The following is a 143,783-nucleotide window of genomic DNA, read 5'->3' on the forward strand; positions in this document are numbered from 1 at the left end:
AGTCTTGGCCTCCTGGGCTCAAGTGATCCTCTGGCCTCAGCCTCCCAAGTAGCTGGAAGTACAGGCACATGCTACCAGGCCGGCTAATTAAAAAAATTTTTTTTGTAGAGACATGGTCTCACTATGTTGCCCAAGCTGGTCTCAAACTCCTGGGTTCAAGCAATCCTCCTGCCTCAGCCTCCCAGAATTCTGGGATTACAGGCACGAGCCACTGTGCCCGGCATGACATTTGAGTTTTTGATCCATGCTCATGACATGGCAATGGGAGGCTATTGAAGGTTTTTTTGTTTTGTTTTTCTGTTTTTGAGGCGGAGTCTCTCTGTCTCAGGCTGGAGTGCAGTGGCATGATCTCGGCTCACTGCAACCTCCACCTCCCAGGTTCAAGCGATTATCCCGCCTCAGCCTCCTGGGTAGCTGGGATTATAGGTGCCTGCCACCACGCCCAGTTAATTTTTATATTTTTAGTAGAGATGGGGTTTCACCATGTTGCCCAGGCCGGTCTTGAACTCCTGACCTCAAGTAATCCCCCCACCTCGGCCTCCCAAAGTGCTGGGATTACAGGCGTGAGCCACTGTGCCAGCCCATTGAAGGGTTTTGAGCAAAGAAGGAATGATGAGAGTCGGGCAGTAAGTAATGTATTGGTTGGGGGTGACTCTGGGGCAGGTGTAGTAAAAATCTATTATTCATTCTGCCCCAGACCATGAACTCCATCTTTTGGGAAATGCATCTTTCTCTGACCATATGGTTCCGACGGGGCTGCCATCTCCCTGTACGTCCCACTTCCCTAGTCACAGTATTGGTTAGAGAATGGCACCTGGCTTAAGTTGGGCCAGTCACAGCACCTGGTTTTCCAGCCATAGATGATTGGTCCAGGGACGGGGACTTACCTATGTTGGACCAATCAAAGTTTTTCCCTAAAATTTTGTCCTTCAGACCAGAAGCAGAAATCCTCAGTCTCTCTCTGGTGGAACGTGTGAGAGTTGTGAGTGGTGAGCGCTGCTGCAGCCGGGTGCCTAGCCTTGAGGAGAAAAGCTCGCATACAGAGAGGAGAAGAGATAAAGGACTGGGAGGAGAGTCCTGGCAACATTCAAGCCTCTGTGCTCACCACTTCAGTGCATTTTCTGAGCCTGGTTCTCCAGCCTTTCCATCAGTTCTGGGAGCTCCCCATTCCTTCCTGATAAATTCCTTTGCTGCGTCTGTTACTCTGAGTTTATTTATGTTTTGTAATTTGCAACCGAGAACACTGGTGATAACCGGGGGCTTTGAGGCAATTCCAGGAGGCCTACTTCTCACCCCCGTCAGGGAGGAGCCAAGACAGGGTTTATCCTCAAATGCAGATCCCCTGAGGTCAGGAGTTAGAGCCCAGCTTGGCCAACATGGTGAAACCCCGTATCCACTGAAAATACAAAAATTAGCCGGGCATGGTTGTACACGCCTGTAATCTCAGCTGTTTGGGAGGCTGAGGTACAAGAATCGCTTTGAACCCAGGAGGCAGAGGTTGCAGAGAGCCGAGATCGTGCCACTGCACTCCAGCCTAGGCGACAGAGCGAGACTCCGCCTCAAAAAACACACAAACAATGAACAGACAAATAAATGACAGAACAAGAAGACAAACTAGAGAACATCTTGAGACAAGGTGTTCAGGGAAGAGTTTTTTTGAGGAGGTGATATTAAAGCAGACTTTGGGGAAGAACGTCCCAGGCCTTGCGCTCAGGGTCATCAACTCTTTAATTTGATTTCTTTTCCTTTTGAAGCAGGGCAGGGAGGTCATCAAACAACAGAAGGACAATTATAACTGCTGGTATGGCAAAGCCAGGACTCTGAATTCAAACTCTGCTCCATTCTCAGGAATCCCGTCTGTTAAGCAGGTTCTGGGGAAGCGATGTGAGTCATGAAATACAGGTCGGAGGAGGCATCGAGAATATAGTCAGTTCTCAACTTTCAGGGAAGTCCATAGCTGAGGAATGAAGGACAACGGGCCTCTCATGCTCTCACTAGGAAGACTCTGGTTCACCGGAGGCTGGAACACTGAAAGTGAGAGATCCCGACAGGAGAAATGTGTAGGAGAGAGGACTAGCACCTGGATCAAGTTATAAAACATCTCCTGCATCTTTTTCGGAGATCACCCTTAGCGCGGCCTCTCCGCCCAGTCCCAGATTAGGCAGCGAAGAGCGACACTCACCCTGTCTAGGTGCCACGTTCCTTAAAAGCGAAAGGACCAGGAGTTTCTTCCTGCCTCGTCTCTTCCGGATCCCTCATGCACCGCCCGCAGCCTGCATGTTTGAGCGCCATCTCCAGGCCCCGCCCACCTCAAGCACCACCCCTCAGTCCTTCCTTGGGGCACGCCTCCTTCCGGCACCCGCCCAGAGTAGCCACCCCCGGGACCCCTCCTCCCCTCCCTGCTTCCGGGCCCGCCTCCTTCAGGCCCGCTTCCATCTTCCTCCCACTCTAAGCTTCTCTTCAGCCCCGCCTCCCTCCACCCGTGGCTCCGCCCTCTGGGCGATTCTCCATTTAGCCCCGCCCACAGCATCTCCTTTCAAGCACTGTCCTGGCTTCCGGCTCTCCATCTCCTGCACGGCCTTCCTTACTTGTCCGGCGACCCTCTTCCCTGGGCCTCATCACCATCTTAGCTCCGCCCCTACTTCGGCTCCAAACCTGTGCAAGCGGCTCTCTTCCCGCCCCAGCCCCGCCTCCCCAAGCCGCGTCTCAGTCCCTGCTCCGTTTCAGGCCCCACCCCGGCCCCGCCTTCCTCCTGTCCCCGCCGAAGCTCTGGACCTTTCCAAAGCCAGGCTGAGAGGGTGGGGAGAGCCCATACGCCTGGGAAGCCGGGCTGTTTCTGGGCGAGGCTGCAGACGCCTCGTGCTCGTGTCACCGTGTCCTTCCCGGGAGACAGAGAAGGAGGAGAGCCCGGGACCAGGGCCGGAGCGGCGGGCGGAGCCGAGCTGCGGGGAGCCGCTCCGGGTGCCCCCACCCCCGCGCGCCTCAGTGGTGCCGGCCGAGGGCAGGGCTCGCGGCTGCGGGGCTCGCGCCGCTGTCAGTGCGGCGGGGCGCGCGAGCGGCGCCAGCGCGGGGCAGCGGAACCCAGAGAAGCTGAGGGGGCGGTAGCGGCGGCGGCGGCGACGGCGGCGACGACGACTCCCGCGCTTGTGCCCAGCCTCTTCCCGCCGCAGCCGCCCTTTTCCTCCCTCCCTTACGTCCCCGAGTGCGGCAGTACCGCCTTCTTCCCAGCCGCGCGGCTTCCTCCAGACCTTTCGGCGCGGGTGAGTGGGGGCTGCGGGCGTCTCCTTAGGGGTGCGGGGAGGGTGTGTGCTTTGTGCCTTTCCGTTCACCCACTTCTTCAGGCAGGCCGCTGCCTATTTTTAGAAACTTATTTCTGCCCTTCGGGGAGTCCCGGGAGCCCGAGTAACTCTAGGCCCCCTCCGCCGCTCCTTTCTCCTACTCGGACCCGCCGCCCTGGGTCCCCGGCCCCAGCCCTCCGCGCCCGCTCCCGCCGTTCCCTGCCTGCTCTCTCCGCGGGCCAAGTCTGGGCCAGTAGTTGGCTGGGTGGGCCCGCGCCCGCTCGGAAGTTGGAGTCTTTTGTGCTCGTGCCCCGCCCCGCCCGGCGAGGGGCGGAGGGAGGGGAACGGAGGCTGCTCCGGGGAGGCCGCAGGCGGGCCCGGCCGCGGCTGCTTCCGGCTCTCCTACCCGGGCTGGGTCTACGGGCTCCCGGAGGCTCGCAGAGCTTGTCCTGCCTCGGCTCCCGCCTCTTCTGGGCTCTTTGCACGCCTTGGGCTCGGAGAGAAACAACAACGGGCCCTCGAACTGGGGCCGTATCCGCGTTTCACTCAGCCTCCTTGGCGGCCGAGGCTTAGTTTGCCTCTCGGTGACGTGGGGGGAAAGAAGGAAACTCGCCTCGCGGGGTGTTCGTGGATTCAGGGAGGGAACTAATATGTGAAAGAAGTGTTTAACACCAGCAGGGAACATTTAGTGAGACTTCACCCAGGAACTTCCCAAGCCTTATTTCATTTGATGTTCACAACGGCCTTCTGGTTTATCCTTATTTACAAAAGCAGAAATTAAGGCGCAGAGGGGTCAAGTAATTTTCTCCAAGTCACAGTAGCCATAGAAGTGCAAAGGAGTGGTGCCAGTACCTGTTATTTATTAATATTTCCTGGTGTGAGCATGTATCATCTCTTAGTGCAGAGGGCATTTTTACCTAGCCTTGGGTCACACCATTTAATTAGGGGCATAACTCTGGGTTTTCCCTGACTTCTGGGCCGTTGTCCACTATACTGTGGATGAAATCCCATTCTGGGGTTACCATAGCTCTAAAGGGAAAGGTTTGGATGAATTCCTTGCTAGTGTTGCGGCAGTTAGAAGTTGATGGATGCAGACTCCAGGTCTCGAACACAACTCAAATTCCCTGGGGTTTTGGCTCAAGGAAGCTTTGAGACTGTAAACGGTGGGATCCACCCTTTAGTTTGTGTGTGGCGTGTTCCTCCTCCCAGACCTTTCAGGTTCTCTATGTTTAGATTTATCGATCCTAGTTTGATGGGGGTTAGGGGGAATAGCTCAAGTCATCTGCCTTCAAACAAATATTACTCCTATTTTCAGATAAGGCCCAGAGTGGTTAAAGTGAACTAAAATTAACTTTGGCAAATGTTCCAGTTTTTCAATGTGATCCCGTTTGAGGGAGTGTCTAAAAATCAGGCAACGGAGTTTCTGGGCCAGGTCTTGAGGAGTCTCTTGATGTTCACATTAGTTCTTTGGAGTCTGGTAAGTCTGTGGTGCCTGGCCAGGATTCTGGATTTAGGAGTCCTATGTAGGAGTTGAAAGGGGTCTTACAGACCATCTGGTCCAACTTTTTCGTATCTGTCTTTCCCCGCTTCCCTGTTAACTGAACCTTGGAAAGGGGAAGTAAGTTGTCTGAATTCAGACTGCCTTAGTGTCAGAGTGAGAACTAAAATTCCCAGTCTTCTTCCTCCTAATCCAGTAATATTTTTATTTCTCCCATACCTTGCCACTTCTTAAAAGGGCACGAAACCACTTATTCAGGTCTTAAGGTCAGAAATCCTGAGTAATTGGAAATCCCAAGGAAGTTTTATAGTCCCCACCACTTTCTGTGCCTTATGGTTAGTATTAAGAGGAGGCCAGGTTTAAGCACAGGTGTACTAGTTCTTGTAAGTCACCACTTCGGTTTTATGTGTTTATGGCTTATATACTCTTCCATAACCATTATCTGATTTAATTTCTAATCCATTTCTGTGAGGTAGTTTGCAGAGCTTGGTTTATGTCTCTTTTTTTTTACTGTGAGGGAGTGGAGACACAGGATAGCACTTGCCTTAGATGACAGAATGAGTAAGTAGTGAGGACAAGACACCTCTCTGGAGCAGAGGATTTGATTTGGCATCATAAACTGAGCCACTCATTGTGGCTCTCTGAGCCTCAGTTTACTTATCTGTAAACTCTCATAGGGTTGTTGTGGGGATTGTTAAGAAAATGGCTATGAAAGTGCTTTATAGTGGTAGTAATAATAGCTAAATTTATTAAGTATCTAACATGTACCACCAGTCAATGGACTGAGGACTTTATGGACTATATTACTAGTTCTTAGAGCAACCTATGAATTAAGTACTATTATTACCCCTGTTTTATAGAAGAAACAGGCTTAGAGAGGTTACATTACCTGCCTCAGGGTCATGTAACTGGTAAGTGGCCACGGCAGTATTCAGACTGCAGACAGTATGACCTTAAAGCTGGCATGCTTTTTTTTAAAAAAAATCGTGGTGAAATATATATAACATAAAATTTACCATTTAACCATTTCAAAGTGTACATTTATGTGACATTAAGTACATTCGCATGGTTATGCAACCATCATCACTGTCCGTTATCTTCCCCAACTGAAATTCTGTACCCATTAAACTAACTCCCCATTCCCTCCTCCCTCCAGCCCCTGAAAACTATCATTCTACTTTCTGTGAATTTGACTACTCTAGGAACCTCATGTAAGTGGAATCATGCAATATTTGTCCTTTTGTGACTGCAAAGCTGGCACACTTAGTGTCTTCTTTAGTCTCAGAGTGCATTGTAAATGCAAAATTATTAGTCCTCACCTGCAGCAGAGATGTGGCATGCAGCTCCAGAGCAGGAACCCAGGCCTCTCTGAGTAAGACCTACTTTTCTCCCCCTTAGGTTGATGTTCGTTATCACTGAAGCCTGTTTTGAATCTCTGCTGGCTCCCCAGTATCTGCAGAAGGGACCTTATACCCTGTTTTTTTTGGAGACGGAGTCTCACTGTGTCGCCCAGGCTGGATTGCAGTGGCACTATCTTGGCTCCCTGCAACCTCAACGTCCTGGGTTCAAGGGATCTCTTGCCTCAGCCTCCCGAGTAGCTGGGACTACAGGCATGCACCATCATGCCTGGGTAATTTTTGTATTTTTAGTAGAGATGGGGTTTCACCACGTTGGCCAGGCTGGCTTTGAACTCCTGAACCTCAGGTGATCCCCCTGTCTTGGCCTTCCAAAGTGCTGGGATTACAGGCGTGAGCCACCACGCCAGGCTATTACACCCTTAAAATAGAACCGAGATAACTCCCCACCCTCACCTTGTTTGCACCTGCCCTTCTGACAGTCCAGGGTTTGGGGATATGGGGCTGCAGTTATCAGGAATAACAGTGCAGCGACAGCAGCTTGGATCAAAACTACTCAGGATGATTAAGTAGATCACCTTTATGAAATGTTCCCTCTTTCTTTCCCCTCCTTCCATAGAGGCACACAGGAGGGATTAGCTTTTGGGTTCTTGAAGGATGTTTATGATCCTCACTGCTTGCAGTTGGTTAAGATGGAGTTAGATGCTACATATAGCCTTTCAGAATGCCCTTTGACCATTTTCTGTGTTGGTCCATTTAGGGGAGTGGGCTCTTTATGTTTATGAAGATGGTTGGAATATTGTCCTGATAACAACTGGGGGTTGGGAGAGGCGGTGTCTCAGAGATGGGTAATAGGGTAACAAACACATGATCATGTGTCTGGTCATGTCACACTCTCCTTAAAAATCTGATGGCCCCAACATTGCCTACATATTAAAGTTCAAACAAATATGACCCATGAGGTCAGTGTGTTGAATTTATTGGATAGAATCTTGTAGTTGAGGGACCTTACAGTCATTTAGACCAGCTACCTGGCTGACATTTGAGTTGGTTACTTGTTGAGATGTCTTTCTTTGGATACCTCATTTTTGGAAAGTTTTTCATTCACTGAACAATTAGTAAGCCTCTGTCAGACCTGGTACTACGCTTAGGGATTTGGGTTTGTATAGCCTAGTGGGAAAGATAGGCAAGGAAACAGGCAGCGTGAGAAGTGTTGTCACGGGGACAGACACCAGGAGAGCGCAGAAAAATGATGCCTAACCCAGCATTGGAAGGTCAGGGAAGGCTTTTTAGGAGGAGAAGTTGGTTAAGCCTAGCCCTCAAGAGAAGAACAGACATAAGCCAGGAAAAGAAGAGATCTGGGGAGTCAGGGAGGAGGCAGAGATAAGACTGTTCTAGGTAGAAGGAACAACAAGTTCAGAAATGGTGATAATAGGTTAAGACCATCCTGAAAGTACGTACTGTTATTGTTCCCATTCTGTAGTTGAAGAAATGGGCCAAGAGAGCTAAACAAATTTCTCAGGATTCTTGGGTGGAGCATAATGCTTGAGGTGGGTGGATGTGGCCAGACAGGAGACTTTCAAGGTAGGCAGAGCAGAGGCCAAGTCAGGAAAGGGCCTTCTTGCCTGTGTTGAGGAGTTTGGACTTCATCCCAAGGTGAGGGGGCCATGATTCAATGTGCATTTTGGAAGGATATCTCTGGCTGCCTGTTCAGGAGTGGACTGGAGAGCTAGGACACTATGGGCAGAGAAACCAGTTAGGAGGTTGGCAAGAGGTGATGGTGTTTCAAATGAAGGTTGTGGGAGAGCGTGTGCAAGAGTGTGTAGAAAAAAGATGGAATTGCTGGGCGTGGTGGCTCACGTTTGTAGTCCCAGCACTTTGGGAGGCTGAGGTGGGTGGATCACCTGAGGTCAGGAGTTTGAGACTAGCCTGGCCAACGTGGTGAAACCCCGTCTCTACTAAAAATACAAAAAAAATTAGTCGGGTGTGGTGGCAGGCGCCTGTAATCCCAGCTATGTGGGAGGCTAAGGCAGGAGAATCACTTGAACCTGGGAGGTGGAGGTTGCAGTGAGCTGAGATCGAACCACTGCACTCCAGCCTGGGTGTGAGACACTATCTCAAAAAAAAAAAAAAAAAAAAAAGGAAAGAAAAAAGATGGAATTGAGTGATGAGACAAAGATTATTGGTGTGGAGGGTAAGGAAGGAATCGGGGTGACATCTGGTTTCTACCTGGTGCAGTTTTGTAAATGGGTGCTGTTTATTGAGGTGAGGACACAGGAGAAGGAGCACGTAAGGGAGGGGGTAGGGTTTCTTATGCAGGGTCTCCTTACATATGCTTTCACTTACCTCTGGTTATGGATTCTAGTTCTTTGTGTCAGGTCTGAAAGGGAGAGAGTGAGTATGGCACAACTGGTCATGTTCCTGGCTAAACTGGATGGTGCGAACATTAGTTTAGGAAGAGAGGAGATATTCAATCCTAGACATCCGGGTGTGGCACAGCCTGGAAACTGCTTACGTTAAGCCAAGAAAAGTTTACATTTTATCCAGGCTACGTCCTTTGGCACTGGTCTTTTCGTGTACTAGTGTATTCTTAAGTCCCTCTCTAAGCCGAAGCCACTTCTCTGCTTACTCTCTGCTAGGCACTGGGAAAACAAAGATGAGTAAAACATATCCTAAGGAGCTCATGATCCAGAAGGGCAGAAATCTCAGTAGCTTGAATACAGCGGTGGCCTGGGGAGATGGTGGATGGGGCAGGGCCGGGTAGGACAGGATGGAGAGGGACCTGGAAGGGTTTTTATTAGGAATAGGAGTCAGGAGACCCCACTGTGTGCTCCAGTCTTTTTCTCAGGTGGCAAGTGTCTGGGTTTATTCATCTGAATAATGACTAGATGACCCATAAGGCCTCTTCTAGCAATTACATTTTATGATTCTAGGTGGTAGTTTAGATAATATATCTCTAGGAGAGGTATTTTCTTTCTTCTTCTCCCCCTTCTTAGTTTGGCATTGGTGGGGGATAGTAGGGGTGGAGACAGCAAGGTTTTCACTTGAGTGTCTTGGTCTTATTCAATTTTGGCTTCATGTATATATAGCTGGAAAGGAGAAAATGACAGCCGTAATGTTAACCTGCTTGTCCTACAACTTCCCCCTGAGTACTGTAAGGGAAGTTTCAGACCTGTGCTCAGGGTGCAGCTCACAGACCCTTAGGAAGAGAGACAGAGTGCAGTGGAATAAATAGGAAGTCTTGTCACTAGCCTGAGCATCGTTTGGTCAGTGTCTGGGCTGGACTAAGGCCCTTTCTTTTTATAGCCTTGTTTCCTCATAAAATCGTCTGGGGAGTCCCTGAAATTCTATAAAGGCCCAAAGAGTGGGGCTGGGGAGGTAGGGACTGAAAAAGGGTTGGAGGTCCCTCTCTCTCTCACTTCTCCCCTCTCTTCGAATGAATAAATAGAAGCAGGTATCTGGCCAAGTATTAATGTTGGTCATCTTTTGTTTCCACAGCCTTGCCTTATTTCCTCAGTGTTAGTGTCTTCTGTCATTTCATAATGGCTTTCATGGTAATCAATGTCCTGTACCTCCTGGGAGGAAGGAAGGAAGGAAAGATGGGATATTGTCCCTGGGCTCTAGTCTCCATCTCCAGAAGAGCCATTTAAGACATCCACTGCCCCCTGTTCTCTATTCTGGGGTTGGGGTAGGGGGTTGTGGCTGAATACTTGGGTTTCTTAGAGGGTACATACTTGAGTTTCCTAGGGAGTGCTCTACTAACTAAAGTGCAAATCTGGCTATCTTCCCAACACACCAATGAGTTTGACTGGGGAAAATAGCAGTCAGTGGGCTTTTGATGCTTGCCAAACCCATGTTAATTGTAATTATCTAATACTCTGTGAGATCTCTGTCTTCCTGTCTGTAAAACAAGGGAATTGGACTAGATAATCTTGAGTGATATTTCTACCTTTTTACAGTTTTGTGGAAGTGGCTTGAGAATTTATCTCTGGAAGGAGAAAGGGCTTTGCTAGAGTACTGAGAGTATCTCAGAGGGTTAAATTCTGGGTTCACAAAAAATACCTTTCAGTATATAAACAGATGGATATTGCTTTTTAGAGTGGACAGATTGCTGAAAAATTGCTTGTGAGATGAATTTATCAAATTGTATGCTGAGTTCCATTATAAACTTGGAGCTGTAGCCTCATGGGACAAACTTGGAGTCCAAGACTATAAAAAAATTACATTAAAATATATAGCAAACTGTTTAAAATCACATAATAAAGGAAAAATAAGAAACATTTTAAGATTTTCACACAATGGTAGTAATGGAAAAACACTAGACCAGAAACTTGCATTTCCTAAGAGCTTTAGCTTATGGAGTAGATGTGTCTACTGAGGTTACCTGGCCCTTGAAGTGCCATCTGTAGAGACTGAATACCTCTGTTTGTCAAGGTAAGACTCATTGCTTTATTCCAAGTAAATAGTCTCTTTTAGAATGCCAGGTTTAGAAGCTTAATGTTATTGGCCAGATTTTCTTCATTCCAGAGGCATTTATCTGGTATTTAGCTGTCTCCTGTTTATTTTATTAAGGATTTTAATAAGCTTAGTTAACGGTGCTGTTTACATGGTGTCTCTTGATCTGTTTGTCTAGTTTCCTTTGAAATTCTTTGTGTTAGTGAAAGCAAGCCCAGCAGTAGATTTAAAAGGGTCATTTCCATAACTTCATTTATCTAGATTTGGATTTTCTTTGTAAGAGATGTGACCACACTATACTGAGAAGTCAAATGTTGTTTCCTTTTTTTTTTTTTTTTTTTTGAGACGGAGTCTCGCTCTGTTGCCCAGGCTGGAGTGCAGTGGCGCGATCTCTGCTCACTGCAAGCTCTGCCTCCCGGGTTCATGCCATTCTCCTGCCTCAGCCTCCCGAGTAACGGGGACTACAGGTGCCTATCACCACGCCCAGCTAATTTTTTTGTATTTTTAGTAGAGACGGGGTTTCACAGTGTTCGCCAGGATGGTCTCGATCTCCTGACCTCGTGATCTGCCCACCTCGGCCTCTCAAAGTGCTGGGATTACAGGCGTGAGCCGCCGCGCCTGGCCATGTCGTTTCCTTTTTACCTGAAGCATTAATTTAAGGCTTTGGAATTTTGTTTTTGCGGATACCTGTAAGGTGGTACTGAGGAATGCTGCTGCTGCCAATGTAATAATGAGGGCTGTGCGTGAATCAATTGAACACAAGAATAACTTCTCTTCAGACTTTAAAGATTCACCCTAATTGATTCTTACACCAATTAAAATCAACCCTTACTAAAATTAGGGTTCAGAGGAAGTTACTTAGTTGCCGTGGCATGATTATTTATGCTTGGGAGTCCCAACAGCCTTCCATCCCTAATCTCAACCATTCGTTCCAGGAATTTGGAGTACCTCCTATGTGTTCTCCTTATGGAGAACATAAAAACCAACAAGACATAATTCCTGTCCACAAATTACTTTCAGTCTTGAGAGGAAGACAGATAAGTAAAGCAAATCCAGCCTGCTACCCTGGCTCATATATTTGGATTGAGGGTTCAAACGGAAAATAACATAATTGATGGTTGTATCAGTAGACAAGGAGACCAGTTTGATAATCTGACTTCCAGTGTGTAGACTTTATTTTTTTGGCATTCCCTTCTCTCCCTTCTGTTTTTTACAGATATTTATCCTCTGTTGCTAAGGTGTCCAACACCCAGTGTGTAAAGTCAAGAATATTGGAGTAGGGGACAACATTGCCCTTCAGGTTTGGGTGTCCAGATGCAGATAGCTGGACACCCACACAATTCTCTGGCTGGCTTCAGGAAGATTTGGTATTGTCTCGCTTCTTATGTAGAAATGAAGAAAATTAAGTTTCATATTGAATTATTTTAAGTTTTATTATGCTCTATTTTGAAATAAAATAGCTCTATTTTGTATGCAAGTGGAATTATCTGAGGTGTGGTTTCTGGCATTTGATCAGTCTGTGATTTGATAATTGTGATTATATTGTAGTTCGTGAAGCCCATTGCCACTGCCAGCCACCTTTGAACACTTTGCAGCAAGGAGCCCTAGCAAATGGAAATGGTGGGCACATTGAGGCTCTCCTGGTTTTGAAGGGCTCTTCCCTCTTTCCTACCCTTCAGAGAGAAATATTACTTGAGATGCTGTGTTGTGCTCCCGATTTCTTCCAACAATTTAGCATTGCCTGTGGGGTCTAGAATAATAAGGCCATGTAAACTGGAGATGTCATCTCTCTCTCTTTGAAGTTCCATTTTCTCATCTGTGAAGTGGGGCTAATACTCCATATCTTGCCTTCCTCACAATGGTATTGTGAGGAGCAAATTAGAACGTTGTAAAATCACATGAGACAATTTATATGTGAAGAATCCATCAGTCATTTGTCAGAGGTAATAGGTAAGTGGCAGAATTTTCCATAAGAGAGGAGATCGATCTCTTTGTAGGGAGCAGGGAGAGTGATCTCAGCTGGTCTCTGTGATTGGGAAAAAGTGTGATGAAAGCATCTGGACAGGGGCAATGATGGAGCAAAAGACTGGAGGTGAACTGTTTAGCGGGAACAGTGAGTAAGTGTTCTCTAACCTCATACTGTAAGTCCTAGGTTAGGCATATGTTTACCTTGGGTAAATATGCCAAACAGTTTTAAAAGGTCTACCAGCTTACATGGTTAGCGATGAGAAAATTGCTGTTGTTCTGTGTCATTGTAAATACTTGGCATTGTCTATCTTTTTCATTTGAAGCCATTCTGGCTAGTAGTTATAGATATGAATTTTAAGAACCATACTGTGAATTCTCACATAGCAAGTACTATAAAGGGGTACAATGATTGGGAAGTTCAGAAGGGGAAGAGATTGCTTCCTTTGTACATGGAGGAGGGGCAGAGGGGGAGTTCCCAAGGAACATTTGTGGACCAGTGAGTATTTGTGCTGGACCTTGTAGGATAAGGATAATGACCATCTGTTGTCCAGGACCATTTTAATTTCTAATATTCTGTCTGGTTGTACTTATAGATTATGAAATACCAATATTGCCATGTCTGTACTGTATCTCCCATACTATGCAGAAGCAACACCCAGGTATCTTTTCTCAACCGATGTGCTTCCCTTCCCCCCTTTTCCAGAAAGAATGGTCACAGGTGATTAGGCTGCAGAGATAGAGAACATTCTGTGCAATGGGAACAACTTGAGTAGGGAACAGATGAATGACTAGACTGAGTAGCATCCATATTCCTGCTAATGAGCAGGTGGTGGAAGTGTCCCACACTTTGAAGATGGGTGATATCTTCTCATAGCCTCTCAGAGCAGAGCAAGGTCATGTCGTTATGAAGCCAATTTGTATTTAAACTGGATAAAAGGATGAGAATGATCTCTTTGCTTATACTTACATCATTTCAGGAAAGAAATTAATCCAGTAAACAATCATACTTGAAGTATATCAAAAGAGAGTTTTTCTTCTTAAAATGGTTGGGGAGGGAATACTAAAACCTAAAGAACTTAGTCTCTCAGAGCTCATCTATTAGTTGTATATTTACTCAGGGAAAACTTGCCATTTCTTTGTCAGCTTTTATCCTGCCGGTGGACCCTAGCTGGGTATTTATTTTGTGTAGTTTTACCAAATCACTTTGAAGGTTGGCATGAACATTGATCATGTCTTAGAGCCTTTCCTCTTTGTTCTGTCAGCAAATATTAGAAAATGTACCTTAAATTACCTGGTTCGGGAAAATAGGGTGGCCCTGCCTGCTTCCAGAGAGCAGCACTTTCATGTTAAACATTAGTCAGCTTCTGATCCTGTGTCAGGTCGTGGGGTGTTTGTCAAGATAGACAGGGTGCTAGAGATGCCGCTAGGGACATTCACTAGAGAATTTCTAGGCCCCCTCTCGAGGAGACTAGTCAAGTAGTTGATTTAAAAATCTGATGGGCTGGGTGCAGTGGCTCACGGCCTGTAATCCTAACACTTTGGGAGGCCGAGGCAGGCAGATCATGAGGTCAGGAGATCGAGACCATCCTGACGGAGTAGTGAAACCCCGTCTCTACTAAAAATACCAAAATTAGCTGGGCATGGTGGCGCGTGCCTGTAATCCCAGCTACTGGGGAGGCTGAGGCAGGAGAATCACTTGAACCAGGGATTTGGAGGTTGTAGTGAGCCAAGATTGCGCCACCGTGCTCCAGCCTGGCAACAGAGTGAGATTCTTTTTTTTTTTTTTTTTTTTTTGAGAAAATCTGACCTGGGTTTTAAATGTTAACACAGCCTTGCATATTAGTGGTATTAATTGAGTGTCCACTGTGTTGAGATATCATACTTGGTACCTTGTGTTTATACTAATAGAGCTAATATTTACTGAAGGTTACTATGTGCGAAACCTTTTATACATATAAAATATTATTTCATTCTCACCTCAACCCTAAGAAGTAGGTTGTGTTGATCGTAATCATACAGGTTGGAAACTGAGACAAAGGGAGGTTAAGAGATATGCCGTGGGCAACCACTGGTCTTTTTATAGTCTTCACAGATATGTCTTTCCAGAACGTCATATAGTTGGAATCATACAGTATATATAGCCTTTTCAGATTTGCTTCTTTCACTTAGTAATATCCATTTAAGTTTCTTCCATGTCTTTTTATGTTTTGATAGCTCATTTTTGTTTAATGCTGAATAATATTTCATTGTCTGGATGTGCCACAGTTTATCTATCTGTTCACCTATTGAAGGAGTCATTGGTTGCTTCCAAATTTTGTCAATTTTGAATAAAGATGCTATAAACAAAACAAAACAAAAAAGATATACCATGGTCACGCTGCCGATATGATAGATGGAGTTGCTAGGATCGAAACCTAACCAATTCCTCTTTATTTTTAATATGGAAAATTTCAAACATACACAAAGTTGAATAGGTTAATGAAATATGATTTACCCATCACTTGGCTTCAACAGTTAGCAATTCATCGTCAGTCTTGTTTCATTTATACCTCTACCTACTTTTCTTCATTTTGTGCTTTGAAGAAAATCTCAGCTATCGTATTTTGTCCTTAAATATTTCACAGTGTGTCTCTAAAAGATGACTTCTAAAAATTATAGTGCCATTACCATCTTTATAAAGTGTAACAGTTCCTTAATAAAATCAAAATCCAGATGATTGTGTTCAAATGTTCGATTGTTTTGTAAATGTCACAACCTTATTTTGATAGTTTGATTCAGGATTCATATAAAGTCCACACATGGTTCTTAAGTCTTTTAAGTCTCATTTAATTTGTATGGTCCTTCCTACAGTCACATGCTGCATAGAGATGTTTCAGCCAGTGATGGGCCACAGATATGACAGTGGTCTAATATGATTGTAATACCATTTTTTTTTACTGTACCCATTGTATGTTTAGGTGCACAAATCCTTACCATTGTGTTACAGTTGCCTACAGTATTCAACACAGTAACATGCTGTATAGGTTTGTAGCCTAGGAGCAACTATACAGCCTATGCTATGTAGTCTAGGTGTGTAGCAGGCTATACCACCCAGGACTGTGTAAGTGCACACTGGTGTTTGCACAGGGATGAAATCGCCTGATGATGCACTTCTCAGAATGTATCCCCGTTGCTAAGTGATGCATGACTGTAGTTATCCCCCCATTATTTGTTGAAGAAGCTGGATTTTTTTTCTGTAGATTTTTCCATGTTCTGGAATTTGCTCATTGCATTCCTATGGTGTGTTTTCTGTGTCTCTTTGTCCTCTGTATTTTCTGTAAATTGTTGGTTAAGGACAATTTCTCTTAACCCTCATGACAACCCTACAAAAATAGGTATTGTTCTTATTTTGTAGGTAAGAAAACAGACTGAGAGAGGTTGGATGGCTTGTCCAAGGCCACACCTGGATTTGAACACAGGCCTACTTGTCTGCAAAGCTTTTGTTCCTTCATCACTAAACCACTCTGTGAGCTTAGGCAAATCATTTTAAGTTCTCTGAGTCAGCCAGGCACACCTGTAATCCCAGACTTTGGGAGGCCAAGGCAGGCAGATCACGAGGTCAAGAGATCAAGACCATCCTGGCCAACATGGTGAAAGTCCGTCTCTACTAAAAATACAAAAAATTAGCTGGGCATGGTGATGGGCGCCTGTAGTCCCAGCTACTCAGGAGGCTGAGGCAGGAGAATCGCTTGAACCCGGGAGGCAGAGGTTGCAGTGAGCCGAGATCATGCCACTGCACTCCAGCCTCGGTGACAGAGCGAGACTCCATCCCAAACAAAACAAAACAAAACAAAAGCCAGGTGCAGTGGCTCACGCCTGTAATCCCAGCACTTTGGGAGGCCAAGGAGGGTGGATCACCTGAGGTCCGGAGTTCGAGACCAGCCTGACCAATATGGTGAAACCCCATCTCTACTAAAATACAAAAAATTAGCTGGGCGTGGTGGTGGGCGCCTGTAGCTACTTGGGAGGCTGAGGCAGGAGAATCGCTTGAACCCAGGAGGCAGAGGTTGCAGTGAGCCAAGATCGCACCATTGCACTCCAACCTGGGCAATAAGAGCGAAACTCCGTCTCAAAAAAAAAAAACAAAAGTTCCCTGGGCCTTAGCTTCTTTGTGACCATTTGAATGCCTACCATGTTATGGTGTGGTACTAGATGGTGTGGATAATACCCATATGAGTAAAACTGTCTTCAAGGAGCATATAGTCAATCAGGGACTGCAAGACCATATGCTATTTCAGACAAAGTCATTGTGGGGCTATGGGATCCTTAATCTCCCTTAAGAGTTTCCTGCCTCCCTGTCATCCTGTCTTGCTGTTTTCTGTGCCATGCTATTCACTGCTGCCTGGTACCTTTTCCTACAAACCATTTTCGTTGTATTCTCCCTGCTGTAAGTCTAGTATGGAAGTTTTGGTAAATAAACAAAAGTTTTTCCGGCAATAAACTTTTCTTTGGATTGAGTTACTATTTCAAGGGCAGCTACTCTTTTTTTTCTCTTGTGTTTGGCAGAGGTGTTATTGCTTTTATGGAGATGCTGAAGGAATCTGGGGAAGATAGAATAATGATGGAATGAAGCATGGGGAATGCCATCCTGCATCAGGGGAGAACGTATATTTAGCGTTGTACTGTTCACTCCCAAGGGCATCTGACTGTAATGGGGTAATTTTGCTCTTTTGCAAAGACAAGGAACTTTTAGTTGTGATGTTCAGGGAGCAGAATTTTAAAGGTATTCCATTTAGGGGAACCAAGCTGCTGAACTTTCATCCTCATTGGGGAGTCCTTGGGGCACTCTTAAATCCTTTCTGTTCCACATCTGTTCAGTCTTATCCTCTTGATCAGAGGTCACATACTGGTAGCCCCTTGGGCTGTGTCTGGCCTGTGTACATATTTTGTTTGGCCTGCAGTGGTGGTGTCATTGTTTTTTAAATTGAGACAGGGTCTTGCTCTGTTACCCAGGCTGGAGTGCAGTGGCGCAATCATAGCTCACTGCAGCCTCGAACTCTTAGGCTTAAGCTGTCCTCACGCCTCAGTCTCCTGAGTAGCTGGAATGACAGAGACATGCCACTACACCCAAGTGTTTCTTAAATTTTTTTGTAGGGATGAGATATTACTTTGTTACCCAGGCTGGTCTCACACTCCTGGCTCAAGCAGTTCTGCTACCTTGGCCTCCCAAAGTGCTGGGATTATGTGTGAGCCATTGGCACCTAGCCTCTATTTTTATTTTGAGTGGAATAAAAGCCTGGGGAGATTGGGACTGCCTTTCATTGGAGATAGTATGTATGTGTGAGATGAGAGGTCCTGGCATGGGGTTATGAAGGTGACTGATTTCTCATGAAAAAGGAGGAAGATTTTTGAGAAAGTAGCAGAGGCTAGAGCCTGACGCTGACCATGAGCAATTTTTCCATTTATAAGAGTGGGGGTAGGCCTGTCTTCACTCCTTGAGTCCTCTACCAGGGATTTGTTTTGTTTTGTTTTGGTGTGTGTGTGTGTGTGTTTTGTTTTGTTTTTTGATTTTGTTTTGTTTTTGAGATGGAGTCTCGCTCTGTCACCCAGGCTGGAGTCAGTGGCATGATCTCAGCTCACTGCAACCTCTGCCTCCCGGGTTCAAGCAATTCTTCTGTCTTAGTCTCCCAACTAGCTGGGACTACAGGTGCGTGCCACCATGCCTGGCTAATTTTGTATTTTTGGTAGAGACAGGGTTTCACCAATTTGGCCAGGCTGATCTCGAACTCCTGACCTTGTGATCTGCCCACCTCAGCCTCCCAAAGTGCCAGGATTACAGGTGTGAGCCACCACGCCCCAGCCTCTACCAGGGTTGTTATATTGTGACTCCTTGTACACTGGCTAGTCCATGCTTTAGAAGCTTGTAACCTGAAGCAGAGAGACCTGGCTTGGATCTTTGGGCAACCCTTTGGAGCATCGGCCAAATTTGGCAGAAGCTTTGAGTTTACAACTTCATGCTTTTCATTTCTCTACTTTTTTTCACATTCTGCTTCCTTATTGACTGGCTTCTTTAGACAACATATTTGTTCCAAGTTTGTCAAAGCCACACCATTTCCTGTTGTTTCTTTGATACTCAAGCCCAGTGTCAGTTGCCATTTATCACCAGAGTAGCACTTTTTTTGGGAAACACTTGGTCAACTCATTTTTGCTACCTGCTTGCCACCAAGGTCCAACCCAGCTCTAGAAGGAACTCTAATACTGAAGAGACTTTACCCAGTTAAGGTGCTGGTGAATCCCCTGCAACTAAGTGAATTATCTTCATTTTACTGGGAACTTTTGGTGCCCTTATTGGCTGGTAAATCTGTCTCCTGGCCTGTCTTAGTACTTCATATGGACAGCAAACTAGTCAAGGCTCAGTGGATCATGTCCTTGTCAAGTTGGCATTTTTTGCAATCCCTATTATATATTTGTAAGGTAGAGTGGAAGTGAGTCTGATGCATCATGAAGGAAACCATGGACATTAATTCAAAACCAAAACCGTTTTACTTATGAGTTGGTACCTGGTCTTTTTTTCTTCCAGTGGCACTCTGTTGCCCAAACTGGAATGCAGTGACGTAATCTCAGCTCACTGCACCCTCTACCTCCCGGGCTCAAGTGGTTCTCCCACCTCAGTCTCCTGAGTAGCTGGGACTACAGGCACGCACCACCATGTCCTGTTGTTTTTATTTTTTTATTTTGTAGAGATAGGGTTTTGCTCTTTTACAAACCAGGCTGGTCTTGAACTGCTGGGCTCAAGCCATCCTCCCGCCTTGGCCTCCCAAAGTGCTGGGATTACAGGCCTGAGCCACTGCACCAGGCCTGAAAGTAGGCAGAAGAATCACCCAGAAAGTCACCTGCTGGTTCCCTTTGACTTCTTGTGATTACTGAAACATCATCCAGTATGTGGAGTACCGTGGTAATTTCCATGACAACTGATCCTGATTTTCCAGATAAAGAGAGGAAGCTAGTAAGTGTTAGGAACTCAAAAAGGGTAGTAGGCTAAGTTCTTGTGATGCTAAGTAGAATTTTTAGCTGAAAGGACCTGCTTCAGCAGCAACTGCCTGATTAAACCTCTTCCTCTTATAGGTCTGGAGAGGTTAAGCAACTTGCCTAAGGGATTGCTATGTTTGTGGAATAAACTCTGGATCCTCAGCTTAGTATCTCTCTGTGCCTCCTATTCTGCATGACTTTTTTCATTATATCTCGGCTGAACTGCAAGCTCTATGAAGGCAGAAACCATGTCTGTCTTGTTGATGAGTGTTTTCCCAGAGCCTGGCATAGGATCTAAGTATTTTTTGAGTGAATGAATAAACTGGCGGTGGTGGGGGGGTGGTGGTTCTCAAACTGGAACACATGGCTGCATAGTAGATGATACATGAAATCACAGGATAAAACATACGTCTTCCTGAAGTGTCAGTATACTTAGATTTTTTCGGAGTTGGATTAAATATTATAACTGGTAATTTAAAGTTTGCTTTTAACTTTAAATATTTTTATGGAATGAATGATAAATTAGCATGAATTCTTGAGATAAAGTGAGAAAGCATCAAATAAGTTACAGGATTATAGCAGGCCCTTTGACTTCTACCCCAGGGTGGGTCTGGCATCGCCAGACCTCTGACATTTTTAAGAGCAGCTAGAAATCTAATTTTTTTAAAAGTGAGATCTGATTTTGAATGTTGGCAATTAACTCAGAGGTTTTTAAGTAAATTTTACATATCAGACAAAAACATATCCTTGGGCCTAAACATCTGCTTGTGATCTATGAGATAAAATACAGGTCTGAGCAGTAACTAGACTTTGGATGGGGCCAAGATAGGTGGTGGTGTCAGGGATAGCTCCTATTCTGAGTCTGGCTCCTTCAGACTTCAAACTAACCATAAGCAGGAGTGGAAAGAATAAAGCTAGAGACTTGATTAGAACAAATTCCCACATTAAACATCCTCTGTAGGAAACAGCTTCTATAACTCACAGACTACCATATCCCTTCTCGTTGACTCCCCTTGTTTTGCAGATGAAACTAAGGTCCAGAGAAGGAACCAGAGCTTTCTTGTAGGACCCTTAAGAAGCAGCCATGGGGCCAGACACAGTGGTTCACGCCTGTAATCCCAGCACTTTGGGAGGCCGAGGCAGGCAGATCGCTTGAGGTCAGGAGTTCAAGACTGGCCTTGCCAACATGATGAAACCCCATCTCTACCAAAAATACAAAAATTAGCCGGGTGTATTGGCGCATGCCTGTAGTCCCAGCTACTTGGGAGGCTTAGGCACGAGAATTGTTTGAACCCAGGAGGTGGAGGCTGCAGTGAGCCGAGCTTGAGCCACTGCACTTCAGCCTGGACGACAGAGTGAGACCCTGTCTCAAAAAAAAAAGAAAAAGAAAAAGAAAAGAAGCAGCCATGGGTCCTGGGCAGGCCCTACTTCAAACTCCTGACCTTTGTTTGGTTTTCCTGCCTCACACACTCTTGGGCCATGGGGCAGTGGCTTCTGCCATAACCTGAGGTGGTTGGGAGAGCTGGGCTAAGGTTTTTTGGTGCAGCCCTATCATCATGAGGTGGCGGAAGGTTGAGGTGGCGGGTAGTAATGTGCTGAGCCTCTTCTTGGTGCAAAGGGTCTATTTCTGTCACTAGCATCAGATTGACCTTATTTTATTTTTTTGCCTAGAAAGATGTAGAAGACAGGCTCAGCAAAAAGAAGCCTCAGGGCCGAGATAGATTTATCCCTCCTTGTGCCTTCCTTGCCTCTTCTCTTCCTCTTCTTTTTCCTTTCCTCCACGTTTCTTTTTGAGCCCTACTTACCCTTTCTTCTGCATCCTCCCCCACCCGCCATCCTTTGTTTTTTTCCTCACTGTTGCCCTTCTTGAGAAATTCTTGTAATGCTACTGCAGTGCGCAGAGCTTGGGATTGGACCTGTTTTCTTTGTTTTTAAAGGGGACTTGCAGTAAAAAGTAGGGCATCTAAAATAGGGAGACTAGACATCTTGAAACTGTCCCCTCTTCTTCTCCATTCCCACCCCAAGTAATAAAGGATAAAATCTAAACTCTGGCCTTGGCCACAAGGCTCATGCAGTCTGGTGCCATATCACTTTGTTGCCTTTTGTCAGCAGCATAGTGCTTAATACCCACTGTTTCCCTGTGTTTCTGCCCAGTAGAAGGTTCCCTGGATGTGCCAGGCTGTATCATGACTTTGTTTTGACTACAGATAGTCCCTGGTTTACAGTTTGACTTACTGATTTTTTTATTTATGTTGGTTACGAAAGTGATATGCATTCAGTAGAAACCGTACTTGGACTACTCATACAACTAGTCTGTTTTCACTTTCAGTATTCAATAAATTATGTGAGATATTCAACACTGTATTATAAAATAGGCTTTGTGTTAGTTGATTTTGCTCACTTGAAGGCTAGTGTTAATGTTCTGCGCGTATTCAAGGTAGGCTAAACTGAACTAGGGTGTTTGGTAAGTTAGGTGTATTAAATGCATTTTCCCAGCCTGGGCAACATAGACTTCATCTCTTTTAAAAAAAAAAAAAAAAAAAAAAAAGCAATTAGCTCGCGTAATGGGGCATTCCTGTAGTCTCAGCAGCTACTTGGGAGGCTGGGGTGGGAAGATCACTTGAGCCTGGGAGGTTGAGGCTGTAGTAAGCCTTGATTGTGTCACTATACTCCAGCCTAGGCATCAGAACGAGACCTTGTCTCAAAAAAATAAAAATAAAAAAAAGGCATTTTGACTTAACAATATTTTCAGCTTACAATGGGCTTATTGGGACGTAACCCTGTTGTAAATTGAGCAGCATCTGTATTTCCCCTAAGTAGAAATCCCCTTACCTTCTTATCCCCTTTACCTGACAGACTCCTATTTATCTTTCATATCAATTCCAATGCCACTTCCTCAGGGAAGCTTTCCCTGATCGCTACAGAGCAGAATTAATTTTGATCTAATAAAATACAGGATTTATAGCAGGCCCTTTGACTTCTAGGACTGCTGTAGTTGTACTCTAGTGCTGTGTCCCACCCAAATCTCTCTCATTCATTGGATCAAGACAGTATAGGCCAGGGGATAGTGTGCTACTTATCTCTGTTTCCCTTGTGTCTCTGAAATAGGCTTGGCACAAATACTACTTGCAAAATGAATGATGGAAATGTGTATGCATTGATACTTATAGTTTGGTGTTAAGTGCTACAGATGAAATATGACTGTGCTTTAAAGAAGAGGCTTAATTTGGGGGTGACTAAAATAAAAAATTACTGACTTGAGGGTCTCTGTTTTGCAAGAATACATAATTAGCTTAAATAAGCAGCAAAAGGTTAGTTTTAATTATGTAGCTTCTGTTAAGTGTTTTTTGTCTGTTTTACCTCAATTTGAACAGATTAAGTTTGCGTGCATGCTGGACATCCCTCAGAACACATGAATAGCCCCTACTAGATCTTGGGAACGTGGATCTTAGAGTCACTTTGGAATAAGTTCTTATATAAATACCCCCAGCCTTTTGAGAACAGGGCTTGTTAAAGGACGCGTATGTAGGGCCAGTACCTACTGGCAGTTGGTTTCAGGGAAATGGGATTGACTTGGCCTTTGGTCATTTGGTCATAATTTTAAAATATGGGAGTAGAAAACAACAAAGAATGGAATGGACTCTTAAAACAATGAAAGAGCATTTATCATTTGTCTCTTGAATGTAGAGTTTGTTTTTGATTTCATAATTCTGGTAAACGTGACAGTTAAAATGGTGGATTATGTATATGTATTATAATTTAGAAATTCCATTTTATAATTTTACTATTCCAAGGTGAAATAATGCATTTAAATTTGGGATTTGGGTGGAGTATTATGTTTAACTGAAGTTGTTGTCAAGTATGAATCCCTCAGGGAAAAAAAATTCTGTTTTAAAAAGCAATCTGATTCTTAGCTCTTGAAACTATTGTTACTTAAATTTCCAATAATTAAAAACTAAAAATTTTTAAATTAGAGTTGCCAATACTTTGACCTTTGAGAAGGGTTTCTTAGAAATACATTTAGTAATGTCCCCAAGACATTAGTCTTACATTTAAACTTTTTTCTTTAAAACATGGTATTGGTTGTTAACTTTTACACAGTTCTGAGTACTGTTAATATCTGGAAAGTATCTTGAGATATCAGTGGAAAGCTAAACAGTCTAAATTTAACATGAAATACTTCTTTATGATTCAGAAAATAAAATCAGATTTTTTCAAAGTCAAAAAAAGAAATGTGACAAAGTGCTCTGGAAATTTACTGGAATTCTTGAGAGAGAACTAACTGGAAGAAATCTTGGAAGCTTCTAGAAGCTGGTAGCATTTGAGCTTGTCCTTAAAGATTCAGAAGTTCAGTTGGCAGAGATGGTGGGAAGAACATTCTAGATGGAAGGAATGGTAGGAGTAAAAGTAAGGAGGAAGTACGGAAGTCAGGCCTTACCTACTAATCCACCTGTCCCCCTTATTCAGAATTTCTGCCAAATGTGTGCTAAATCTCTGTGGGCCAGCCTAAAGGATATTTACTTTTCTTCCTATTCTTTCCTTCCCTTCTTCCTACCTCTTTTATCCTTTTTGCCTTTTATTTTTTGTTTCTTTTCAATATTTCCCCCCCTTTTTTAATCTCCCCATTTCTCCAGTCCTTTAAAAAAAAAAAAAAAAAAGCAAAAAACTTTATTTACCTTTCTCTACCTACTTCTTTTTTGCACTTTTCCTAGGTAACCCAAGAAATCCAAGTCTTTGGGTGGAGATATGGATCAGCCATACAATGTTTAACTCCAAATAACACCTCCCCTTGTGAAGCTGAGAAGTAATTGAGGCATAATTGCTTCTCATCTGTCTCTTGTGTTTTATTGGCATAGACTTTTTTTTTTTTAACCTCCCACAATGCTGGGGGTGTCATTATCATTTTATTTTTCGTAGTTGTCAAAATGTCAATTTTAATGAGAAATTTCTGCAGATACGTTTGCCCTTGAGTGGTAGGAGCCTTCAGGCAAAGCCAGGGCTAGATGAGTCAGGAATGTTCATGGATCTGGTTTCTCATGCATACAGGTGTATAGGCCACACAGAGACAGACACCCAGTTTTCCCCATCCCTACAGGCTCAATGCTTTGCAACGTGCACACACACACACACACACACACACAATTGAGTCATGATGGCGCATATATGTCCTCTCTTCTATACACATTCAAAGTATCTCCCTTACACTTTCAAGCCATCTATTCCTCCTCCTTCCGTATGTGCACACATTTACCCTCTTACACCCCTGTCCCACTGCCTTCTACCCAGATACCCAGAATTGTGTGTGCTACCAGAGTATCTGTAAGCCTAACTCAGACACCACACTGTTCACTCCCTTACATCTGCACACAAGTCCTCCCCTCCACACATGCCCACATATACTCAGACATCTCTGCCCATGCCAGATGCCACACACCGAGTACCACAGCATCCTCCACATTTCTTTATACCTAGGTGCTATTACCACCACCCGTTAGGTTTCTATATCTTCATAACAGACATTTTAGTCTCAGACTAGTTTGGAAAGGAGATGTTTGCTGACAGCCAAGCTAGCAGACCGTTAGGAAGTTGGAACCATTTATGATAGATCCTTTGGATTCAGGCCCCTAGTATAATGATGGGGGTAGGGGAGGACTGGATCAGACAATAGTGGGCTACCTCTGAATGTTACTATTTATGACCCAAGGTGAGTTTGAACCTGAGTTCACTACTATTGGAAGGTGATCCCCATACTTAGCACAAGAGAGCCAAAGCTACTGCATGTGTTCCAAATCAGAATCTCTCGGGTCAGGCATAGAAACTGATGTTTTTAATGAATTCCCTGAGTCCTTCTGTTGTGTAGCCAGGTTGGGAAACACTTACCTAGAGAAAGAACTAGAAGTAAAAAGATATGCATTATCTTCTGATACCACCTTGGACAAGTTTCTTTTCTGGACGTCAGCTTTCTCCACTGAAATATTAAAAACCTATACTCATAAAGGACCTTTTCAGTTCTAAAATTTCATGCTGCTTTATGATGAGTTTAGTCTGGGATCTTTTTCTACCTCATAGTGTCCGTTCTCTGGGTCTGCCTGGGGCGGGGCATTTTGGGGCATTTGGCCAGAGGCCAGCGAGGCAGCCCAGGCCCTGACCTTCTGCCAGAAGCACTGACACAGCTCCTAATTAGAAATGGATCAATATGGGCCTGCAGCCAGGCCTGGGGAGCCTGGGAGGAGGCTGGAGCAGTGCTCCTAGGTAGGGAGAATGATTACGTTGAAATGGATCTGGTTACACTTGTCAATACAACAGTTCTGCTGGTGTAGCCCACCTCTCCTGGGGACCAGCAGGCAGGGCTACCCTGAACAAACGGGGAAATGGTTAACTTGTATCCCTATTTGATGTGTTTTCCTCACCTTTATAAACTCTAGTTTATAATGTGATGCTAGGTACATAGTATAGGCCCCCTCTTAGATGGAAAAATCACTTATTGAATACCTACTAAGTGTTAAATACTGAGCCTCATTGTGTTTATTTCTCCTTGCAACCTACTGGCATAGGAAGGAAAGGAAACTGAAGCTCAGAAAAGTCAAAGTGAAGTGACTTGGCCGCCCACTGTCATATAGCATAATCTCTATTGTACTATGCTATTAATACATTTCTGAGCATTTGCAACACCGATTGCAATCTGATGAACTGTTTTCTACCAGGGCCCTCCCTTACTTACCCTTCTACAGACTGAACTGGAGCTCAGGCTGTCTCCCTGGAGCTGTTCAAAGACTGGAGGAAATTCTTTAAAACCTGTGGTAAGGCAGGTGCAGGGGGTGGGGAGGGATGCCGTGCTTGCTTTTGCTTTCTCATCTCCTTTCCAAGGTCCCTAAGGAGTGAGCAGGCTCTAATGGGAGAGATCAATCATCATTTGGGAACAATGGGAAGGTTTTCTCCTCTACGGAGTGCAGAGTCAGGTTTCTGAACTGGCCTTGTGCAAGGAGGGGGAAGGGATTCGTAACTGGATGCATTGGAGAACCTGCAGGCTTAACATGCTCAGCAGCCAGTGTGGTCAGACCAAATTCCTCCTATAGTTGGTCATTCAACAGATACTTGTTGAGTGTCTCCTGTGTGTCAGGGCTTGTGCTAGTGCTAGGGATTCTTAGATGACCTCACAATCTAGCATCAGAGTCAGACAAAGATACAAACCACAGTATAATGTATGTTCCTTAATAGAAGAGTTTATAAGGGATTCTGAGATTCCAAAGGCATGAATGGGGGTTCTCCTAGGGGATGTAATTATGATTTGTGTTTTGAAGGAAGAATGAAGAGTAAGAGTTAAGCCAGGAAGGGCACTCCAGACCAGGGAACCAGCACAAACAAAAGCATAAAGATGTGTCCAGGAATTACTGATAAAGGGGTGGGCATTAGAGCAGTACCTAACGTGTAGCAAAACAGATGGACTGCTCTGAGCCCACATCCTTTGCCAGATTTAAGGTCGTAGTAGTAGCCACTGGATGGCAGTAATGCAGGTGCAGCAGGTAGGGAGGAGGAGATCGATTTATTAGCAAGTGCCAACTGAAACTTATTTCTAGACTTCTGTGGGGGAGAAGGGAGGAAGCCTGAAGAGCAGCAGTCCTCTGTCCTCTGGGCCAGACCTGCAGAGGTGTTGTGGTTCTTGGCATTGGTTTGAAAGTTCGTCTGGCCCAGGCGAATAACTTTGCTTCTCTCATGGCAAAATCCTCTGCTTCACACAGCCTGCCCCTCCTTTCTGTGTTCTTTTAAAGAAAGAAATTAATGGAATCTGTTCAAAATACCCCTGAAATTAAATTACATTTTTAACTCTAATTACCCTAATTAAAACTTGACAGCCGTAATCCTGGAATGGAAGATATGCTAAGTACCCCTTGCCTGTGACAAGCTCACTTACCCAGATGGAATGTTGTTCTGTTCTGGGTTTAGAAGAAAATTTCTTTTGGTGTTTGTTTTGTTTTTTCCATTAGCAATTTAGTCTTCGACCCCACAAATTCCCCAAGGTAGGATAGCTGTACTTGTGGACTACAGGCTTGCCCAGGACCCCTAATCTCAATAGACGTTCCTTTGCATCTGGAGGTGGAGCTCCTAATGATTCTTACTACATACCTTTGAGTTTTTTCTTTATTTGAGGTTGAACTGCAGCCTTTCCCTCAGTGAAATCACCTGCCTTGGGGAACCAAGGATCTGTACTTGTTAGAAGGCTGTCTTCTGGTCTAGGGCTAAATACGGATTGGGGGTCAGTTTAGGGCTGGTACTTAGGATACAGTTTGAGCCCAGGGACAAGGAGGTCTGAAAATAGGATCCCTCGGCCGGGCGCAGTGGCTCACGCCTGTAATCCCACCACTTTGGGAGGCCGAGGTGGGCAGATCACTTGAGGTCAGGAGTTCAAGAGCAGCCTGGCCAAGTTGGTGAAACCGTGTCTCTACTAAAAATATTTTAAAAAATTAGCCAGGCATGGTGGCGGGCACCTGTAATCCTGACTACTCGGGAGACTGAGGCAGGAGAATCGCTTGAACCCGAGAGGTGGAGGTTGCAGTGAGTCGAGATGATGCCTCTTCCACTCCAGCCTGGGCGACACAGCGAGACTCTGTCTCAAAAAAAAAAAAAAAAAAAGGATCCTTCTGCTCTTCACATAGCTCCAGTTCCTTTAACTCAGCAGAGGTGAGAGCAACCTAGTGAGATGCCTGGTCTTGGCCTCTGCTTTAAGTGGTTACCTGGCCAGACCCAAAAACATGATGGGATGGGAGGTAGGGGCAAGCCCATAAAGCAGGCTGAAGAATTCTTTGATGCTGTGGGTTGTCTCATGTTTCTGCTAGAACCGAAGATCCCCATGTTCTAGTAATCTACTCAGCCTAGAAGCCTGTTCAGTAGGCAGATACTGGGTGCTCTGTTAGGTACTGCAAGGGACACAGAGTTGAGTAAGTCACAGTCCCTGCCCTTGAGAAACTTAGAATTCTGGGGGAGTGGGGAGGTAGTGGTGGGTGAGCGACAACCATATACATACAAATTATGTAAGACAGAGCAAGCTTTATTCGGTAGATAGGAAGCTTGAGTGCCCACTGTGTACCAGGTTCTGAAAATAGTGTATAGACATATGAAACACAGTTCCTGTTTTTTAAGAACTCCCAGTAAATTAGATAGGCATGTGAAGGTTCACCATAACACATATAAGTGGAGGATGTGCTGGACAGATTACCTGGGAAGGAGGCTAGTCAGGGAATGTGAGGAAGGATTAACTCCCATGGGGGTGAGGGGAGGAATCACTGGCAAAGACTTCTCCCAGGCGTTGGCATTTGTACTTGTCTCTGAGTAGATAATATTGGCAAAGGGATGGAGAAAGTCATTGAGGATGATAGGGAACAGCATGAGGAATGGTAGAAGCTGCCAGATTACAACTCAGTGTGATTGGAGTGCAGTGTGCAGGAAAAGGATGTGGTAGAGGATGAATAAGGGTAGAGTTTAAACCATCCTGTAGGCAAAGGGGATCCACTGAGGTTGCAGGACTGTGATAGGAATAATGGATTAGGCAACAGGTGATTGGAGACAGATTAGTTAGAACATGTCAGCAAACTAGTGGGCCAAATCTAGCCCATTGCCTCTTTTGTAAAGTTTTACTGGAACACAGCCATGCTCATTTGTTCATCCATGATTGCTTTTGCACTACAATGGCAGAGTTGAATACCACGCAGACTATGGTAGCCCACAAAGCCTAATTACTATCTGATCCTATACAGAAAAAGTTTGCTGACCTGTAAGAAAGAAGGTAGTTATGCACGTTCTGTAAGAGAAGATAAATGTCAGAACTAGGCCTGAAATGGATTGTAGGTGTTTGAAGAAGGGACATGATTTAGCAGAGAACACCTGTCCTACCTACCGCTCAAAACTATAAAAATCAAATTTGCTGAAAGTCACTTTTTCTTTTTCTTTTTTTAATTAGTTTATTTATTTTTTTTTTTTGAGGCAGAGTCTCACTCTGTCACCCAGGCTGGAGTGCAGTGGTGCAATCTTGGCTCACTGCAACCTCCGCCTCCTGGGTTCAAGCGATTCTTGTGCCTCAGCTTCCCAAGTAGCTGGGATTACAGGTGTACACCACCACACCTGGCTAATTTTTGTATTGTTAGTAGAGATGGGGTTTTGCCATGTTGGCCAGGCTGGTCTTGAACTCCTGACCTCAAGTGATCTACCTGCCTGGACCTCCCAAAGTGCTGGGATTTACAGGCATGAGCCACTGTGCCAGGCCAAAAGTCACCGTCTTAGTCCATTTTGTGCTGCTGTAACAGAATACCATAGACTGAGTAATTTACAAACAATAGAAGTTTGTTTGGCTCATGCTTCTGGAGGCTGGGAAGTCCAAGATCAAGGGGCCGCATTTGGTGAGGGCCACCTTGCTGCATAAAAACCTGGCAGAAGGTATCACATGGTGAAAGAGAGCGGGAGGGCTGAACTCACTTTTATAATAAACCCACTCTCAAGATAGCAGACGCTTTCCTGCAGTAATGACATCAGTCTATTCATGAAGGCAGAGCCCTCATGCACTAATTTTGCCTCTCAGAGTCCCCTGTCTCAACATTGTTGCTTTGGGGATTAAGTTTCCAACACATGAGCTTTAGGAGACATATTCATACCATAGCAGTCATGGCCATAAAAGGATACTTGATACACAGGCAAGTCCTGATTTGCCTTTATTAGCTGCGTGACCTTGGGCCAGTCCCTTAACTCAGAAGTTCGGGTGAATATAATGAGTAGAATATGGTGAGTAGAATAAAGAAAAGACTCATCAGTCAGATCTTCCTCAGGAGACGGAACTCTTTTTAAAAAATTTGTTCTTTTAATTTGTTTTATTATTAAAAAAAAATTTTTTTTATTATTAAAAAAAAATTTTTTTTAAATAGAAATGGGTCTTGCTCTGTTGCCCAGGCTGGTCCTCAACTCCTGGCCTCCCAAAGTGATCCTTCCACCTTGGCCTCCCAAAGTGCTGGGATTACAGGCGTGAGCCACCACACTCAGCCTTCTCTTTCTTTTGTTTTTTCTTTCTTTCTTTTCTTTTTTTTTTTTTTTAAATAAAGACAATGTCTCACTTGGCTGCCCATGCTGGTCTCGAACTCGGCTCAAGTGATCTCCTGTCTCGGCCTCCCAAACTGCTGGGATTATAGACGGGAGCTGCCACGCACAGCCTGGACAAAGCTCTTATTCTCTTCTCTATACCTTATACCTCACCCCTAGTTTTTAAGTTTGAGGGCCCTCCAGTGGAAAAGACAGATACCATAGAAAATCTAGAACATAGTATGAGTTGAGAAGTTGGGGATGGGTAGGCAGAAGGTTTTGATCACTCAAAGCAGTTGATGTTTTGGGTTGGGGGTGCTTATGATACTTTGAGACACCCTATACCTTTTCCCTCCATAACTGTTGACACTTGTTCTGGCCAGTTTGAACTTGTTTCTGCCCCTCAACTGCCAGAGCACATAAGGCCCCTACGAAACTAAAGGCTGGCTTTGTCCCTCATTCACCTTTACCAAACAAACTGTGTAAGTGCCACTTGACGTCCCTATGTGCCTCTCCCTGCCACTCTACTGAGCCTCCTATGCCTCACTTCCTTTTTCCTTCAGCACTGTGCATCTGCCCTGAAGGATGGAAAAAGTACCATCTAGGGAGACCACAGTGGTGGGTTTTAAGCCATTTCTGCCTTCAGCTTCCTATGTGACCTAAGGCGATTCACTTAATGTCTCTGGCCCTTCTGCAGGCTCCAGTACAGATTATCTTCAGCCACTTTTTGGGACTTGGGATTTCTTCTCTAAGGCTCCAGCTTCATAACATAGCATTTTTTTCCCCAAAGTTCCCCTCTCTTTTCAATCTAGAATATTAGTATATGCTCAAAGATCATTTGCTTGAAATTCACTGCCTTCACCTGTGAGGAGAGTAGTCATATCTGTTTTTATTGGTAGGGTTCCAGGAACTGGCAGTCAGTCTGACTGCTAGAGTGGAACAGACCCTGTCAGCAAGGCATGATGTCTCCAGGATGGGTGGTGTAGTTCAGTACAGACAAACTTTTGGCCCTGGGAATCCAAGATACAGTAGAGGAAGAAGGGCCAGGCACTAGTCTAGGCAATTTACATAATTTTTTTCCCTCATTTATCTTCACTATTCTGAGGTAGGTGATTTAATCACCATTTTACAAATGTGAGGACTTAAGTTTCAGAGAGTATCATTTGGTAGACAATGACTGACTCATTGCGGATACAGGAAAACAACTGAATATTTCTTGTTCCCAAGTAGGGAAGAGTGGTAGAAGAGACAGGCAAGTGAACGGTGGTCAAAGCACCAAGGATACCCAGTTTTGGTGGCAGAGCCATGGTTTAAACCTAGGTCTGTCTGCTAGTTGTTTCTACTCTATGCTGCCTTCCTTACAGAGGGGTGGAGAGAGCAGCAAACCCAAGTGGACATCCAGGCTGGCAAGCAGTCTCTGGGCAATGGCCATTGGTGGAGAGGCCTGTCCTTGGATTTCGAGTTGGGCTTTAGTTCGAGGGGGGTGGGCGTCTGAAGTCTTAGGTGGGTGACTAAGGCAGGGGCTCTCATGTGGAGCTAACCCCATTTATAGAATAAAGCACCTAATTTTGTGCACTCTAGAAAGTGAAGCCTTATGGTCAGCACTGATCATATGCTGGAGTATCACAAGAGCCCCACAGTCAGTCTATGGTATGATAGGGCCAGAATCAGTCTCCTTATTCCCAATCAGGCCACCTCTCACCTCACTCAGACTTAACACAGTATAGAATAACTTCAGAGGGGACCTCAGTGTGGAGGCTGGAACTGCAAATTTCAAGCTTACATATCAGTTTTTGAATAGGTATTCAAAAACCAATGACAGGCTGGGTGTGGTGGCTCATGCTTGTAATCCCAGCACTTTGGGAGGCCAAGGCGGGTGGATCACCTGAGATTATCAGGAGTTCGAGACCAGCCTGGCCAACATGGTCTGAGTGAGGTGAGAGGTGGCCTGATTGGGAATAAGGAGACTGGTTCTGGCCCTGCCACTGACTTCCCTCTGTGACTTTGGACAGATTCCCCTCCCTGCTCTGGTCTTACCTCCCTTTTCGTAAAATGGTTGAGCCCTTCCAGCTCTGGTCTCATCAGGGGCATGAAAGCCATTTTCTACACAGTCTCAGTTGCACAGAGCAGTGTCTGGTTGGAGCTTTGGTGTGTTGGTTACTGATTATAAAGCTTTAGATTCTCACTTCCAGCTCAAGAGGGGGAAGGGGAACCATCCAACTGTCTCATTAGCATGGAGAAAAGAAAACAGTAATTACTTGTGCCTCCCTTGATAATTCCTGCAGGGTTGGATCTTCTAGGGAAGGAGGAGGGGAAAACTAGAGATAGCTTCAGCTGAGAAAGGAGAAATGCTGTTAGCTGCCCAGAAAATGCAGAGGCAAGAATGATTGTCTTGCACATCTGTTGTATTCTGTGGATGTTCCTCCAGGCAGCTTGGAGACTGCCTAGATTGAGTTTCATCTATTCATGGCATGCATTATGTTCTCATACATGAACATGGGTTGGGCTCAAGACCCCTAATGTCACCTGTCATTAAGAAACCAGCTGTCCTCTAGGGCCTACTTTTTGATACACTGGGCATCCTGACACCTGTCTTTGTTTGGGAGTATGGGAGGGTTTTACTGAGCCATTTTGTGTCCTGGCTGCATTTTTTATTATGTTGTGAGGTCATTTTTTTTGCCCCCACAGCAGCACAGCCAGTAGTTTTATTATGCCTGGGCATAGGCAGCCGTACAGTAGAGCCAGTCACAAGAGTCAAGGTCAGGTATCCTTGTGAGGGGAGGAGTCAGGGAGAACTGCAAGACCACGGGGTTTAGTAAAGGCTGGGATAAGCAAGCCTTACAGAAGGGTTGAGGCAGTTTTGAGGCTGAGAGGTTAGGGGGAGCTGGAACCCAACTGTCAAATAGATTGGCAAGTTGGCTTGTGGGACGAGGGCTGTTTGCCCTGTGCCTTTGCCCTGTGCCAGTCTTTTTTACTCCCTGTGTGTGGTCAGTTGTGAGCCCTGGAGTGCTGACTGTAGCAGAAATGCGTTGGAGGCTGCCTTCAGGGGAACCCTGCCTGAGGGAGCCTGGAGCCATTAGGCTGAGATTATCTCCTGTGGCTGCTCACTCGTGCCTTGGTTGCCACCCCAGAGGCCTAGAAAACCCAGCTTCCCTTTCTCTTCGTCTCTCCTGAGGAAGATAACCCTTCAGCAACACGTCTCTCTCTCTTTTTTTTTAAAGACATTCTCACTGTTGCCCAGGCTGGAGTGCAGTAGTGCGAACACAACTCACTGCATTCTCCGCCGCCCGGGTTCAAGCTTTTCTGCCTCAGCCTCTGGAGTAGCTGGGACTACAGGCATGCGCCACCACACCACACCCAGCTAATTTTTGTATTTTTAGTAGAGACGGAGTTTCGCCGTGTTAGCTAGGCTGGTGTCGAACTCCTGACCTCAGGTGATCCGCCCACCTCAGCTTCCCAAAGTGCTAGGATAACAGGCGTGAGCCACCTCACCTGGCCCAACACCTTTCAGTCAGTCTTCCTGCAGGCCCTGGAGCTTGCTTATTCTAAACAGCAAGAGTTCTGTAGGGACATGCTATTTAAAAAAAAAAAAAAATTGTTTTTACAAATGTAGGAGATTATTTCCTCTGTCAAAAATCGTCTTCGGTCCCCAGGGAATGCTCCCTTTCTCTTGTCCCAGACCTTTTGCTTGATTCCCCACCCTTTGATGTCCAGACCCAGGCTTCCCATAATTTTCACTCTTCATTCACTTCCTGGCTCCTTTCCCTAGCCTCCAGCAGTAGATTCCTGGGTTTTGTTTTTTTTTTTTGGGGAGGGGGGAGGGGTGGGGAGGTGGGGATAAGGAAGGTTTTTCAACAAAGCTTTCATGATGGGGAGCTATTGGGGAAAGGTCCAGAGGATGTCAGTAACCCCTTAGCCACAAGGAACGATATACTCCCAAGGCTTGTTAGCCTGGAGTAATGCTGGTAGAGGAGGAAGCTGTGACAAGAGGAAGAACCTGCTTCTCTTCTGACCTCTGCAGGATTCAGCTTAAACCAGGCAGAGGTTGGGCTGGGGCAGGGCAATAGTGAGGACTGAGGGTTGGAGCCCTGAGCAACTTGTTGATAAGTGTTTCACTTTACCTCCTGTTGACAGATTTACTTTGGAGTTTGGACAAGCAAACTCCCTTCATTTAACATTTACAAAGAGGAATTCCTGCTGCTTCTCTTTTAAATAAAAGTCCTTGGTTCTGGTACCGGAAGGAAAAAGATCTTTTCCAAAGTCTAGACCTCAGACATTTTATTGATTGATTGATTGATTGATTGATTGATTGAGACGGAGTCTCACTCTGTCGCCCATGCTGGAGTGCATTGGCGTGTTCTCGGCTCACTGCGAGCTCCGCCTCCCGGGTTCACGCCATTCTCCTGCCTCAGCCTCCCGAGTAGCTGGGACTACAGGCATCCGCCAGCCATGCCCGGCTAATTTTTTTTTTTTTTTGTATTTTTAGTAGAGACGGGGTTTCACCGTGTTAGCCAGGATGGTCTCTATCTCCTGATCTCGTGATCCGCCCGCCTTGGCCTCTAAACCTCAGACATTTTAAACCTGCTGAAGTGTCTCCTTCCTTACCTGTTCTCCCTTCACCCCTTTCCCATCCTCTTTTCTCTGCTCCCTGCCTTTGCACTCCTCACATCTCCTTTGACTTGTGAAAACAAGAATGGGAAAAGGACACCTTAAGCCAACAGATTAGTAGATATTCGGTTGATATAGATACTGGGACTGAGACTCTGAATATGGAGCTTGAGATTTTGGACTTTACTTCTAGTCCTCAGAATAAGAGTTGCTGGGCAGGTTTTGTTTGTTCCTTTATTTACTCACAGATACTTAGGCTGACACAGAGCCTGGCAGGTAGTTCATAAGACCCTAATCCTACATGACCCAAGACCCATATGACAGTTCATAAGACCCTAATCGTGCCATAAGGTCACAATCTTACAGAGAAGACATAGCAGCAGTGAGCACACAACCCCCACTCCCACCACATCCCCTGTTCAATCATTGAATTTTGAGGTTAGAAAGAACTTTAGTTTTTCTGGTCTTCTTTCATGTTGCTGTGTAATAAGTAAGGCAGATCATGAGAGTACATAGGCTCTGGAGTAAAGTAAAGCAGACCTGGGTTCAAATGCTAGCCTTGTTGCTTACTAGCTGTTTGACCTTGAATGGCACACTTAGCCTCACCTGTCTTCAGTTACCTTGGTTGTAAAATGGGCATGTCATCACCTACATCACAGGGTATCAAAAGGATTAACAGTTTAACACCCAGCCTTGTGCCTGAGGCATAGTAGCAGCCCATGTCTTTCTGTCAACTTGCATCAAGGCCTGGCTTAAATCTTTGCTTCTTCTGTGAAGCTTCTGCATCAACCCCAGGTCAGACTGACTTGTTTCTTCACTTCCACAATACATAACATTCTTTGAACGGTTAGATCTTGCCTAATATTCTTAGTAATTTTTTGTGGGACATCATAATCCCATTCTGAATGCCAGGTGCCTAAGGATAAGGACTGTTCTCAATCATCTGTGCATCCTCCATAACCCCTTATTCAGAGCTGTGTACACAGCAAAGCCAACCAGTACAGCTAGTATCAGGAAATATTTTTTGACTAACTAGATAGAAGGTTCATGTGTGTACCCTGTTTTTCAGCTTACAAGAAGAACTATAAAAGACCTGGCTGGGACTCTCCCATCCTAACTCTGCCCTTTTCCTCACCTGTTACCACTTTGATAAAAACATGTGATCATAAAATCCTGTGTTGGCAGTATAGGAATTCCCATTTTGCAGATGGGGAATCTGAGATGCAGATTAGAACTCAGGTCTCTTATTGGGAGGTAGATCCAGACTAAGTAGGAGGAATAGAAACAGAAATCTTATAACTGGCTGGGTGTGGTGGCTCACGCCTGTGATCCCAGCACTTTGGGAGGCCGAGGCAAGCAGATAACTTGAGGTCGGGAGACTAGCCTGGCCAACATGGTGAAACTCCGTCTCCACTAAAAACACAAAAATTAGCCAGATGTGGTGGCATGTGCCTGTAATCCTAGCTACTTGAGTGGCTGAGACAGGAGAATCGCTTGAAACCAGGAGGCAGAGGTTGCAGTGAGCTGAGATTGCACTACTGCACTCCAGCCTGGGCAACAGAGCAAGACCCTATCTTAAAAAAAAAAAAAAGAAATCTTATAACTGACTAGATCTCCATTCTTCAGAAGAAGTAGGAATTTCTACAAAGAAGAAGGGGAACAGGGGTATTGTATTCCTGAGGCCTTAGCTGATGGTGAGTGCAGAAATGAATATACCCACAAGCCGGAGATGTTTCAAGAACATGGCAGATTTGGGAGGCCGAGGCGGGCGGATCACGAGGTCAGGAGATCGAGACCATCCTGGCTAACACGGTGAAACCCCATCTCTACTAAAAATAAAAAAAATTAGCCGGGGGTGGTGGCGGGCGCCTGTAGTCCCAGCTACTCAGGAGGCTGAGGCAGGAGAATGGTGTGAACCTTGGAGGCGGAGCTTGCAGTGAGCCTAGATCGTGTCACTGCACTCCAGCCTGGGTGACAGAGCAAGACTCCATCTCAAAAAAAAAAAAAAAAAAAAAAAGAACATGGCAGAGAGAGTAGTGAGAAAAGAGTTCAGGATTATGTCATAGATTCACTAAGCCTTGAAAATTAAGAAGGGTTTGAATGTGTATAAATGAAGAAGGGCAATTCCAGTGAGACAACAGTGTGGACCAAAAATATGGGAGCTGGGAAGCCCACGGTAGAAGTAAGGCGGATGATGACCAGATACTGGCATACCTAAGAGCAAGGCTGAGGTGACTGGGAGCCATGACTTTTTTTGAGCAGGGAAGTGGCATTAGGACCATTAGTCTGGCTGTGTGGGTCTAATGGATTGGAGTAGGAGGGGTAGGGGAGACTAGTGAAACAGAGACCAGGGAAGAGACTCCTGTAAGTCTGCCTTTGTAATGTCAGTAAGTTTCAAGAAATATGCCAGCAGTGCAAGCAAGAGATAATGTGATCCTGAACCAAGAGGAAGTTGACATAGTAGGGAATAAAGAATACTTTGAGAGACCAACGCAGGTGGATCACCTGAGGTCAGGAGCTTGAGACTGGCCTGACTAACATGAAGAAACCCCGTCTTTACTAAAAATACAAAATTAGCTGGGTGTGGTGGTCGGCGCCTGTAATCCCAGCTACTCAGGAGACTGAGGGAGGAGAATCACTTGAACCCGGGGGGGGGGGCGGGAGGTTGCAGTGAGCCAAGATCGCACCAGGATATTCCAGCCTGGGTGACAGAGCGAGACTCTGTTGCAAAACAGAAAGAAAGAAAGGAAGAAAGGAGGGAGGGAGGGAAGGGAGGGAGGGGAGGGGAAGGGAGGGAGGGAGGGAGATAATTTGGATGTAGAACTCTTAGAGGGGGAGGAAAAAAAAACCCACAAGGATTTGGCAGTTGTGGGAATGGGGAAGAGAGAGAAAGAGGGATTGAGAGCATGAATATTTGGAGTCTAAGTACCTCGAGAATGGTTATGCCGTTCTCTGAATCATGGAGGCTGGGAAATAGAAGATGAATTGAGTTGTTTGACTTGTTGATTGGAGGTGTCCAGTCTCGACTCCCTGGTGCCTCTGCCTTTGTCTTTTGATCCAGAGCTACAGAGATCCTTTGGTTCCTTGTGCTTGCTGCTTTGTTCCAGACCTGGAGGCCCCCTGCACCCTCAATCCCTCCACTCATGACTTGGAGCAACTTCCACTCCCTCTGAAATAAAATAGTGCTTAGGCCAGTACCTAGTCTGTTTCCAACTGTGCAGTAAATGCCTATTAAATGGCCGTTGTTATTATAGCTTTGAGATTACAGTAGCTAGAGATTAGAGAAGCCTCTGGAACCACCTGGCTGAAGGACTCAGGAGTCATTCAACTTGTATTCAGTAAAAAGCCTGGACTGCAAGTATATGGAGAGGATGTCAGGCTTGGGTGTAGATGGGTAGGGGACTCTGAGCCATGTAAACTAGAACAAGAGAACATGTTTCCTGCCTTCTGTTTTTGAGAATTGTTATATATAATGTGAGGTTAAGAGGGCAAGCCCTGGAGTTGGACTTCTGGGTTCAAATCCCAGCTCCACCACCTTGTTAGCTGTGCAATGGGCAAATGTACTTAATTGCTCTGTGCCTCAATTTCCCCATTAGTAAAATAACATACCAACCTTACAAGATTGTTGTGAAGATAAAATGAGTTAATACAAATAAAAGGTTTACATCAGTGCCTGGTATGTGCTGCTATTCTTATTCTAGAGTCTGCTCTATTCCATTCCACATTCCTGGGAATGAATATATAGGGATTTCTCTTCTTCACCATCCTCACCCAGCAGAGGAGGGAGCTGAGCACAGAAACCTGAAATAAATCTCAGAGTCCTTGAAAGTTTGTCTCAGCTAGAATCCAGGTGATCTAAGCCTGGAGGAGCCTGGGCCACAAGTGAGACAGAGTTAGAGTTGTCCAGAAGACCTGAGTTTGACTCCCAGTTTCACCAGTTGACTTATTTTGATCTTGGGCAGGTAACCTAGTCTCTGAGCCTTAGTTTTCTCATATGTAAAATACAGAACAAATTCCTTCTTGTGCCTCTGGTATGTACCTCATTCTCCTTATGACTCCACTCTAGCTATATTATTAGTCTTCTTGTTCCTTAAACATACCAAGGCCTCAGGGCCTTTGTACTTGCTATTCTCTCCCTGGAACACTCTTCCCTCAGATCTTTGCATGTCTTACCCCCTGACTTCATTCAAATCTCTCTGGATGTGACCCTTTGTAGAGGCCCCTCCCTGACCATTTTATCTAAAATAGACTTCACCCTTACCTTTTGTCATTCTTTATTTCCTTACCTTGCTTTGCTTCCCTTCCCTCCCCCTCCATTTCCCTCCCTTTCCCTCCCCTTCCCTCCCCTTCCCTCCCCTTCCTCCCCCTTTTTTTTGAGATGGAGTCTCGCTTTTGTCACCCAGGCTGTAGTGCAGTGGCACGATCCCAGCTCACTGGAACCTCCGCCTCCCAGGTTCAAGCAATTCTCCTGCTTCAGCCTCCCAAGTAGCTGGGGTTACAGGCGCCCACCACCACGCCTGGCTAATTTTTTTTTGTATTTTTAGTAGAGACAGGGTTTCACCATGTTGGCCAGGCTGGTCTTGAACTCCTGACTTCAGGTGATCCACCCCCCTCGGCCTCCCAAAGTGCTGGGCTTATAGGTGTGAGCCACCGCGCCAGGCCTGCTTTATTTTTCTTTATGGCACTTAGCACTACTTGAAATTATATACTGTAAATAATTGACCTGTCTTTTGCTAGGATGCAAAGTGTGTGAGGGCAGGAATTTTGAATGCCTGCTGCCTGTTCTGAGCAGCACCCCTAATGAACTTCTCTCTCTATTATAGGTGAGCCCTATTCCCAGGGGCAGGTGGTGCTGACCCTGTAACCCAAAGGAGGAAACAGCTGGCTAAGCTCAGCATTGTTACTGGTGAGTGAGGTTGCCTGGGAAAGCTCTGGGCAAGCTTGGGCCAACATGGAGGGTAACTAGTTTGGGGATTGTTTTTACCTTTAGTACAGATAACTTACAAGTGATTATCTTCCTACTCCATGTCTAAGAGATTGGATGTTGCACAGGTAACCTTCTGAACTGGGTGGGTTGAGACTGCTCTCCTAGAATTGCCACAAGAATGTCTGGGATCATTTGCCATGAATAAGGCAGAGGAGGTCTGCTTCCTTCTTGCTTCTGCTAGCTGCTTTCTGCTGGGATGTGGCAGGTGGGGGGCTATCCTGGGACCTGGCAGCTATACCTGTCCTCTCACAAGCTCTTTAACATGACCTCACAGCCCTTAGAGACTTTTTTTTTTTTGAGATGGAGTTTCGCTCTTGTTGCCCAAGCTGCGGTGCAATGGCGTGATCTCGGCTCAACGCAACCTCCGCCTCCCGGATTCAAGCAATTCTCCTGCCTCAGCCTCCTGAGTAGCTAGGATTACAGGCCTGCATCACCATGCCTGGCTAATTTTGTATTTTTTAGTAGAGACGGGGTTTCTCCACGTTGGTCAGACTGGTCTCAAACTCCCGACCTCAGGTGATCTGCCTGCCTCGGCCTTCCAAAGTGTTGGGATTATAAGCGTGAGCCACCGCGCCCGGCCCCTTAGAGACTTTCTTAGCTTTAGTTTTTACTGTGATCTGCCAAGCTCATAGGTCAGCTCCAGAAAATCCTGTAGTTTCTTCAATTCTGCAAAATGTCGTATGAATAATGGTGAGAGTGGAGTGATTAGGGTTTTATGAAGTGGATGTCAGGGGAAGCTGACAGATGGTGAGAAGGAAGGAAAATCAACGCATTAAGAACTTACTATGTTACTGATCTCAATCTAGACAAAATCCCTTTTTTTGTGTGTGTGGGGTTTTATTTTTGTTTTTGGGAGACAGGTCTCACTGTGTTGCCCAGGCTGGTTTCAAACTCCTAGGCTCATGTGATTCAAGTGATCCTCCTGCCTCAGCCTCCCGAGTAGCTGGGATTACAGGTGTGTACCGCCACAGCCTGCTCTGAAACCTCATTTTATAGATGAGGAAATTGAGGCTCAGGAACTGAAATAATTTGCCCAGGGTTCACACCTGGGAATCCATAAAGCTGATGTTAGAACCCAGGTCAGTCTGACCATAAATACCATTGTTCTTCCAGACCTGACTTTCCTTGGGCTGTTAATCTCCCTCTCTAATTTTGATTTTTCTTATAAAGTTCAAGAAGGCATACTTACTTAGGGATTCAGAAAGGAGATTCAGTTGAGGGGCTGAACAGGGCAGGTAGGAGTTAGGGGTCCCTCTGAGCAGTGGTATTTCTGGTGAGGGGGGCTACTAGACTGAAAGATAGGAAGAATCTTCAAGCAGGCAGAGGCCCAGGCTAAAAGTGACCACAAGAAGAAGAATACGTCTGTAACACATGGGATCTCATAAACACTTGGGCTGGTACAGGGTAAGGACCTGAGTGCTGGCTTGAAGTTGAGAAACCTGGGTTTTTATCTTCTCTCTCAACGTGTGCCCTTGGACAGTCTTCATTTCCCTATTTGTAAAGTTGGAGTGCCTCCCTGTCCCCTCACGTCTCTTGTGTGTACACCTACCATGCAGGTATGTTACAGAGAATCAAATGAGAAATGCAAGTTGGAAAGCTTTGTGAATTGTAAAGCAGCATGAATGAAACAAGAAAGTGAGAAGAAAGCATTTTAAGTGTCTGTCTTAGCTTGTTTTATGTTGTTATAAAGGAGTTATAAATTATCTGAGGCTGAGTAATTTATAAAGAAAAAAGGTTTATGTGTCTCACAATTCGGGTGTCTGAAAAAGTTCAAGATTGGGTGTCTGCACCCAGTGAGGGCCTTAGGCTGCTTCTACTGTGTTGGAAAGGGAACTGCTGTGGGTAGAAATCAGATGGTAAGAAAGGGAGAGGGGAGATGCCAGGCTCTTCTTAACAACCATCTCTTACAGGAACAAAGAGAGTGAGAAATCACTCACTTCCCCTACCCCCCTTCCAGGGAGGGGATTATTCTATTTGTGAGGGACCTGCCCACAATGATCCAAACCTCCCATTAGGTCCCGCCTTAAACATTGGGGATCAGATTTCAGCAAGAGGTTTGGAGGAGTCCACCATCCAAAATATAACAGTATCTGTAGCATCCCAGTCCCTGACCTGTTTGCTGCCCCATTTCCCAAAAGTAAACGGGAGGATTTTCCTTTGGAAATTTTCACTGTAAATCTTCTCCTATGCCCTTCTCCTCCTCTCCTTTCTTTTGTGGGCCCTACCCATAGCTTACTCTTTCCATAAGGAAAAGGATTCCAGGGCACAGATGACAAAGCCAGGTAGCACAGGCAGCCATGATTTGCAATGTGTGGGCTGCAGAGTGCAGGTTTAAGTGCGCTCATGAACTGTGGCATAAGATACTACAGCAGTTCCCAAGAGCCCATCCCAACAGGAGTCAGCACTCCACTGAGATGTTGCCTTGTTCCCTGCTGTCATCTCTTGAAGAAGGCTATTCCTCTTTTGGCCCTAGGTTCCCTGCCTGCCCCTGCTTACTGCTAGTGAAAAAGGCTCTTGTGCTGTGGCCTCACATTTTATGGAGGTCATGGTCATTCCAGTTTTTCTACCATCTTGTTCTCCCCCTTCACCAACGATGGAGGCCATTCTCTTCGCACTGTGTTTTAACAATGGACATTCTGTTCTTCTGTCTGCCTGAGAGTGCACAGAGGGTTTTGACCCCTACCTTCCCTCCTACTCTGAATATCCAGGCTCTTGCTGCCACTTCTTTTTGCCTTGTTAATCTAAAGTTTTACAGCTTCTGGCCTTTCCCTGGCCTGGGTGTCAAGCTTGGATCTTATATGCTTCCTGTAACAACTGCCCTGTGAAAAAGCTCCACTATTAACTTTTAAAATATGAATGATTCCATGTAAATAAGTGTGTAATATATACATTTATATATGATAAGCTACCCATATAATTGCTTATTTATCTAACAGCCTCATTTTTCCAGAGTCCAACTGAAAAACAAGAGGGAAGTAAAGCATTGTCATCCTTAAGTATTTGCACAGTGCTAATTTATTTTTATTTTTACGTGTTGTTGTAAAAAGTTTAGCATTTGGTTTCTAAAACCCCATAAGATTAAAAGAAGAATATCAAAAAAGGGAGAAGAGCTGCTATATTACTACCATCTAGGGGTGAGAGCTGAAAGCTGACTGAAAGGGGAGAGGTGAAAGAAGAATAAGTTAAAACAACAGTCTGGGCCGGGCGTGGTGGCTCACACCTGTAATCCCAGCACTTTGGGAGGCCAAGTCGGGTGGATCACAAGGTCAGGAGATCGAGACCATCCTGGCTAACATGGTGAAACCCTGTCTCTACTGAAAAATACAAAAAGGTAGCCAGGCGTGGTGGCGGGTGTCTGTAGTCTCAACTACTTGGGAGGCTGAGGCAGGAGAATGGTGTGAACCCAGGAGTTGGAGCTCGCAGTGAGCCGAGATCACGCCACTCTATTCCAGCCTGGGCGACAGAGCGAGACTCCATCTCAAAAAAAAAAAAAAAAAAAAAAAAAAAACCGTCTGGAGGCCACTTAATTTAGGAGCAGCACCTCCACAAACATCTGTGTCCCTCAGTAAGATGAGGGTGGGGCTGGGTAATTTCTGTGGTGGTTTTGGTTTCCTCTTGAAGGCCAGAGTTATCAGAAAATGTTAATTATTTATAGTATCTACTATATATTATCAGGCACTATATTGAATGCTCTACATATATATATTTCATTTTCATAGCAACTTGGCAGGTAGGTGGTGATATTCTTATTTTATAAATTACTTGAGAGTTAGAGAGGGATGTGTAGGCAATGATCAGAAGAGTTAAGCTTAGAACCCAGAAGAATCTGGCTTCAGAAAACCAAGTTTTTTCTATGATATCCTACATTGGCTCTTTCCCCACGACCTAAAACCCTGGTCCTTCTCAGCCTCTTGAGCTAGTAGTCCCCCACTCCTCCTTTTTGTTCATTCTCCTATATACGTTTTTCTTTTTGAAGATATACATTTATTCATTCATTCAGTGAGTATTGGAGTGTCTGTCATATACCAGGCACAGTTTCAAGTGTTTGAGGTGTAGCAGTGAATAAAATAGTTTTCTCTCTGCAGTTTATGTTCTAGTAGAGGAAAGCAGATAAATGAATAAATCTGAAGAAAAATAAAGCAGGGTAAGGGAATAGGGAGACACTGGATTATTAAAGAAGGCCTCTCAGAAAACAAAATTTGTGCAGAAATATGCAAGAACTGTAGTAGTGAGCTATATGTGTATCTTTGGGGAATAACTTTCTAGGCATAGAGCGTGCTGCTTGTGTCTGAGGAACGAAAGGAGGCCAGTGTGGCTACAGATGGAGTAAACGAAGGGGGAGACAGGAACATGGAGAAGTCACAAGGGTAGACAGGGACCAGATCATGGAGAGCTTTATTCTGAGTGAAATAGGAAGACATTGGAGAGTTTTGAATAGAGGAATGACATAATCTGACATCCATTAAAAAAAAAAAAATTCCCCTGCCTAATTGCACCAGGTGGGATCTCTAGTACAGCGTTGGATAGAATTGATAAGAGCAGACAGCCTTCCCTACCTTGTTCCCAATTTTAGGAGGAAAGTATTCCATCTTTCAGGCTAAGGAAGTTCCCTTTTATTCCTAGTTTATTGAGAGGTTCCATTATGGATGACTGTTGGATTTTGTTGATTTTATGGTCTTTGTTCTTTATTCTACATTGACATTACATTAATTGATTTTCAGATATTGAATCAACTTCACATTCCTAGAATAAATCCCACATGGTTGTAGTGTATAATCCTTTTTATATGGAGTTAGATTTGATTTGCTGGGGAATATTGTTCTGTAGTTTTCTTAGGTCTTTATCTGCTTTTGGCATTAGGGTGGCCTCATGGAATGAATTGATGTGTTCCCTCCTCCTCTGATTTCTCAAAGAGTTTGTAAAGGATTGGTATTATTTCTTCTTTAATTGTTTGATAGAATTCATCAGTGAAGCCACATGGGCCTGGGCTTGTCTTTGTTGGAAGAGTTTAAAATTACTAATTCAAATGTCTTACTTGTTAAATCTACTTAGATTTTCTCTTTCTTTTTGAGTCACTTTTGATAATTTGTGTATTTTTAGGAATGTTTCCATTTCACCCAAGTTGTCTAATTTGTTGGTAATTTGTGTCTTTTTTTTTCTTGGTCAGTCTAGATACACGTTTGTTCATTTTGCTGGTGTTTTCAAAGAACCAACTTTTGGTTTCATTGTTTTTCTTTTCCATTGATTTTTTATTATTTTCTGTTTTATTTATTTTATTCATTGTTTTTATTATTTTCTAATTTCTGCTGCTTTGGGTCTAGTTTGCTCTTTTCTAGTTTCTTAAGGATTCGTTTATTGATTTTTGAGGCAGGATACATCCCAAACCAAACAATTCTTCAGGCTTGACTATACCAGTGGACTATCACTTTGCTCCTTCTGATACAGTAGTCTCTGGAGAAGTATCAAACTTCAGAGGGGGCCTGATTCAAAAACAATAGGGAAGACAAGTGGCCTACAATATATATGTGTTACCAGCAGAGAGGGTGCTAGGGCTAGACCCATAGCGCTCGGCAGCCTGGATCCTTCCTGCCCCAAATCAGCACTGGGCAGGCAGTGAGGCAGGCTGAGCTTCGAGTAAGACATATGGGGGTGGTGTAGCAGGAAGTCAGGTGACACATGGCAAGCCAGGGCCTCTCAGGCTTCTGCGGAAGGTTGCCTGATACAGAGCTAGAAGAGACCGCTGCCCACCTCATGGACTTCAGAGGCTTCACAGTGGCTTTTGGGGGACCATTCTGAACACCTCTTTTGCCTGTTACAGCTGAAATTCTAAGCAGAGATTTGATTCCATTAAATAAGGCTTACAGTGCAGGTGCCATAGGTAACATTGAGATGGGAGGGGCTCTGAGCAATGCCTGGCTTGCTGGGGACTTACTTGTGGCCTTTAGTTTCCTCATCTATAAACAAGAAATAATAGTTTCTACCCAGCCTACTGTGTAAAGCACATTTCAGATAAATGCTATATAAAAAACCATTGGATAGTGTACAAATGTACAAGACTATTAATGTTAGTAATTACAGTGATAGGGACCTGGGATAGAGTCTGAGAACGTCTAGGAGCAGTAGCAGTGCATCATTGTCCTTCAAGGTATGGGGATGAATGTTTGACCAAAGTGGACCTGATAGCTTAGAAAGGGCAGGAGACTCATTGTCTGCCAGTGTAATCATCAGATGGCTCCTAGAGAATTCTGTGCAGGAGCAGGTATCTGTGGGGGAGGCTGCCAGAGCAGCTCATATAAGAAACAGCTGTTCCTATTCACTCTCCACCCAAGGATTTTGGCCGTATTTTATTACTTTGGTTCCAGAAACAGCTGGCTTGCTTGAGGATTGCTGTCATAGCAAAGCAATAATCTCCAGCTTGCTTGGGGGAAAGGAATCGCATGCAAAGGGCTCTGGGCTCTATGAGGTCCCGGGTTCCCCTGCTTCCTTCCCCAGTTTTCATTAAAACTAAACAAGATCCTTTTGTCCCTTTGGAGCAGCAGGCCAGAGCAGAAGGAACAGCCAAACAGGAGAGGGACCTGTAGGTTAGATTAACTGGAGGGCAGTTCTAGGGATTTTGGCTGTGGCAGTGAGACAGGGTCCTAAGCCTGAGAACATGGCCAAGAGAGCAAAATCTAAGCTGGATAACAACAGCTCAAGAAACCAAGGTCTGTGAGCGTTGGTGGTTCTAGAACTTTGAGATGAGTAAGAGATGAATAAAGGGGACTTATTGAATGGGACAGATTGGGGGGTGCTCAAAACCTGCTTTACCCCATTAACACAAAGCAGAAATTGCTTTGGAATTATCTGTCATTGTATTATTAGAGTCTCCACTATCCATCCTTCCCCTCATTGCCACCGCCTATATCCCCAATTAACATAATCTGTCAAGAGTCAAGACTTCTGAGTACATAGGGCAAGAGGTAAAAGATAAAAGATATCTGTGGTATAACTGGTCTTTAGGAAGATTAAGTAACTGCATCTTTCCCACCATTGTGTGTATTCTTAATACCAATATTTGGGTCCTTGATCTGACATTTATTTTCTCTGTGACTAACTTCTCTGAGCTGTATAGTTTGCTCATATACAAAATGGTAATAATAATGCCTACTTTATATAGTGATTGTGTTGCTAGTAGTAGATGATGAAGAAAATACCTGGCCTGGCTTGGTGTTCAATCACTAGTGATTGGAATAAATTCGGATACCATGTGTTGAGTGTCAGATTGAAGTAGGAGAGTGTGGCGACCCAGGCTCTTAACCTTGTTCTACTGACTCAAACCTGGGAAAGCATTTTATACCTGGGCCTCTTTTCCTCAGTTCTACAAACAGGGAATGAGGTAGAAAGTTGGTCCATAATTGCTGATGTTTCTTCCTGTTCTGTGTCTCCAAAGGCACATTGATTGGTCTGTGGTCCAAGGAGATTAAAGAGTCAACAGGGAAGTTGAGAAGTCTCAACTTCGGTCCTGCTTAAGCCTGCAGCAGGAACAGTTAAAAACAAAGAGCCGCTATCTATATAGTAAGGTGTTAGAAGTGGCTGGGAGTCTGCTGCAGGGGCAGTGACCTGCCCGTCACCCAGCATTTGGAAAATAAATGTCAAAGAGAAGATCATAATGGCCTAGAAGGTTGGAAACTGAGTAGCTAGCAAGTGTGAGAGAGGGACCATGAGGCATAGGACCCAGATTGTGCTCTATCACCCACTCACTGGGTGTTCCCAGTCAAGCTTTTCTGTTTGCATCCTCCATATCCCCATCTGTAAAAATGAGTTAGGCATTGTATTCTCCAAGTGCCTCTTCAGGGCTTTCTGAAATTTCATTGGCCCCTTTTTTCTGGCTCTTGTGTTTGTACTCTAGCTTTTGCCTTTGGTACTGAGGATTTCATTTATGAGAAGGCTTTTTAACCAGCCATGCTTTGTCTAGCCCTAGAATATTTAGAATGCTCTTGAAACTATAATTTCAGGCCATTCAATTTTCATCTAGAAATGCCTTGGTTCACCTGATCCTACTCCCTCATTTAACATTGAGAGATAATGCAACAGAGAAGAAAGACTACAGGTTTGACAACTGACCCCCAATTCAAATTCCTGCCAGTACTAGCTTAATCTTTCTGAACCATGTCACCATCATTTAAAAGTGCAATAATGGGCTGGGCGCGGTGGCTCATGCCTGTAATCCCAGCACTTTGGGAAGCCAAGGAGGAAGGATCACGAGATCAAGAGATTGAGACCGTTCTGGCCAACATGGTGAAACCCCATCTCTACTAAAAATACAAAAATTAGCTGGGCGTGGTGGCGTGTGCCAGTAATCCTAGCTACTTGGGAGGCTGAGGCAGGAGAATCGCTTGAACCCAGGAGGCAGAGGTTGCAGTGAGCAGAGATCCTGCCCCATCTCCAAAAAAAAAAAAAAAAAAAAAAAGTGCAGTAATGACAATAGATTCAGCACACAGAGAATTATTTAGAAGAGGAAAGAAAAAACTGAGGCCCAAGAGGTGAAGTCACCTGTTCAGGTTCAGGTTCACACCCGAATCCAGATCTCTTGTGTCTCATTCCAGAGTTTTTTTCCCCTCTAGAGCCAAGGTCAGTTGTGCCCATATGGGTATGGTAGCAAAGATTGGAACTGAAAGCATGTCAACTTTTTTAACATCTCCGCCAACAGCCCTCTCAATTCCCCTGTGGCATGTGTCAATAACACAGCCCGTACTTGTTTTAGAAACAAGCGCTCCATAAGCACTCCTGTTTGATTTGCTTTGGCTGGTACAGGATCCAGGTGCTCTTAGAATAGCACAACAGACTCTCCAAATCAGCCTATTCCCATTCTGAGGCACTCACAGCTCTGATCTGCTGCTGGCTGGGGTTCATCCCCGAGTCTTCCCTACCTATCATGTGAATCACATTCAGACTTTTGCTAGTTGTTTGCCCTTTCCCTCTTGAGTAGAAGTAACATTTATTGTGTGCATACTGTGTGCCAGGTATTGTGACAGGTACTTTAAATAGATTATCTCCCTTAATCTTTATAACTCATTAAGCTATTAATAGCTCCAAAGGGGAAAGCTGAGGCTCAGTGAAGTGAATGAATTTACTGAAGCCACATATCTAGTCTCTGAAAGAGCTAGAGTTTGAACTGAGTCCTGACCCCATTGACTAAGCTGTAAGGTAAGCTGTTTCCTGAGTATCATACTGCCTCCCTGCCCTCTGGCCACGGCCCTTCCAGGAGGGTAGAGTGTTTGGGAGTACCCAGGAAGAGGCGTTTGGTGCCCTGAGTGTAATAGGAATGTCTTCCATGCCTTCAGTGTATTTTCCCGAGAGTTTCTGCACTCTGTGCCTCAAACCAACTTCTCTAGAACCCAGGTATAGAGCCCAGAGATCCAAGCACTGAGTGAGAGGCTATGTTTCCATCGTGATCATGGAACAGAGTCCCTAGTGAAAAGTATATTTGTCCTTTTCGAAGTTGAATGGAGGGAGTATTTCAAGCAATAACCCCTACTTGTATGCCCAACTCCGAAGTACAGGGAAGGAAAGGGAAAGGGTCTCTACTCCTCAACTGTGATAAGTCTCCTCCAGCGACCTGGCAGGAGCGGAGACATGCACACACAAAAGATTTTAGGACTAAGATTGTTCTGATAGGTTCTCAAATCTGTACTCAACAGTTTGCAAAGCAGTTTACCTTCAAGAAACCGTACTGTGAAGAAACTGAAGGAATCTGCCTTTATGTGACAGAGCCAGGGGCTAGAGTCCAAATCTTTAGTCTTGATAATGCCAGTGAGGCTAAGTCTTCCCTGAGAGGGTTTTCTCCCTGGCATCGGGCCTACCCAGTCTCCACTTGCAAAAGGAGCAGGCCCTTAGTCTGTCTTTTTCTCAGCCTTCCTCTGCTCTCTTGTCCCCCTCCTCACTCATTCATACTCAATTGCTAGGCACTTATTTCAACCCCTTATAGGGTGTTATTTTTAGGCACAGGGTGATAGGAGATATTTTTTCTTTCTGTATTTTCCCCAGGATCAATTGCCATAAAATCATGGAATTTTAGGATATCAGAGTGGGAAGGGACCTTAATTGACAATCATCAAGTTTACATAGTAACCCCTTTTTTAAACATGTAACATCCAGAACAGAGCTTCTGGCTGGGTGCAGTGGCTCATGCCTGTAATGCCAGCACTGTGGGAGGCTGAGGCGGGTGGATCATTTGAGGTGAGGAGTTCAAGACCAGCCTGGCCAACATGATGAAACCCTGTCTCTACTAAAATACAAAAATTAGCTAGGCATGGTGGCATGGGTCTGTAATCCCAGCTATTCAGGAGGCTGAGATGGGAGGATTGCTTGAGCGCGGGATTGCCATCCCAGCGGGTGGAAGTTGCCATGAGGGGAGATCAAGCCACTGCAGTCCAGCCTGGGCAACAGAGTGAGATGCCGTCTCAAAAAACAAACAAACAAAAACAACCAAACAGAGCTGCTTTGGCTGAAGCAGCAGCAAGAGGCCTAGTAGCTCAGCCTCCCCACTACCCTTACCAAACAAAGACGATCCCCCCTCCCGCCAGTCAGCTGCCTTAAACTTCCAGGGTTCCCAGGATCACAGTTTGTAAAACGACACTGACCTGAACCAACTTTCCCATTTTATCATTGTTAAATTGAAGCCCAGCAAAGGAGAGTAATGTGCCAAGGTCACAGAGTGAATTAGTGGCAGGTGCCCTGACTGTCTGCCTGGTGTCCTTTTTACTACCCTGAGCTTTATGTCATTATGTCATTTCGTTAAGTGACCACTTCTAACACTTGACTGGCATCCTGTGCCTGGGTGTCAGGCTTCTCTTGCCTCATGACATCTGGTTCCTGTGAGGTGGGCAGGCTTGTGAATGTGTGTACCTCGTCAGGGCATAATTTTCATACATAGAGTGAGCATGTGTCAAGTTTTGTTTAACTGATTAATGTGGAAACCAGCAGAAGTAGAATAGCTGAGAAACCGGATTTAGATTGTTAATGAAAGAAGGATTGCTGAAATAAGATTGTTTTGGTTAGTACCCTAATGAAAATGTAACCTTTGGAATTATTTTGTCTGTATATAAAAGGTATACCTTCTTAGTTTTTTACACATTAACCTCTGACTGCAGAGTTTTAAAACATTTGGGCCCTAATCATTTGTGAAGAATAACAAAATTCCATTTCCCAAGAGTGTCAGATGACTTAGTTCATAATAAACAATGTGTCTAACATGACTTTAAGTGGTCACACAATCATCTTTTTGCCTTCCAAATTTTGGATAATTTTCCTTAACATACAATCACTGAAAATGATCAAAACCTCTTGTGTTAAAGCCAGCTAGAGCCATCCCAACCCAGGAAGGCAGCTTTCTGCTCAGGGAACAGACATGACCTCTTTACTAAGGTTTCTGCAGTCAGCAGCCATCAACAAGATCTTGAGCTCGCTCTCCTTGCAGCCCTGCTCAGTGGCCTGGGATTTGGCCTTTGCTAATCCTAGACTTGCTTCTTTTTCTTCCCCTGCTCAAGGAGGCTCTTTTCTTGCTTGTGGTCTCATCCTTAGGACCATCTTGGATGCAAAGAGGTTACAGAGTTCCATTTGGAGGAAGTTTATTTTATGTGCAGAGCCAGTTCTACTCAGAATAGGCAGCTGCTTTCATTATGTGGTTTTGTCTCTGAACATGTTTTGTCCATCTTTCCATCCCCACTGCTGCCACCCAAGGCCAGATCTTAATAATCTGTCTCTGGCAGCGTTTTAATTATCAACTCACTTGCCACTCCATGTCCAGTCTTTACCCTGAAATATAACCTTTTCTCTCTCCATAGCTTTTAAGACACAGATCTTATTCCTGTGACTTCCTTGCTCATGAAACCTCTAAAATCTAATCTTCTAGCATGATATTTGAGGTTCTGCAAAGACTTTCTCCCTTTTCTTTCCAGTCCTTTCTCCAATCGTCTCCTCATACCCTGTTCCATGGGGGTTCATACTAGTGGGTAGGAATATTAGAGAAACCATCTTTAGGACTGTATGAAGGTTAGGAAGCATTCTTTGTTGTGGGGCCATGTTAAGATTTAATTTGATAAAACTTTGTGCTCGGCACAGAAGTAAGTCTTAGGAATAAGGAGTAGCCAAACACATGTTTAAGGCTTTTGGAGCCTGTAGTTGATGAAGAAGGACAGGAAAGTAAAGTAAGTAGGCTAGAGCGATAATCACTCTGAATGGAAACACGGAGAGAGTGCTTTAGGAGCTTGGAGGGGACCACTACCTGAGAGATGAAGGAATACCTCCAAGAAGAGGTAATATTTGAGTTGGACTTCAAAGTGAGGCATTTGGTAATTATGAAGGGGAGACTGTAACTTCCAAGCAGAAAGACCAGTGAGGACAGAGGCACAGAAGCTTATGTGGGTGTTTCAGAGAAGGGAAAACAGTCCATTGTAGCCAGAGTATAAGAGTTCAGGAATAGGACTGTGGTTAGGGTTAAAGTTATCAAAGTAAGTTAGGGTCAAACTCTGAAGGACCTAATATTGGAGGCTATTGTGTATGTACTGTGTTTTACACATAGCATGCAACAATAATTCATTAATTAGGTGATATATATTTGTCTATTTGTACGAGTATGTAGCTGTGCGTTACCTTTTTTTTTTTTCCGAGATGGGGTTTTTCTCTTGTTGCCCAGACTGGAATGGCAATGGTGTGATTTCAGCTCACTGCAACTTCCTGGGTTCAAGTGATTCTTCTGCCTCAGCCTCCCTAGTAGCTGGGATTACAGGCATGCATCACCACACCTGGCTAATTTCGTATTTTTGGTAGAGGCGGGGTTTCTCCGTGTTGGTCAGGCTGGTCTTGAACTCCCGACCTCAGGTGATCTGCCGACCTCAGGTGATCCGCCCGCCTCAGCCTCCCGAAGTGCTGGGATTACAAGGCGTGAGCCACTGCACCTGACATGTGTGTTAACATTTGAAGAACCATTGAGGCCAAGCAAATATCAAAAATTGAAGCCAGAAGGACAGCTTGGACCTAAGCTTACCTAGGCTTGGAGCTCCTGAGATGTTCCCCAGTCCCACAAGCCCATAAGTTAGTCACAGAAAGCCAGCATTGGAAGGGACCTTAGGGACAGTGTTTATACTTACATACATTCCGTTATCCATTCAACAGATGTCTGATACTGCCCATAGAACTGGGATACAGTAGTGAACAAAACAAGGACTGCCTTCATGGAACTTGTTATTTATTTATTTATTGAGACAGGGTTTCACTCTGTCACCCAGGCTGGAGTGCAGTGGCGTGATCATGGCTCACTGCAGCCTTGACCTGAGCTTAAGCAATCCTCCCAGCTCAGCTTCCTGAGTAGCTGGGACTACAGGCATGCACCACCACACCTAGCTAATTTTAAATTTTTTTTGTAGAGCCAGGGTCTCCCTACGTTGCCTAGGATGGTCTCAACATCTTGGGCTTAAGCGATCCTCCCGCCTCGGAGGCCTCCCAAAGTGTTGGGATTACAGGTGTGAGCCACTGTGCCCAGCATAGAACTTGTTTTAATGGGGGAGACAATAAAAAATTAGTAAATCAATTATGTAATTCTATATGCATTATGAAGAAAGATAAGCAGGAGTAAAATGTTAAAAAGTTTCCAGAGCAGACCTCTCTAAGGAGGAAGATCATTACCAGCCTAGAGAAGGGCCAGTGAAAAGGCCCTGATGCAAGAGCATGTTTGTAGAATAATTAGAAGGCAGCCAGTGTGGCTAGAGTAGCAGCAGTAAAGAGGAAAGAGGCAGGAGATAAGGTTGGAGAGGGGGCAGCTGAGGCCAGAACATAGGGCCCCGAGGTCCACTGGGCTGATGAGGAAGTGAAGCTGGCATGTAGCGAGGATCACACAGCAAGTTATGAGCCAGGCCAGGATTGGGACCGTTCTGGTTCAGCCTCCCTTCCTTTGCTCCCTGCTATCTTCTGTCTTTTGGCCAATATTAACTTGAATCCCATTTAATACCTTCATTTTCTTCTCCCTCATGTAGCTCTCTCCCATTTCTCAGACCTACATTTGCTCACGTGATTTGGTAATAGAGTGATTTCTGGAAGGTCATGGCTAGAGTGGTCCTTGGACATCTTTTAGTTAAATCCCTGGTATTAGAAATCCAGAGAGGGAAATTGGCCTGCTCAAGGCTACTTACCTAGTTAGGAGTAGAACTTGATTTCTTTTCCTCAGTTCTCTTGCTGCCTGGTGTCTGGCTCTTCATTTTCTGTGTGCTGTTCCCCTTTTACAGTTTCCAGCGGAAGGGAATCAAGTTGTGACCCATGTAATCGACACAAGCAGCTAGCAGCATTCCAGGACCCTGTGCCACCTGCCCTCACTTTAGCTTTTTATTTGGTCTTTGTCATGTGAATTTACTGTTTGATTCAGGCCAGTGTCTTTGAACTACTACCCTCTGCAAAGACATGTTGCTAACTCTGCATCCTTGCTCATGCTATTGTTTCCACACCTGAACTGGCAGCCTGCTCTTAACCACCGGTCTATATCCAGGAGGCTTGTCTTTGAAGCCCAGCCCCAGTCTTATCTCCAAAGAAGCAATGTGGAAAGAGGATAAAATTTGGAGTTGGATATAGTTGGATTTGAATCCCAGCTTTGGCACATGCTGGGACCAAAGAAATCTTAGACAAGTAACTTGACTTCTGAGAGTGGTTTTCCTGTTTGTAAATGAGGGTATTAACACCTGCTTCATGGGGTCATTGGAAGGATTATTTAAGGTATTGTATGTGTACATACTTTAAGCATTGGGTAAAGAGAAACTGTTATTCACTCCTCCTCAAAGGTGCCTTCTGAATGAATGCCCTTTGCCTTTTTCCTAATACTTAATAGGTAACATTTCTTGGGAGGGTTTCTGTGTGACTGGCACTTTGCTAAGTGTCCAGTGCTTTTAAAAGGACTTAACACTGCAAGTGATTCCATAGTTGTCTCCAAATAAAAAGTTAATTTTTAAAAAGCACTGATCTCATTTTTTATATATTTGTTATTCTTGTCGTATGTAGATAGAGGCCAGGTTAGGATTCAGTATATACCTGTGTTCCAGTTGTTGCTCTGTGATTTTCTAGCTATGTAAACTTGGACAAGCCACTTGACCTCCACTCTTTTTTTTTTTTTTTTTTTTTTTTTTTGAGATGGAGTTTCACTCTTGTTGCCCAGGCTGGAGTGCAGTGGTGTGATCTCGGCTCACTGCAGCCTCCACCTCTCGGGTTGAAGCAATTCTCCTGCCTCAGCCTCCTGAGTAGCTGGGATTATAGGCATGTACCACCATGCCTGACTAATTTTGTATTTTTAGTAGAGATGGAGTTTCTCCATGTTGGTCAGGCTGGTCTCGAACTACTGACCTCAGGTGATCCTCCCGCCTTGGCCTCCCAAAGTGGGGGGATTACAGGTGTGAGCCACTGTGCCCGGCCTTGACCTCTGCTCTTAATGTGTTTTTCACACTAGAGCCCTAAAATTCAACACTAGTTACATTTGGAAACCTGACTTGCTAATCTGCTCACCTTGGAAAATGTGTCTTTGTTGAGTACAGAGCAGTAGCACCTGGGCTGGCCCTTTGTGACTTAGAGCGGACAATATGGGAGGTGGAGAACTGGGTGCATGGGAGCCATTAGATCAAGAATTGGAAATTCCTCACAAATAAAAGATTTCTGGGGTAGGAGCAGGGGGCAGTGTTTGATGGTGACTCTGCTTGGATTATCTTCTAGGGATGGAGGATTGCCAGCTCCATTGAGTGGAAGGACTGGTGATGCACAGCCACTCTTGCATGTGCCTGGGCAAAAGACAGTGTGTTGGTGGCAAATGCCTAATGTGTCTATGGCTGACCATGGGCCATCTCTGCCATTCAAGACATCAGCTCCTGGCAGGGTTGTATTGGTTTGATAGAGCTTTAGTCTTCGGAGTCGCACAGACCTGAGTTCAAATCCTTGTCTGCCATTTACTATAATAATTGTGTTCCTTAGGCTTATCCTTTAGCTCTCAGATCCTCTTTTTCCTTTTCTGTAAAATGGTGTGGTTGATACCTGCTTTTGAGGTTGTGAGGATTTAAAATAACAGGTAAATAGGTGCCACACAATACCAGATACTTAGTTGGGTGAGTAGCCTGGTGATCTGTGGCTGTCAGCTCTTTGAAGGCCAGTATCCCTAGGAGATAGCAGTAACGTCAGCACTGCTCTGATTCCCTGACCAACCCCCAACCCCACCTTTGCCCTCAGAAATACCCTGGACCCCTTGTTTCCTTCCTCAAATTCAGACCCCAGAAATGTTGGGCAAGAAGGAGCCTCCCAGGCCAGGCTTTATTGTGCCAGATGTTGTATCTGAGTAAGCAGGATTGTTACACGGCAGAGATACAGGAGCAGAGCAGGTAGCTCAGGCAGCTGCTGATGAACAAAAGGCTTCTTCTCTCTGTTCCCAATAAATTGGTCCTTGGGGATCCTAGCTTTGAAATTCTAATTGACACAGGAAGGAAAAGATTCATTAGGCTCTGGACTCATTAAAATGCTCTACTGCTCACCTACGATTTATTCTTGGCACTTCATCAAGAGGAATTAAGTAAACCAACGGGCTGGGAGGCTCCTGACAGCAGAGTCGTGTGTCTCTCCTGCTCCTGGGGGGATGAGAGTTGTTGGGTCTCCTATGCTATGGAGCATATAGCTGGCTTTGGAATCTCCTCATCTGTAGGACTTCACATGAGTCTAAGTCTCATATGCTTTTAACAATGGAGGGACCTTCTGAGATCATACAGTGTAACTCATTTATAGATGGTCCAAAGAAGAACCGGGACTTGCTCAAGATCACGAAACGCATTAGTAGTGGAGTTAGAATTAGAATCAGTCAGGCTGCATGACTTCCAGGTCAAGAATATTTTCTCTGCGGCCGGGTATGGTGGCTCACGCCTGTAATCCCAGCACTTTGGGAGGCCGAGGCAGGTGGATCACGAGGTCAGGAGATCAAGATCATCCTGGCTAACATGGTGAAACTCCATCTCCACTAAAAATACAAAAAATTAGCCAGGCATGGCGGCGGGTGCCTGTAGTCCCAGCTACTCGGGAAGCTGAGGCGGGAGAATGGCATGAACCCTGGAGGCGGAGCTTGCAGTGAGCCGAGATCGTGCCACTGCACTCCAGCCTGGGAGACAACGAGATTCCGTCTCAAAAAAAAAAAATAATATTTTCTCTGCATCACCTTTGGATTTCTACACCCAGTGTTTCATTCATTCAGCCTTCAACAGATACTTTTAACACATTCTGTGTGCCAGGATTCTGTGATAAACAAAACAGCTATGGAGGAAAGTAAATACCTGACCCAGTATTAGGAGAGATTAGAAAGGCCTCCAAGTCTGAGAGATGGATAGGAATTAGCTCAGCAAGGAGAGATGAGGAAGGTTAAGGCTGAGGAACTGGCATCTATGAAAGCCAGGCTCTGAAGGGAAAGTTGAATCTTGCTAGAGTGGAGAATTGAGGAAGAGATGAGATGTTCAAGCAAGTCGAGTCTATGAGGTTTGGGCCACTGTATGGTTGTAAAGAACCCTGGACCTGGGATTAGGAGTCCTGAGTTCTAGATATGTTTCTGCTACCAATGTGTTAGTCATCATTCTAGTAACACTTCACATCTTTTAGGTGTACCATGATGGGCACTGGGGTACAAAAATGTGTAGGATGTATGTAGTCCCCTCCCTCAGAGATCTGTCAGTTTAATGAGGCAAGCAGGCTAATTAAGAACCCCTGTAGTAAAGGAACAGTTACCTTTGCTGTAGGAAGTCAGAATTGAGCTGTGTGTTACTTCAAGCACTTTCTCTGGGCTTTGATGATCTCACCTGTCAAATGGTAAATAACCACTGTCCTATGTAGCTCGTAAACTGATGAGAAGACAGACAACTTTGTAATGATTGGCGTTTGTTTGGCATTTTGTGGATTTCAAAACACTTTTGACATTATTAATTCATTGAACCTGAACTGCAATCTTATGACTTAGGAAATTTCCCCACAATGTACAGATGAGGAAACTGAGAGAGGTTGAGGCTTGTTCATAGTTTCACAGCTTTTGATTAACAAAAGTTAGGATTATAAATCCAAATCCCGTGCTCTTATTTTGAAAAGTATAAAGATGGCAACCTTTCTTTCTATCCCCTACTTAGTGGTAAATTATCCCCTTCTTCCCCTTTTCACAGTCACCAGAAATGCAGAGAATGTCTACTGTGTTTGAAAAGCAGATCTAAGCTGACTGGGGAGAAAGGAGCTTATTTCAGGTCTTCTTCAGGCTGGACTCTAAACTTTTAAGATCATGTGCTCCCATGCTCCCATCAGCTCCTGCTGTTCCATCTCATGCCGTTTACAGAGTGCCATTTACTGAGCCACTACTTCATTGGCTACTCATAGCAACTTGTGGAGTAGACAAAGTGCGCTTTACAGATGGGCAAACTGAGGTCCAGAGTCCCTGAATTGTACATGCCAGAACCAGGATTGAATCTAGAAGTCTTGGGCTCCTGACACCAAACAGGTGCTCTTAACTTGCAGAATGTAGGTTCCTTTGATTCAGTTCAGTTCAAACAATTCTTGAATATGACCCATGTGCCAGAGATTTTGCTATGCAAGAGAGCCTCTAGTTAGGCTCAAACCATCTTGGTCCAGTGCCTTACTTAAGAACAGGGACTTGTATTATTTACTTCTCTGTCCCCAGGCAGGACCTTGATCCAAAAATGCTTTGCTGTTGTTTTTGGCCTTAATCTGCCAGAAACTAGAGGGAGCAGATGGCCACAGCAATGTGGGTTATGAGGATGTGATCTCAGGCAGGGTTAAAGGATGAATTGAGAGCCCTGCACCCAACTACTTCTCTGTCTGTGCCTAGGCCCTTGTCAGGGTAGTCTCTATCTCAAAGGAGAGTGTAGCTGGTCAGCCTGGTCCCATTTCTCATTTCCAGTCACCTCCCCCTCTTGCCATCCCATATAATGGGGTTAGTCTCCTGGACAGATCTCATACAGAGGCTGCTGGGATCTGCTGTCCAAGTGACCCTTTGGACCTATTTCCCAGCCATGTTCCAAGATGATGGTAAGGAGTCTAGCCCCACAGCCAGTGTGCTATCTCTATTCAGATAACTCCCAGCTCACAGGCCTCCCACCAGGCTCTCACCCACTCTGATGTTTTCACTCCTGACTCCTAAGAAGCAGATTGGCAATTTAATGTGAGTCTGTCAGACAGCCTAGAGAGTAATCAATATTGAGAGAAATGGGCATATTTCCTGTTTATTCAAAATCCTAATGAAAATTTTAAGGAGCACTATTTGGGAAGGGATGACTGGGAACCTTGCAAGAACAAACAGCTTAAAATTCATGAGCAGAAATAGCAACGTTTATTCATGATGTTTCAAATGCCCCTAATATTCACATCTTTATGTATTACAGACCCCTTTCATATGTGTTACTGCTTTTGAACCTTAGAGCAACTCTGTGAGGGAAGCAGTGTAAGGATTACTATTCCCACTTGACAGTTGAGGAAACTAAGGCCCAGGAAGCTTTAAAGAGAGTTAGGGACCATCTGATAGTCATGGTGGCAGAGCCCAAAACAGAACCAAGATTTGGAAAATGAGTACTCCTGGGTTTGAAATCTGGTGCTCGCCACTTTCTAGTTGTGTGACCTTGGGCAAGTTACTTGGCCTCTCTGAGCTCAGTTTCCTTCTCTGTAATACGAGGATAACAATGTCTACTCCTTGTGGTTGTGTATGGATTTAATGATATAATTAATGGAAAATGCTAGCACAGTACAGAACACGTGTTAGGAGCTTAGTAACTGCAGGTATCTTATCTCATAGGATAGCATTTTCAGTATATTGCATTCTGAGTCTTTGAAATTTGATACTTTTTTTTTGAGACAGAGTCTTGCTCTGTTGCCCAGGCTGGAGTGCAGTGGCGCGATCTCCGCTCACTGCAAGCTCCGCCCCCTGGGTTCATGCCATTTTCCTGCCTCAGCCTCCCAAGTAGCTGGGGCTACAGGTGCCCGCCACCACGCCCGGCTAATTTTTTTTTTTTTTTTTTTTTTTTTTTTTTTTTAGTAGAGACGGGGTTTCACTGTGTTAGCCAGGATGGTCTCCATCTCCTGGAGATCTTGTGATCCAGCCGCCTTGGCCTCCCAAAGTGCTGGGATTACAGGCGTGAGCCACTGCGCCCAGCCTAATACTTTCACTACAGTAAAATGGACTACATATAATAAATTCTCATTAACCAGAGTATCATTTAAGTGCCTCACTAGGTTAAGAGAACTGGATAAGAATGGAGGCAGGGTGCTCCAGGCACTGGCTAAGTACTCCTGATGCAAATCACAGTAGGTTAGAGCTGACAGGGACCCTAGAGATCTGTCCCAGTGTGTCTTCCTCAAATTGTGTCTTCCTCAGAAGAGATGTTAATAATTTGGGAAACATCAGATTGAATAATGCTAATAAGTAAATTTCTTTACTGCTGACTTTGCAGACCTTTATTGTGTGTGTCTCTTGGGAACGAGTTGAGAGTGGAATATGCCAAATTTCCTCTTCTTATTTAACCTTGGAGCCCCTTTTTTGAGGAACTCTCATTAACGTCTTGAGGAACCCTGGTTTTCCGTGGAAGGTTTCATGTAACTGACTCAGTCCATTTCTTTAATTTTTAAGATGAGGGAAGCTTAAGGTCTGTAACCAAGGTCTACAGTCCATGGCAGAACCAAGTCTAAATCTCAGGGTGCCTCTTTCCTAGGCCACACCATAATTTGTACTCCACTGTTGTTCCTTTTCTAGCCAGCAAATCCTAAAATTACAGAGGATCCTGCAAACCACTAATCAGAGAGCATTGTTAGAGCATCAAGCTTTGTGTTTTGATGTGTTTATCCCAGTAGGCAGGAAAATGAGGAAACAACAGGCTTAATGGCCATCAGATGTTTCCAAACAGTTGAAGGACCAGGGGTCAAGTAATTATCTCAGGAACTGGAAAGGTGCCCTTACCCTGCAAAGTCGAACTCTGTTCTTCCTGCTGTAAGAAATTTGAGTTATATCTGGGGAACTCATCCAGTAGGCCCACAGTCCAGCTCCTACTAAGAACTAAGCTCTGACACCAGTAATAAAAAAAGATCCCGAGAGGGGTTTGAAGAGAATGTGTCAAGTTTCTGCTCCTCTGTCACCATCTCCATCACAAAATTGAGTGGGTAGGAATGTTCTGCTGGATTTCTATCCAGACAGTGGCAGAGGAAGTTGGCTTTGGCATTTGGTGGGGCTATCCTTGCATTTTACTAAGCCCTCTAGTTAAGATCAAATCAAGTTTAAAAAGAAACTTTTTTTTTTCCCACTCTGTTGCCCAGGCTGGAGGGCAGTGGTGTGATCGCGACTCACTGCAACCTCCCCCTCCCTGGTTCAAGCGATTCTTGTGCCTTAGCCTCCCGAGTAGCTGGGGCTACAGGCATGCACCACCACACCTGGCTAATTTTTTTGTATTTTTAGTAGAGATGGGGTTTTGCCATGTTGGCCAGGCTGATCTCGAACTCCTGACCTCAGGTGATCCGCCCGCCTCGGCCTCCCAAAGTGCTGGGATTACAGGTGTGAGCCACCACATCCAGCCCAAAAATACCACCTTTAAATCTGCAAGTTTATACAGTAGATTGTTCAAAGCACATCTGATCACAACACAATTCTTTTCCATGTATCATATGAGGACGTTAAGGTTCAGAAAAGAGATGGTGACTTGTCCAGGGTTTGACAGCAAATTAGTGATAGATCCTTTTCACAAGTGCCTAGTGCAAGGCCGACATTTAGTATATGTTCAATAATTTTTTTTTTTTTTTTTTTTTCAGGCGCCTCACTGTGTCACCCAGACTATAGTGCAATGGCACAGTCATGGCTCACTGTAGGTCCAACCTTCTGGGCTCAAGCAATCCTCCCACCTCAGCCTCCCAAGTAACTGGGACTACGAACATGTACCACCATGCCTGGCTAATTTTAAAATTGTTTTTAGAGACAGGGTCTCACTATATTGCCCAGACTGGTCTTCAACTCCTGAGCTCAAGCAGTCCTCCTGCTTTGGCCTCCCAAAGTATTAGAATTACAGGCGTGAGCCACCATGCCTAGCCAAAGAAATATTTATTAGTTGAAAATTTTAATACATTCTCAGGGATCAACTTATGGTCTCCTAACTCTTTGCCCAGTATTCTTTCCATTAAGATAGCTTGGTGGGGCTAGTGGTTGGGCTTCATCTCAGGGTGACCAGATAATAAAGAGAGGGAGGGCTGGATCTCTGTCACTATTGATATTGCTGACAAGGATGGCATTTTCTGGCCTTTGCTGCTGTCCTTATACATACTCCCCACTACAGAAAGCCCAGATTCAATAGTCTCTGGGCTGCAGACTCAAGCTTTTGTTGCCTTTGCTCCCTGTAGTATACTGAACAATGACACCAGTGACCCCCAGCTTCTCACTCTGCCTTCTCCTTTATTTTCTTTCTCATCAGTGTCTTGCGTCTCCTTCTATTCTGCTGATGGATGAGGAATTTGAGCTCATCTCACAAACATCAGCTACACGGTTCACTGTTAAGGAGTTGTTGTGTCACATACCTTGGGAAACCATTTACTGAAAAACGCCCACCTAGGATTCTTTCACCTGTTCGCTAGCAGAAATTTCACTGGTTGCTAGTGTAGTGCTGGAGGCTGGGATTGCAAAGATTAATAAAATAGTCTCTGCCTTCAAGGAGTTCAGAATTTAATGGAGGGAGACAGATGTGTAAATACAAAAGTGCAGCAGATGTTGCAGTAGAGGTCAGCAGAGAGTATCTGGGTCCAGAGGAGGGAGTGGCTGGATCTGCCTACGGGGTGGGATACAAAAGCTTTCCCAAAGAGTTTTCTACAGGGACGTCACATCAGTGGGTTTGTACTCAGAAAACTCCTGGCCCCAGCCACCACCACCAGATCAGAAATTGGTTCCAGGCCGGGCATGGTGGCTCAAGCCTGTAATCCCAGCACTTCGGGAGGCTGAGGCAGGTGGATCACTTGAGGTCAGGAGTTTGAGAGCAGCCTGACCAGCGTGGTGAAACCTTGTCTCTACTAAAAATACAAAAATTAGCCAGGCGTGGTGGTGCATGCCTGTAGTCCCAGCTACTTGGGGGGCTGAGGCACAAGAATCGCTTGAACCTGGGAGGTGGAGGTTGCAGTGAGCCGAGGTCGCACTCCAGCCTGGGCGACAGAATGAGACTGTCTCAAAAAAAGAAAGAAAGAAATTGGTTCCAGTCGTACTTTATTGATGAAGCTGTCTCCCTCTTAACCTTAACTCAATGTTGAGTATGATATTTTGAGCTATCTGTTAAATGGGGGCAATAGTAATACCATTTTCATTTAGAAAATTCCAGAGCACTTGCATTATCTTAACATTATCTCATTGAATTCTCACAACAGCCTTATGGAGAAAGTACTGTAATATTATTCCCATTTTACAAATGAGAAAACCAGGCACAGAGAGGTTAAATCATTTACCCAGGATCATACAGCCAACATATAGCAGAGCTGGGATTTGAACCCCAGGTAGTCTGATTCCAGAGTCATTTTCCTAAAACAACCCCAAAAAGAGCCATTGTGACCTTGATATAATTCTTACCTCAAAGAGTTTTAAGGATGAGAGTTTAAATACTTAGCAATGTATCTTCCATGTAATAAGCAATTAATATAACGATCATTTATATTACAAAACATTCTTTCCTAAATGCTGGGGTGGATTGGGCTGTTGCAAAGATATTGCCTTCTCGTCTCTCTCCAACTTTTCCTGGCTTTAGCATCTGTGCAGCCTGCCGCTTTGTATCTTAAACAGCATAGATAAGGAAGGAAGCAGGGGTAGGGCATGGGGCTGTGGTATGTGGCTCTGCTGGAGTTCAATTGAGCAGATACTCCCTAAGCACCCACTCTGGGCTAGAGCCTGTTCTGATGGCAGTGGGGATGCCAAGATGAAATAGATTGTGGTCCCTGCTGTCCAGGAATTCACAGTCAGTCTGGGAGGAGAGATGACACTGAAACAGATTATTTTAATACAGTCTCCTCAGGTGGATCTTAGCCAGCCCATCAGACCCCACTGCCCACGGCTCATACCACAACTAGCAGGGCAAGAATGCCTTGCTGTTATATTGATTGTTAAAATAATAATCCTGTTAATATCTTTGACTCATTAAAGTCGCTGTTACTAATGTAGAAAGTAGTAATATCTTAGAGAAGGTCAGCAGCTACTCAAAAGAGACTTTTAACATGCTCAATTGGAAAAACCTATTTTATTTTTATGGGTAGGGGGTGTTCCAAAAGTGCAGGTAGGGCTAAGGGAGTCCTTGGCTTGAGGACTATACTGTGGGGAAGGATTTATGTCCACCCAGCCTCCCTCCTGGCCACCCGATGTGCTCCGTAGTTATCACATACTTTATAGCTTCTTGTACCCAGGCACATTTTTTTATTTGGCAGAATGAGCAAGAATGGGGGAGGTAGCTTTCTGAGGCAGAAAGTCACTGCCGGGAGAGGCAGTGACTGAGTGTCTGCTGAGATTGGCAGGGGCTATTGCCAGGGCAGCTAGGGCTTCGTGGAGTATATGTCTTATTGCATATATTACCTCCAATTAATGGATCCATGGGCACTATTGGTGCTTCCACCACATGTCTAGCAATGTGCCCAAAAATCTCTATGTTGCTTGAGGAGAGACGACTAATACATGAGACAAAAAGGGTTTGGCATAAGATGGGATGCTCTGCTCGGATTGGATTGGTGGTTCAGATGCTCAGAAGCTATAGGGACTTACGAGTGCCTCCTTACTGAGCACTGGGCCGCATATGACATCAGAATGGGTGATGGCTCACTCTTCAGTGTCCACAAAGCCCTTTCTGATCTGATCTCGGCTAGGCGCTCTAGTATCATCGGCATCATTTCTTCTTACATCCTAGACTCTGGGCAAACCACAATACATCGTATTATTCATTAAATGTGGGATCTTTGTCAAACTTCTGTAACTTTCCTTATGCTGTTTCCTCTTAAATGTACTCTCTAACCTGTGTGTGGGTTAACTTCAACTCATCCTTCAGGACAAGATTGGAACTTGTTGATGACTCTTCTTGTCTGAGTCTTCTCCCTTTCTTTCTGTCGCTTAGGTAATTGACATGCCTCCAAGTTCGTAGTTGCTCCTGTCATAGACCTCATCAAGATGAAACATAGGTTCTGGTTTTCTTGAGGTCTCCACCGCTGACTGGACTATAAATTCTTCCAGGGGGGAGATTGTACTTTATTAACCTCTGTACTTTTATACAGTGTCTGGCAGTAATAGGTGGACAATAGATGATTTTTTGATAAATGAGTAAATCTTTTTAGCATGTTATTCCTCTACCTAGGAACCTACAGTAACTTCATGGCACTCAAAGCTTTGTAGACTCAAAAACTAGTAAACACAGTAGACTGTACATCTTCACATGTACATGAAAACAATAATGAGGATTTGACTTTCCCTACTAATTCAACTCTACTCTGCCTACCCACCACCTGCCCAATATGGTAATACGTGATGCTGCGAGGTTGCCATGAAAGTGGCATTCATTGGAGATAACAGTGTAAATTGGTATAACTCTTTTGGAAAGCAGTTAAGCAATGTGTTGCCAGAGCCAATAAAATGTTCATATATTTGACCAGTCATTCCACTTCTGGGAGTCTGTCCTAAGGAAATAGTCTAGTTTATACAATAAGCTTTCCCTCAGATGCTATTGTTTATAATAGTGAGAAATTGGAAAAAGCCTAAAAGACCACCAATCTAAACTATGATAAATCTACTCAGGGAAAACCACGAGCTTTTAAAGCAGTAGTGTAAAAAATGATGCTTACCGAAAACTATGCGGCAGTAAGGACAAATATGCTATTATATATATAATAAATGTGTTATAATGCTAATTGAAAAAATTAGGCTACAGAGTTGAATGAGTTATCTAACCATGTAATCCAAACATAGTGCGCAAGAAAAACACTGGAAGGAAATACACAAACATGCTAACAGTTATGTCCCATAGAGGGGTGGGGGTTAGATGATTTCATATGGTAATTTCAAATAATAAACATACTCAATATAATAACACAAATTCTTACCCAAATTATTGGTTTAGAATTTTAAAATAATAAACCAGCCAGATGTGGTGGCTCATGCCTGTAATCCCAGCACTTTGGGAGGCCGAGGCGGGCAGATCACGAGGTCAGGAGATCGAGACCATCCTGGCTAACACGGTGAAACCCTGTCTCTACTGAAAATACAAAAATTAGCTGGGCATGGTGGCGGGCGCCTGTAGTACCAGCTACTCGGGAGGCTGAGGCAGGAGAATGGCGTGAACCCGGGAGGCAGAGTTTGCAGTGAACCAAGATGGTGCCAGATGGCGACAGAGCGAGACTCTGTCTCAAAAAAAAAACCTCTGATCTTACCCATTTTAAACAAAGAAATGATATGGTAATATTACTCTGGTGACAGTAGAGGATTATTTAAAGAATGGTAATAAGAATGGAGAGAGGGGGGCTACATTCTAAAAATATTGAGGCCAAATGAGGAGGGCGTGGTGAATAACAGTATGTGGGGGAAACGTATATGCCTAATAGAGAACATTGGCTTATGGAGTTTAATGAGATGTCCAAGGTCACACAGCTAGTAAGTGGCTGATCCTGGATTTAAACCTTGTTTTGTCTCTGTCCAAAGCCATGCCCTTTCTCCTGCAGCTGAGACACCTATTACAGTTTTGGAGAAACTTTTTTTTTTCTTTTAACCAGTTGCAGTGTAGAAGCTTGTTTAGTGTAGCCTCCTTTTTGAGGGGAAGGGGGCCAGGAAGGGTTAATTATTTCTAAGACAATGACAAGAGGGAAAGACCATAGATACCAAAGCTGCTTCTATCATGATCAGTTGAATTGATTAGTTTAGAAGTTCACTAGGCATTGGGTGTGTTATACCTGTCGTTTTGAGGGCTGTTTTTTGTGAAGTTGCAGTGGCTCATTGGTTGGCTTTTGTTTGATGCTTAGCTTATGGTAGCAGGGCCTCTTGGACATAAGCATGCATGTGTATACCGTATTACATGCTAATGAACATTTTGTTCATTACACCAAGTTTATTAATGATGCTGCTGCTGTGGGAGTGAGAGAGGGGTCAGGGTGGCAGCCTCAAACAAGGGACAGTGTCTAATCTGCTTTCTGAAAGGAAGGGTTCACCTGAACCATACAATGCCCTATCCCCATACTTACCTCTCAGTGACTAATCCAAGAAAAGGTGATTTTGAACTTGAGTCTATCCTTTGGAGTATGATACTCATCCCTTCGGAAGAACCCATTTCACATTGACATGTTCACTCTCTGACCTTGGGCATGTTCTCTGCGCCAGGGTTTACTCTCTGCATTAGGGTTTGCCTAATAGAGAACATTGGCTCGAGGAGTTTAATGAGATGTCCAAGGTCACACAGCTAATAAGTGCTGATCCTGGATTTAAACCCACTAGGGTTTACTCATTTATAAAGTGAATGACATATAACCACTCAGAGGATTGTTGTGTATAGATTTGGTAGCCTTAACTCATGAAGAGGCTTGTAAGCCACATTAAAGGATTTGAACTTGATTCTTTATGGTGGGAAGCCCTTGAAGGATTTTAAACAGGAGGTGGCAGGGGCACACTTGATTGATCGCACAGGAGGCAGATGCTTAGTAATGTTTGTGGAGTTAATGTTGTTACCAGGGAGACAAAGGCAGAGTGGCTGCGACTGTGGCATCATTCTCAGTGGTCCCCTTTAGACCAAACATGTGGCACTGTGGGAGATGATGCTTAGAGCCCTAAGTTATGTTTGGATCAGCACCCTGGAGAGAGGTCACCCCTTCCTTCCTTCCCCTGTCTGAATGTGGGAAATTTAAAATATATGTTGATGCATATGCTGTCTTATAGGGTCAAGCCTTTGGGGCTGTGAGGGGTGCCACTCAGTGTGTTCAAGGAGAAGGATTGTTGTAATGAGGAAAATACTGATTCCGCATGAAAGGATTTTGATCAACTGCCCTGATACCTGAGGGACACAGCACTTGGCTGGAGTGCTGAGTTGTGTACTATCCAGCCCTTGCTTCCAGCCTACTGGCTTCCTGCTTGGGTGCCTCTGTCTAGGAAGACCTGCAGCAGCTATCCATCCTGGGAATATTCCTGTCTATGCTTATGTAGCACATGACAGGTAACAGAGCATGTTATCTCCTTTGACCCTCACAACAACCTGTGTTACAGGGATTTTTATCCCCATTTTACAGGTGGGGAACTGTGAACCTCAGAAAAGTCAAGTGCCTTTCCAGGTCATACAGCTAGTAGACACGGGATTCAGGCCCCAGCGCTCTACAGGCAAGGAGGAATCCAAAGCTAATAAGCCCCCATTACTATTTTAACTTAGAGCTATGCCTGTTGTAGGAGTTAAGCCTCCCTCTCATACAGGTTGGGAGATGAGAACAGGATGCACTACCACGGCACAGCCTTCTGCCCCCTTACTCAGAATACAGCAGACACAGAATGTAGGAGTTCTATCAGAGATACCAAATAGTGAGCAACTGGGGGCTTCTTGAAATATCAGCCCCTGGGGCCCTGTTGCCCAGCAGGGGAGCCCAATCTGCTCTAGAGGGTCCTCAGCACAAGGAGGCCTTGGTGGGAAGCTTTGCTTAGCGTCCTCTTCCACCTAATTTCTCAAGTTGTGTTCCTTATGAGCTCTTGCAGCTGCATTGTTCCAGATGCTCATTTATTTATTCATTCAGCACTTAATAAGTACCTACTCTTGTCTTTCCTTTTATGTTCAAGGCACATTTCCAAATACTTGAGTTTTGGTGACACACTTGAAGAGACTTTATTGCATCCACCGTGATAGTATTTTTTTCCTTGATCACAGTTCAGCTCTAGGTTAATATTTCATTAGAACTGACCACCTTCTCTTTTATACTTACATGGAAAAGTTATTGCAGGTTCCAACAACAACAATAATAATTGAGGTTGAGCATCTGTAAGTTGAAAATCCAAAATTCTCCAAAATTGGAAACTTTCTGAGTGCCAACATCACATTCAAAGGAAATGCTCATTGGAGCATTTCAGATTAGGGATGCTCAGCCAGTTAAGTATCTGCAGATATTCCAAAATCTATAATCTGAAACGCTTCTTGTCCCAAGCATTTGGATAAGGAATACTCAACCTGTAGCAGCAGGAGCTAATATATTCGCCTGCTTTCTGATGTGCTGGACACTACTATTAATGCTTACATGAATTATTTTATCCTCTAACAACCCTAGAGATATGTATTGCTATCTCCATCTTACAGGTAAGATAGACACTTCCCAAAGGTCATGTCATAGCCAGTTCAGTAACAGAGTGAAGGCATTTGGTTTCAGTTCTCTCCTGACGACATTCCATGTCCTATCACACAGGAGTAAGGGTTCAGGCTTTGGCTCCTGCTTGATATCAAGCCATGTATTTAACTCCTACACACAGCAAGCTTTACCTCTCTCTGCACTGTGTCATATGACCCACTCAGCCCTGAGTTATGCTGAAAGATAACACTACATAAGTTCAAAGCAAAAAGCAGTTTTGTACACTGATGAAAATTTGACTACGCACATGGAAGATTGAAGGTGCACTGTTGTGCCTTCGAGCACTGGTTAAGAGCTACTCAATTTGCCCAGTCATAGTCTTAGGGAAGTACAGTAGCATTCAGGAATGAATCTGGTGTCCATTCCTCTCAGCTCCCTAGATGGAGAGAGAAGACTGGTTTGTAAACAGCTATGATACAAGACAGAAAATGAGAAAACCTTTTCTTCTCCCTTTCACCTTCCTGGCTGGTTTCCTGGTGTTCGTCAAAGTATGGAGAGAGGGTCTGGAATACCAGACTCTTCAGGAATATACCCTCAGTCTCCAGGAAAGTGGTTCCAGTCCCCCATTAAGCCTAGATTGTCTTCCCTTGCAGGATGTAGCATGACGTAGAGCAGAGACCAAGATAAATCACCATTAGAAGTGTTTGGTGGCAAGTCCTTAGTCTGCCTATCCCCTTCTCTCTTAAGAGAGAGACAAGAAAAGGAAAAAAATTGGATAGTTTTTTGTAAATTAGTCTGACACCAATGTCTAAAAACAATCAGGCTCAAGGACTTGGAAAGAAATGAAGTAAACTTCATGTTTTCTTTGCTTTGGTTTCATAGAAGTTCACAGTTGGGCAAGAGTGGCTTAGAGCTGTGTTACTCAAAGTGAAGTTTAAAAAGCAAAACAAAAGAAAAAAACTGGTTCTTCACAAATAGTTTTGAGAAGTACTGACTTATTTAGTTAGTGTGACAGTGTGAAAAATAACCTAAGTCTTTTGATTATGAGATTAATAATACCTGCCTCAAAGTACTGTTTTGGGGATTATTTGATGGTAAATAATATTTTGAGTACTTAAGGTTTGCCTACTGCTGTGCACTGTATGTGTATTATTTAATCTTCTCCACAATTCTGTAGTAAGTTTTCTGAAACTTTGGATAGGTTATAGGACTTGCCAGAGGTCAAAGGTGTGGTAAGTAAGCAAGTAGGTAGGATTTGAATGGGAGTTATGTGGCATGTTCTGTGTAAGGAGCGTGTTCCACATGAGGGCTCCCTTGTCACTGTACTTTCTCTGTATCACTGATGGTAGAGATCTGCTTTCTTTTTCTATCACTGACCCTAACTTACTTTGTTACCTTGGGCAAGTCCCTTTCTCTGAGACTTAATTTTTCTTAGTTACCCTCAAGGATATGCCACATGACGTAGGTTTTTATTCCCTAGATCATGTGGCAGATCCTAGGAACCAGGGACTTTATTCATCTCTGGTTCCACAGCATCTAGCTAGATAGGCCTGGCATATAATGAGTATTCAGTACTGAGGCCATTGGTTACTCTAGAGGATCTGTAAGGCTCCTTTTACTCTCTTCTTTCTCTGAACATCCTACATACTTTATTCTCTGCCTTCCCCACCCTTCCTCAACATCATATTTCCTACCTAGTTCATAGGACATTTCCTTATTCATAGAACTTATTTCCTTATGTCTGCCTGTCGTAAGCAGTCTTGATCCTGCATACTTTCAGACAGCCCACATGGTACCCATGTTTTTATTTGTCTGTGAAATGTATCTAGGATAAACCACCAGGGATAACACAAGTTAAGGGGTAGAAGGGGCCTGCTCACAAAATCAGAAGAACACTCTTATTCCATTCCTACCCAGTTGGGCCTGGGCCTATGGCAGCCCTGCCAGGCCTGAGTAATGGCCATAGCCTGGAGCAGGGTTTTCCTTGAGCTCCATCGGGGTTTCCAGTAATTGGAACATGGCACCTTCCAACTTGTAATGGATGGCAAAACAAGAGGGGCATTTGTCACTGCCTGACTTCCCTGTGGGAAAGAGGCTCATAAGTCACAGCTGACAAACCCTTTGATGACTTTTAAACTTCATATACAGAAAAGAATAGTTATAATCACCCAACAGCAAGCAGTGACTAATCTTGCCACATTATCAGTGTGAGGAGCCAACTCTTAAGGCATAGGAAGGGGGCGGGGGCCATCCCCAAAGCTCACAGCAAGTGCTGATTGGCTCTTGGACTTGAGAGTATGCCTTCAGCTAGGCCCTGTGAGTTTATGCTCAAAGGATCAGTGTTAGGAGGTAGAGGAAGAAACTGACCTCCGGGCAGATACAGGGCATGCCCAGTTTTGAAGCCATTCTGGGCCAAGCTTATGAGACCAGCTCCGGTCTCGCACATATTCATCCTACCTCTGCCATTTCCTGGCTTGAGCGAGACCAGACACCAAGCTTTGGTTTCATCATATGTGAAATGGTCACAACGTGTATCATCACTGTCTCATAGCAGAAGGCTTAGTGCAGTTCCTGGGATGTAAGTACTCCACAAGTCTTGATGATGATTATCATGATCACATGTTTGGGCCTGGAGTACCTTTTGTGGTCACATGGTTTAAAACCTAGGTCATATGGCATGTCAGCAAAGCCAGGACCATTCGTCCTGTGGATGGGGGCTCGGGAGCAATCTAGTGGAATGGGAATAACACAGGCTTTAGAATCAGACAAGCTCTTGGGTCTTTCCGTCCAAAGCATGCAACTTAATGTGACTGTAGACAAATTAAGCTGTTTCTGAGTCTCAGTTGTATCTGTAGAGTGCAGATGATACTACATATCTCATTAGATTGTGATCAGGATTACAAGAGATTATGCCTGTAAAGCTTTGAACTCAGTGCCTGGTATAAAGTTCTACATATTAAATTGTGTGTTCCCTTTTTGTTCTCCCTCAAGGCAAGAATAAGTATGCATCTATCCAGGGAAGCAGGAGACAGCAGTGAAGACATTCTTGTATTTCAAACTTCTATTTCCAGCTCTATGTACAGGAGGAAGAGAAGAATAAGGGGATCAAAGAGGAGAAAGGGATACATTTTGTATATTGTTCCTCCCTCCTGCCAGGCCTCTTCTGGTGTCACTACCCAATGGGAATTCCTCTTAAACACTCTCCCTTTAGGTAGAGCCTTCCATGCTGCTCCTACCCCTTCTCTGATCTCTCAGACTACTTTGCTTGGGCAGTAGACCGTCTCAGGGCACATGTGCCTTGCGGCCATGGTAGATGTCCCCTGCTGGATTGGGATTTGCTTGAGGTCCCAGACCAACTGCTGGATAAATAAATAAATAAATGATTGGTTAGTTAGTTATTTCATAATACCCGGCCCATAATTAGCTCCGTGTTTGGATATTCATAATTACAATCAGATGGATAAATCTGTGTTTGGGTGACTTGTTTGGCAAAATATAAAGAGGTTGATAATCATTTCTAGGTCCTTAATTCTAACTCAGTATCGGGGATTATAGGCATAAGTTACCTACCCATCCCTCCTTAACTTGTCCCCTTCCTGGAACTATGAAGGGGAGCTTATCACAGATGGTAAGCCTCAGCCTGAGGCCACAGACAAGAGCAGAGTTAGTGTTCAAGATGCAGGGAGGGTGGGATTATATACCCAGAGCATGCTATGGGGAGATAACTCAGGCCTGCCTTCTGTTTCTGCTTTGGGGTATCCTCTCAGGGCCCATTAGATATGGATACCAACGTCAGTAGTATAGGACTGCACAGTACGGTTGAGGGGGTGACAATGACTCAGCAAAGCTGGAACCCCTCCTGGCAGGTGTTCTGTCCTCTCCCAGCCCAATACAGTAGTGGTTTGACAGGAATGGGGCGGGGACACCTTTATGAAGTTTCTAGGTTTGGTTACAGATACTAGGACAAGGGAGAGCATGCATAGGCTCCCTACTCCCTACCCCCAACTCCCTTACTCTCAGGCAAAGTGTGGTACACAGGGAGATGACATAGTAAAGAACATATCATCTTAGGGCTGGGATGTGGAGGAGCTAGAGTGCCAGGCTAGGTTCATCTGTTTTCATAGAGCATTTGGGTTATCCATTTTCTTAATACCTGCTAGTCCCACCCATTATGCTGGCACTTTACTCATATTATCTCCAGTTCTTATCCTAATTCTGGGAGGTTGGTATAATTTCCATTTTGCAGTTGAGGACTCTGAGGCCCAGCAAGTGAAAGGATATGGCCACAGTTACTGTTTCAAGTGATAGGTCTCGGATTGGAACTCAGTCCTGTCTGACTCTAGAGCCTGAGCTATTTTTGCTATTTCATGTGCATTTGTCCTTTGTTACTAAGAAATCGTTTTTAAAAAACAGGTTCCCAGAGAGAGGGCTTCTTGAAAAGCAAGTAGAGCAGAAGACTGGTGAGCACAGTGTTTCCCAGCATCTCCACAGTGCCAGCACAGAGGAGGACACTCAAGAAATGTTTGTTAAGTGAGTGAAGGAGATAGGAAGTGGGTAATAATAGAAATTGGCATAATCCATACCCTTTGATAGTACATTACAGATGCAACAGAGCACTTTCACATCAATTAGCCTATTTGATTGTTGTATCAGACCTGAAAGGTAATCAGGGAAGAGATTATTTCTGTTTTCAGATTAAAGACAAGAAGGCCTAGGGAAGTTACATGACTTGTTGCAGGTCACATGACTAAGAACAGCAGAGCCAAGGCCAAGCCTTCTGGACCTGTAGCCTGCATTGCTTACACTTTACCCCATCCAGGAGTTTTTGCTGTTTGACATGCAGGGAGCTGACTCATGAGAGTGGGAATGGTCAGGAACTAAAGAGCATTCTTTGGGAAATTAGTCCTGTCTGGCCAGTAATAATCATTTGGGCACTGCTAATGAACCAGGGCTTGGCCAGTTTAATGAGATTAATAGATGTTCTGTCATCCCTGGCCGCCTGGTAAAAGCAGGAGAAGGAGGCCCTGGACACTGATGAGTCTAATTGCTTGACTTTCTCCAGAAATAGTCTTCCCATCACTAGTAGCTATTTTCCTTCTGAACCACCCGGATGTCCCCAGGGTTATCTAAGGGCAGAGAGCTGGCCACAGGCTGCTGTGACCCTTATCCCCATGCAGGAGAATAAGGCCAGAGAGGTCCAGCAGGACTGAACCAAGACAGAGACTATAAATAGCATTGAGGGCATCAAGACCTAAAGCAGCAGCTCCTCCCTTGACATGAGCATTTCAGGAGGAAGAGATTCAGTCCTGGGGAGGATTTACAGAGTTCTCTGAGTGCCTGAGACTAGACTTGATCTGATAGGCAGGATTTGGAGCACATGAGGGGTGACATGGCAGAGTTAGAGTGTTAAGACAGCCATTGAGACAGTGGAATGGAGAGTGTCGAGTAAGAAGCCTTGATTCAGGACCCCTAGCTACACTCCCCTCACCAGCTGGTTGACCTTAAGTAAGTCACTTATCTTTGCTGATCCTTTTTTTTTTTTTTCATTTATAAAATGGGGTGGGATGGGTGCAGTGACTCATGCCTGTAATCCCAGCAGTTTGGGAAGCCAAGGATGGTGGATCAGGAGTTCGAGACCAGCCTGACTAGCATGGTGAAACCCCATCTCTACTAAAAATACAAAAATTAGCTGGCTGTGGTGGTGGGCACCTGTAGTACCAGCTACTCAGGAGGCTGAGGCAGAAGAATTGCTTGAACCCGGGAGGCGGAGGTTGCAGTGAGCCAAGATTGTGCCATTGTACTCCAGCCTGGGCAACAGATGTCTGGTGAGAGCCCTCTTACAGTTTCATGAACAACCATCTTTTCACTGTGTTTGCACATGATAGAAGACACAAAGTAGCTCTCTGGGCCTCTTATTTGTTTATTTTGTAGAGATGGGGTCTCGTGATGTAGCCTGGGCTGGTCTCCAACTCCAGGCCTCAAAGAATCCTCCCACCTTGGCTTCCCAAAGTGCTGGGATTACTTGCGTGAGTGAGCCACTTCCTGGCCTGGGGCTCTTTTTTTTTTTTTTTTTTTTTTTTTTTAAAGGCATTAAACTCATTCTTGAGGTCTTTCCCTTCCCTTTGGGACCTAATCACTCCCAAAGCCCCACTTCCTAATACCATCACATTAGGGATTAGGTTTCAACACACAGATTTGGTGGAGGAGGCACATTCATACCATAAGAGATAGCAACTGGCTTTGTTCACTAAAATTCTATGCAACTATGAGGAATTGTAGAAGAAAAGGGAAAGGGTGAGGACCAAGGAGAGCATGTGTGGCTGACTCAAGGTAACATAATCTTGCCCCTGCAGGTGCCTGTTTTTGAGGTCCTGCTTCCAGTTCTGGCTTTGTTCTATTAACCAATTACCTTGCTTCTCTGAACCTATCTCAGTTTCCCTATGTCAAACACCTCCTCACAGGGCTGTTGTGAGGATTAAATACTGTAATACTGTGCAGCATTCAGTAATTAGTGGCTGTCCTTTTATTTATTTATTTTTTATTTTTGACAGAAAGTCTCACTCTGTCGCCTAGGCTGGAGTGCAGTGGCGTGATCAGACAGTTCTGCCTCAGCCTCCCAAGTAGCTGGGATTACAGACATGCGCCACCATGCCCGGCTAATTTTTTTTTTTTTTAAGTAGAGACGGGGTTTCACCATGTTAGCTAGGCTGGTCCTGAACTCCTGACCTCAAGTGATCCACCCGCCTTGGCCTCCCAAAGTGCTGGGATTATGGGCGTGAGCCACTGTGCCCAGCCAGTGGATGTTGTTACTGTGACAGCTCTCTGGGTGTCTCATTTACCCAAAGTTCAGAGGTAACTTTTAGGGCTTTTCTACCTTTGCAAACCCCTGCCACTTTTCTCCATGTTCAGGCTTGGCTCTCCTGTGTTCAAAAACAATTTCCAGCTGAAATGTTTCAACTGGAAAAAAATGAATTTGTTTTTGCCACATTTCTTCTGCTCTTACTAGCCTGGAGAAGCAGGCCCATCCCTTTGAGCCGTAAATTGCATTTCAAAGCCTGTTTCCCTAGTGGATTTTAATTAGTTTAAAAGGCCCAGCTTTTATGCAGCAATTGTTTCTCCTGCAGGTAAAGGTGAAGGCACTTATTGGGGAGCCAGTCCCCAGTTTTCTCCAACATAGCTTTTTTCTTTTTTTTTTTTTTTTTTTTTGAGACACTGTGCTCTCTCCCAGCTCCTCAGTGTCCTGGGGGCCTGTCTCTTACCAGCCCCAAACGAAAAATGGAATATAAGGACCCTAGACTTAGCGTCAGAGGACCCATGGGGTAATCTTGTCTCTGCTACTCACTAGCTGTAGCATCCTGGCCAAGTTTTTACTGTGGGTAAAACTTCTGTTCTTCCGAGTAAGAGCATTTATAAGCTCCATGTGCACACAGGTCTCTGCTCATCTGACATTGCAGAAGTCTCTAGGAACAACTTTGCTTCTCTCCCTTCCCCCAGCCGCCAAGAACAATCCTTCTACCCACCTCTCCTCAGCTCATTGCTAAACCTAGGACCCCTGGGGGCTGCAGACACCTTGCTCTCAATTACACAGCTAATCTGTGAGGCAGAGCTTGGCCCAGGGCAGGAAATAGCTTACCAAGTCAAGTAGCTCCTGCTGAATGGATGTCAATATTTTCTAGGGCTGCAACTCCAAGCTAGGGGGGAACCTTGAAAAGCATAGCAAGAATTGGGTGTGAGGGATTGAGTTGGCCTGTGGAAGTGGGTGTTTGGGTGAAAGATTAGAAAATGGTATCTGGGACCTCTGCCCCAGTGGTCCTAACCACTTAAGGCAGCCCACAGCTAGACCTTCTCACCACCTCCTGGGACATATGTTTAACCACTCCCTCCGTAACATTGATTGAACACTTACTGTGTCCCGAGTTTTGTCAGGCCTGCCCTATAACATTTGCAGGGCAGAGTAATAAGAGTACAAATAGAGACCCATGTACCACCATATGTTTAAACATTTGAAGGTTCTGAGTGAAGCTAATAAATTGTGATGTTCCTAACAACCTGGAATACCATGTCTGAATTTAGAATTCTTGGACTCATTAGGATTCTGTACCTGAACCTGGCAGTTCAGGGAGACCTAGCCTGGCTCTAACCTCCTTTTCATTCCCTTTCCCACCTCTATCCCTCACTTAGAGGAGCCTCTTCAACATGTGTGTGGTCACTCAAGCCTTTGCACACCCCCACAGATACCTGTCTCGTTGGGCCGAGGGAGTCCACACAACAGTAGCACATCCTGCCTTCCAAAGGAGTGTGCAGGGCATGAAAGTGGATAGGGGGCTGTTTGGACGAGGAGCTCAGAGGTTGGGTACCTAGCGCATGCCATAGGTGAGCATTTCTCCTTTTAACTGCAGATTTCTCACCCAGAGCAGCACTGGCAACCACATACATACACTTCCCAAGTCTGTCCTCTACAGATCAGAAAACTGATCTTCATATGCCATGGCTTCTGGCTGCCCCTCCTTGGCATTATACAGAATGTGTTCCACTCTGACCTTTACCCTCATCCAGAATGGGGTTCGCAGATGGCAGTATTGGAATAAAGAGGTGCAAGCCAGTGTAATTACAAGATCTTGTGAAGGGCTTTAGGGTTTGCAAAGTCCTTTTATGTATATCATTCCAAACCCCAAGGAATGAGAGAAAAGACTGGCAGGGCCAAACCTTAAAAACTTGGCTCACCAGTCAAGGTGAGTACTGATCTCGTCACAATACCACGAACAGCTGTTCAGCAAATGCTTCCTGCTCAGTGGTGCTTGTGGCTCCCAGTAGAGGTCACTCTTTGTATCTCCATCCACACCACAGGCTTGGTTGACTCCCTCTAGCCAAAGCAGGTGGCTTCTCCCTAAGCCAAAACTATAGCACTTTGAGCTGAACCACCTAGGAGAGAATCATCTGATGCCCACACAGGGGCCCTATTAACTTCTTGTATTCCCGTGGATAGACAAGGAATTAACCCTTGAATGGCTTGTCATCCATGTAGGAGAGGGACTGTCAGCGAGAACTGTGAGGAATGGCAAGCCCATGGGAACAACATGCATTGAGCGTTTCCTGCCTCGTGTGCACAGTGTTACTACCTTTGTGTCCCTCACTGCCTGATAAGTGTAGATGAGTGGAACCAAAGGTAAACTGAGTAACAAGAGTCTGTCTCTTTCCAAGTCAGTTCCAAAGCTGGCACCAGCCCCTTCATCAGTAGCAGTGATGGGACCCTCTCAGCCCCTTTCCTTTATCTGAGATAATGCACTCCTGACTCCATTATATCCATTGGGTTCACTTTAAGTCTAACCCTGGGAGCAGTTTCTTCCCAAGTTGGGCTCAGGTCCAGCCTGTGATTTCCTTGTAAACAGTACCACCTGCTGGTCAGAACATGCCAGCTTCCAGGCTGGGAGGATTTAAGAAAAAAAGAGTCTCTTATCCCCTAGTGGGATAAGAGATACAGATGTCTTTTTTCCAGTTCACTGAAAAGAAGTCCCCCCAAAATATTAGGTAAATTGGCTGGCAGACTGATGAAAGTTTTTATATATGCTATAAGGTTAGGTTATTGAGATAGGAGGGGTTCCAAAAGGGAGTGGCATCAACCCGTACCAATGAGCAGAAGACTGGGCCGGGAACTGCAAATGCCAAGGCTTAACTTGAGGCTTTTCCTACTGAAATTGAGCTTCTCTCCTTTCCCCTTTCCTCTTGGAGCCTATGCCCAGCCGTAAACTGTATGGGAAAAATTTGTACAGCCCTTTGGGGTAAAAGACCTGGCCAGAATATAGAGAGCAAAGGGTAGGTGCAGTCTCATCTCTAAGCCAAACAGAACAAAATTTGAACGAGTTAGTATTAATATGGGTAACTAAAAAATAAATTTATTAAAAATAATTCTCAGGTGAATGTGCTGACTTTCTGTGGTATCTAAATTGGCTTTAGCTCTGGGAAGCAAAATGATAAAGTTGAAAGAAATAGACTTTAGGGACAGACTGACCTGGGTTCGAATGCTCATTATTAGTAAGTTAATGAACTTTTCAATCAGTTTCTGGTAAAATATGAGTAATCATGACATTAACTTGTGGGATCTTGGGATTATTCAGTATTGTATGCCACCCTTAGCCCACAGCGAGTGCCTGGTGAGGCTTTGTATTAGTCCATTCTTGCACTGTTATAAAGAAATACCTGAGACTGGGTAATTTATAAGGAAAAGTTTAATTGGTTCACAGTTCTGCAGGCCGTACAGGCTTCTGCTTCTCAGGAGGCCTCAGGAAATTTACAATCATAGTGGAAGGCGAAGGGGAAGTAGACACGTCTTCATATGGCCAGAGCAGGAGGAAAAGAGACAGTGGGAGGTGCCACACACGTCTAAACAACCAGATCTCATGAGCACTCACTCACTATCATGAGAGCAGCACCAAGGGGGAAATGCATGATTTCAGTCACCATGATCCAGTCACCTCCCACCAGGCCCCACCTCCAACACTGGGGATTACAATTAGACATGAGCTTTGGGCGGGGACACAAATTCAAACCATATCAGGCTTAGCTAGCATACCGTTTTCAAAATGGCTGGTAGCAATTCAGACAGGTCTGTGTCTGGATCAGACTAAGCAATTTTCTTTTCTTTTTTTTTTTTCTGGACAGAGTCTCGCTCTGTCGCCCAGGCTGGAGTGCAGTGGCTTACTGCAACCTCCGCTTCCCGGGTTCAAGCAATTTTCCTGCCTCAGCCTCCCGAGTAGCTGGGATTACAGGTACCCGCCACCACGCCTGGCTAATTTTTTGTATTTTTAGTAGAGACGGGGTTTCGCCATGTTGGCCAGGCTGATTTCGAACTCCTGACCGCAGGTGATGCACCCGTCTCGGCCTCCAAAGTTCTGGGATTACAGTTGTGAGCCACCACGCCCGGCCCCTGCAATTTTCATCATATGGTGGGGGTCTAGAGTAAACATCACTTGCAAATACCATGTGACCATGGTTCTATATTGAAGATCTTCAAATTTAGATCCTGAATGGGATAACATTTGAGATGAGCATTAAAGGAGTAGACTCAAAAGAATTAGAGTCAAGCAGATCAGGGGGTCAGATCCCAGCCCTGCCATTCACTAACATTGTGGCCTCTCTGAATGTGAGATTTCTGCCTTGTAAAATGTTGTGGTTCTGCATATCATGTGAGTACCAAATGAGGGAATGTGTGTAAAGCACCTGGTATGAGATCAGCAGCCAATATGTGGCAACTCTTGGTAATATGACAAGAAAACAAGATGCAGGAACAGGTAGGCTGGATGCTATAAGGGTTAAGGAAGGTAAGAGGCAATTCATTTATCCAGGATATGGGCTGTGGGCAGTCCTTGAGCCCAGCCCAGGGACCCAGCTTCACAGAGGCTCTTTTTCTTCAGGTGGGCACCATGTCCTTGAAGATTCAGGCAAGCAATGTAACCAACAAGAATGATCCCAAGTCCATCAACTCTCGAGTCTTCATTGGAAACCTCAACACAGCTCTGGTGAAGAAATCAGATGTGGAGACCATCTTCTCTAAGTATGGCCGTGTGGCCGGCTGTTCTGTGCACAAGGGCTATGCCTTTGTTCAGTACTCCAATGAGCGCCATGCCCGGGCAGCTGTGCTGGGAGAGAATGGGCGGGTGCTGGCTGGGCAGACCCTGGGTAAGCCTCTCTTCACTGTATTCTCCTAGTATTCTCTAGAGTAGCTGTTACCACTGTCCAGTTCTCAACCCCCTTCTCTCTTTCTCTCACCGCTACCACTGCTCTGAGATTTTATAAATTTATAAGCTATGTTTAAGTTTTAAGTAGTTATAAAATTAATCCCTATAGGGAAGAATTTTAGAAGCCTGTGGAAAACACTTCTGACCTGTCTCTGCTTTCTCAGAGCTTCTTAGTGACAGGCTTTACAGTTCCAGTTAAAATGCAGATTCTCCAGAGAAGGAGAGCAGAGTGGCCTAGAACAGCCTGTTACATCGGGTACAGATGACTTAGGTTAGAACCCTTTCTGAGAGCGAGCAGGAGGGCCTGAGAGCACAAGGACAGTGCGAATACGCTTGGCTTTGGTGTCATGTCCATGTGATATGACTATGCTAGTGGTCTCTCTTGAAGTATGTACAGTGTTCATGCATGTGCTTTTATTCCTGTGTATATGTGTATGTTTGAAAAGAGGTATCTATATGTGTTTTTTCAACAAGAAGTATATGGATTGACTGAACATGTGGAGATATGTGGACGCATACCCTTGTATGTATAGGTGTAGTGTGTGTGTGTGTGTGTGTGTGTGTGTGTGTGAGAGAGAACATATTTGAATGTGTCAGCAGATATGCATATATTCATTTACCAGGTATTTATTGAGACCTTTTCATGTAGTAAGGACTATTCTAGGCATGAAGGTATTTGGTAGAACATCCATGTGAATGTGCATTGGCTCATTTGCATGTGGGTAGTTGTCTATACTGAGTGTACTTGAGAGTACACGTTACCTGTGTGTGAGTTTCTTACCTGGATATGTGAATGTGTGTGTGAGGGTGGCTCTATGTATGTGTTCCCATGTACCTGATGTGTTACGCATTTACATGAGTGTATTTGAGAATGCATATAGGAATACTCGACGTGTGTGTGTGGTGGGGTGGGGGGGAGGACATGTTTATGAGCATGCATGGATGGATCTGAAAGTGTATGGACATGTAAACAGGCATATCCATGTGATACCTGGATATGAATCTAATGTTTGAAGATTAGATGTATGAAGACCTTGTGGCACCATCAGTGAGCAGAATCCATGTGTATACCATGTAAGCACATGAATTGCTGTGTGTGTGCATGAGGGTGATGTGTGTGGGCACACTGCTGTCATGTTAGCATTCCAACTCTGCCTTCTCCCTCCACACAGACATCAACATGGCTGGAGAGCCTAAGCCTGACAGACCCAAGGGGCTAAAGAGAGCAGCATCTGCCATATACAGGTGGGGCTGTCTGACTGTCTGTCTGTCTGGGTGGGATGACTCTCTTTCCACAGAGGGAGTAAATGCTGATGTGACAGTGTGCTGAATCTAGAACTTGGGGAGGTGTCTGGAGATGAGGGCCTGTGGAAAGTGGGCTGAGTGGCCGTCCCTAAGCTCCAGCCCTCTCCCCTTTGTTTCCCCAGTGGCTACATCTTTGACTATGATTACTACCGGGACGACTTCTACGACAGGTGAGCAGGGGAGGGGCGTGCCCAGGCGTGAAACAGCCAAGCTGGAAGGGTCCTGAGAGATTGTTGGTGCAGCCCACTGAGTTCTCCAAATGAGAACCAAAGCCCAGAGGTTTGCCTGGGGTTGCTCCACCAGTCAGTGGCAGAGCTGAGACTGGGGTCCTGTTCTGCACGTGCTCAGGCCAGAGCTCCTACCACCATACAACACTGTCTACCATGCTAACTGCCCTTTTTCCTTCTTGTCCTTGGGTGAGGCTCAAGGAGACCGTACAGCCAAGAGCTATATAAATGTGGCCAGTTGGAATACACACCAGGGTGTACAGTGCTGGTTGCAGGGAGTTTGAGCCCTTCCCTCTGTGAGGTGCCTAAGCAGCTGGTAGGAACCCCAGAGCTCAGTCTAAGCCTCTTGGGTTTATATTTAGAGACAAGAGGCCAGCAGCCATTTGGAAGTCTAATTAGTCCCTGGCAGGCTGTGGCCTACCCTGCACTCCCAAGCCCTACCCAGACTCCAGCCCAGAGGCTGTGGGCTCCCACTACAACAGCACTAGCCACATTCTTGAGTAGAAATCATGGTAGATACTAACTCAAATCTCTCCTCCTCCCTGCTTCTCTCCCTCTGTCCAGCTTAGCCCACCCCAGGCAGCCTGAGAAGAACAGTGCCTCTCTGAGCATCAGTCGTCCACCCCCATCCCCACCCCACCCCTGTGAGTGGTTTCAGGAGACAATGTGGTGTAGTGGAAAGTGTCTTAGCCTGGGGGTCAGAAGATTTAGATGCTAATCTCAGCTCTGCCACTGAATGGATTATGTGATCTTAGGCAAATTCCCTTCCCAGTTTGTGAAATGGGCTTGCACCAAGTGATCTCTCCAGGCTCCTCCAGCTCTGGGATTCTGTGGTTCAGTGATTCTGACCAAGGCCAGAGCCGTCCCCTCCCCTTGGGGGCAGAAATGCAGGGTCTGGGATCGGATCCATTCCCAGAGACTCTCCATCTGCAGCCATCACCACCTCCAGGGAGGGGCTCCCTGAACAAAGGAGCCCCAAGGAATGGGGCTTTTGCCCCGTGATGGCAGGTTTCCTGGCCATTGTCAGGAAAATTGACCCAAAGTTTACCCTCTGGGCTGCGATTCCCTGAAAAAGGTGGTAGCAACAGATGTCAGAGAGACCACTTCTCAGCCCACTGAGTTTCTGCCTGGTCAGCTGGAAAGGAAGCCCTCCTGGAGAGGGCTTGGAGATGACTTTGGTTGGGGGCAGTGCATAGCCTGGGAGCCCTGGGGGGGGTCTGATTGAGTTGCCCAACCTTGATACTCTACCAAGCCCCTGGCCTTTGTCTCTGGAATGGAGCATGAAGGGTGTGGTGATTAAGGAGGTCAAGTAAGGAAAGGGCTTAGAGTTCAGTCTTATGCCTCTGAGGTCATGGGTTCGTGAGTTGAGGGTCTCAGTACCCTGACCTTTCATCTATTACACGTTCTAAAGTGTGTTTTTAACCGAATTCTTTCATGCTGTGCCCTTGGGTGGACACTGAATGTGAATAGCCATCCTCATTTGGCATATGGGGAAACTGAGGCTCAGGTAGGCTCAGTTGACCCCCACTCCCATACCTCTCTATTCCTAGCTGGGGATTTGTGCTGCTTTGAGATTTGCAAACTCTGAGCAGAGGTTGGGGTGGCAGTTGACCAAGCAGAAGCCAGGTCATGTAATAGAGCAGGCCTGGGTGCCAGGGGACCTAGGGATGTCTCCTCTTTTGAATGGGGTGTAACTACTACCACCTGCTGCCTTGCCTGCCGTTACTGGGCCTGGATGGTTGGAGAGGTTGTAGTGAGGTAGTGAGGATCCCAACAGCCATCAGGGTCTGGAAAGCCCTTCCTCTTCACTCCAGGGCTTGCTAGGAGCCAGCAGAGGTGTGTAGTGCAGGCCTCCCAGCCCCTCAACCAGCCACACACGTTTGTAGCTGGAGCTGCAATACCCCCCTGTGGCCACAAGCCATGCTGCAGCCTCTGGCCCATCTGCCCTCACAGGCTCTTCGACTACCGGGGCCGTCTGTCGCCCGTGCCAGTGCCCAGGGCGGTCCCTGTGAAGCGACCCCGGGTCACAGTCCCTTTGGTCCGGCGTGTCAAAACTAACGTACCTGTCAAGCTCTTTGCCCGCTCCACAGCCATCACCACCAGCTCAGCCAAGATCAAGTGTGAGTGACTGTATCATATTCCTAAGTAATTTGCATTTTTATCATTAGCAAAATAATAGAATCACATTTTTTTACATTGGAAAATAGATAAAAGAACAAATCTTCCACAGTTCTGCCGCTCTAACACAGCCAGGTATTTTCATGCATTTCTAAGAGGAAACAGCTGATGTTTTAGGAGGAGGGGTTGGGTTGGGCACAGAGAGTCCAGTGCTGGATATGCTGCCCAGTGAAGAAATGGTGCCATCTTTCCTCTAGTGAGGATAAGGACAAGTCTACACAGGCCCATTACTCCACATTCACTCTGGTACACACATGCTGCTTAACTAAGGAGTTCAGATTGCAAAAGACACATGTTCTTGCTCAGGTGCACACAGAAGAGCACACCACACATACACACCTGTGCTCCTGTCTGTCTTTGGTCCCTTTCAGAGTTGAGAGATCAGGAGAAAAGATAGCCAGGTTCAGAAGTGTGCGCTGTCACTGTAGGGATGGACGCCAGGTAGTCTAAGGAGGAGACCTTTTTCCTGAGCAGGGAAAAAACAAAACAAAATAAAAAATAACTGCTTTCCTGGTTGAAAGAACAGGGCTGAGGTTTTGTGCTAGTGTGAAGCCTCCAGCCCCCTAGGTGACAGCCCTGTCCCCCCTCCACTCCCAGTAAAGAGCAGTGAGCTGCAGGCCATCAAGACGGAGCTGACACAGATCAAGTCCAATATCGATGCCCTGCTGAGCCGCTTGGAGCAGATCGCTGCAGAGCAAAAGGCCAATCCAGGTCAGCCTCTGAGGATTCTCACCCACCTCCATGACCAGGGCACAGGGCAGAGCATGGGGAAATAGTACATGGGATAGAGGAGCTAGGGTGGCCCTGCAGATCCCGGACCACCTGCACTCACCATGCTGAGGCTAGCTTCCGCTAAGGTGCTGCCCTAGACAGCTGCCCCAGGCTGAGTTTTATTCTCCCCTCCTCCACCCCTTCCCCTCAAGATGGCAAGAAGAAGGGTGATGGAGGTGGCGCCAGCGGCGGCGGTGGTGGTGGTGGCGGCGGCGGTGGCAGTGGTGGTGGCAGTGGCAGCAGCCGGCCACCAGCCCCCCAAGAGAACACGACTTCTGAGGCAGGCCTGCCCCAGGGAGAAGCACGGACCCGAGACGACGGCGATGAGGAGGGGCTGCTGACACACAGCGAGGAAGAGCTGGTGAGGGCCTGGCCAGGGGCACGACTGGGACTCGACTGCGCTCCTACTCTCAGGAGGCCAACAGGGGAACGGGCAGCCTGAGCTGGTTGCCCCCACTGTGAACTTCCTGTTCTCACCTTCCCGGGGGTTCTGGTCCTGGGGGAAAGAGGGAAGAATGAGCAGGGGGCACTTGCCTATCTCAGACACCATCAGAAGTCCCACTGAGGCCTAGGGCAGACCTCCCCCAAATGCAGGCACATTCTGGCCTCCGGTTTCCACATGAGTTGGAGAAGGGGAGGTTCGGACATAAGGGAGCACACACGGCCTGCAGAGCTTCAGAGCAGGGCTGGGGTGGCTTGTGGAGGCCACAGCCAGGAGGTGGGTTTCTCTAAAGGCCATTGCTGCTTAAGCATGAAGCAAAAGCTGTCTCATAAGGGGGTGAGCTCCCCACCTATTACTAGAACTATTCAGGCTGAGGCCGGCAGGCCATTTGACAAGGAGCTTATGTTGAGTGGGAGGGTAGACCAAACTCTGAGTTTGTGGGATATGGGTTGTACACTTGCTGCTCATTTACTTAATGAGCTCTGATTGAGCACCAAGACCCAGACCATACTCTCTAACTTCACATAACCTTAACAAGAGCCCTGTACTATGCAGAGTATTCTGTTCCCACATTTTACCCTGTGAAGAAACCGAGGCTCAGAAAGGCTGAGTGGCATGCTCAGGGCATCAGCTCCTAGGGACTGAGCCAGGGTTGGAGTCCAGACTGACTTGCTGGATCTGCAGATTTCTCCTTTTCAGCACTGCTGGGTTCTATGATGAGAACAGATGGGCTCATGGCCATGACAGTTAGGAGGTCTGCCTTATGCTAGCTCATTTCTCCTTTGAGCATAGCCTGATCCTTCGTCTTACTTTCTCAGGCATAGCAGTGTCCATAAAGGCCCTAACAAAGACTTGGTTGCCCCCAGAGATGGGGAGCTCACCAGTCTATAAGGCTTTCAGCCTTCTGCAATGCAGGCTCTCTGCACAGAAATGGGGCTCCTGCCACTCCCAGAACACCCTTCACTGGCCTGTGTGGGGTCCTCAGACCACCCTCCCAAGTTCCCAAGCCAGCTTTGTTGGCTGGTCCCGTAGTCATTCCTCTTGGCTGTTCCTGCCTCTTCTGACTGTGTCCTCTAGATGCTCTCTGGACCCTGAAGTTTTTCTGGACAAATGGCTCAGGGCAGGACTCAGAGCTGGCAATGAGTGATGTGTGGTCTCTCTTACCTCCTCCCTATCAGGAACACAGCCAGGACACAGACGCGGATGATGGGGCCTTGCAGTAAGCAGGTACAGGGGTCCTGTCCTGATGGGCAGAGGGTGGGGAAGCAGTGAAGTGGAGGTTGTGCCTTTTCCCTGGATTGGGCAGGAAGTGTCACGAAGCATACCTGGCCAAGTAGCACTGACTATACCCAAGAATGAAGTCCCCTCCATATCTAGCCATCCCATCACACCCCTTCATGCCTGGGGCTTGCCATGCTGAGGAATCAGGTGCCATAGATAGGCCAGCCGGGCCCACCTAGCAAGGGTTCCTTCCCTCAGCACACTCAGCCATGTTGCCTGTCTCTGCCCTTGAGGAGCTCCTAGTCTGGTAGAGGAAGACATAAGCCATTACCACCTAGTGTGAGCAGGATAACAATAGAGCGAGGCCAGGTCATGGAAGAGATGATGTGTAGCTGAACCTGCTAGTGATTGAGGGAGCAATGTTCCACACCAGGGGAATGGCCTTAGCCATACAGAGCTGTGACAGTCCTTGGTATGTGGTAAGGCCAAGAGCCTCCTGTGGCTGCAGTACCCCCCTAGTTGGTAAAGGACTCTGCTTGTTGTCAGAGGGTGATGATTGTGAAGGGCCGTATGTGTCAGGCTTAGGGGCTGGGATTTGATTCTTTGATGGGGAGGAAATGCCCTGTGTGACAGGAGCTGCACCTGCTTTCTCCGAGTTCATCTTCAATCCCACAAGCTGATGATTGTACCAATATAATAGATGTGGAAACAGACACTAAAGGGTGCAGGGAGATAAGGTAGTCGTTGGTGGAGCCTGGATTTCAGCCCAGTGGTGTGTGGCTTCAAAGCCCACTCTCTGGCCACTGTTTACCATCTACTCTGCCCTACCTTAAAGGAAAGCCAGGCCACACCTAGCTCTGCCTACTACTCTCTGACCCATTCCCTTGGGGTGGCTTGGGTGGAGGAAGGTCTCAAACACTAGTGTTTCCAGGGAGGTGTCTGGATAGATGACACATTTATGCTGTAGTAAGATATCCCACCAGCAAAGGCTTCCAGAAGAGCTTTAGAAAATTCTACATATGCAGTCTTCTTTTGGAACTTCTTGGTTTGTTTTGCCTGGGATGCAAACAAACCTCCATATCCAGCCATCCTGCTGCACCCCTTTGTGCCTGGTGCTTTCCAAATCTTGTTAAAATAGTTCAGAGGTGAGTTACATGGGCTCAGGTGAGGAAATGGAGGTTCAGAGAGCGGGTGAGACTTGCCCAAGGTTACCTGGCCAGGAGATTATGAGGCCACAGCCAGAGTGCAAGAATATCTCTGTCTCCAGACATCATTCCACCCTTTCTTCCCTACCCCTTTTATCAGCAACAGGGTCTCTTCCTCTCAGCCTTAGTCTCTTCTTTGTCTCTCTCTCTTTCTCAGCCTGACGGGAGCAATGGCCACCAGCAGGTGAAGGGCATCGCTGCCCCAGGCCTCAAGCCGGGCACCCAACCCTGGATGCCACCCCCCAGCGGGTACCAGAGGAAAGCTGGCAGCAGGCGCCTCCTCCCCCAACGCATCCCAGCCAGTGCCATGTCCTCTGCAGGTGGAGTTACTGGCCTACTCCTTCCCCATGAGCCCTCCCTGTCTGCACTGCCCAGGCCAGAGGGTAGAGCACAGGGGTTTCCCACACTGCCTCCCCTCCCCAGGACACTCCCAGGCTTGGGTTTTTTCTATAGGTTTGGCGGGGGGCCACAGGGAGGGGACCCTGACAATAAAGAGATTGGATCCCAACCTGTTCTGAGATGGGATGGTTTGTGTTTTCTCATGAAGATATCCCGGCCCCTCTGCCAACCAAAAAGCTGGTCTAGGTTGCCTAATACTGATCCATCTGGACCTTAGTGTCCTCGGTGGTGATTAAAATGGCCAGTGGGGCCACTGGGGAGGGTTGGATATGCTGGCCCATGAGCATCTTGCTGGCTGAAGTGTCAAGCAGTTGTGACCCACTTGGTTTACCCCATAGTACGTCAAGACCTTATCTCTCCCCAGCTTCTAAGTCTGGTCTTTCCCAGCTCTTAAAAGGATTCCAGAGTCTGCCAGTCTGTACCTTCTCTCTTCTGGCTTAGGACACTATAATTTTTTCATTTGGACGTTGTCCTCCCACCAGCCTCCCAGTCTCCTGCTTCTGCCCTATACCATCTCCCAGCAGCCACGCAGTCTTTCTGAAACGTATCCCTTCCCTGCCTAAAATCCCTTTACTGACTCTTCATCATCAGGACAAAACCCTACTTCCTGAATGTGGGGTATAAGATCCTGCTTACTGCAGCCTCTCCTGTTTCTTGTCACCACCCCTTTCCTGCCCCTGACAAAAACCCTACATCTCAGTCTCACAAAACACACAAGTTCTTCACACTCCGGGCAGGTTTGGTAGCAAGGAATAGAGCTGTACTCCAGTGACAGCAATCAGTAGGAAGTTTGCATCAGGAGACACGCAGCCTGTCTGCCCCTGTCTTGGGCCACCCGTCTAGACATTTGTTCTCTAACAATCAGCCGGGTTCCTTCAAACATGTGCTGCTTATACGTGCTCATTGTGTACTGCTAATGTCACCTCCTTCCCCCTTCATTCCCCACAATGAATGGATCCATTTTCCCCGTGTTTAAGTTCCCAAGAGAGAATCGACTGCCACTGCAATTTTTTTTCCTAATCACTCATAGGTTACAAGTACCCACCCTGGTCCAGTGAGCTGCGGGATTCATATGTGGCCACTTAGGTTGGTCTCGTTGGTATGGAGCTGTGGGAGGGCAGCACCCAGAAATAGGCTTTGTTCCAGGACTGGCACGTACTCCTCCTGCTCCTACTTTCTCTACCTGGGAAATAGCTGCTCAGGACGAAGCTGCTGTTGTGGTGTCGCCACGTCTGAGAAGTCTCCCAGACCCTCCGACTGCTCTTTAATTGCTTGTTCTCTCCTCTGGAAGCCTTCCCCCAACACAGAAAAATTGAATCCCATCATCAAAAAGGGCTTTAGGTTTTCCCTCCATCTTTACGTGTTGCTCAAAGTTTGCAGATCTGCTGGAATCCTTATTGAAAACTCCCCGTTTCAAACCAACCCGGTCTACAGCCTCCACAGAAGCTTCTCCCTGGGCTTTGGCTCCAGGTTTTGGTAGAGGGTGGAGGCTTTGGGCAGTGTTCAAACTCCACCAGGAAGTCTTTGTTGTCCCATGTCTCTCTCACTGAGCAGCCCTCCTGCCTGTCATCCTGGGCAGGCGAGCACGCTGAGGCCCCAGTGTAGCTCTGTGCTTTGATACTCCCAAGCTCTGCTGAGGCCTGACTAGGCCAGCCCCAAGGTGGCCAGAGTTCTGGCCTCATACCTGAGCCAAAAGCCCCAATTGCTGCTTGGCCATTGCCTGAGTATTAGCTGTCCAGGGGGATCACAGTCCCCATATATTTGCCTGCCATGGACCCTGGGCAGCAGGGAGAGAGTAGAGATTTGTCAAGAGCCCATGGTGGAGGCTGAGGCCCTAAGGCCATGAGATCCAGGCATGGAGTGAGAAACAGGCCCCTTGTAAATGGGCTGGGCCTTGGCCCAGCTTAGTCAAATCAAAAGGCTTCTATTTGGAGAGCTGAAGAGCGTGTACAGAGGAAGGGGCTAGGTCTGCAAGGAGTGCCTCATCTCCCTGAAGCCCTCAGTGGAACATACTTCACCCATCCATGCACCCACATCTTTCCTTGCCCAGAAGGCGAGAGCCAGCTATAACAGACCCATTTCAATACCCTGGAAAGTCATTACTGCCCTTAGCTCTTGGTGTCACCATCTGTGAAACATGGGGGACAGCTGCTAGCCTGGATTGGAACTTGGGCAAAGTCCAAAGAATGAGATTTAGAGCTGAATGAACCTCACACTGAGGGCATAATAGCACTAGGCACTGCCCCCAGAGCCTAGTGCTGTATGCCTGCTGCAGGTCCTACCCAAGCGTGCTTTACTGAGGAACTCCGCGTTTCAGAGCTTGAGGGCCAGGTTGATCATGGGCATGTGACCATAGGCTTCCTTAGTATGCCAGGCTTGGAGGACCATGAGAAAAGCAGGGAAGATACCTTCAAGGGTTGCAGGCATCAGCTCTACTCACCTCGGCCCATAAGGCCTTGCCTAGTCATGCTGGCACCGGGTCATATGCTGGATAGGGAGAATGAGAGTCCCATCCTGGAACTCCAGAAAAGCCCCTGGATGCTCCAGCCCCTGGGAAAGCACACAGCCAGGCCCTCGGGTGGGAGGTTAGCTTCTAACACAGTGCATACACGTGCCCTTCCTCTGAGTCGGGGCAGCAAAAACATCCATTCCACTGCGCAACAGTTGTCATTTTTCTAACATCTGAAAACTCCAGAAGGAGATGGTGATAAATGTGGTACCGGATTCTGCCTAAAGGACCAGTCTTTAGATGTTTTCAGATTGGAAGCCTCATTTGTGATCCTCACAGCCATCTTGAAAGAACAGAGCAACCAGTGGGTATACTGGATTGTGAGCTAAGAGGCCTGGGACTTTCCGCCTGTTGCTGCCAGCCAGGTTGATGACCCTGGGCAAGGCTTTTTCCTTTCTAGGTCTCAGTTTCCTCAGCTGTAAAATGAGAGGTTGGTCTAGATCAGGGATAGTAAATGGGCCTTTGTTCTGTTACTGACTGTTGTATAACAAACCACCCCCAAATTTAGTAGCTTTAATATACATTTATTAGCTCCTGAGTGAGTGGCTTGGCAGTTTGGGCTGTGTTCAGTGTGGCAGTTCTTATCTCATCTGGGCCCTCATGTGGCTGAAGTGAGCTGGCAGATCAGCTGGGGACTGGCTGGTCTCAGATGGCCTCACCCGCCTGTCGGGTGGTTGGCTGGGCAACTGGGCCACATGTTCCAGCATCTAGCAGGCTGACCCAGGATTCTAGACATCATGGCTGAGTTCCAAAAGCCCCAAGAGAAGACAAGCCCAGTATGCGAGTGCCCTTGAGGATATTGCTATGTCGTATCTTTTGGCCAAAGTAAGTCACATGGCTAAGCCCAAATTCTTCTTAACAGGAGGAGCTTCAAAATACAGCCATATTTTAAAAATCTACCTCAGGTGTCATTTCACTTGCCAACTCAGAACTTTTAGTAGCGGCTGCCTGGAGTGCCTTTTGAGGATCTGCAGCAATTTTTAGACTGTTTGGAAATACTGACATGATAGTTGTCAGTTTCTCTTATGGGCATGGAATTCAAGTTGTGGGCATGTGAGTGTCAGGTATTTGCCATCCCTGGCCAGGTTGACCTGTAAGGTCATAACCTGCCCCATAGGGTGTTATATGCAGTAGGCCTGTCTGACAAGACCACAGAAATAGAGAAGGCAAAGCAGAGCAAAGATTCTGAGCCAGGCATCCTTGGTTTTCATCCCAACCAGATCATTGATTCATTGAGGTTTTAGGCAAATCAAAATCCCTCCACCAGTAGCCAGATTCTTCATAATAAACTTCCTCCATAACAGTAAACCATTTCCTGAATACCTGCTGTTAAAAAAGCACATTTTACATTTACTTAATCTCCACAACCACCCTCAGTAGGTGTAGTAAGGACTTTTGGTTACAAGTTACAGAAACTGAATTCAGTCCTGCTTAGTGGGAGGAAGTTTATTGGCTCACAAATTGTAAAGTCCAGGGATCTTCAGACATGGGGACTTGGGTTCAAAAGCTGCCATCGAGAATCCAGTTAGCCAGGCATGCTGACACGTGCCTGTAGTCCCCGCTACTTGGGGGACTACAGTGGGAGAATCATTTGCACCTAGGAGGTTAATGCCGCAGTGAGCCATGATCCTGCCACTGCACTCCAGCCTGGGTGACAAAGCGAGACCCCAACTCAAGGGGAAAAAATCTGGTTTTCAGGCAGGTTCCAAGAAGTGGTAGAGCATGGCCATAGGGCCTTTGAAGGTAGAGGGACAGAGGGGAGAATCCCCAAAAGGAGGACAAGGCTTGGCTAACAAAAACGGCAGGCATCCACTGTGTGGTTATGCCTATTCTATAGATTTTGTAGATGAGGTTTAAAAGCATGGCCCCACGTAAAGGTGGCATCTCTATCCTATCCTCACCTTTATCTAAACTCTGTGGCCGATCAATAGCATATGATGGTGGTGGTGCTCTGCCAGTCTCCCAGTCCCAGACTGAAGCACTAGCAGCTTCCACTTATTATCTCTTGGGACTCTAGCTCTTGGGACCCAACCACCATGCTGTGAAGCAGCCCAGGCCCCACAGAGAGGCCACGTGTACATGTTCAGCTGACAGCAGTATCAAATGTCAGACACGAGTGAGGAAGGCTTCAAGATGATTCCAGCCCAGCCACCGTCTGAGAACAAAGTAAGAACTGCCTCACTGATCCCATTCAAAGCCCAGCACCATGAGAGATAATAAAATGTTGTTTGAAGATGCTAACTTTTGGAGTGATTTGTTATATCAGCAGATAACCAGGACACAGGCCCACAGAGGTTCAGTAGCTTACTGTGCTTCTCAGGGGGCTAGGTTAAGTGTATAGGTTTTGTTGCCAGGCGCGGTGGCTCACGCCTGTAATCCCCAACACTTTGGGAGGCCAAGGCGGGCAGATCACGAGGTCAGGAGATCGAGACCATCCTGGCTAACACGGCGAAACCCCGTCTCTGCTAAAAATACAAAAAAATTAGCCAGGCGTGGTGGCGGGCGCCTGTAGTCCCAGCTACTTGGGAGGCTGAGGCAGGAGAATGGTGTGAAGCTGGGAGGTGGAGCTTGCAGTGAGCCGAGTTCGCACCACTGCACTCCAGCCTGGGCGACAGAGCAAGACTCCGTCTCTTGCTGACTCTTCCCCATATGCCTGCATCTCTCTACCCTCTTTTCTGTATACTCGCTCCCTGGATGACTTCATCCGTGGCTTCAGACTCCACTCATGGCTCCATAATCTTCACCTCTAACTCATTTTCCTCCCAAGAACACCAGGGGAGTAGGTACAGATGCCCATCTAATAACTGTACTTCAATGTCCACAAGGACCTGTCCAGCCCCCACTTGCCCGTGTCAACCTCCTCCACTGCTCCATTAATTTTTCCCTCTGTGTTAATTTTTCCCTGGTTATCTTAGGTCCTTTCTGTGTCTTACTTGGACTTCTGCAGTAACCTCTAACTAGGCTCCCTGCTGCTCTTCCTACTCGGCTATCCGCTTTATCACCATCCCATTGAGTGAGATCCACACCCCTTAGCATGACAAAGACATCCGAGATATGACTGACCCCTTCTCAACACCTCCCCTTCCGCAATCTGCCTCCTCCACGTCTCAAGCCACGTGGAATAAATTGTGGAAAGACCTGTGCTGTCTAGCTTGTGCCTTTACACATGCTGTTATCTCTACCTCGAATGCTGTCTTCCCCCACTGGCTAACCCTTGTTATCCTTTATAACAGCTCAGAAGTTGCCTGCTCAAAGACACCTTCCTGGCCTGAATTAGAACTGCCCTCCCACATGCTACTTCCATCACAGATCTTACCATCTATTATATTATTACATACATACACACACACACACACACACACACACACACACATATATATATATATATAAATGTATTTTGAGATCAGGGTCTTACCCAGGTTGGAGTGCAGTGGCACAATCTCTCGGCTCACTGCAACCTCTGTCTCCCAGGCTCAAGCAATCCTTCCACCCCAGCCTCCTGAGTAGCTGAGACAACAGGCATGTGCCACCACACCTGCCTAATTTTTTTGTATTTTTGGTACAGATGGGGTTTCACCATGTTGCCCAGGCTGGTCTTGAATTCCTGAGCTCAGGAAATCCTGATCCTGAAATTCCATCCTGGAAATTCAGCCCAATAAAAGGAAAATAGTTCTATGTGCCAGACAGGCCTGGGTTAAACATACTGTCTTACCATTACCTCTTTAAAGTGGACATTTTCCCACTTTATAGCTGAGAATACAGGATAATAATCAGTGGCATTTGGGGACTGCCACTGTGGACTGTTCAAAGCCCATGCTCAGCATTATCAAGAATTAGCAAGCACTTGCCATTAGGGTACTGACTTAACAAACTATGGCATAATATGGATGGACTCTTACGTAGTCTTTTAAAATTATGAAGCCTGTAATAACTTGGAAAAGTGGTCTGGATACTAAAAAGTTATATGGTGGTAGGATTATGGGAATTTAACATTTTAAATTATAATCTCATCTTCCCAATTAAAAAAGACCACCTCACCTGCTACAAAGCCCAGCTTCTAAGAACACATTGCAAAATTTAACGTTCTGTTCAATTGTGAAGCCTCAGTATTGTCAGGGCAAAGATCTGGAAGGGGGAGCCCAGGTGCAGAGCTGGGACCTCACATACCACAGCAGCACTTCTTCCAGACTGTCTGGCCCAGCACTTTTTCTGCAGAACCTATCCTATGTTTGTCAGGTGGGGGGAGAGGTGTGCAAAATTCTGCATATTTTATACTCCCTTTAAAGAAACGCATTCAAATACGTATCACCTACAACTTTCTAGGCATTGCCTGCTCTCAGTATTGGGGATTCATGAGTGAACAAAACAAAAGTGTCTGCTCTCAACACTTAACATTATGGTGTGCTGGAGAAACCATCTTTATAGCGGGCAGGGACCCAAGGAAGTGTGCGAGTGAACCAGGTAGACACCTCGGGAAAAGCTTTTCAAACTTTCCTGTAGGTGGGAGTGAGGGGCATGGAATCAAGGTTTTCTAAAAAGTTAGAGCTACAACTGCATGTTTTCTATATGCTGATGAAAATGCATAGCACTGGCCAGGCACGGTGGCTCACACCTGTAATCCCAGCACTTTGGGATGCCAAGGTGAGCAGATTGCTTGAGGTCAGGAGTTTGAGACCAGCCCAGCCAACATGGTGAAACCCCATCTCCATTAAAAACACAAAAATTAGCTGGTAAGGTGGCGGGTGCCTGTAATCCTGGCTACTTGGGAGGCTGAGGCAGGAAAATCACTTGAACCCAGGAGGCAGAGGTTGCAGTGACCTGGGATCTTGCCACTGCACTCCAACCTGGGTAACAGAGTGAGACTCCATCTCAAAAAACAAAAGAAAATTCACATCACCATATTAAAGACTTGTCAGGCAGTTATGAAACCCACTTACTTACTCTTTCTTTTTTTTCTTTGAGACAGACTTGCTCTGTTGCCCAGGCTGGAGGGCAGTGGCAGGGTCTCGCCTCACTGCAACCTCCGCCTCCTGGGTTCAAGCGATTCTCCTGCCTCAGCCTCCCTCCCAAGTAGCTGAGATTATAGGCGCCAGCCACCATCCCCAGCTAAATTTTTTTTTTTTTTTTAGTAGAGACAGGGTTTCACCATGTTGGCCAGGCTGGTCGTGAACTGCTGACCTTGTGATCCGCCCACCTTGGCCTCGCCACCACGCCCAGCCTACTCTGACTTTTCTTTACCATGGAACCCCCCTCCTTTTCCTTTTCATGATTAGGAACAGTCCTCAACATTGTTTCCTAAGACACTTTGGAAATGATGGTCTGGTTCCCTTCCAAAACTAGACAGTGGCTCTTGATTGCCTTTGCTTTGTCACCACATTGCAAGGTTCCTTCAGCTGAGCTGTGTTTGGTGAGAGACAGTAGAGACAGAAGAGGTTGATGCTACTGTGTCTGAGTAACATAGGGCAACCCATTATTTTTCATGAGTTTTCAATCCAATTTAGTCAGTTATCTCAACTGGACTCTTACAGGGGCTGCATCAGTCCTGAGAATCTGCTTCAAGAATGAAGTTAAAAACGGGTTGAAATCACCAGTCTATTTGTCAACCTGTCACCAAACTGAAGAGTATCATTCCTTCTCCTAAAGGGTCCCACTAAGTAAAGAAATAAACCAGACACACATACATACACAAAAGCAGTGGAGCGTTAATTACACAAGAGGCACCGATCCTTGCTTTATTCATGTAGAAATATCCAACATTGGGAATCGTGGGTGTAGATACAAAAAAAGGAAAATGGGGGCATAAACAGCAGTTGGGTTCATCGTGGCAGTTGGTGGCAGTTTCAGCCAGTGTGTAGTTGAGGGCCCTCTTGCTTTACCCATCACCCTCCACTGTTTTAGCCAAGGTGTTTGACAACACTTGGCCTGTACTTTAAGGGTCACAGTGATTAAAAACAACAGTCAACACATTTGGGTCTGAGTGACTGCTCCTGGGCTGCTTAGTACGAAGTCTGGCAACAAGAAAGCGAGGAGCAGCGTGTATGCCCTTATCCTCAGCAAGTAAGAACAAGGCAGATCACAGCACAGACACAGAAGATGGCCTTCTCCCATATGCCAGTGGAGAATCCCCTTCCAGCCAAATCCTCAGGAAGCAGAGCACCACACAAGCAGCATTTCTTGGTTTCTCATGGTCATATTCAAAAGCGACTTTTAAATCAGAAAATAGAAAAGCATTTGTGGTGGGTCTTTTTCAAACCCAGAACACAAGTTGGCTAGGAAAACGGAAAGCTTCCTCTGGCATCCGTTTGGACTCCCCCTCTTGGAGGAGTTTCCTGAACCGCACACACATCGCTTCCTCACCAAGAGAGATGCTCAACTAGGATCTTTCTTAGTGTGCCAGTTACAAGACACATTTACAGGCTATGTTTCTAAGACCTCTTAGTGGCCAACGAGGAAGGAGGATACCTAGCACCTTGTATTCCTTCATGTGGTAACAGCTGGGGGAGGACTTGGCAACCATCCTCACATACGGAAAAGAATTCAAATCTACGGAGTCATTCCCTGGACACTGAAAACTGGCAATCCTCCTAAGTATCAAGGTCCCACCACACTCGCGTGGGAGGCCGTGTCTACTTTAACTATGTACCTCAAGAGAAGCAGAGAAGAGAAATGGCTGCCCAGATGAAGCACCTGCCATTGTCCAGTTTCTCAGTCAGAGCCCGGCACACACTGTTTTATATGGTTGGTTTCTTGCTCATTTCACCAAGCACATTTATAGAAAAGAAAACTGAAGGACAAACCAAATTGAAAGAATCACTGTTATAATAACTTTAATTTATCTTGCATTTTACAGAAGTCTATGAACGATTTTAAAAAAGCACCTCCTTACCCCATATCACGTTTCTCTGACAGGTGTTAAAGTAGGCAATGAGTATGTCAACAGCTTGAGCATCAGCGTCTTGCAAGGACTTCAGACCAACCAACCACTCGCCAAAAATCTTGGCAGCTTTTTAATCTTGTTTTTAATACAACGGTATATCCACTCTGATGGCAAACCTGTCCAGCCACATCTCCATAACAAGCTTTGCAAAATCAGTGATTAGCAAATTAGTTAGCTTTGGCACGGAGCTGTGCTCGCTTGCCCGTGACAGCCTGGAAGCCGGTTTTGATACTGGCAACAGAACATCTAGAATGACAAGTTTCGCACTGTAGGAAATAGAGTCGCGTGTCCTTCTGCAGGATTGTGTCCGGTGATCGGCATGTGTGACAAGTGACATATTCCTCTGCAAATAAAGCAACACACAGAATTACCTGGTGGCTGCTGTGAGGTAGAGAAGTTTCTGCCTTCTTAAATACATCTCCTACAAAGAACTCCACAAGCCCAGGCTGAGAATTTAGCTGGGCACCCAGACCAGGGAAGCTCAGCTATTCAAGGGGTAAGATAAACACAAGCTGTCTGTTGTGGCGCTTCCGGCACTAAACATGGGCTGATACTCAATGCCCCAGGATGCAAGGAAGCCTGCCAGCTTGCTTATTCTCATTTCTGTCTAGAGGAGAGCCACTCAAACATGTTAACAGACATGCCAGTTTTAAATAACTAGGAACAAAAGGGGGCCAAGGCCAGGCCTGAATCACAGGCAAGTTTCTCTGACTTGGCCTTTAGCCCTACAATCAACCAGCAGCTTCAATCAGCTGGGCTTTCTTTAAAAATCCAAATCCTTTTCTATCTATACCCCTAGTTAGTAGTCAAGAGCCACCTCCCTTTCAGTATCATTTTGTCTCTGATTTTTTTAAGGCCAGCTTTTCCCAGCTCACTGCAATCAAATGGCTCTTCCTCCAACACTGCAGCCTGATGAGAACATTTCAGGGTGATCTAATGAAATTAATTACACACTTACTGATATATCTTCTCAAGACATTTTCTATCTGTTTCTGTTGGAATCTTCCTTTGATTACAAGTTGGTTATTACCATCTATAGAACCACTATGAAAGAAAAAAAATCTCCATTATTATTGTTTTTTCCTAAAGTAACCAAATTCCAGCACCTTTAAACTTAATGAATTTAAAATATATTCAGTAGCATAGGATAAACTCTAGGACTGGTGCTATACTACTTGGTTTCCCAAAATTTATTATTTATTTATGAGACAGGGGTCTCACTCTGTCGCCCAGACAGGAGTGCAGTGGCGCGATCATGGCTCACTGCACCTTCAATCTCCCAGGCTCAAGCAATCGTCCCACCTAAGCCTACCAAGTAGCTAGGACTACAGGCACTCCCCACTGTGCCCTGCTAATTTTTTTTTTTTTTTGGTAGAGACGGAGGAGTCTCCCTATGTTGCCCAGGCCAGTCTCAAACTACTGGACTCAAGTGATCCTCCCACTATGGCCTCCCAAACTGCTGGGATTACAGGTGTAGGCCACCACACCCAGCCTCAAAATTTATTTTTAATTAAATAGTTTGCATCTAATGATGTACCCATACTAACATCAAATCCAATTAAATCTCCAGTGATAACAATCAGATTTATAATTGATTTTAAGTCTAAAACAAACTGATTCCTTCATTGTGTATGACAGTCCATCCAACAAAGGAAAAAATCTTTTACTGCATCATACCATGTACAAAGCAAGGCAAAGGAGAGAGCCAGAAATATAAAAACATGAAAGGGGCTACATTTGTTTTTTAAAATTCTAAACACCAAATATTTTGATTCAGGCATGGTTAAAAGTATAGTTGATAAAAATATACTAAAATTGATTGTGGTAGCAGTTATACATATTAAGTTTAATATGTGATCATATTAAAAACCATTGGGGCCAGGTGTGGTGGCTCACGCCTGTAATCCCAGCACTTCGGGAGGCTGAGGCGAGTTGATCACCTGAGGTCAGGAATTCGAGACCAGCCTGACCAATATGGTGAAACCCCATTTCTACTACAAATACAAAAAAATTAGCCAGGCGTGGTGGTGGGCGCCTATAGTCCCAGCTACTGGGGAGGCTGAGACAGGAGAATTGCTTGAACCTGGGAGGCAGAGGTTGCAGTGAGCCAAGATCCGTGCCACTGCACTCCAGCCTGGGCGACAGAGCACGACTCCATCTCAAAACAAACAAACAAACCAAAAAAACCCATTGGATTGTATATTTTATTTATATATATATATATATATATATATTTGGGGGGGGGGTCCAAGGGTGGAGGTTTAATAGGCAAAAGAAAGAGAAAGAATAGCGCTCTCTCTTGCGAGAGAGATGGACATCCGAGTGGAACTCTCCTGGATTATATACTTTAAATTTGTAAGCTGTTATCTCAATAAAGCTGTTTCAAGAAAAAAAAAGGATAGTTGAATCACAAGCCACAAACTGTCAATGGTACTTAATGATAAACTGTTTAACAGAAAACTGTTGACAGGCACTTTTGAGAAAGCAAAGCTCTAGGCTAGATATTCTCATTCATTCAAAATTATAAATCATAAAGTGAAACAACAAAATTCAGTCAAGCGGGGTTAAATTTCCTCCTCCACAGATTGTAACCCTTAATCTCCAGGCTACAGTGATTCCAATGCTTGATGTAGAAATTCTTTTTCATTCACTCTCAAAAGAAATGGAATTTTCTCAAAAACCCATTTAACCCATTGACCATAAGTTTACTGGCCACAACTTGTTATAATGGTTTATCCCACCTCTACAAAACCTCTAGATTATTCTAACAATAGAAAAAACAATGCTAGCTTTTGCTCCTTCATTAGTTTGTATAAGTTACAAATAACGATGGTAACAAATTTATATTTAAAACACGCCAGGTGCGGTGGCTCACGCCTGTAATCCCAGCACTTTGGGAGGCCGAGGCGGGCGGATCACAAGGTCAGGAAATCAAGACCATCCTGGCTAACACAGTGAAACCCCATCTCTACTAAAAATACAAAAAATTAGCCAGGCGTGGTGGCGGGCGCCTGTAGTCCCAGCTGCTGGGGAGGCTGAGGCAGGAGAATGGCGTGAACCCGGGAGGCGGAGCTTGCAGTGAGCCGAGATTGCGCCACTGCACTCCAGCCTGGGCGACAGAGCGAGACTCCATCTCAAAAACAAAACAAAACAAAAAAACCCACAGTTCTTCTACAACAGAGCCTACGTATCCACCACGGTCAAGTAAATTACTCCTTAACCTCACACCAAGTGTAGCAAATCCCAACAGTTTAAAGAGAGTAGGAAGAGAACACCTTAATTATCTCTGTACTGCCAGTGAGGCACAGGTGTCAAGCCTGTTAGGTGATCAAGCTGCAGGGACAGATAGACCTCATTGTATCTATCTTGACCGTGCCACTAACTAGCTATATGACCAACTACAGCTTCACTTTACTGAACCTGTTTCCAAGCGTGAAGATAGGAATATTACTTTCTACTTCATAGAACTATTGTGAAGATTAATTGAGATGGCACCCAAAAAAGCACGTGGCACACAAGAGGTGCTCAACATGCATTAGTCATCATTATCATGACCTACTCTACATTACTTATTTTTAAAGGGACATTAGGCTTCCAGATAGTAGTCAAACTCATTGGCATGGGGCCCATGAGATCTTGGCCTTCCTGAATGGGAATGACTTGCTCAGTGCCTTCAAAAGATGAGCCCTGAAGACAGGTAAGTACCTATTTCATCACAGATCCCTGTTTCAATGGTTTCTCCAGTGCCACTCATCAACTTACTAGCTGTATTTCTTCAACAGCCTGTTACCAATTTAGGAAAAAAAAGTCTGACTTTAAGAAAACCGATTCCTCTAAAAATCTAATATTTGCTCCATAAAAAGACTCGAGTTTCAGTTAGTAACAGGAAAGTCTAAACATGGCAGTTCTGTGGTCCTCTCGTTGGTATACCAGCAGACCTGTTCAGATGTCAACTCTGTGCCCTATTCCTAAGCAGCCAAGCTCTCACACAGAAATGAAGTGATTTCACTCCTCCACTGGCCTACAAGTTTCTGTAATAATCAGGTGAACATTTTCTCTAAGTGTGTTACATATCCTTTTCAAGAAAGGTTCTTATGAAATGTCCAGCAGTACTGTATGTAAATGTATATAGTTTCTTACCTTGTACCCAATTCAGCCAACAAAAATGCAAGGAGATGTTTGGGCTGACGATGTAATCTAAAAAGAAAATCAAAATATATAAACCTTATCTCATGGAAATCTCACCAAACTTCTAAAAAATCTGTTCATTGTTTTGATCTGTGATTATTTAGCTATTAGGTGAATTTCACTGCATCGTTTATTTAAACTTTGAAATAAAGATACAGTATATGACACCACTTTTTTTATTGTTAAGAGACAAGGTCTTGTTATATTGCCCAGGCTGGAGTGCAGTGATGATCATAGCTCACTGTAACCTCAAACTCCTGAGCTCAAGCCATCCTCCCATCTCAGCCTCCCAAGTAGCTAGGACTACAGGTGTGTGCCACCATGCCTGTCTAATTCTTTAGTTTTTGTGTAGAGATGGGGTCTCACTATGTTGCCCAGACTGGTATGGAACTCATGGCCTCAAATGATCCTCCTGTCTCAGCTTCCCAAAGTGCCAGGATTACAGGTGTGAACTGAGCCAGATACCACTTGTTTACACTTCAATGCCCATAAGACCATATTACATTTTATGACTATATACATATGAGTAAGCGTCTAGAAACAAGGATGGAAAACATAAACACCGACTTTAGAGAATACCAACTTCCTCTGGGAAGGAAAAAGGGGCCAGAAAAGATACAAAGGTGGCCTTAATTGTAACTATAAAACCACCTTTTTTCTTTTGTTTTTGAGACTATCATAAAATAGCATAAAACCTTCTTTTTAAAGAAGTAAAAAAATCTGAAGCAAATGTGTCAAAAGTTCAACATATACCAAACCTAGGTGATGGATACTTGGATGTTACCAAACAGGCTAATAAATATATATGTTAATCCACATATATTTCCTGTGTAAAATTTTCATTAAAAGAAAGTGTATGTCTAGAAGGGTTCCATGGTAGCACAACAGAAAAATGGAAACATCTTAAATATTCACCAACTAGAGTAGTAGTTAAATAAATCCATTCAAGGGTGTATTCTACTTTTAGAAATATCTCAACATAAAAAAAAAAAAAAAAAAAGATGTACACACACATATAAAATAAAAAACACAAATATAGAGCAATGCCATTCAATATTTTCATTTCATTTTTAAAATCTATACTGTGACACTGTTTGAACTTGTTCCAACGAGCAGGTGCTAACTACAACAATTTGTAAGCTATTTTTCCCCAAAAGGCAATGAGTGAGAACTGGTAAAAATATAATAAAATAGATAAGCTCCTACATTGCTAGCGGGAGTATGAACTGGCACGACCTTGCTAGAAAGCAATGTGCTAATGTTTGCCATAAAAATATCCATTCCTTTTAACTCAGCAATTTCATCTTGCCTTAAGATTCTATTCTGAGCTACTGCAAAGATACATGTATAAAGATGTTCGGTGAAGTTTTGCCTCTGATAATAAAAACCTGGCAGCAGCCACGTCCAACTTATGGAACTGTTAAAATATGTTGTGTAGCTATTTAAAACACTTATTCAGACTAATGACATGAGTAAAACTTTCACAATATATTGAGAAAATAGGTTAAAAACCAGTATGATAGCAATTTATTTTTAAAATATGTACATAAAACTGGCTAAACATAAAAATATTAAACTATGATAAGTTATCTACCTCTTTTTTTTTTTTTTGAGACAGAGTCTCACACTATTGCCCAGGCTGTAGTGCAATGGCACAATCTCAGCTCACTGCAACCTCTGCCTCCCGGGTTCAAGCGATTCTCCTGCCTCAGCCTCCCGAGTAGCTGGGATTACAGGCATGTGCCACCACGCCTGGCTTATTTTTTGTATTTTTTAGTAGAGACGGGGTTTCACTATGTTGGCCAGCCTGGTCTCGAACTCCTGACCTTGTGATCCGCCCACCTCGGCCTCCCAAAGTGGTGGGATTACAGGCATGAGCCACCGCGCCCAGCAGTTATCTACCTCTTAATGGTGGACTTTGCAGATGATTTTCCATTTTCTTTAGCATGTCTTTATCTTCTAATTTTTCTACAATGAGTATATACTACTATTGTCATTAGCCAAAAAAATCTAAACTATTTAAATATATGTAACTAATGAAAACAAATGGTTATCTCTGGGTGGTAAAATTTTGAGTGAATATTATCTCTTTTGTGTTTACCATATTTTCTACAACAAGCATGTAGCACTCAGGAAATTAAAGAACAAAGAGTACATAAGCTCAGTCATCCTAAGGAACCTGCCAGAAAACATGCAGCTGAGGAGCTCAGAGAAAAGCCATTCCCAGACAGTAACCTAGGGCTGACTCTGGCATAGAATGTGATGGTAATTAAGAAAGATACAATCTCATCAACTGTGTCCTGGCAATGATCATCCAAGGAAGAGGCACCCAAATTCAGGCACTTTCCCTGAGCTCACTGCTTGCTTGGCAGGCCTATCCTAGAGCGACTGATGAGCCTTTCCACTCCCTGGGCTCCCACGGCTCCTGTCTGAGGACTACATTGAGCCTCCTCACTCTTCACTACATCTAGTTAGGATCCATCCTCAGTGGGTCAGCATGAGTTGATTTCTCTCACCTCTGAATGCACTAATAAAACGAGCCCTCCTGGGCAACACAGCAAGACCTACGTTTCCACAAAAAAAAAAAAAAATTTTTTTTAATTGGTTGGGCATGGTCGTGTGCACCTGTAGTCTCAGCTACGTAGGAGGCTGAGGCAGGAGAACTGCTGAAGCCCAGGAGATTAAGGCTGCAGTGAGCCATGACCACTCCACTGCATTCCAGCCTGGGCGACAAAGCAAGACCATATCTTTAATAAAATAAAATAGCCCTGAGACTTATAAATTGAAGAAAATGACAGGCTTGAACTGTGAACTCCCTCAACCCCTACACCTGTGTGTTCTTTCCATCTGTAATAAAGTCGACAATAAGGACATTTAACATTCTTAAAAGTGCAATGAGAATCTGGTATTTGGGATGAAGGTACTCCATTAACCAACTTACAGTTTACAGATATCTGTAAAGTTGACAAAAGAAGTTTTCTTGGTTCCTACTCGGACGACCTGTGGAGGTTTCATGACAAATTTCCTTTTCTCCCCAGCAACCATATCTGGATTCTTTTCCCTCATGATGTTGAACACTCGATTCAGCAGCTATAAAAATAAAGTGGTATTCACGAATACACTTAGTAACTGCAGGGGTATAAAGTTCCCCTTTGAGTCATGTTGCTTAACAGCAAATACTTCACTTCTGATTAAAAATACACATGCATTACTACAAGTCTGGGAGCTCCCTGAGGACAGAGGTTCATCCCCAACCAGCATTTGGTTCATTATAGATGCTCAGCAACTCCTTGTCCAAAGTGAAATGAATGAACAACTACTCATTCTGTTGTTTCTATGGCAAAGTACATGATACATGGAAAAGTAAGATTCACGAAAGCCCAAACTAGCAAACTCCAGACTACCCTGGCCCTAAATTAGCTACTGTCACCACTGCCCTCCTAATTCCTAGAGGGCTGCATGCCCTCAGCAGTCCACAAATTCAGGTGGGGACAGTGAGTAGTACTACAATGACTGCTGCACTCTGGGCAGGCTGCCCCACAGGTGCGCACCAGGAATTGCTGTGCACTGGCTGTGTGACCTCTCTGCGTCTGTTCCACCATCAGTCATTACTTCAATGGCCCTTCCAATAAGATTTATCTTGCTCTTCTTTGAACACTAGTGAATAACTTAGCCCCTTTTCACAACAGATTTTGTCTTACCTCCTCGTATGTGTAGTCTCTTTCTGAGCCTGCCCAAGCAGGGCCTGTCTGATTACTGAATGAGATACCATCATCTTTTTTGTTGTCTTCATCTTCTAGAGCTACAGATAAAAAAGATTTTAAGAATGAGGGGTGGGCCCTACTACAATACAAAAGTGGGGATGGGTCTAGAGAAATGAAAAGTTTCAAAGACATTTGTCTTCCCTTCCACAGCTGCATTCACAACAGCCTTAAGCATAAAGAAACCAAAGCTCACAACCCTTTTCCTTAGAAACAGGGATGTTATCACTTTCAAAAAAGGCCCTTAATAGAGACCTCTCTAATTAGGAGTTGATAACATACTGAAATGTTTCTTAATTTAACAAACCAAAGATAAAATAATGCATTGGAATAATTAGAGGAAAAAGAGTCCAACTGTTTTGAGCACTTAAGAAACATCAACATCCATAAAACTCATCTACTGACAAAAGTTCTCTAAAGACCCTATAGCATTTAGAAACTAATAAAACTGTAAACACAAGTTTAAAAAAATTTTTTTAATTAAAAAATCGGGGCCAGGCACTGTGGCTCACGCCTGTAATCCCAGCACTTTGGGAGGCTGAGGCGGGCGGATCACCTGAGGTTGGGAGTTCGAGACCTGCCTGACCAACATGGAGAAACCCCCATCTCTACTAAAAATACAAAATTAGCCGAGAGTGGTGGCGCATGCCTGTAATCCCAGCTACTCGGGAGGCCGAGGCAGGAGAATCGCTTGAACCCGGTAGGTGGAGGTTGTGGTGAGCCAAGATTGTGCCATTGCACTCCAGCCTGGGCGACAAGAGTGAGACTCTGTCTCAAAAAAAAAAAAAAATTCGGTTTATAGTAATTTTCCCAAGCCTGAATCAGTATGTTTTTAATGTAATCACAGTTGACAAATTCTTTAACTGCCATTATCAAGCCAAACACTGTTTCCTTTCAGCTTCCATTATCAGGCAGTAGAAATAAGGGGCAAGAAAAAAATTTTAAAAGCACCCTCTACCCCCATCAAGCCAAAGGCTTGAGTAACCTCTAAATGTGCTGCTGAGTCCTCAGCATTACCTTCATCTTTCTCTAGTATTTCATCCTCATCTGGGAACTTAACATTCTTCTTTTTCTTCTTTTTATTGCCAAGCATAATGTCAAGGTCATCCTCTGGTTCAGTTGGTTCTTGAACATCACTTTCAATCTTAAGATCCTAAGAAAGTGAGATGAGTCTGAACATTTGATACTGGGACTATTCTTTTTTATTTATTTTATTACATTTTCTGTTGAGATGAGGAGGTCTTGCTTTGTTGCTCAGGCTAGTCTCAAACTCCTGGCCTCAAGAGATCCTCCTGCCCTGGCCTCCCAAAATGCTGGGATTACAGGCATGAGCCACCACACCCAGCCTGTTCTTTTTTAAAAATGACGTGGGCTGACATTATTTTGGCAGGGGAAAAAAATCATATATTCAAAATTGAAGTTACAGATAAGAAACACCTGTCAGAGATGGACCAAACTGGCTCACAGAGACTCTTGCCATTTGAACTGTGAATTCTTCAAGACACTTGTGGGATCTTTCCCCCTCATTCATCTCTTTATTCTTCAGCCTTAGGATCTTATAATTATTGTCCTTGTTTCCAAACCAGGCTACTGTCAGAATCACGGCAGAGGCCAGGCGCCTTGGCTCACACCTGTAATCCCAGCACTTTGGGACGTCGAGGCAGGTGGATCCCTGAGGTCAGGAGTTCAAGACCAGCCTGGCCAACATGGTAAAACCCCATCTCTACTAAAGATACAAAAATTAGCTGGGTGTGGTGGCGGGCACCTGTAATCCCAGCTACTTGAGAGGAATCGCTTGAACCCAGGAAGCAGAGGTTGCAGTGAGTCGAGATTGTGCCACTGCACTCCAGCCTAGGCAACAAGAGGGAAACTCTGTCTCAAAAAAAAAGAATCACTTGAGAAAAATCGGATTGACGATCTTCAGCAGGAACAGGGTTCAGGAGTATTTTAAAGAAATTTCTAAGTGATTTTGATATAGTCATTGGGAAAGATTTTTCTGGGTGACACCAAGCATGTGTTTTTCCACACCAACCCTCCAATGCCAATTAGGCGTCCTCCAGTTTAATTCAGACACACACTATCCAGAGTTATCAGATTTCACAGGTTTAAGGGCTCAGTTCCTCAAGACTGCCTTCACTTCACATGCCAGTCACCACGTATTGGGTCCCCATGCTGCCTGCTTCTGTCCAACATGGCTATAAACTCGGAGTTCCCACATTCACCACCAAGAGTCAATAATTTGCCAAAACGACTTATAGAACTTAGGAAAGTACTTACTACTGCCAATTTATTATAAAGGATACAACTCACAAACAGCCAAACATAAGCAATGCATAAGACAAGTTATGGGGGTGGGAGCTGAGGGGTGGCAAGGAAGGCAGGCGTGGAGCTGCCACGCCAGGAACACCACCCTCCTAGCACCTTGCTGTGCTCACCAGCATGTTAGTTCTCCGAACCCATGTCTAGAGGTTTCATTACAAAGGCATGACCAACTGATTACATTATTTACTTATTATTATTATTATTTTGAGATGGAGTCTCACTCTGTAACCCAGGCTGGAGTGCAGTGGCGTGATCTCGGCTCACTGCAACCTCCGCCTCTCGGGTTCAAATGGTTCTTCTACCTCAGCCTCCTGAGTAGCTGGGACTAGAGGCGCACGCCACCACACCTTGCTAATTTTTGTATTTTTAGTAGAAACGGGGTTTTACCATATTGGCCAGGCTGGTCTCAAACTCCTGACCTCAAGTGATCCACCTGCCCAGGCCTCCCAAAGTGCTGGGATTATAGGTGTGAGCCACTGCACCTGGCCAACTGATTACATTATTAACCACTGGTGACTGAGCTCAATCTCCAGACCTTCCCTCTCTGGAGGTGGCAGGGGGACCATTGAAAGTTCCAACCCTCTAAAATCATAGCTTTGTCCTTCTGGTGACCAGCCCCCATCCTAAAGCTATCTAGGGATCCCTTACTCATTAATTAGTATCTGTTTTGTGTGTGCCTACATCCTGAACTGGGACAATGGCTACAGTCATTTCAGAAATCTCATTAGCATACCAAAGACCCTGTTATCACTTTGGAGATTCCAAGGATTTTAGCAGTTGTAAGCCAAGAACGTAAAGAACAAATATTTATTTTTTATTATACCACAGTCAGCCTGGCACCAGTCCGTGGCGTGGTCTTTGGGCATCACTCCAATAGATGACATTATCAAAGAGGGAAAGGCAGAAGCCATGGGGAATTAGGATCAAGTGATGGAATGGAATGGAAACAAAGTAAAGCTTAAGCCCAAGATTAGTTGCCAGAGGCATGGATGTAAACAGGGCATATTAAAACCTAGAAATGAGTCATAAACATCCCAGAAGGCCAGAAAAGGCCAGTCTCAGTTTCCAGCTTTCTGATTTCTCCTTCCTTCTACCAGCTTATCCAGCTCCCTATCCTGAACTATGCCGTCAACCTTACTCATTCATTAATATCTATTTTGTGTGTGCCTACATCCTGAACTGGGACAATGGCTACCATCATTTCAGAAATCTTACCAGCAGAGAAGTTGGAATAGCTGGGAGTAAATAAAGCTCAGATTTGGGATCCCAAATCCAGCTGTGTAGTCTTAGTGCCACATGTGGCTATCAAGACCAATCTGCCAGCTGGGCGCAGTGGCTCACACCTGTCATCCCAGCACTTTGGGAGGCCAAGGCAGGCAGATCACCTGAGGTCAGGAGTTTGAGACCAGCCTGGCCAACATGGTGAAACCCCCTCTCTACTAAAAATACAAAAATAGCCTGGCGTGGTGGCTGGTGCCTGTAAACCCAGCTATTCGGGAGGCTGAGGGACGCTTGAGCCCAGGAGACGGAGGTTGCAGTGAACCGAGATCGCGCCACTGCACTCCAGCTTGGGTGACAGAGTGAGACTTTGTCTCAAATAAATAAATAAATCTGCCCATGGTATTAGCTACATACCATACAAACAGGACACCAGATACTCACCTAGTCTCTAAGTCAATAAATAAGAACTTAGAAATGCTGAATATAAGTTAGCATATACTAGCCAACTTCCAGTGCTATACTATTATTATTTTATCCCAGTAAGATCTACTTCCATACTGACACCAAGACACAACAGAAGGTGGAAAATGGCAAAAAGTATTTTTCTTTTTTTTTTTTTCTTTTTTTTTTTTTTGGAGACAGAGTCTCGCTCTGTCGCCCAGGCTGGAGTGCAGTGGCGCTATCTCAGCTTACTGCAACCTCTACCTGCTGCTGGGTTCAAGCAATTCTCCTGCCTCAGCCTCCTAAGTAGCTGGGACTACAGGTGTGCACCACCACACCCAGCTAATTTTTGTATTTTTAGTAGAGATGGGGTTTCACCATGTTGGCCAGATTGGTCTTCAACTCCTGACCTCAGGTATCTGCCCACCTCGGCCTCCCAAAGTGCTGGGATTACAGGCGTGAGACAGCACGCCCAGTCTGCAAAAAGTATTTTTCAAGGCTTTTCAAAAGCCCTCGGATGGTCTGAAAATTCAGGTGGGAGAGTAGCCCAAGATCTCAAAAACCCTTCAAGTGAATGTCCGTGCCTTGCCTGATGACCAGGATACCTCTAACATCCTCTTACGTTATGACTTCAAAAACAGTATTCAACCACTTATTTAGAGCTAATCTTCCAATAAAAGCTACTGGAGGAATCAACCAACAAAGCCTTGTTAACCAAAACTTTCTGTAGCACATCTCTATGTGTCACCCTGTTACCCAGGATATTTAAATGCCATTTATCATTATAATCTGAGCATTTTTCTCAATTTCCCTATAGTAGAAGGAAAAGAGAATCCCCAAACAGGGAGAGAACAAGATGAATCCAGATAAAACCAGCTTGTTCTCAAGGATTCTAAATTATCATTGAACCAAAATATCTCTACAAACAGGAAAAATATCTTACTCATTTCAGTACTCTAGCAATTACCACACAATGCTTCAAATGCTTGACTTGCTGTAATCACTCATACTTATTTACTGAATTAACTGTCATAAAATTATGACATTATTTCTAAAACCCAATGAATTACTGTATACATTTCCTGCTACATGTGGGATATACTTTATTCACTTGAGTTTGAACAAATAAACAACTTATCAAAGAAAATTTTGAGTAGAGGGCATGAGATATTTGGTGTATGTTTGCTGTTGTGTGTATGCACGCTCTCTCTATGTGAGTGAGTGTGTATACTGCTATTATCTTGGGTTTTATAAATAGATGTGTGGATTCTGCTAAAGTGATTCCTAGGCAGGGTCTTTAAAATGGTAACTCTAGGGAGGAAAACAGATCTTCAGCTCCTTCCCCTTTCATCCATCCACCTACCCCCTCCCTCCTATTCACCTTCCTGCCCACCTGTTACTTACTCCCTGTCCAAAAGAATTTTGAGATACTTGTATTAGCAATCAATTCAGTAATAAGACTTACAGGGTCTCAAGTATCCACAAGATCAGAGAACTCCATAAAACTAGCCTGAGTGCTCTGGTTTGCCTACAGGCCACATTGTCATCAGCTACCAACCACCACTGTGGTTCATTCTTTGCTGCTTAGAGGTACACGTATGAATTTGTGTATATTCAATATGTTACCAAAAGTTTAAGAAACCAAAGGAATATTTGCTCAAAAGGATTTCTCACTCATAGAAATAGTTCTCCACAGCCAAAAATCTCAGTATAGTTAAGGACAAGGGACATTTTGTGATCATCTTAATGGCACACAATACAATATGTAAGACCTAAATTTAAATTCCTTGAACCACAATCCCTTTAAGATACCTAGTCAGACACACTCCCAAGAAAATGACGCTACCAGTGGCAATTAAGTGCTAATAACAAAAGCAAAGCTAGTAAGAGATGAGTCAAAGAGAGGGAAACATCAGCCATTAGCAACCTTGAAAGAGGTCAAATTTTACCTTCAACAAGAAAGCAATACTACCTTTACACCTTCTTCAGCTTCATCAATATCAAATATCTTTTTAGTTTTTTTCTTCTTTTTCTTTTGATTAAAGAAGTTCAAGTCATCTAGATCATCAGAAGCATCTAAAAAGACCAAGCATAATTATTAACAACTAAAAGGCAAAGCATCAAATTATAAGTTACACAAACATAGTTCAGCAATTAATCAAGTCACCAGAAAAGATTGACTGAGTATTAATTAGTCCCTCCACAATCACAAAAGTTATGGTTTTTTTTTTTTTTTGAGATGGAGTCTTGCTCTGTCACCTAGGCTGGAGTGCAGTTGCGCAATCTCGGCTCACTGCAACCTCTGCCTCCTGGGTTCAAGCGGTTCTCCTGCCTCAGCCTCCTGAGTAGCTAGGACTACACGCATGTGCCACCACGCCCAGCTAATTTTTTGTATTTTTTTAAGTAGAGACAGGGTTTCACCACGTTAGCCAGGATTGTCTCGCTCTCCTGACTTCATGATCTGCCTGCCTCAGCCTCCCAAAGTGCTGGGATTACAAGCGTGAGCCACTGCGCCCAGCCACAAAAGTTATGGTTCTGAAAAACAAAATGGTAGGTCATCTCAAAGATCTATAGGAAAAATCTGGTTAGGGGACCATGTTGAGAATATTTATTTAGTAATCTGACCATATCACTCTTCATTGTTCCCAAGACAAAGTCAGAGCTCTAACACAATTTCCAACTCTCCAACTTTATCTTCCACTTCTGCTTCTTGCCTTCCTCACTTCCTCACTTCAATCCCTGGTTCTAACCCTACTGAACTACTTTCAGTTCCTAGTCTAATATACGTGAGGTCTCTCACCTCCAAACCTTCCCGTGGGCCCTCTTACCTCCATCTCACAGAATCTTGGTTAAATTACTTCCACCAAAGCCTTCTCTAAGCTTATCCATCTTTCCCCACAACTGGGTTAGGTATCCCCAGAGTGCTTGGATAGTTATCTTCTGCTTACCCCAACTAAGGTACTTACTACCAGCTTGCTTATCTATCTCCCTACTCAATACTAAGAGTCTATGCCTTGTTCACCTAAATTCTACTGTCTAGCTCAACATTTTATTGAATCAACTAATCATCAAAAGGCCTAACAAATTATTTCACATTCATTAAAATAAGGCTGTGCAGTAAATACAAGTTATCAGTGAAATTTCACCTACCATTAATGAGTAATAATAGGTTCTGTTCAACAAGTTTTCCATTTGACCTGCCATGTTATAAACTAGAAATATTTTAGGATCCCTCTGCTAGAATGTTTTTCAAGAAACTATTTACAAATCTATTTTATCTTATTACAACAGGAATGAGTTACTTTCCTAGTTTGTTTTAAACATGTAGAAGACACTTAGCACAGGGCAGATGCTCACTGAATGTCAGTTGTCTCTATCCTGGCACAGTGTTATATTCAACAGACACAAATAATGTTTATAGAATCATTTCTCTCTAATAGTCAAATTATGTCTATGTTACAGCACAGGGGTAAGTAACTAAAGCTGGTGTCTAACCCCAAATACTTTAGGCTATAATTTTAATCTCTCATATACATTTTCAGACTTGCTAAGACACAAAACTGCCTATCTTAGTACTATTTCTTTCTGCCCACACTCAAATACAACCACCATTAAAAAGTCAGAGAAGAAACCTGATGGGTTAAACTGGAAAACCAGCTCTGGAACAGCAAGGTTTCATCATCTTTGCAACTTGTGAATTAAATGGGAACATCCCTGCAACAAGCCTATCAGAAATCTAAAAAGGTCCGCTGCATACAGACTACTGATGGCCTTGACTTCACTGGAACAGCCTTGTCAGGCTGAGAGGTCGCTGCATATACAAAAGCCAAAACACTCATAGAACCAGGGCTTCTAGGACAACAGTAACTCTCTCACATCAACCACTCACCTTTTTTCCTAGTATCCTCTTCATCAGCTTCCAAATCTTTGTCCTCAGTTGGCTCTGGCTCCACTTCTTTTGTTTCTGAAGGCTGGGTTTCCTCTGTTTGGGTATCCCCTTCCTCATCTAACATAAAAGGCTTCTTCTTCTTCTTTTTCTTCTTGCTCATAGTAGGATCAAAAATCATCTGTTTAAACGACAAAAAACAAAAAGGGACCAAATGATTGTTTTTAATGATGCTCACATTCCAAATATGCTTTATCCTCAAAAGGCATACTCTTAAAAAGAGTATGTGAGACATTAAAACACCAAAGGGGAGTTTACCAAGAAAAAAAAATAAATTGTCCACCCAACCTTCTTGTTACTATTAAACATCAGGTGAATTGAAACATGTACACATCTTTCAATTTGTAAAGTATCACAGATACTTCACTTTCAGTTTCATGAGCAAATTTGGACGTTTGAATGAATCATGGAATTTAGGGAAGGGACTTTGGCAACAACCTATGCTATGCCCCTCACTTTATAGATATAGGAAAACAATACCTAAGCGGGGTGTAAATTTTTTTGTATTGTTTTTTCTTTGAGACAGGGTCTCACTGTCACCCAGGATAGAGTGCAGTGGCATGATCACAGCTCACTGCAACCTCAACCTCCTGGACTCAAGTGATCCTACCATCTTAGCTCCCCAAGTAGCTGGGACCACAAGCATGTGCTACCATGCCCAGCTAATTTTTTTATTTTGTAGAGACGGGGTTTCCCTCTGTTGTCCCAGGTGGTCACAAACTGCCACGCACAAACAATCCTCCCACCTCGGCCACACAAAGCAATGGAATTACAGGTGTAAGCCACTGCACCTGGCCAGGGGTATCAATGTTTTATTCAAGGTTGGTAACTTGGGGCTGCTACACAGAGACTTGAAAGACTTTTGACCTGATTAAAAAAACAAAATTTTTTTTAACTACAAATCTTCAAGGAAATCCATCAGCAACTCTTCATATAGCAAATCTCTGAGTAAGAGAAACCTCTATACAACATTTCACTCTGCTTTTTGTTTAACGCTAAAGGTTCTTTTTTTTTTTTTTTAAATGAAACAGGGTCTGGCTCTGCTGCCCAGGTTGGAGTGCAGTGGCGTGATCTCAGCTGAATCCAACCTTGACCTCCCAGACTCACACCATCCTCCCACCTCAATTTCCTGAGCAGCTGGAATTACAGGCGTGCACCACCACACCCAGCTATCTTTTGTATTTTTAGTATTGATGGGGTTTCACCATGCTCCCCAAGCTGGTCTTGAACTCCTGGGCTCAAATGATCCACCAGCTTCAGCCTCCCAGTGTTAGGATTACAGGTGTGAGGACCATGCCTTGCCCCAAAATTCTCTTATTTTTATCTAAATGTCCACTATAGAATAGGTGAAAAACTAATTTATAATTTGTAGACTATCTGCTTGCACTGATCACTTGAAGAAAGAAAAGTTATCTAGACATAATAGTTTAAACAACATACAGGGCAGACACCTGATGGAGTAGAAAGTGCAGGAGGCCAGGCGCGGTGGTTCACGCCTGTAATCCCAGTACTTTGAGAGGCCAAGGCGGGCAGATCATGAGGTCAGGAGATCAAGACCATCCTGGCTAACATGGTAAAACCCCGTCTCTACTAAAAATACAAAAAATTAGCAGAAGGTGGCGGGTGCCTATAGTCCTAGCTACTCGGGAGGCTGAGGTAGGAGAATGGTGTGAACCCAGGCAGTGGAGCTTGCAGTGAGCCGAGATCATGCCACTGCCCTCCAGCCTGGGTGACAAGAGCAAGACTTAGTCTTGGAAAAAAAAAAAAAAAAAAGAAAGTGCAGGGTCTTTGAAGTCAAATAGAACCTGATTCAAATCCCAAGTATTTTTTTCCTGAACCCCTTACCAATCTCTCTCCATATTCTATTAATATTATGCTTAAATTCAGCATTCTGCCCAGTGATCTGCTGTGGACAGCGTAATAGTAAAGTGTTTAAAAGCACAAGTCTGGAGCCCATCTGACTCGATTCAAATTCTGACTCTGGCTTGTACCTGTGTTATTCCACGGCTCATCTGTAAAATGGAGACAAGTAGCAGAATGACAACAAACCACATAAGGTTACTGGGAGGGTTAAAGAAGTATGTAAATGTAAAACACTTGCCATAGTGCCTGGCACATAAGTACTCGATAAATATTAGCAATTGTAATTTATATAATACTTTACCATTCACAAAGCATGGTTTTCTCTTGATTCCTATCACTGAAATTTCATCAACTCAGGTGCTCTAACTTCCCAAACATATAAAACTCTCAAAAGCTTCCCAAAATTGATTCTAACATAAACTTATTTATGTCCCAAGATCATTAATGAAACTAGACTGAAACCAAGCTACAGTCTGTAATAAGGTAATACAGTTACTGTCCTTGCCCAGTAGAGAAGTATGGTATTTGCAAAGCATTTTCAAAGTTAGTCTTTTCTCCCTTAACAAGGATCCAACTGTATAAATAATTAAATCTGAAATGCAGTCAGTCTGAAGAACATTATCTGGCCAACTTAAAGAAGTGTCCCTACCAAGATAGACGAGCAAAGAGGAAAGAGTCCCCCACTGCAAGGAGTACTGCAATAATACAGGGAAGTAGCTACATTTCATCTTCATTCTAGAAATAGGGAGACTTGGCAAAAGGACAGACAAAACTCTAGACACTATAAATTTGGTTCTGGAAGGGATTACAATCCATTTATTGCATTTTTTCAAGCATCAAGTTCCCTAGAATAGTAATTGCCTTTTAACCATTATTCATCAAGACAGACTAAAGATGGAAAGGATCCTGATATCACCAGAAGACAGCCTCACAAGTGCCTTCTTGTCCCTTGAAAAACCTGATGGTCTACAGCTAAACAGTTTGGTTGTAGCCTTGTAAAGGATAATAAACATGCAGGAATCATAAACTGAAATAATTAACATCTCTCTCAATTACTGTCTGGATACTTAACATACATACTCATTGCCTTATTTTATTCATACCATCCTGCAAAGTACAGTTTACAAATAAGGACCAGGGATCCCGAAGCAGCACCCAAAGCAGACCTCCCCAAAGAATGAGGCCATGTTAGTCTTGACTAAAATCATGGCTTTTTAAGAATTTCATCTCTAGCTTCCAAATTATAAGCTGACTACACTCCAAACTGGTTTTCTTTTATGAAACTAGTTTGGATTTGAAAAGCAAATAGCTGTTGACAGTGCACTTATGGAAAACTACACATCACTTGAGTTATATTTTAGGTTCACAACAAAGCCTTCAAAAGCATAAATTTTCTATTTTCAACTTCTCAAGTTTGATTGGAGAGGGCAAAGAAAAGGTGTACCAGCTAAAATTACCCTGAAATACTCATCAAATCAGAAGCTTCCTCTCATAGATCATACCTTACCCAAGAAATCAACTTTATAGCCATACTATACCCAGAAGCAGGTGTGAGTCACAAAAGAACCCACAGAGAAGCAAGACATTGATCTAAAAGTTCCTTCCAAAGGTGACCAGAACAAATGCTAATTGTTGCCATCTCTGTGTGATATGATTGTGGGATTTTTTTTTTTTTTTTAGGGACGGGAGTCTCACTATGTTGCCCAGGCTGAAATGTAGTGACTACTCTCAATTGTAATTATAGCGCACTGCAGCCTCAAACTCCTGGCCTCAGCGTCCTGAGTAGCTGAGACTACAGATGTGAATGCCACCATGCCTGGCTTAGATTCTGTTTTTCTTTGTATTCTTTTGTGTTTCATAAACTTCACACAACACACATCCCATTTTGAATCAAAAACTTTTTTTTTTTAATTTAAAGCTGCTTTTTGCAAAAACACCTTACCATATTTTATGAAAACCCAATGTTCTGACTCCTTGTGAATGGGACCTAGTAGCAAGCAGGCAAGTATTAAATATTGATGCTGCTTTTAACAAATAGTCTGAAAATTACTGAATGCCTATTGAGTAGGGGATTTTTCTTTTCCCTTACCAGGTAGCAGCCATATTTCTAAGATTCTGCTTTTTAAAGATCATGGTTCCATGTTGGGAGGCTGAGGCAGGAAGACTGTTTGAGGCCAGGAGTTCAAGACAAGCTTGGCCAATAAAGCAAGACCTCGTTTCTACAAAAATTAAAAAATTAGCGGGTGCAAGAGCATGCGCGTGTAGTCCCAGCTACTTGCGAGGCTGAGGCAGGAGGATCCCCTGAGCCCAGGTGACAGAGGCCACAGTGAGCTATGATTGTGCCACCGCACTCCAGCCTGGGAAACAAGAGCGAGACCCTGTCTCTAAAAAAACAAAAAAACAAAAACAAAAAAACAAAAACAAATCATAGTTCTACTAGGTTGAAAATGGTTATGTTTTGGCGAGTTTTTGGCTTAATTACCAGGTTTAAAAATAAATGTGTGTAGTTTATTTCACACATTTGTGAAATAAATTTATTTCAATTATATATCAAAAAAAACCAAAAAAAAAACAAAAAAAACAGAAGGCTGGGCATGGTGGTTCACGCCTGTAATCCCAGCACTTCAGGAGGCTGAGGTAGGCGAATCAGAAGGTCAGGAGTTCAAGACCAACATAGTGAAACCCCATCTCTACTAAAAATACAACAAAAAGAAAAATTAGCTGGGCATGGTGGCAGGCGCCTGTAATCCCAGCTACTCGGGAGGCTGAGGCAGGAGAACTGCTTGAACCCAGGAGGCGGTTGCAGTGAGCCGAGATCACGCCACTGCACTCCAGCCCAGCGACAGTGCGAAATTCCATCACAAAAAAAAAAAAAAAAAAAGAAAGAAAAAAACAGAAATATGAATAAAACAGAAAATTACTTTTTAATAGTAGCCTCTTTAATTGTCTAGCCTGACCACCAGGCAGAATTACTTCCACTCTGGGAAAGTCCTTGGCAGTTTATAAATCATTTTCAAGTACAGAGTTTTATCTGATCCTCACAAGTCTGTACAGTAGCCAGATGTTAACGGAATGGCCTAAAAATACTTACCTAGTCAACAGCACTACAGGAACCAGGCCCTATACCCTATTCTTCATACCCCTCGCTACTCCTAACTTCTACCTGGCAGAATGGAAGCCAAAGACCAGGGTTCTAGTCCTACTAACTTTCTGCATGATCTCGGACAAGTTAATCTCCCTTGGCCCTGGTTTCCTGTAAAATGCAGTTGGACCGGCACCCCTAAGTGGCCAAACTAATACTTTATTGGCTTCCAAAGTCCTATGCCGAAATGCTGGTTCTGCCATCTTTGCTTCACAAAATTCTGTTCATCCAGCAGTAATGCATTCATATTCCACTTCTTTCAAAACCTAATCCCACTGCTAAAAATGATCCCTCTAGCCCTCCAAGTCACTATGTTGATGGTCCTATTTCTACCTTGTGTGTCAACTAGTTGACCCATACACAGAATAACACCCCATGGGATCTTGCACATGTAAGTACTGTATTTGCCAAAGGTTATGAGAAGTTTGAAAAATGAGTAGAAACAAAACAAGTGTGAAACACTGCCACTCTCAGAACTTTTGAAATACAGCAGCCTAGAGCAATGTCTATAACCGCCAAGGACCATATACAAACTTACAGTTTCTCTAAGCCATTAAGATCCTAGTCAATCTGGAATTCTACTGGTTCAGCCACTTAGTATTTGATCATGGGCATTATACAACTCTGTAACACTCAAAATTTTTCATCTCTAAAATGGGCACAACAATAGACCTATTTTACAGGACTGTTGTGAGAACCAAGTAAGACACTGGAATCCCGTCCAGAATACATTCCAAATTCCTTAACTTCGTCTTCACAGCCCTCCATGAACTGGTCATTACCTGCTTGGCAAGTGTTCACCCCTTAACTCTAACCAAACTGGAGATTATTCTATTTCCTGTGAGCACATTTACTGGCCTTTCTCGACCATTTCTTTGCCCTTGTGATCAAGGCTTCCTATTGCCTGAGGAAATTCTCAACACCTTACAGGGCCTCCCCCAATGTTAAGCAATACCTACTGGGAGTACTTAACATCAACTTCATTTTAAGTCGTTAGATGTTATATCAACTAGGATAAATTTGAGGGAAAGGGATTTGAGGAAATTCACTGAGATCCAAGTACCACGGTAGAAAAAGATCCAGCCAGTTTCACAGGCCAGACTTCCCGCTCGCGTCGCTGGTAGCCCTCTGTTAAGGGAAGCTCAGGGGCTCGCCCGGAAACTTTCCGGGAAGGTCAGTCACTTCCTGAGGCTGCAGAATCTTTTTCTCTCGTTCTAACCCCATCACCCCCTCGTCTTTTTAAAAAACAATGCTAGGAAGACAAACAAGGGCGGGATACCGGCCCCGACAAGACAGCCTAGAAAGTTTTAACGAGGGCGTTATACCAAGCCAAGAGAGGCTCCTCGCGGCACCCCTGGCACCCCCGGCACCCAGTGAGGCGAGCTGGGGCGGCAGTGCCCAGCAGAAAGGAATGCAGGGATCGCCAGCCCCAGTCTCGTTCGGGGTTATTAACTGGGCATTCGAGCCCCTTCCGGGAGGGCGACTCAACGTGTGCTCTCCATTCCGGAAACGCCAACCACCGCAGGAGGTCCGCCTCGGCGCTGCCGCCCTGAGGAAAGCGGGCTGCGGCCAAGCCTGCGGCTCCGGAGTCCTCGCCGGCTCTGCCGCTCCGGGCCGCCTAGGCGCGGCTGCCCCACATGGCGGCGGCCGGCTGCTAGGCCGCAGGCCCGTTCTCCCACACTGGAGTGGGTTCGGCTTCTCGCCTCAATCCTTAGCCCTTACGCCGGGCTCAGATCCTCACCTCGTCCCCAGACATGGCTGCGGCTCGAGTGGGCTCGGCACGGACGGGAAGTCAGACGGGTCAGCCCCAGGCCCCGGCGGCAGCGCTGCTCCTGCCGATACCTCTTCCCACCACCGCACTAGGCTCTTGCATCAGCGAAAGGGAACGACACCCCGCCCTCTTCTCCAAGCGTTGGAAATGCGCCTGCGCAGAGCTCGCCAAGGCGCAGGCGCGCACAAGAGCCAACCTAGCGCGCTTCGTGTGGCGCGAGTTACCAGGCGACGCGGCGTCGCCAGGCATGCCGGGATTTGTAGTCCACTTATAAGAGGGTTGCGCTTGCGCTGTAGCCGCCTAGCGACCTGTGCGCGGCGTCTGAGAGAGCTGCAGCCGGAAGAAGGTTCGGCTGTTGACACCGCCTCAGCCTTTTGGAGCATTCTTTTGCGCTGCTTGTAGAGTGAATTGGGGTCCCTTCCTCCTAGGTTAGGGTAGTGGGTTAGACACTGAGTCGTATGAACCCGCTGGAGCTTTAGTTTCCCACATGACCCCCGGGCGTCATGGTGTTTGAGAAGTTCTGAGTTGGAGCTAGAGGCGCCCACCTCCCTAAAGGTTTTTACTTCGTTAAGAAATTTGACGGCTGGTTTTCTGCTTGGGAGGTCAGAAACCAAAGTATCTTCCCGGTCTTCCCCCAGGAGAGATAACGTCTCCTGAGGAGAAACAACCACGCAAGAGGCAGCTGTCGGGAAGCCTCAAAAATACTTGTTTATGAAATCTGATTGAACGCTCTGGGTGCACCACGCAATTTCCCTTGAGACCTAATAACAGCAGCGACCCTTTAAGGAGCTCTCACTGCGGCAGTGCCCTCCAGCCAAAGACCATCGAGAACACTCCTGTAGTTGGACAAAGTGGGGTTTATGGTCTTGCAAGTAGGGCAGTACGCCGTGGGAAACACCGGGACGTCTTGGGAAGAGGGTGTTGGAAAGAATTTACAGGGTTTGGGCAGAGTTTAAGGAAGCAGAGCTTCTCTCTGGATTAGATGCACTCAGGAGGTGGGGGTAATTCTATGATTGGGTAATTTAATAATTTTTTTTTTTTTTTTTTTTTTTTGAGACTCGCTCTGTTGCCCAGGCTGGAGTGCAGTGGCGCGATCTCGGTTCACTGCAAGCTCTGCCTCCCGAATTCAAGCGATTCTCCTGCCTCAGCCTCCCGAGTAGCCGGAATTACAGGCGTGAGCCACCTCGCCTGGCCTATAGTTCTTACATAATAAGAAAGTAGAACTGGCTGGGCGTGGTGGCTCACGCCTGTAATCCCAGCACTTTGGGAAGCCAAGATGGGCGGACCACCTGAGGTCAGGAGTTCAAGACCAACCTGGCCAATATGGCGAAACCTTGTCCCTACTAAAAATACAGAAATTTGCCGCGTGTGGCGGTAGGCGCACATAATCCCAGCTACTCTGGAGACTGAGGCAGGAGAGTCGCTTGAATTCGGGAGGCAGAGGTTGCAGTGAACCAAGTTTGAGCCACTGCACTCCAGCCTGGGCGACAGAGTGAGACTCCGTCTCAAAAAGAAGAGAAAGAAAGAAAGCAGGAGGGAGGGAGGGAAGGAAGGAGGGAAGGAGGGAAGGTGGGAAGGTAGAACCAAGCGAGGCTAAAGCTGCAATTGGTTAAAAAAAAAAAAGAAAAGAAAAGCTCTGCCTCCCGAATTCAAGCGACTCTCCTGCCTCAGCCTCCCGAGTAGCTGGAATTACAGGCGTGAGCCACCGTGCCCGGCCTATAATTCTTACCTAATAGGAAAGTAGAACTGGCCGGGCGCGGTGGCTCACGCCTGTAATTCCAGCACTTTGAGAAGCCAAGGCGGGCGAATCGCGAGGTCAAGAGATCGAGACCATCCTCGCCAACATGGTGAACGCTCATCTCTACTAAAAATACAAAAATTAGCTAGGCGTGGTGATGCGCGCCTGTAGTCCCAGCTACTCAGGAGGCTGAGGCAGGAGAGTCACTTGAATCCGGGAGGCGGAGGTGGCAGTGAGCCAAGATCAAGCCATTGCACTCCAGCCTGGCGACAGAGCTAGACTCCATCTCAAAATAATGGTAATAATAAGAAAAGGCTGGGCACGGTGTCTCACACCTGTAATCCCAGCACTTTGGGAGGCGAGGTGGGCAGATCACGAGATCAGGAGTTCAAGACCAGCCTGACCAACATGGTGAAACCCCATCTGTACTAAAAATACAAAAATTAGCGGGGCATGGTGGCGTGCTCCTGTAATCCCAGCTACTCAGGTGGCTGAGACAGGAGAATCACGTGAACTCGGGAGGCAGAGATTGCAGTGAGCCGAGATCGCACCACTGCACTCCAGCCTGGGCGACAGAGCGAGACTCTGTCTCAAAAAAAAAAAAAAAAAAAAAAAAAGGGATAGAGATCGGAGATAGGAGCATATCTGGTTTTTTTGTTTTGTTTTGTTTTGTTTTGTTTTTTGAGACGGAATTTTGCTCTTGTTGCCCAGGCTGGAGTACAATGGCATGATCTCGACTCACCGCAACCTCACCTCCTGGGTTCAAGCGATTCTCCTGCCTCAGTCTCCCAAGTAGCTGGGATTACAGGCATGCACCACCATGCCCAGCTAATTTTGTGTTTTTAGTAGAGATGGGGTTTCTCCATGTTGATCAGGCTGGTCTCAAACTCCCGACCTCAGGTGATCCGCCCACCTTGGCCTCCCAAAGTGCTGGGATTACAGGCGTGAGCCACCGTTCCCAGCCTTATATCTGGTCATTTTTTTGTGGTTGATACAATGTTTATTTTTGTTTGTTTATATTCAGACATCATTGTGGAGTGGTTTTGTTTTTGTTTGGACCCACCGTGGTAACAGAATGGCCTTGTCTGATGTTGGTGTTCTGAAATTGTTAGTGTTCAACAGGGCAGCACATCCTAGTTAATAGTGCCAGCCGCCTTCCTGCTGTCACGGGCTGCATCTCTTTTCACTGTGTTCCACATTACTTAATCATATTTGCTGCTTTAGGTCTCAACACAACTGTGTGAGATAATCTACAGACACCTAGTACTCTCTACTGGATATTAGTCCCTAATCTAAGCATGGCAGTTCCTTGCCTCCAAGGAGCTTACATCTTAATGAGATGGATGGTTTATTAGCCCCTTTTTCCAGATGAGGAAACTGCTTTTGTGGCACTGAATAATTAGTCAGAAGCCATATATAGCCAGCAAAGCAGGTAACCTGGGAATCCAAGTCCAGACAATCTGATGCCAGTGGCTGCCACTTTACCACCTTGAGAATCTGAATCCCTAAGGAGCCTGGACTGGTGCCACCAAACCTCAGTCATTTTCAGCTACTGATATTTGTGCATACCAGAGTTACTCAATGGCAGCATTATTGACATATTGGCAGACAATTGTTTGTCAGGCCAGATAATTCTTTGTTGTGGGATGTTGTTCTGTGCATTGTAAGATGTTTAGCAGCATCGCAGCCTCTATATAATAAATGCCAGTGGCACCCTCCCCCTAGTTGTGACAACCAAAAATGTCTCCAGACACTCCCAAATATCCCCTGGGAGAGACAGAATCACCCCTGTTTGAGAACCACTGGTGTACATCATTTTTTGGATCTTTGAGAGAGAAACATTTGGTACATGACAGTCCCCAAATAAAATCATTTTAAGTGGGAGGCCTTGAAGAGAAGAGAGGGAAACAGTGTGGCCTAAGTTTTGGAAAAGCCTGTTCAACTACAAAAATGACAGATAAAGGAAAAATAAATGAAATGGAAAAATGAAAGAAGACAAGTGATAGAGGTGAAGAAAAGGAGCTTATGAAATGATCTGTGGGCCAGACATGGTAGCTCACACCTGTAATCCCAGCACTTTGGGAGGCCGAGGTGGGAGGATCGCTCGAGCTCGGGAGTTTGAGACCAGCCTGGGCAACATAGATCCATCTCCACAAAAAAAAAATTTTTTTAATTAAAAAATAAATTACTCAGATCACACTAAAGAAGTTAGTTCACACTAACTTAAGTTACTCAGATCACACCAAGGAAGTTAGTTTGTTAGTTCACACTAACGAAGACACTAAGAAAACTAAGAAAGTCTTTTTTTTTTTTCTTTTTGAGACAGAGTCTTGCTCTGTCGCCCAGGCTGGAGTGCAGTGGCTCGATCTCGGCTCACTGCAAGCTCCACCCCCTGGGTTCACGCCATTCTCCTGCCTCAGCTCCTGAGTAGCTGGAACTACAGGCGCCCGCCACCACGCCCGGCTAATTGTTTTTGTATTTTTAGTAGAGATGGGGTTTCACTGTGTTAGCCAGGATGGTCTCGATCTCCTGACCTCGTGATCTGCCTGCCTCAGCCTCCCAAAGTGCTGGGATTATAGGTGTGAGCCACCACACCCAGCCAAGAAAGTCTTAATGAGACCTCATTGTACCTTCACTCCCTGTTTGGGAAATGCTGCTGTGTTTAGCAAATACTCTTGACCGCTTTTATGAAAAAATTATTTTCCCTTGTACCAGATGTAATCTCCCTGAACTGGCTATGTGCAAGAAGACTTCCTTCAGAGATTTCAGGCTTCCTCCAAGGTAACAATTTCTTTTCTAGGAAAAGCCAAGATTCCCTGGCAAAAGTCACAAAGCAACGATAGCTGAACTTTTCCTGGCTTTCCAAGAGATTGATCCTACTAACAACACAAATAATTTATATTTTCATAACTTCTTTCTTCCAGGAATCTGCAATGCATATAGACACTTATGGATTTTCTTCTCAATACCTGTGAGAGAAATCACTGTAATTTTGTTTTATAAATACAGAAGCCAAGTTATGGAATACACACTCACACACACACACACACACACACAAACAAAGCAGAGATACAGAAACAGACTATTGGACTCTTCACTCTGGGCCATGCTCAATACCACCCCAGATCTCCAACTGCCCAACAGTAAGCTAATGATGATAGTCCTTCAATTGTATGCTTAATTATATGTTTTCATTGGCTTTGAACTATTCCACAGTCTCCACTTGACCCATAAAATAGCAGGCCTGTAGAGAATGTGACTTAAAGTTAAATAGTGACAGTACTTGAACTAGAACCCAGATCTCAAGATTCTTAGTGCAATACTCTTTTTATTTAGTAAGCAAGCTCACACATCCTCATGGGTAATATTTAACTTACAGAAAACGTGATTAAGATAAAAATTATAATCCACGTAGAAATTGGTATTTTCTGTGTGGATTGTAGCCAGATTTTCTGTGGAAATGCAAGATTTTCCACATAGAAAATCTGGGTATTTTCCACAGCAAGTCATCCTCATCTCAGTTAAGAGAACTGCTCTTTACCCAGTTGCTTAAGTCAAAACCCAGGAGTTAGCCTTGATTTCTTCCTTTCCCTCACCTTCTTCATTCAATTCACTATTGTCTTGTTGACTCAATGTCCAAAATAGATCTCAAATACAATCTCTTCTCTCGCCACTGCCACTAGCCTGGTCCAGGTGATTGTCATCAGTTTTGGGATACTGCAACTTTTCTCTTGTTCCTTCATAACACTCGCCACAATTTGTTTAATTTGTCTGTTGTATACTTGTAGTTTTCTTAATCTCACTTCACTACTAGAGTGTATGCAAATTTATTGAACATAGTACAAAAATCTGTCTTGTTAACTCTGATATTCCCAGCACCTAGCAGAGTGCCTGGCTCATCATAGGCACTTAATATTTGGTGGCCGGGCGCGGCGGTTTATGCCTGTAATCCCAGCACTTTGGGAGGCCGAGGTGCGCGGATCACCTGAGTTCAGGAGTTCGTGACCAGCCTGGCCAACATGGTGAAACCCTGTCTCTACTAAAAATACAAAAATTAGCCGGGCATGGTGGTGGGCACCTGTAATCACAGCTACTCGGGAGGCTGAGGCAGGAGAATTGCTTAAATCCAGGAGGTGGAGGTTGCAGTGAGCAGAGATCGAGCCACTGTACTCCAGCCTGGGCAACAGAGCGAGACTCCGTCTCAAAAAAATAATAAATAAATATTTGATAAATATTTGTTGAATTAATGGTTGAAAACCCATTAGTCCCCAAAATTACATTGCTTACAATGAAATAGTTGAGGTTGGAGCCTTTATTTCATCATATATAGTAAAAATGACCGAAGCTAACATAATTAAGCTCAATTGTATTATAATATGTCTGAAAGAATATGTTAGAATTGAAATGGTTTACTTGGAACCCAGAAGGAGAAGAATAAGCCAGGATGGCTTATTCCATTCAGCAATGTTCAGGATAGAGAAATTATGAATCCAAAGAACATGGTTAAAAGCTAGTCATTAGAGAGGTATACTTATTCTAGAGTGAAGATAAGCTCAGGCCTTACCTGTGGCCTGAATGAGATGGGTCTTAATACCATCTCTTTTTTCAAATGATCAGAAGATCATTTGCCAAATAACAGTTTCATTACTGACTTAAAATTCTTGGTTCCTTTGCACTGGGAAGGAAATGCTCTGGACAGCAAACAAATATTTTACTCACTGGAAACATACATTCTGTGTTATATTCCACAGAGACTGTAACTGTGAGGATAGGAAATTGTTAATGACAGCTGTGTCCCTAGTTCCTTAGAATAATGCTTCGCACAAAGTAGGTTCTTTACAAGTATTTGATGAATGAATGAATGTACATTAGTAAATTAGAATTATCCTTTATACCACAATCTCTTATGAATTTGGTTATTGTGAATCAATCCTTAAGTATCTGTTCCATGGTACATGCTTTAGGAAAATCAGATTTCTGGTTTTGGAGGCCAAATACGTGAGTTCCTGAGCTCTGGTGCTCTACTCCAAGAGTCTTTGAATGGCTGGGCATGGTGGCTCATGCCTGTAATCCCAGCACTTTGGGAGGCTGAGACAGGAGAATCACTTGAACTCAGGAGTTTGAGAGCAGCCTGGGCAGTATAGTGAGACCCTGTCTCTAACAAATAAAAAGCTCTGGGTATTTTTCACAACAAGTCATCCTCATGACTGCTGTGGAACAAAACAAGGGTCTTTGAGATCTTATTTGGTTAGTCCCTGACCTCCTTCTCCCATACCTTTTTCTTGGTTCTCTTATAACTCCAGTTCATCCTCCATCTAGCCCACCGAGTTTCCTGGGGCGGGGGAAAAAAACTAATCAAGCTGCTCCCTTGCCTAAAAATCAGTTAATTCTCTGTTACCTTCAGAAGAATAGATTTCCACAGTCTGCCTCCAAGCCCCCCTCACCATGCTCCTGTCTACCCTTCTTACCATTCTCCATTGTGTATGCTGTTTCAGTCATACTAAATTATTTAATATTTCATAAACATGCTGTGCCATTTCATTTTTTCCATGCTGTTCCCTCTCTAGAATGTCCTTCCCTCCTGTTCCAGGAATCTGATGAACTCCTGTCATCCTTTAAGATCCAGATCTAGACTTTACTTTTTTAAAGAAGCCTTTGATTTCTCTATGAGGGAAAAAAATGATTCCTTTCTCTCTACTTGTCTTTTTTCTATTACAGCCCTTATATTATGTTGTAGCTGTCTTTGAGATCCTGGAGGGCAGGATCTGTACCTTACTCATATTTCTTTGCTTTCCCAAAACCTAGCACATGTTTGTGAATGCAGGCACCCATATGGGGTGATAGGTATAACTGCTAATTACTAACTTGCACCAGTCTTCACTTCTTGAATGTCGCCTCCTTCCCAAGAGAGGATGGGAGACCTCCCAGCTGTATTCTGTTTGGAATAATTGGATGTGAGCATAGGAAATAAATATGTTTTACGTACTCCTTTTATGATTCACTATAAAAGGAGGTGATCAGTTTTTGTTTTTGCTTTTTTGAGACAGGGTCTCACTTTGTCACCTAGGCTGGAGTGCAGTGGCATGATCATGGCTCACTGCAGCCTCAAACTTCTGGGCTCAGGCAGTCCTCCTGCCTCATCCTCTCAAGTAGGTAGGACTACAGGCAAGTACCTCCACACCCAGCTAATTAAAAAAAAAAAAATTGTAGAGATGGGGTCTCACTATGTTGCCCCAGCTGGTCTCAAAGTCCTGACCTCAAGTGATTCTTCCACCTCGGCCTCCCAGTGTGCTGGGATTACAGGCGTGAGCCATAAAAGCACCTGGTAGTCTTCTTGAAAGATTAGCAGGCTTTCAGTAAGGAGTAATTAAGTGTACCTTGTATACACTCAGCACCTTGGTCACTATTCATCGCCCATCTTTCTCCCTTGCTCTTAAGAGACTTATAACCCCAGTACCCAGCACAGTGCATAGCACCTATTAGGAGTTCAGCAAACATTTGTTGAGGCTGGGTGCAGTGGCTCATGTCTGTAATCCCAAGACTTTGGGAGGCCACAGTAGGAGGATTGCTTGAGGCGAGGAGTTTGAGACCAGCGTGGACGGCATAGTGAGACCCTGTCTCTACAAAAAAATAATTTTAAAAAAATTAGCCGGGCATGGAGGCATGTGCCAGTGGCCCCAGCTAATCAAGAGGCTGAGGCAAGAGGATCCCTTGAGCTCAGGAGTTCGAGGCTGCAGTGAGTTACGATCACACCACTGCACTCCACCCTGGGTGACAGAGCAAGACCCTGTCTCTTAAAAAAAATCAATTAAAAAAAAATGAATGTTTTTTGATGATGTTATCCAAGGTTACTTAGTATCTTGCCATCTGTACAGAAGACTTCAGAACTCTTAAGAAAACCACAATGAGATACTACCTTACACCCAGTAGAATTGCTATTAATTAAAAAAAAAAACCTCCAGAAAATGACACATATTATCAAGACGTGGAAAAACTGGAACCCTTGTGTACGTTGGCAGGACTGTAAAATGATGCAGCCCCTATGGAAAAGAGTATGGTGGTTCCTCAAACATTTTTAAACAGAATTACCATATAATCTAACAATTCAATTACTATGTATTTAAAAAAATAATAAAAAAAACAAAAAAAAAAACCTGAAAGGGCTGGGCGTGGTAGCTTACACCTGTAATCCCAGCACTTTGGGAGGCTGACGCGGGTGGATCACCTGAGGTCAGGAGTTCGAGACCAGCCATGGTCAACATGGTAAAACCCCATCTCTACTAAAAATACAAAAAATTAGCCAGACATGGTGGCGGGCGCCTATAATCCCAGCTACTCAGGAGGCTGAGGCAGGAGAAATGCTTGAGCCCAGGAGGCAGAGGTTGCAGTGAGCCGAGATTGTGCCATCACACTCCAGCCTGGGCAACAAGAGCGAAGCTCTGTCTCAGAAAAACAAAAACAAAAACAAAAACTGAAAGCAGTGTCTCAAAGAGATATTTTTATGTCCATGTTCACAGCAGCATTATTCATACCTGGGAAGCACCCCGGGTGTCCATCAGTGGATGAATGGGTAATCAAAATATGGTGTGTACATGCAGTAGAATATCATTCAGCCTTAAAAAGGAAGGAAATTCTGATACATGCCACAATATGGATGAACCATAAGAACATTACGCTTAGTGAAATAAGCTAGCCACAAAAAGACGAATACTGTGTTATCCCATTTATTTGAGGTACCTAGAATAGTCAAATTCATAGAAACAGAAAGTAGAATGGCGGTTGCTAGGGGCTAGGGAGAGAGGGGGGAAGAGAGAGTTGTTGTCTAATGGGTACAGAGTTCCAGTTTTGCAAGATGGAAAGAGTTCTGGAAATTGGTTGTACAACAATGTGAATGTACTTAAAAATGGTTGAAATGATAAATTTTATGGTATTTGTATTTTACCATGTTTTTTAAAAAGAGAGCACTAAACTGGGAGACAAAAGACCAAGGTTGGAGTTCTTGGTTGTTTTCCACAGATAGATAAGTCTCAAGGAATTTGAGACTTCCTTGAAACTCAAGGAAGTACCCAAGGAAGTTGAGTAAAGGAAGCTTCTTTACTCATTGCTTCTGTTAATTCATTTTTAAACAGGATAAAAAAGACTGTGGAGTCTAGATTTGTATGAGAATCAAATAAAAACCAAAAAAAAAAAAAAAGTTTAAAATAATTTTTTGAGTTGTAGTTATTCCCAGTATTCCAGAGCCTCTGATCTCTTTATATTTGTTACAAGTTTCACATCTTATTTCATAATGAAATGCTAAAGATGCCTCAGCAATAGCCAGTTGACTTCAAAGGTCTTGTATGAGGAATCCTTTTAATTTGGGCTATTCACCTTATAATTTGGTCCTGGGGAAACAGCAAATAAATAAACTTTTATGAGGACTATTGATGATCTAAGATGCTAATTATCAATGTAGTTTAGCATGAACTAATGAAATACAAGCTCAGGATTTTCATGTTAGTATAAAAAAGCTCTTCTTCAACAAATCCCCAAACGGCGGATGACGCCGGTGCAGGGGGCGGCAGGGCGGCGGTTGCGGAGGTGGGGCGGAGGTGGGGCGGAGGTGGGGCGGAGGTGGGGCGGAGGCGGGGCGGAGGCGGGGCGGAGGCGGGGCGGAGGCCCCCGCAGCCCTGGGAGGGATGGGGAACCGCAGTCGCTTCCGCGGAGGTTTCGGCAGTGGCATCCGGAGCCGGGGTCACGGCCGTGGACTGGGCCGGAGCCGAGGGCGTGGAGCTCGCAGAGGCAGGGCCGAGGATAAGGAGTAGATGCCCGTCACCAAGCTGGGCCACCTGGTCAAGGACATGAAGATCAAGTACCTGGAGGATGTCTCTTCTCCCTGCCCATCAAGGAATCTGAGACCATTGACTTTTTCCTGGGGTCCTCTCTCAAGGAAGAGGGTTTGAAGATTATGCCTGTGCAGAAGCAGACCCGCGCCGGCCAGCGCACCAGGTTCAAGGCGTTTGTTGCCATCGGGGACTATAATGGCCACGTCAGTCTGGGCGTTAAGGGCTCCAAGGAGGTGGCTACTGCCATCCGCGGGGCCGTCATCCTGACCAAGCACTCCATTGTCCCCGTGCGCAGAGGCTACTGGGGGAACAAGATGGGCAAGTCTACACCGTTCCTTGCAAGGTGACAGGCTGCTGCGGCTCTGTGCTGGTGCGCCTCATCCCTGCACCCAGGGGCACTGGCATCGTCTCCGCACCTGTGCCCAAGAAGCTCCTCATGATGGCTGGTATTGATGACTGCTACACCTCAGCCAGGGGCTGCACTGCCACCCTGGCAACTTTGCCAAGGCCACTTTTGACACCATCTCTAAGACCTACAGCTACCTGACCCTCGACCTCTGGAAGGAGACTATATTCACCAAGTCTCCCTATCAGGAATTCACTGACCACCTCATCAAGACCCACACCAGAGTCTCCATGCAGAGGACCCAGGCTCCAGCTGTGGCTACAACATAGGGTTTTTATACAAGAAAAACAAACTGAATTAAGCCTGGAAAAAAAAAAAAAAGCTGGTCTCAAATTAGGGGCCAACATGGAAGAATTAATATCTGTTGAGTACTTACCAAGTGTCAGGCCCTATTGATGTTACATGCATTATCTCATTTAATACTCAAGAACAGCCTTGTCAGGTTAAAAATATTATACCCATTTTATAAACAGGTTAACGAAGGCTCAGAGAGTGTAAGTCACTTACCCAACATAACACAGTGAGTAACAGAGATGGAATTCGAGCCCAAGTCTGTGTGAATCTGAAGCCCATATTCTTTCTACTATGTTACAGTGCCTCTGAAAATATATTTAACTATGCCTACTTGTAATAGAGTTTATGATAAATGATATATATTTGATGTTTATATATTTATATCAATTATTTTACTTCATCATTACAAGTAAGACTATCTAGGGATGATTATCACCACTTTACAGGTGAGGAAACAGATGGTCAGAAAATTTAACTTACCTAGCTTCAGACCAGTAAATGATAATAACAGGGCTTGGACACATGTACCGCAACTCTCAGACTCCTGCTTTTTCCACACTGGCGTATGAGAGTAGAATTTTATCTATATTTTACCTATGAATTTTCTTTTCCTTTTTTTGAGACGGAGTCTTACTCTGTCACCCAGGCTGGAGTGCAGTGGTGCAATCTCGACTCACTGCAACCTTTGTCCCCCAACTTCGATTCTCCTGCCTCAGCCTCCCAGGTAGCTGGGAGGGATTACAAGCGCCTGCCACTGTGCCCGGCTAATTTTTGTATTTTTAGTAGAAATGGGGTTACACCATCTTGGTCAGGCTGATCTTGAACTCCTGACCTCATGATCCACTCGCCTTGACCTCCCAAAGTGCTGGATTACAGGCGTGAGCCACCTCGCCCAGCCATATCTATGAATTTTCTGGTTCTAACTTTTTTTAATAGGAGCAAAGAGTGGGCATCTTGACAGTCTTGCACTTCTGTTTATGTTTGGACAGATTAAACACATATGTTTATCCCTGTTCACTCCCCAAATCACTGAAGTGACAGTGAGTTAATATTTTTAGGGTTACCAGTCTACAGACAAAGAGAATAAGAAAGAAATAGCAGATTAAGGATATCAACACATTTTTGGAAGATGGAAAACCATAGTTGAGCTGAGAAAACAATTCTAAATGTTTGCTGAGGGTTATACTAACAAGGGACAAACAGATTCGTACTGCAGAACACTAGAATGTCAGGACTGGGACAGAGCAGATCAGAGGTGATGTGAGAGGCAGAAAAGAGAGGGTTTGGCTGAAAGCCTTTATAGGAAGTGAAACTGCCAGGGCTTTTTCTCCATCCTGCTCGCTTAGACAACTACCCTTTCATCTCCCTAGCAGCCCCTGGGACAAAACTGAGGTAGAGAAGTTCCAGATGCTGAGATACCAGGCACAGTTAAAGATAATAGCAGGGAGGCTAAGGTAGGAGGATTTCAGACTGAAAACACAGATTAAATGAATTGTCTACATGCTGAATGGTGAAGCGCACTCAGTCCTCCTGCTGAAATTTAGTCCAGCAATGCTGACAGCAAGGCTTGTATTCTCCAGGCAAGATATCAGGGAATTAATTTTAATTAATTAACCCCAGAGGAAAGATCTATACATACTGATATTTGAGGTCCCCCAACAAAACACCTAGGTACCCACTTTATCATCCTACAGATAAACTTCCTGTTAACACAGAGCTTCCAAATACTTAGTGACTCACTCTTAAATATGAAGAGACAACAAAGGGTCACCAGATATTTAAGATAAATCTTCACCAGGAAAGACAGCATCAAATAGAAAAAAAAGAAACTCAAAGGGAACAGAAACTGAAGAGAACAGAAAAATATTTTTAAAAAACAATAAGCAGTCTGTGAGAGATAGTAGAAAATACCGCATCCATAAAACAAAGATGAAATGCTCAAAAAAAAAAAAAACCAGAATAAGTAACAGCTCTGGGGAATTAAAAATATAATAGAAAAATTGGCTGGGCATTATGGCTCATGCCTGTAATCCCAGCACTTTGAGAAGCCAAGGTAGAAGGATTTTTTTTTTTTTTTTTTTTTGAGACGGAGTCTCGCTCTGTCACCCAGGCTGGAGTGCAGTGGCGCGATCTTGGCTCGCTGCAAGCTCTGCCTCGTGGGTTCACGTCAATCTCCTGCCTCAGCCTCCCGAGTAGCTGGGACTACAGTTGCCCGCCACCACGCCCGGCTAATTTTTTGTATTTTTAGTAGAGACGGGGTTTCACCATCTTAGCCAGGATGGTCTCGATCTCCTGACCTTGTGATCCACCCTCCTCAGCCTCCCAAAGTGCTGGGATTACAGGCGTGAGCCACCGTGCCCGGCAGAAGGATTGTTTAAAGCCAGAAGTTCAAGACCAACCTGGGCAATATAGATAGACCTCTTCTCTGCTAAACATTTTTTTAAAAAGAAAAATTAAGCTTGGTGCAGTGGCTCACGCCTCTAATCCCAGGACTTTGGGAGGCCGAGGCGGGCGGATCACGAGGTCAGGAGATCGAGACCATCCTGGCTAACATGGTGAAACCCCATCATTACTAAAAATACAAAAAATTAGCCGGGCATGATGGCGGACACGTGTAGTCCCAGCTACTAGGGAGGCTGAGGCGGGAGAATGACATGAACCCAGGAGGCAGAGCTTGCAGTGAGCGGAGATCACACCACTGTACTCCAGCCTGGGCAACAGAGTGAGGCTCCATCTCAAAAAAATAATAAATAAATAAATAATAAAAAAAGAAAAAAATTAGCCAGCTGTGGTGGCTCATGCATGTGGTCCCAGCTACTTAGGAGGCTGAGTCAGGAGGGTTGCTCAAGCCCAGGAGCTGGAGGCTGCAGTGAGCTATGATCATGCCACTGCACTCCAGCCTGGGCAATAGAGCAAGACCTGTTCTCAAATAATAATAATAGAAAAATAAATAATTTATATAAGTCTTAATATATAAAGTTGAGGAAATCTCTCAGAAAGTAGAACAGAAATACAAATGGAAAAATAAAAGAGAAAAGATAATTAGAGGATGAATCCATAAGGTTGACCATTAGATTAACAGGAGTTCTGGAAATACAGAAGAAATGGAAGAAAATTATCAAAGAAACTGAGTTTCCAGAGTGGCAGAGCCTGCTGAGTGCCCAGCATAATGAAAGAAGACAAAACAAAGGAAAAACATTATGGCACATCATCATGAAATTTTTTAACACAAAGGATAAAGAGAAAATCAAAAATCTTGGTGATAGGAGGTGAGGAGGGGGCAGGGAAAGGGCAACAGGTTACTTATGAAAGAGCAGGTAATAGGAATAGCATATTTGTCAGTAGTAACATTAGTGGCTAGAAGACGATATAGGGAGGCTTTCAAAATTCTGAGACAAAATACGTTTTCATTCTAGAACTCCTATACTAAGCCATATTATCAGTCAAGTATGAGGAATAAATAAGTATATTTTTAGGCCTGCAAGGATCAGAAATTTACCCCTCATCCCCACATAACTTTTCTTAGGAAACCACTGGAGGATATGCTCTAGTAAAACAAGAAAGACAGAAAAAAAAAATCCTAAAATTTGTATGGAACAAAAAGTCCAAATAGTCAAAGCAATCCTAAGCAAAAAGAACAAAGCTAGAGGCATCACACTGCCTGAATTTAAAATATACTGCAAGGCTCTAATAACCAAAACAGCATGGTATTGATATAAAAACACAGACCAAGAGAACAAAAAGATAACCCAGAAATAAGTCCACGTACAGCCAATTGATTTTTGACAAAGGTACCAAGCACATACCTTGGGGAAAAATGTTGTTGGGAAAACTGGCTATCCATATCCAGAAGAATGAAACTAAACTCCTGTCTCTCACCATTTTGAGTCTCTATACATATCAAAATGTATAGAGACTCAAAATGTCTCTATACATTTTGAGTTGCAAAAAATCAACTCAAAATGTATAGGGAAAAGAAAGAGAGATCGGATTGTTACTGTGTCTATCTAGAAAAAGGAAGACAAAAGAAACTCCATTTTGATCTGTACTAAGAAAAATTGTTCTGCTTTGAGATGCTGTTAATCTGTAACTCTTGTCCCAACCCTGTGCTCACAAAAACATGTGCTGTATTGACTCCAGGTTTAAGGGATTTAGGGCTGTGCAAGATGTGCTTTGTTAAAAATGTTTTTGCAGCCAGGCGCAGTGGCTCATGCCTGTAATCCCAGCACTTTAGGAGGCCGAGGCGGGCAGATCATGAGGTCAGGAGATCGAGATCATCTTGGCTAATATGGTGAAACCCCGTCTGTACTAAAAATACAAAAGATTAACCAGGCGTGGTGGCGGGCGCCTGTAGTCCCACCTACTCGGGAGGCTGACGCGGGAGAATGGCATGAACCTGGGAGGCGGAGCTTGCAGTTAGCCGAGATCGAGCCACTGCACTCCAGCCTGGGTGACAGAGCAAGACTCTGTCTCAAAAAAAAAAAAAAAATCACACCTGTAATCCCAGCACTTTGGGAGGCTGAGGCGGGCAGATCATGAGGTCTGGAGATCGAGATCATCCTGGCCAACATGGTGAAATCGCATCTCTACTAAAAATACAATAAATTAGCCGGGCGTAGTGGTGGGCACCTGTAGTCCCAGCTACTCGGGAGGCTGAGGCAGGAGAATGGCATGAACCCAGGAGGCAGAGCTTGCAGTGAGCCAAGATCGTGCCACTGCACTGCACTCCAGCCTGGGCGACAGAGCGAGACTCCTTCTCAAAAAAAAAAAAAAAAAAAAAGTGTTTGCAGGCAGTATGCTTTGTGGAAGTCATCGCCATTCTCCATTCTCTATTAACCAGGGACACAATGCACTGTAGAAGGCCACAGGGACCCCTGCCCAAGAAAGCCTGGGTATTGTCCAGGTTTCCCCCGACTGAGACAGCCTGAGATATGGCCTCGTGGGAAGGGAAAGACCTTAGAGCCCCCCAGCCTGACACCCGTAAAGGGTCTGTGCTAAGGAGGGTTAGTGAAAGAGGAAGGCCTCTATGTGGTTGAAATAAGAGGAAGGCATCTGTCTCCTGCACGTCCCTGGGAATGGAATGTCTTAGTGTAAAACCCGACCGTACATTCTACTTACTGAGATAGGAGAAAACCTCCTTATGGCTGGAGATGAGACATGCTGGTGGCAATACTGCTGTGTTACTCTTTACTGCACTGAGGTGTTTATGTAAGCTTAAACATAAATCTAATGATTGTGCACATCCAGGCACAGCACCTTTTCTTAAACTTATTTATGACACAGAGTCTTTGCTCACATGTTCTTCCGCTGACCCTCTCCCCACCTTCACCCTATAGCCCCACCACATTCCCCTTGCCGAGATAGTAAAGGTAGTGATCAATAAATACTGAGGGAACTCAGAGACCAGCGCCAGTGCAGGTCCTCACTTGCTGAGTGCCGGTCCCCTGGGCCCACTTTTCTTCCGCTATACTTTGTCTCTATGTCTTATTTCCTTTTCTCAGTCTCTCATCTCCGCCTTGTGAGAAATACCCACAGGTGTGGAGGGGCAGGCACTCTTCATCTGGTGCCCAGTGTGGGTTCCTTTCTCTATGGTGAAGATACGCTAGAGCGTGATCATTGAAGACAAATCGACGAGAGATTCCTGAAGACTTCCACGGTCAGCCTTGTGGTAAGCTTGTGCACTCAGAGAAACCCAGGGTAAGAATGGGTCAAACTGAAAGCAAATATGCCTCTTATCTCAGCTTCATTAAAGTTATTTTAAGAAGAGGGGGAGTTAGAGCCTCTACAGAAATCTAATCACACTATTTCAAACAATAGAACAATTCTGCCCATGGTTTCCAGAACAGGGAACATTAGATCTAAAAGATTGGGAAAAAAATGGCAAAGAATTAAAACAAGCAAATAGGGAGGATAAAATCATCTCACTTACAGTATGGAATGATTGGGCCATTATTAAAATAGCTTTAGAATCATTTCAAACAGAAGAAGATAGCGTTTCAGTTTCTGATGCCCCTGAAAGCTGTGTAATAGATTGTGAAGAAGAGGCAGGGACAAAATTCGAGAAAGTAACGGAAAGTTCACAGTATAAAAAGGTAGAAGAGTCTGGCTGGGTGCAGTGGCTCACACCTGTAATCCCAGCACTTTGGGAGGCTGAGGCGGATGGATCACAAGGCCAGGAGATCGAGACCATCCTGGCTAACACAGTGAAACCCTGTCTCTACTTTAAAAAATACAAAAAATTAGCCGGGCGTCATGGCAGGTGTCTGTAATCCCAGCTACTCGGGAGGCTGAGGCAGGAGAATGGTGTGAACCCGGGAGGCAGAGCTTGCAGTGAACCAAGATGGCGCCACTGCACTCCAGCCTTGGCAACAGAGCGAGACTCTGTCTCAAAAAAAAAAAAAAAAAAAAAAAAGGGTAGAAGAGTCTGTAATGGCTCAGTCAATGGAAAATGGTGACTACAACCAATTACAGGAGGTAATATATTATGAACCATCAAAATTGGCGGGAAAGGTCTAGAACTATTGGGGCCATCAGAGTCTAAACCACGATGGCCAACTCCTCCTCCCACAGTTCAGATGCCCGTAACATTACAACCTCAAATGCAGGTTAGACAAGTACAAACCCCAAGAGAATATCAGATAGAAGAGGATAGAGTCTCTATCACAGCAATGCCAATCCAGATACAGTATTCACAATATCAGCTGGTAGAAAGTAAGACCCAACGGCTGGTACCCTATCAATACTGGCCGCCAGCCAAACTTCAGTATCAGCCGCCCCCAGAAAATCTGTATGGACAGCCAGGAATGTTTCCAGCACCACAGGGCATGCAGGGCGCTATAGCCTCAGCTGCTCATTATGAGACTTAATCCTACACCACCACATAGTGGACAGGATGGTGCATTACATGAAATTATTGAGAAGGCAAGAAAACAAGGAGAGATACTGAGGGGTTTCAATTTCAAGAAATATTAAAGCCCATACTACCTGGAGAAGGGGCCTCCCCAAGCTGATGCCAGATATGAGGCCTTTTCTATAAAAATGCTAAAAGACATGAAAGAGGGAGTAAAACAGTATGGACCCAATTCTCCTTATATGAGAACATTATTAGATTCCATTGCTCATGGAAATAGACTTATTCCTCATGACTGGGAAATTTTGGCCAAATCATCACTCTCACCTTCTCAATTTTTACAATTTAAGACCTGGTGGATTGATGGGGTACAACAACAGATCCAAAAAATAGGGCCACCAATCCCAGTTAACATAGATGCAGGTAAAAAATAGAAAAATTAAACCACAAAAAATAGAAATAAGAAAAGACACATTAAAAACATTAAATGACTTTCAAAAATTGCTAGGAGATATTAATTGGATTCGGCCAATTTTAGGCATTCCTACTTATGCCATGTCAAATTTGTTCTCTATCTTAAGAGGGGACCTGGACTTAAATAGTAAAAGAATATTAACCCCAGAGGCAGCAAAAGAAATTGAATTAGTTGAAGAAAAAATTTGGCCAGCACAAGTAAATAGAATAGATCCCTTGGCCCCACTCCAACTTTTGATTTTTGCTATTGCACATTCTCTGACAGGCATCGTTGTTCAAAATACTGATCTTGTGGAGTGGTCATTCCTTCCTCACAGTACAATTAAGACTTTTACATTGCATCAAATAGCTACATTAATTGGTCAGGCAAGGTTATGAATAATAAAATTGTGTGGCAGTGACCCTGACAAAATCATTGTTCCTTTAAACAAGGAACAGGCTAGACAAGCCTTTATCAATTCTTGTACATGGCAGACTGGTCTTGCTGATTTTGTGGGAATTATTGACAATCATTACCCAAAAACAAAAACCTTCCAGTTTTTAAAATTGACTACTTGGATTTTACCTAAAATTACCAGACATAAACCTTTAGAAAATGCTCTGACGGTGTTTACTGATGGTTCCAGCAATGAAAAAGTGACTTACATTGGGCCAAAAGAACAAGTCATTGAAACTCAATATCACTGGGCTCAAAGAGCAGAGTTGGTTACAGTCATTACAGTGTTACAAGATTTTAATCAGCCTATTAATATTGTATCAGATTCTGCATATGTAATACAGGCTACAAGGGATGTTGAGACAGCCCTAATCAAATATAGTATGGATGATCAGTTAAACCAGCTGTTCAATTTATTACAACAAACTGTAAGAAAAAGTAATTTCCCATTTTATATTACTCACATTCGAGCACACACTAATTTACCAGGGTCTTTAACTAAAGCAAATGAACAAGCTGACTTACTGGTATCATCTGCATTCATAAAAGCAGAAGAACTTCATGCTTTGACTCATGTAAATGCAGCAGGATTAAAAAATAAATTTGATATCTCATGGAAACAGGCAAAAAATATTGTACAACATTGCACCCAGAGTCAAGTCCTACACCTGCCCACTCAAGAGGCAGCAGTTAATCCCAGAGGTCTATGTCCTAATGCGTTATGGCAAATGGATGTCACACATGTATCTTCATTTGGAAAATTATCATTTGTCCATGTGACAGTTGATACTTATTCACATTTCATATGGGCAACTTGCGAGACAGGAGAAAGTACTTCCCATGTTAAAAAACATTTATTATATTCTTTTGCTCTCATGGAAGTTCCGGAAAAAATGAAAACTGACAATGGGCCAGGATACTGTAGTAAAACATTCCAAAAATTCTTAAATCAGTGGAAAATTACACATACAACAGGAATTCCCTGTAATTCCCAAGGATAGGCCATAGTTGAAAGAACTAATAGAACACTCAAAACCCAATTGGTTAAACAAAAAAGAAGGGGGAGACAGTAAGGAGTGTACCACTCCTCAGATGCAACTTAATGTAGCACTCTGTACTTTAAATTTTTTTAACATTTATGGAAATTAGACTACTACCTCTGCAAAACAACATCTTACTGGTAAAAAGAACAGCCCACATGAAGGAAAACTAATTTGGTGGAAAGACAACAAAAATAAAACATGGGAAATAGGGAAGGTGGTAACATGGGGGAGAGGTTTTGTTTGTGTTTCACCAGGGGTAAATCAGCTTCCTGTTTAGATACCAACTAGACATTTGAAATTCTACAATGAACCCATCAGAGATGCAAAGAAAATCACCTCTGCAGAGACGGAGACACCACAGTCGAGCACCATCGACTCGCCAGATGAACAAAATGGTGATATCGGAAGAACAGATGAAGTTGCCATCCACCAAGAAAGCGGAGCCACCAACTTGGGCACAACTGAAGAAGCTGACACAGTTCTCTGAAGAAAGCCTAGAGAACACAAGGGTGACACAAACTCCAGAGAGTATGCTGCTTGCAGCTTTGATGATTGTATCAATGGTCGTAAGTCTCCCCATGTCTGCAGGAGCAGCTGCAGCTAATTGTACCTACTGGGCCTATGTGCCTTTCCCACCCTTAATTCGGGCAGTCACATGGATGGATAATCCTATTGAAGTAGATGTTAATAATAGTGCATGGGTACCTGGCCCCATAGAGGATCGTTGCCCTGCCCAACTCGAGGAAGAAGGAATGATGATGAATGTTTCAACTGGGTATCATTATCCTCCTATTTGCCTAGGGAGGGCACAAGGATGCTTAATGCCTGAAACCCAAAATTGGTTGGTAGAAGTACCTACTGTCAGTACCACCAGTAGATTTACTTATCACGTGGTAAGTGCAATGTCACTCAGGCCACAGGTAAATTATTTACAGGACCCTTCTTATCAAAGATCATTATAATCTAGGTCTAAGGGGAAGCCTTGCCCCAAGGAAATTCCCAAAGGATCAAAAAGCCCAGAAGTTTTAGTTTGGGAAGAATGTATGGCTGATAGTGCAGTGATACTACAAAACAATGAATTCGGAACTATTATAGATTGGGCATCTCGAGGTCAGTTCTACCGCAGTGGCACAGGACAAACTCAATCTTGTTCCAGTGCACATGTGAGTCCGGCTGTGAACAGTGACTTCAGAGAAGGTTTAGATAAAAATAAGTACAAAAGGTTAGAATCTCCCTACCCTTGGGAATGGAGAGAAAAAGGAATCTCTGCTCCAAGACCAAAGATAATAAGTCCTGTCATTGGTCCTGAACATCTAGAATTACGGAGGCTTACTGTGGCCTCTCACCACATTGGAATTTGGTCTGGAAATCAAGTTATAGGAACAAAAGACCATAAGCCATCTTATACTGTTGACCTAAATTCCAGTCTGACAATTCCTTTGCAAAGTTGTGTAAAACCCCCTTATAAGCTAATTGTAGGAAACATAGGTACTAAACCAGATTCCCAAACTATAACCTGTGAAAATTGTAGATTGTTTACTTGCATTGATTCTACTTTTAATTGGCAGCACCGTATTCTACTAGTGAGAGCAAGAGAGGGCATGTGGATCCCTGTGTCCATGGACCGACCGTGGGAGGCTTTGCCATCCATCCATATTTTGACTGAAGTATTAAAAGGAGTTCTAAATAGATCCAAAAGATTCATTTTTACTTTGATTGCAGTGATTATGGGATTAATTGCAGTCACAGCTATGGCTGCTGTGGCAGGAGTTGCGTTGCACTCTTCTGTTCAGACAGTATGCTTTGTTAACAATTGGCAAAAAAATTCTACAAGATTGTGGAATTCACAATCTGGTATTGATCAAAAATTGGCAAACCCAATTAATGATCTTAGACAAACTGTCATTTGGATGGGAGATAAGCTCATGAGCTTGGAAATCATTTTCAGTTACACTGTGACTGGAATACGTCAGATTTTTGTATTACACCCCGAGCCTATAATGAGTCTGAGCATCACTGGGACATGGTTAGATGCCATCTACAGGGAAGGGATGATAATCTTACTTTAGACATTTCAAAATTAAAAGAGCAAATTTTCAAAGTATCAAAAGCCAATTTACATTTCTTACCAGGAACTTAGGCAATCGCGGGAGCTGCTGATGGCTTCACAAATCTTAACCCTGTCACTTGGGTTAAAACCCTCAGAAGTTCCACTGTTGAAAATTTTGTATTAATCCTTGTGTGCCTATTCTGTCTGTTGTTAGTCTACAGGTGTACCCAGCAGCTCTGAAGAGACAGTGACCATCAAGAACAGGCCATGATGATGGCGGTTTTGTCAAAAGAAAAGGGGGAAGTGTGAAGAAAAGAAAAAGAGATCAGGTTGTTACTGTGTCTATCTAGAAAAAGGAAGACAAAAGAAACTCTATTTTGATCTGTACTAAGAAAAATTGTTCTGCTTTGAGATGCTGTTAGTCTGTAACTCTTGTCCCAACCCTGTGCTCACAAAAACATGTGCTGTATTGACTCAAGGTTTAAGGGAGGGCTGTGCAGGATGTGCTTTGTTAAAAATGTTTTTGCAGGCAATATGCTTTGTGAAAGT

General features: G+C 44.7%; 3 protein-coding genes, 2 long non-coding RNA genes and 1 pseudogene across 8 annotated transcripts in view; 3 read left to right on the plus strand and 3 right to left on the minus strand.

Moving 5' to 3' along the window:
• Window positions 1-1,709: 1,709 nt before the first annotated feature.
• Window positions 1,710-2,932, minus strand: LOC103888785 (uncharacterized). The gene is made up of 2 exons (XR_653162.4): window positions 2,183-2,932; window positions 1,710-2,028 (listed from the first exon to the last, which is right to left on the minus strand). It is a non-coding gene; the product is annotated as an uncharacterized LOC103888785 (long non-coding RNA).
• A 178-nt stretch (window positions 2,933-3,110) lies between these two features.
• Window positions 3,111-89,126, plus strand: RALY (RALY heterogeneous nuclear ribonucleoprotein). Of its 4 annotated transcripts, XM_054542159.1 has the most exons (11): window positions 3,111-3,260; window positions 40,055-40,137; window positions 73,948-74,064; window positions 80,946-81,210; window positions 82,442-82,514; window positions 82,697-82,744; window positions 84,755-84,921; window positions 85,577-85,690; window positions 85,903-86,111; window positions 87,371-87,419; window positions 88,776-89,126. In XM_054542159.1, exons 4-10 carry the CDS (start codon window positions 80,955-80,957, stop codon window positions 87,413-87,415), a joined length of 912 nt encoding a protein of 303 aa, XP_054398134.1. In that variant the 5' UTR covers window positions 3,111-3,260; window positions 40,055-40,137; window positions 73,948-74,064; window positions 80,946-80,954; the 3' UTR covers window positions 87,416-87,419; window positions 88,776-89,126. The 4 variants fall into 4 exon arrangements, with proteins under 4 accessions (XP_054398134.1, XP_002830267.1, XP_024094775.1 ...); XM_002830221.5 differs by lacking the exon at window positions 73,948-74,064; XM_024239007.3 differs by lacking the exons at window positions 40,055-40,137; window positions 73,948-74,064 and having other exon boundaries at window positions 3,131-3,260.
• Window positions 72,570-77,548, minus strand: LOC129052210 (uncharacterized). The gene is made up of 3 exons (XR_008517122.1): window positions 77,441-77,548; window positions 74,118-74,189; window positions 72,570-72,893 (listed from the first exon to the last, which is right to left on the minus strand). It is a non-coding gene; the product is annotated as an uncharacterized LOC129052210 (long non-coding RNA).
• An 8,102-nt stretch (window positions 89,127-97,228) lies between the features above and the next one.
• On the minus strand, window positions 97,229-121,221 carry EIF2S2 (eukaryotic translation initiation factor 2 subunit beta; the record flags this gene model as incomplete). The annotated part of the gene is given in 9 exon segments (NM_001134174.1): window positions 97,229-98,806; window positions 99,422-99,507; window positions 102,604-102,660; window positions 105,593-105,741; window positions 106,353-106,453; window positions 107,430-107,565; window positions 112,369-112,472; window positions 114,286-114,463; window positions 121,089-121,221. Coding segments are annotated over 9 exon segments (1,002 nt in total). The 3' UTR covers window positions 97,229-98,630.
• A 10,264-nt stretch (window positions 121,222-131,485) lies between these two features.
• On the plus strand, window positions 131,486-132,718 carry LOC100439934 (small ribosomal subunit protein uS5-like; annotated as a pseudogene).
• A 9,051-nt stretch (window positions 132,719-141,769) lies between these two features.
• LOC129052211 (endogenous retrovirus group K member 24 Env polyprotein-like) overlaps window positions 141,770-143,783 on the plus strand; it is a 2,668-nt gene continuing 654 nt past the window's right edge. Inside the window, exon 1 of the mRNA XM_054542160.1 lies at window positions 141,770-143,783. This exon is cut by the window's right edge and continues 654 nt beyond it. Within this exon, the coding sequence (XP_054398135.1) occupies window positions 142,228-143,253 (1,026 nt within the window). The 5' untranslated portion in view covers window positions 141,770-142,227 and the 3' untranslated portion in view covers window positions 143,254-143,783.

The sequence above is a fragment of the Pongo abelii genome, chromosome 21 (assembly GCF_028885655.2).
Source record: "Pongo abelii isolate AG06213 chromosome 21, NHGRI_mPonAbe1-v2.0_pri, whole genome shotgun sequence".
Classification (NCBI taxonomy): Eukaryota; Metazoa; Chordata; class Mammalia; order Primates; family Hominidae; genus Pongo; species Pongo abelii.

Excerpts from the sequence above, each read along its gene's own strand:
- RALY (XM_054542159.1), top strand. The coding sequence starts at position 80,955 with ATGTCCTTGAAGATTCAGGCAAGCAATGTAACCAACAAGAATGATCCC. Across the intron at positions 81,211-82,441 it reads GCTGGCTGGGCAGACCCTGG|ACATCAACATGGCTGGAGAG; the intron begins GTAAGCCTCTCT and ends CCCTCCACACAG. Across the intron at positions 82,745-84,754 it reads CGGGACGACTTCTACGACAG|GCTCTTCGACTACCGGGGCC; the intron begins GTGAGCAGGGGA and ends CTGCCCTCACAG.